Source organism: Bacillus rossius, assembly GCF_032445375.1.
Source record: "Bacillus rossius redtenbacheri isolate Brsri chromosome 4 unlocalized genomic scaffold, Brsri_v3 Brsri_v3_scf4_2, whole genome shotgun sequence".
Taxonomy (NCBI): domain Eukaryota; kingdom Metazoa; phylum Arthropoda; class Insecta; order Phasmatodea; family Bacillidae; genus Bacillus; species Bacillus rossius.
Window position 1 is genome coordinate 24290954 of NW_026962011.1, and position 121896 is coordinate 24412849.

At 38.4% G+C, this 121896-nt stretch overlaps 3 protein-coding genes across 7 annotated transcripts; 2 read left to right on the forward strand and 1 right to left on the reverse strand.

The window, feature by feature from the left end:
- Nucleotides 1–34488: 34488 nt before the first annotated feature.
- Nucleotides 34489–52157, forward strand: LOC134542480 (tubulin-folding cofactor B-like). Its single transcript, XM_063386799.1, has 6 exons — nucleotides 34489–34698; nucleotides 37483–37626; nucleotides 37760–37853; nucleotides 40464–40655; nucleotides 42464–42536; nucleotides 48465–52157. Exons 1-6 carry the CDS (start codon nucleotides 34582–34584, stop codon nucleotides 48577–48579), a joined length of 735 nt encoding a protein of 244 aa, XP_063242869.1. The 5' UTR covers nucleotides 34489–34581; the 3' UTR covers nucleotides 48580–52157.
- A 2269-nt stretch (nucleotides 52158–54426) lies between these two features.
- LOC134542479 (uncharacterized) lies at nucleotides 54427–105441 on the reverse strand. Its single transcript, XM_063386797.1, has 10 exons — nucleotides 105290–105441; nucleotides 98268–98357; nucleotides 92923–93140; nucleotides 88375–90601; nucleotides 79499–80792; nucleotides 72988–73133; nucleotides 70598–71057; nucleotides 68665–68796; nucleotides 61153–61267; nucleotides 54427–58762 (listed from the first exon to the last, which is right to left on the reverse strand). The coding sequence occupies exons 2-10, from the start codon at nucleotides 98345–98347 to the stop codon at nucleotides 58602–58604; spliced, it is 4833 nt and encodes a 1610-aa protein (XP_063242867.1). The 5' UTR covers nucleotides 98348–98357; nucleotides 105290–105441; the 3' UTR covers nucleotides 54427–58601.
- A 310-nt stretch (nucleotides 105442–105751) lies between these two features.
- On the forward strand, nucleotides 105752–120758 carry LOC134542108 (cell cycle checkpoint protein RAD1). 5 transcript variants are annotated; one of them, XM_063386056.1, is made up of 7 exons: nucleotides 105752–106061; nucleotides 109855–109953; nucleotides 111035–111171; nucleotides 115288–115522; nucleotides 117615–117679; nucleotides 118033–118174; nucleotides 120568–120758. In XM_063386056.1, the coding sequence occupies exons 1-7, from the start codon at nucleotides 105951–105953 to the stop codon at nucleotides 120598–120600; spliced, it is 822 nt and encodes a 273-aa protein (XP_063242126.1). In that variant the 5' UTR covers nucleotides 105752–105950; the 3' UTR covers nucleotides 120601–120758. The 5 variants fall into 5 exon arrangements, with proteins under 5 accessions (XP_063242126.1, XP_063242128.1, XP_063242129.1 ...); XM_063386058.1 differs by having other exon boundaries at nucleotides 105758–105913; XM_063386059.1 differs by lacking the exon at nucleotides 120568–120758 and adding an exon at nucleotides 107724–107757 and having other exon boundaries at nucleotides 105758–105913; nucleotides 118033–118716.
- The last annotated feature ends 1138 nt before the right edge of the window (nucleotides 120759–121896 follow it).

Here is a 121896-nt window from a genome sequence, read left to right on the forward strand (position 1 = left end):
CAGGAACCCATATATTCAATATGTAAATTAATGAGTTATTTTTCGGTGAATTTTGGATTTTCCCCCGAATTTATAGGTCAATAAACACAAATTTGCAAGTTGGCGGTCCTAATGGCTTACTGGAGGCTGGTAGTAGAGGATTTTAAGCCTCTTTTAGGATTTAGAACATAATTTATTGAAGTTATTATTTTTTACATAAATTAATTTTTTTTTGTATCGCCCAGGGATTGAACCAAGGACAGGAATCGATCGAATAAATTATTACTTTAATGAGTGAATTTTTTGATAAATTTTGGATTTTTCCCCCGGATCTCTAGCTAAATAATTACACCATTCCAAAATGGTGCCCAAATTTCAATATTGTGGGTGCCTCGGTAATAATACATGATTTCTGTACTCTAGTGGGTAAGAATTACACTAACATGGCATCAGCACACTCCAGTAGCTGAAAACAATATGTGGCCTCCAGCAGACGAAAACAATATTGCTGACGTGACATCATACCAGCTGATGAGATATATACGTTGGTATTGGTGGTGGGAGGCCAGGTGACAGGTGGCTTCCATGGAAAAATACTCTATCTATCGAAAAACCATTTAATTTTTCTCTTACCAGTTTCGAACCAAGGACCTCAAGGCGTAAGTGCGTTTTAAAATATTATTTTATTAAAATGTTCTTAATAAAATTTCTTTATAATATTTTAATTTTTTCCATATTTCTACCATAAATATTATGGTTTTCCAAGATGGAAACCGTAACGAAAAGTGCAACAGAGTTTTTAAAGATTATTTATTAAAATTTAATTAATATTTTTTTTATTAATTATTAAAAAATTTCCCGATTTTCTAGCATTAAAATTATAGTTTTTCAAGATGGAATATATGATGTCATACTGGCTAAAAATATATATACACCTTGACATAAGTGGTGGGGGTCAGTCTGCCAGCAGCCACCATGAGGGAAGGAACGGTCACCATTTTTATAATTTTTTTGCCCTCACTAAGTTTGCACCAAGGACACCAAGCTCTATGTCGTAAATGTATGTTTTAAAAATATTTTTTTATAAAAATTTTAATTGATTTTTTTATTTATTTTAAATTATTTTGCACTAAAATCGGATAATAAATCAAGATTTTCAAGATGGCGGACGTAACGGAAATTGCAACGGTGACGTCATATTCCATGATGATGTCAGAGGCTTATCGGAGGCTGTAGACATGGATGCTTAAGCCTCTATATAAACATTTCTAGCCGCTGGTATTTTTAAGGACTAAAAACAGTAAATTTTCCCTCGAAACGGGAATTTTTCCCTCGAAAAGAGAAATTCATTATTTTTCAAATTTTTTGTAATTTTTTGGCGGGATTTTTTTTTTCCAAAAAAATTGAAATTTTTGGGTATTTTGGCGAATTTTTGGCAAATTTTGCAGGTAAAAGGTTAAGGTCAAGTTCAAGGTCATCAAAGATGGCCGCCGTGACGTCACAATCCAAGATGGTGGTCGGCCATCGGCTCCACAGCCTTAAAGCTTGTCCCCGGAGGAACCAAAACATACTACTTTGCCCTACATGGTAATAGTGATAAAAAGTACACAGTTTTAATATCTTACCATCTAACAATGTAAATCATTAAGGTTAAGAAAAATCATTTTATTCAAATTTATGGTAATACAAACACAAGAAGAACCCAAGGTGAAAATTACCTTAATAAAAGTGGTTCCATATTTCTTAAGCTTTAAATTAATAAATTTTACGAGTGTTTGGTACAATCAATCTGACCGGTAAAGTGTCCCGAACTGCGTAGTGTGTACTTCTCTGCGGCGGTGCTGAACTCACTCGGGCTGGGAATATTTTCGCTCTTAACAACCAAAGGCGTTTAATGCATCATGAATTATCACAAAACTGTAACTTTTGTACAGTGGCAGAATAAATCAGAAGTGTATATCGCAAACCTAGATAAAATAAAAGTTGCAGGATATGATTTGCTTTATGTCCAGGGGTGCAACAACAGGGGGGTGGGGGGAGGGCAAGGTTATTCCCCCCCCCCCTCTGAAACCTTGAAATGGGTGTAAACAGGGGCAAAGAAAGTGCTTTGTAATCAATTTTTAGATAATAAAACTGCTTAAATAGCACCGTTTTCCACCTTGAAATACAAATTTTCCCGGGGGAGGACCCCCGGACCCCCCACTTCAATAGGGGGATCGATGATTCTTTATAAATATATATTGCCCCCCCTTTGGAAATTTAGTTGTTGTGCCCCTGCTTATGTCAAATGGTGTTGTAGTGTGTTTCACTCTTTAATATGTAAGATATTAATTAAATAAATAAACAAACAATGCACTTATTACTGGGACCAATAGCGTTATTTCTATGGACAATATTTATAATATTTTCGTGTACACGTTCACAGCGAGCCTTGAACATCATTTTTAACGGACAGCATTCGTTGGAAACGAGTACAGTTTGATTAGTGTAATGTACAGCAAACTTAGTTCAATTTTTTCTTCACACACCATACTGCTAAGATAATAAGAACACGAATTCGCTACCGACAATATTCAATCTGATTCCCCCCAAAGTTTGGACAAACTGCGAGGAGCAGACCCGTACGTCAGTAAAGAGAAAGGCTAGTTTCCTTAATTATTACTGGTACAGACACCCTCTCGCCGTTAGCGCCATGATTGCCAAGAGCATGCAAAAACATCACCCGGCTCGTTACCACCTTTGAATATATATACTGTATAGAAGTCGCCAGCCCAGGTTAAAATTTCTGATACGGTTTTGAGGTAGTTGGTTAATTCACCGCTGCAATCGCCACCATCTCTAGGGCATCGACTTGTGGTGGTCCCTAGCGGACAAGTGTCGAACTCTTCAAACACCCCTTCCCCCTCCCGTTGAACGACGTTGAGCTGCAGTGAATGATTGATGAGGGGTGCGGGGAATGACAGCGGGCGACAGCGCTGCGCTCTAACGTGTAAATAACAACTAAGACGATACAGGGCGTTACGGCAGCGCACTGCAGCGGTGAAGTTCCCAAGCTGCTCATCACACGCTTCTGAAAAACGTAGAGTAAATCCTATCCACTCGCGACTTCTATACAGTATATATATTCAAAGATGATACTCGCTTTCGCCACATTTAATTACTCCACCTAATATTGGACATTAGCAAATAAACTTGGTGTTCACAATATTAATTTGCGGGACTCGTATTAATGAAGATTTTTTTCTTTAATATTAATTTCTTTTTAAAACCCTCTGAACAGCCATTACTAGCTGAAAAGTTCTGAATTCCCATTTTTGTAGCAAAGTCTTTAGATTTTTGTTTCAACAATGGTCTATCTATAGGGATGTTCTTATTTGAGGGTTTGTTTTATCAATTCTAAAAGACACTTTTCAATGTCATTTTGGGTCAAAGCATGAAGCAAGGTTAATGATAAGTTCCAGTAATCACTGCACTGTAGACTGCGATATCGCATGCAGAGGCCTTGGTTGTGTTGCTCGAACCAAGGTGACAGAAGACAGACCATCGGAATCTTTGTGGGAACAGTTTACACTGTCAACCCAGCGACTATATTCTCGCCTGTGCCTTCGCGGTACCTTTAAATATATATACTGTATAGAAGTCGCGAGTGGATAGGATTTACTCTACGTTTTTCAGAAGCGTGTGATGAGCAGCTTGGGAACTTCACCGCTGCAGTGCGCTGCCGTAACGCCCTGTATCGTCTTAGTTGTTATTTACACGTTAGAGTGCAGCGCTGTCGCCCGCTGTCATTCCCCGCACCCCTCATCAATCATTCACTGCAGCTCAACGTCGTTCAACGGGAGGGGGAAGGGGTGTTTGAAGAGTTCGACACTTGTCCGCTAGGGACCACCACAAGTCGATGCCCTAGAGATGGTGGCGATTGCAGCGGTGAATTAACCAACTACCTCAAAACCGTATTAGAAATTTTAACCTGGGCTGGCGACTTCTATACAGTATATATATTCAAAGGTATCATCGAGGTTCTGATGGTTTAGAATCTACACATCATCAGACAAAATGAAAGTAACTAACAATTCTACATAGCAGTTAAACATTTTTACGTAATATAATACAAAACTGTATGCTACAGTATAAAAACCCTTACATATAATGTATATTTTGCAACATTAAAATATCTGAGTTACAACTATTACACAAATCAATTACCTATATTGGTGATTAAAATCATTTTTATAGATGCACTTCGACACTGTTCATTTAAACATGTAGTCAACTTTCAAAGGCATTAATGAAGGCACTTAACTATCAAAACTATAACTGAATAGTAGAAATAGCGCATTTATTTAAAAAGAATGCGCTTGTGGATGGCACCGTAAACCACAATAATTACACAACAAAGTCTCTGGTACACATAAAGAAATCAGTTTATTTATTTTCGTAAGATAGCCTTCTTTATCGTCATCTTCAGAATTGAAGATTTGTGACACTCTACTTTCCAAGAAGATGAGACCAAATGTGGTGAAGATTTAAATTTCTTATTTTGTATTTTTTTATCAATGCAAATTGGACCACTTCTCTTGTTGACTACTGTTTCTTGAATGACCGGCATTAATGATTTATTTATATTACATGGATCAGTTGAATGCCTGTCTTGTTCCTCGTTTCGGATTGGAATCAGCAGTGAATCCTTTGAAGTACTTCTACTTAATTGCCCGCTTAACAATTCCTGTGTCATGTCATCTTTATTTGCACTTGTGAAGCATGCGTCCCGTGTGAATGTGTCTTGTTTAGGCTTGTATATGGACGCAATAATGCTTGGAACTGTATTCTCAATGTCTTTGTTGCTGTCGTCTTCTGAGATGTACCCATTTTCAATTTTAAAACCGTACAGCGCTGTAACATCGCATGGTATTAACTTCTTCCCGGTCAGTTTGCTTCTAACATTACATATTTTTTGAACATCTACTGGCCAGCTAAGACATGTTGAAGAATCTTCGTTTATATGGTCATCTGGTAACTGACCAATGTTTTCTAATGATGCCATCGTAATATGACCGACTAGATGTCGTTGAACCTGTATTTAAAAAATATAATTAAGATGACATTTATTTTTATGTAGGTCTACAATTACACATGTGAAAATTGTTTACATATTTTACATGGTTATATATATATATATATATATATATATATATATATATATATATACATACACACACACACACACACTCTCTCTCTCTCTCTCTCTCTTATAATGGTTCGTTTTCACAACACATGCCATAAAATAATCTTATGTAACCTTCAACGTGTACGTGTAGATCCACATATTTTACATACTTAAGGGGTTACTAAATTGTTTAGGGCCGCATTGCGTTTTATACTATCATCAGCTTTTATCTAAATATCCAAAGACTACTATGGGCAGCAGAGAAATGAATCTTCAGCGTCTGAGTTGGAGTCTACACTTACTGCTGAAGTACGAGAGGCCAGGCTGTCTCTGCAGCTGCAGACTAAGATGTAAAATGGTGGGGATAAGATATGATCCCAAACTAATATATGTTCCAACGTAAAATGTAGCATTCTGATTGCTCCAGAAGTTGATAATTGGCTAGTGTGTTTAATAATATATCGAATTTTAATATCTGTAAGGGCTGTCCAGCGTAAAAGACGCCAATGCTCCTACTCCCGACCCTGCTGACTAGTATTCCACAACCGAGATCGCCAACTAGCAAATGGCGTTCCCAGATGGTGTCACACTGCATGATAACCTCGCTGCTGTCAATGTGGAAGAGAATGCAGCCCATGTCAATACTGTTTGTTCACGTGGTAATATTTAGGCTTACCATGAAAACTATTTATATGAGTAAAAATCTATAAATTAAATAAATGGTTAAAATAAATTTTAGTTGTTAGTACTAGTACAATTTCCAAGGGAAAATAAAAGTGGAATCACACATTAAATACAAATTATTCTTACATGAACACTGCGTAGGGTGATTCTAGCTTAATTAGTGTTATACTTATGCATTTGCTTAAATTTAATGTCAGAATGATAAAATGCCGCACCGTAAAAGAACGAACTTGAATCGTATTCCAGTTACAGCGTAATGGTTGGACACGTGAGAAATAATAATAAAAAAAATTCCACTTTATTATATTAAAATGTAAGTGCATCCATTTGAGTTTATATGTTAGAAGTCGTTACGTTGACTTACATAAATAATTTATACAAGATGTATCTTAAAAAAAAGTCAAAACTGTGGAAGGAAATAGGAGGTAGAAATGTCAGTGAATATAGTTCCGAAAATGCTTCTATTGAACTTGATGAGCTACAATGGAGTCCTGTTATGTAGAATGCCATATTCGGAAAACAATACCGAAATAGTGTACTGTGCGCACATTCGTCGATATGACATTCCACATTACAGGGCTCCAGTGTATCTCCAGCGATGAACATAAGCTTTTCTGGGCCTATATGTTCATAGCAGTTCTGCCTCCTCTGCATGTAATAGCGATACAGAGATGCGCTGAGAAATATCTGTCAAGTGGCTGGGTGCATCGCAGGGTGTCCAGTATCAAACAAAACAGGAAAAACTTTAAATTGTCGGGGGATTTCCATTTTCTATAAAATTCAAGAAATGTAAATGAAGTGGTTAGACGAAAGACATACCGCACCTCTAACCGATTAACTGTGTCATGCATATTGCATTTGGGTTCAGTGTTTTTTTTTTGTTGCAATGCTGTGTGATATGTATTTCTTGGCACATGAGATCGAATTCTATCTGTGATGTTGCCCCAGATACGATGTAAGAAACATTACTTTCTGCATAGTTTACAGGATTTTTGTTACAGTGTAAACTGTTTTGCCATGTACATTAAATAATCCGACATTGAAAAATACGCATGTCGATGGCACCGTAAACCAAAATAATTATACAAACAAAGTCACTGGTACACAAGAAGACATACGTTTATTTGTTTTGGTAAGACAGGCTTCTTTATCGTCATTTTCAGAATTGAAGATTCGTGGCACTCTACTCCGTAAGTAAGCTGTGACTACGTAAGCTTTACTAAGTAGCGCAAAACTTCGTATTTTCAATGGAAAATTTAAATGTTTTTGTCTGTGAAAAATGATAAAAAATAAAGAAATAAATGGACGCCTTGATTAAACGCTTTCAAGCGAAACCAAAATCCGGCCAGTAGATACGCTACAACAGCTGGTAGGCTACACTTCGAAAACTCCTATGGGGAAAAAATTTAATAGGTGACAGGCAATGACTAAAAGAAGCAATTTTGTTGGTGAAAGGAACAAATGTCCGGAAACGCAACCCTGCAGAGTTACAGGCACGAACAGTAGCACACAAAGCTGAATTTCGCGCGCATTAAGCGCCACTCCACTGGCTGAGAGGACGCGCGATCGCAGCGCCATGACGTTCAAATGCTCCGCAGGGACCAGGATACGAGCCGGGCGCAGATATGTTGTGTGTGTGTGTTTATGGGCATTTCCCTGTAAACTGGGTGACTTTTCTAGGAAAGCTGTCTAGGCAACCTTTTTGCGTATATATTTCGTGAATTTTCGTAAATATTAGTCAGGGGATATATATACACCTATTTATTAATAAACGGCAGATGAACCAAAAATAGTTTCATTACTTTAGAAAATATTGAGCATTTTCTGAAAAATCGATACAGGGGACTGTTGCTTTCATCTGATTAACACACTTCTGACATTCTCATTATAGCGGTCACAACACAGCTCCTGAAGCAATTTCTGATGGCTGTTATAATTACGTGGTTAATGGACAAACAAGTATCACGCTTATCAACTTTGGGCATGACAATCCAAAAAGGTCGGAGTCTACAAACGGTTTGATAACTTAATTTGAAATTGCTCTTTTGTTGGAATTTATTGTATAAGCAGAGTAACAAGGAGGCAGAAACAGTCCCCTGTCCTGTTGAGGTGCAGGAGACTGTTGCCAGAGGACTGTTTAATTTGATTTAATTGAAAGGTTGCACAAAATGTAATTGAGTCATGTTATTTTACTGTACATACGAAATATTTATCTATTATAACGATAGGAATAGGAAGTATCTAAGGTTTAATATAGTGTATTAAAAAGAAATAAAAATTATCCTCACCAGAGGACTGTTAGCTGTCAGGTTACGACATGACTTCCACGGAGGGACGCTCGTGGATCACTAAACAAATGGCGTCTGGGCGGTAATGGCTGCAACCGAGCAAACTTCAGATCGTTTGCTTTCTGTTACACGCAGCGCCGCTCTTTAACCTTTAGACTACGTGGTGAGTAATTTTAAATATAGACAGGGGGACTGTTCACAAAATGCGGAGACAAACTTGAATTTAATTTTTTAGTATGATAAAATATTTGTAAAAAATTAAAATGTCCCATTAACAATGAAATAGTACTGTTTGAATAATCAAACAAATTGATAATTTATTATTGTCTTCATTTATTTAATCTGAAGTGACTACTGCTTCAGTGACACGCCAGGGGACTGTTTTTTGCAGTCTATAAAAACGTTTTTGATACAGTAAACTTTATTTTGAAGGATATGGTATGCTCAGGAGAGCTAGATTATGTTATTATCTTGTTAAACTATTTACGAAACATTTATGATTTAAACTTTTTTTATACAATATTAGCCGGAGACAATGAGTTGCCCAGTTTACAGAGAAATGCCCGTATATCTGTGTGTGTATACAAGGGTGCCAATCTGTAGGATTCGCAAGTGTGGCCTGAAAGTTTTGCACGCGAGTGTTACCCGACACAAGTCATCTCTGGAACCAAGGTGCTTGTCTGTTTTATACTGCCCATATTTTAGCCTCCATACATGCAATAAGTAGAAAAATTGTATAATACTCATAATGTCTTCCATAAAACATAGTTTTGACGTTTACCTTTATCAGCCCCGTTTCACTGTCACAATCTTGCAAGCGAAAGCGAGACCCTCCCGTGAGTCCGGTACTCAAACTCCACACTGAACAGTGTTTACCTACCATGCGGATCTGGCAACAATGTGGCTTGCACGGGATGTTGCAGCAAATATTGTAGAAGGTTAATATAAGAACGTCGTCGAAAATCCGCGAGACAAGTGATGCTCAGTTATGATGGTACAATACAATTATTTTTAATAAAAGAATATTTATTTTTCAGAATTTAGAATAAAAACTGCGCCTAAGTCATGGAGGTATTAATTCTTACCTCCATTGTCAAAGTCACCCATTAAAACGTACACAAATTTGAATTTCATTCGTATTCTTACAGCTCAAGACGTAAACAGGCGTGAGTTTTCAGTTTCCTATATTGACTTCTTAAATATTTGGTTACAGTTTGTTTTATCTGGTTTTATTTATTATTTTCTCTATGTATACCTAGATTCTAGATAAAACCACAAGATCATTGTTAGATGCGCTACTTATATAACAGCAAAATATTTAATATATTTAAGGCTACATTAGATAAGAAAAAATCAATTGTGTATTTCAGTACGTTACACCAAAACTTAACAATTGTATTAAAATTCAGTCTTTACTGTCCACAACTACACAATACTTAAACATAGCGGGAACAAGTATTCGGACGTAAAGTTTCAAGTTATATTATAACGTATTAAGTTACTGACTGGAATAGAATAATATAATATAATATGGACAAGTATGATTGTGATCGTAAAAATTGACTTGTGGATGACTTGAATTTTAGAACTTCAACTATAAACAAATGATTACTTTATAAACTTACCTCGCAATTATACACAGATTAATATTTGTAGTTCTTGCTATAACTGAAGGGAAAATGAAGATAACTTCAAATTTATTCTCCAGTTTTCAGAATTCAAGCACACTGCATAGAGAAGTACAACAATAGGCGGGTTTTAATTTCATACAAACTTTCAATATGAAAAACTAATGAACCTAAAATTATGTAGGTATTCCGTAACCACGCGAATTTTCTCTTGCGTATTTGCTACAACTGGCTGAAATCTTTACACTAAATTAAACATGTTAGTGTTCTATCATATATATTCGGCTGGTATTTTAAATGTTTCTCCCAGCACAAAACAAGGCTAACTCTCAAGGGTTATCATGTTTTGTTTTTTAAAAAAGTTTTAAAACACTTGAATAAGGAGAACAATAAGTTCCTTATTTTAGAGACAAGACAAATGTGATAAATAAATCATAGTTATAGATCTACAAATCGTCACTTAAAAACATTTGCTGTCAACGTAAACAAAAAAAAAATTACACCACCTAAAACTGCTGAAATAAATGAATTATCACTATATAATTGTTACATAACCAAACAATAGAAACCTGTTTGGTGTATAAGAGAGCACCGCTGTAGGGTATTTTTATAATAAAAACCAGCCATTCATATTAAAAAATTCTTTTACTCGTGTTTACACTTAAATATATTAGGGTATATCAAAAAACTATTTTGTAAGTGCACTAGAGAAATAAAAAAAACTAATTCACTTACCTTATTTCAACTTAAAAACTATGTCATGAAATGATGTCTCACTCATCATGACGCCATAGCTATAAGCCTATAGCAATCATTCTCAAATGTCTGCAAGAAACACAGTTTTCTCAAACAAATAATTTAAAAAATTAAGTATCTATAGTTAAATTCTAATAAAAAATCATTTTATGTTATCAACGACAAAAAATCCATTTTGGCTCCACCATCATCTCAAAGTGGTACTGAATTCAACAAGTTCTTCCAATTTTTCGAAATCCACTTCAAATACAGAGATTTTACATTGTAGACTGCATTTCCGTGAATTTAAAGTACATATTTATAAGGCTCCTCGTTGGAAATAATTCGACAAGGCCGCTAAGCTGGGCGTCACATAACGCCGGTCCTGGGTTTAAGGTGAAATGTTGGATAGTGGTCTTGGGCAGCTACTGCAGAGCAGTGTACATGTATTTAGCTCAGGGTTCGTGGATAGTTCGGATGGGCCTCGAAGAATATCTCCAATGCGGCCTATTGTTGCATCTCCTCCATTGGTCCTTGGTGACCTTAATACCTACTCGCTCGGGTGATATTCAGCCAAAGTGATCACATGGAATGGTACTCACTGGCGGTTGATACTTATTTGCTTACATTACGCGGTTAAGAGTGCAGTGATACTACAAACAATGTAAAATCCCTAAGGATTAGCCTATATTTATTACATAAGACATCCCCAAAGATGGGAAACGATCTTCCTTGAGACTGGTTAACATTTATTAAACATATTTAATGTACATTTCAGTTAAAGTGAACGAAAATATGACGAAAGTCTTAAGTGCCGGTACGAATTGTATCCACTGCCCTGAGCCGCTCCCATCTAGCCCTCGACTGTCTCTGCTGTTACAATTCTTACTCCCCTTCTTCTTTCACTCCTTAGATTGGGCGCAACTTCTTACATGTTTAAATTTCATACAACGCAAACCGATACCAAGACAATTTACAAAAAAAAAAAAAAAATGTTATTATTTACCGCGGGTTCGTAAAGGATAGCCCAATTATTACACTACACAGTTTTATTTATTGCCCCTACTTATGTCACTTACAAATAATCTTCTAAAATGACAAATACTTAATTACGCTTAAAGAAATGTCTATTCCCCAGTCACTCGTTCCACACACCTCGCTGGGCCACACCTCTGGCGCAACTCTCGCTGCAGCACCCCTTGTGGGTCTCCGCCGCGGGACTCCGTCACCACACTCCGCCGCCGCCGACGCACTTGCCTTCGCCGAGGATCCGCTCGACGCCTCGCTCGCAAATTCACTCGGCACTCCGCCGCGCCCGCGAAACTATCGCCCGGAACTGAACTCTTCGCCCTGGAACCTTCGTCCAAGGACTTCGCCGCTCTGCCGCACCCGCGGGGCACTATCGCCCCGGAAACTCCGCCGCGGGAAAGCTCCCGCCTGAACTCTCTCTGAACTCCGACTCACTCCCTCGAGGCCGCCGTCCTCGTTTTATCTATTAGCCGCAATTTCCAGAACTTTCGAGCGCGGCCGGGGCCAGTCGCGTCATTCCGCGCCGACCCGACGGCATAAATCTCTCGAAACACGTGTCGGTGGCTCGCGTAACTCCACAGCTGTCAGGTTTCAGTTACGTGTCAAAGGCAGGGCGCCGCGCGGGGAGTGGTGGGAAGGAGGGGGGAAAGAGACAATCCTTGTTATCTTCCAGGCACGCGCGGCGCATATCATGTTGCGGCAGCCGCCAGCCAACTCTGCAACTGCACGTGTCCCGGCCTTGCTATCGTTCGTAACAATATTTAAAAGTACATTATTTTGTATCTTAGCTCTATTAATTACATGGTTCTTACGAGTTCCAATCAACTGTCATTATTCATTCCCATTACAGCCCACATCTAGCATATTTGCTTCGAGTAAGCTATGACGAATTATTAAGATTATTGCTTTTGCTACTTATTTTACACAATTCTTAATATTAGGCATAATGCCTAGTAATAAATACTACCTGTATAACACTTACTTTTGATCACTCCTAAAATCAAAACACAACACACTCCGAAATGGACGTTTCATGGACACATGAGTGGCATGGTTTAGCATCGAAAAGGTGGTCCACATTAATAACCTGAAACAAAAGGAATATATTAGCATAATCGCCATTGATACCTACCATAAATGCTTGGTGTTGTTAATATTATATTTAGTAAATTAATTTAATTTGTCGCAAGATAAAGCTACAGTGATTACTGTTTGTCAACAGAGACTAACATATAGTGTATATATAACTTGTACATGTAGTTGAGTAAAGAACTAAATGTTCGCTTTTTTTTTGCATAGAAACAATGTGATTTTTTAAATATAATTTCGTGAGCCCCCAAATTCTGCTATGCCAGCGTGAGCCACTTTAGAGTTCTATGGGCCTCCGGGATGCATTTTAGTAGCTAAGTTCTGTTGAGGATTGAGTGCGTTCCACGGCAAGCCCTATATGCGCTAGGTCGCGGGTAGATCGTAAGGAGGTCGCATGGATCGCAGCTGTAGCAGGGTTGTCTGATGCGACTAACTGAAATCTGGATTTGTTGGGAATATATAAATACCAACTCTGGGATTATCTGGCAGAAGTAGAAGATGTCTTCGTGGCTCGTCGAGGATCAAGTGATGGAAGACCTTCAAGTTAGAAGATGCGCTGCGCCTGGAGTTTTGGCACTACCGACGATGCTGCAGTATTTCGACGAGGCGCAGCGTAACTACAATCCACTGAAGCTGTACATCGCCGGCTAGGAGTAGTAACCCTCGGAACCTCGCGCCGTTCATGAAAGGTTCAGTTACGTCGGCTGATGGATAGTGAAGCCAGAACAAGAGAATCGGCAAGTCACTGGAGAAACAGTCGACTTCGGGCGTCACTGGCGCACAGAACGGGCTTCCTGCGAGACTAGTGGGTCGCGGTTGCTGCTCGCCACCGCCGTGCTGTGCTAGTGCGCGCAGGGTGCGCCCACTACCCACCCGAGGACAGCACAGTAGCACGGGACACTGACAGTTTGCGGGCTAGCAGATTCTCACTTTGCTTGCTGCTCTCGCAACAAGCCTCTTTCCCACAGCGGAAATCAACACCTGAACACGATTATATGCCATAGAGAACGACTGGTCGGGTTCATAACCTTTTGATGGGTCACTGAGCTGTCACGTACGGCCTTGGAGCTTTTAACTACACTCACACAACGAGTTTAATTAGGTCGCTTGACACAAAACTTTACAAGCCTCTAAGTACAGACATCATGACACTTACAAACATCATTAGCTAACTAACTGAAGGGATAATGGTGACCTCATCCCGCCTGACATCTACACTAATTAAATTAGACCCAAGAAACATAGCAACAGCTAGTTTAATATCTTTCTGAACTGTGAGCCAATTTTAATCTTAAAATCGCACGCTTAGAGCCACCGCCGTCGTTTCTTATGATTCGAACAAAGTGATGGGGTCGCAATCTTATATTGTAATTCCACATAGCGAGTTAAAGAATCATTTTTGGTTTATAGTATCGCTGCCACACGCTCCCGGCCGAGCATATTAAGAAACGGCCAGGGGGCACAAATGAATAGGCGGAATTTGGCCATTAAAAAAATGTGCGATTGAGAAATGCCAACATAAAAACTTAATAAAAAGAAAAAACTTAAATAAAAACTAATTTTCAAACATTCTTATTTAAAAATTTATGGAATAGTGTACTAACAAATGATGGCAAAAAATTATAATTTAGAATAATTTTTGACAATATTGATAAAATTGGTAGCAGTGAAATAAGCATGGCTGTCCAAGGTCTATAGAATTTGGCAAATTGGGGAAGCGACCATTACCCTATATTAATATAACATCTTGAAGACACTAGATACTCTGATTTTACGAAATATACCCATTACAAGCTATCCATATCACTCCTTTAATCACACATAAAACACTTCAGTCTTGCTATTCGTTCTTCTATAATCAGTTATGAACAGCAGTCCGATCATCCATACCAATTACTAAAGTCCAATTGTCCCACCAACAATGTAGGGCGCCATGGTGGAACCAATCTTGTGAAGTCGTCAACACCGCATGTTCAAAAGCACTCAAAGTACCTACACACGAATAAGTCGAATATGGAAAATTATAAACTATTAAAATGTGCTCAAGCTCTTGCAAAGATGACATGGAAATACCAAAAGCGACAACAGTGGATAAAATATTGCAATAGTTTTTCACTATCCATGCCATCCTCTCTTTTATGGAAAAGATATGGGCAGATTTCACATAGAAAAACCCCCTTAAATAATCTTGGAATGCCAGAGACGTTATGGCCTAAATTTATGTCATATATCGCTCCCGATTATGTACCAGAGGAACGTGACATTCACTCTCCCCTTCTTCAGCATCCCCCGGTTATATATCCCACAACTCCTTCCAAACTCCAATCACAAGAGCTGAGAACACAAAGTGCCTCAACGATTGTGTCAAAACCGCGACTGGCCAAAACTTAATTTCATATACAATAGTTAAACTTTACGCCAACATGATCGCAATATTTAATAGCATCGTGTAACATGATGTATAAATTCCAAGAAATACCTGACTCGTGGAAACAAATTTACATTGTTCATATCTACAAACACAATAAACCAGCACACAACAGTAACCTATTAATGTAGCCGGGAATTTTATTGGGAATGGCATTCGTAACTCTGTTAACTCCCGTAACAAACTTGTTATATCTGCAAACTTTTGGCATTCTAACAAAAAATTATTAATGTCGGCTGATTGCGCTCCACAGCCACATATTGGATTTTGATATAATGTATATTTTAGCAATATGTGCAGGAGAAGAATTATGATCGGAATGAATGTTAAAAGAGGTACCTACAATAAGTGTGTCGGCCAAAACAGTTGACCTTCCGGAGGTGTTGAGGGTCTAATGTCAGGTGTAATAAAGCATATAAAGAAGAATGTGCTGCACGAGAACTGATCCAAACCATTTCCCATTTTTGTAAACTTAACCATGTAAAGACTAGTAATAGAAATGTTGTGAGTTAACTGTCAACAGTTTCATTTCCAGGAATACCAATGTGAGCTGGGATATATACGCCCCGTGTTATACTGTTGTAGACAAACATTTCGAATCTCCCAAATCAAAGGTTCCGATGGAGGAGAAAAGGACGAGAGAGATTGAATAAAACTGTGCGAGTCTGTAAGTATGACTGTATTCCCTAGCTCCTGTTGATCACTGTATCGGAGTGCTTGGTAAATTGCGAAAGTTTCTGCCTGGAATTTGATGCTGTAAGAAGGAAATTTATTGAGTTCTGATTGTTTTGTGGAAGAGAGAAAAAAGGCAGAACACACTTGTTCTCCGTTTATCAAGGCATCTGTGAAAATTTGGTGTAATGAGTGGAGAATGTCGAGGAGTTCTATTTTCGTTATATTAATGTTGTATGATTTAGCTCCAATCGAGACACACTCCGGGGACTTAAAGTAAGGAATACCAATTATGATTTTAGGGAGGGTCCATAGTATAATTGTGCATTATATGGGCAACTGAAGGCGGAATCGGTAATAATAGCTTGTCGATCGCTCGAGGGATACTGTAAAGACTGGTGATCTTGTTTTAATCCAATATTTGCCCCATTCAAGTTGCCTCCTAACATTTAACGGCATTGTTTCACATTCAGTACCTATGTAAATATAGGATCGATGTTGATTTAAAGGCGCCAGTGATGATACGAAGACAGGAGTTCTGAATGACGTCAAGTTTCCGAAATACATGGGCATGGAGTAAGAGAATAAACGCATTATATAACCGAGGACAGATTGTGGAGATATAGAACATTTGCTAAATGGGCGGGTCCGCTCTCCAAGTTTTATGATGTAATTAGGCTCATAATAACTGTGTGCGCTTTATGCACCTGTTTTGTAGATAAAGGACGTGTTCTCAGCCTTTACATTTGATATCAAAGATGACTCCAAAGTATTTGTAAAAAGGACCTAGTGAAATGGTTGTATTTTGATATACAGGGAGAGAGATGTCAGCTGGGAGATATTTGTGTGAGAAATACATGGATTTAGTTTTGGAAATTGATATGTCAAAATCGTTGTGAACCATCCAATTATGTATATGTAATAGAGCAGATGACATAATGTGGGCAGCCTTCGTGTTACTCTTGCTATTCGCCAATAAGACGATGTCGTCTGCAAATAATATGGACTGAGCTATATCACCAATGTGAAAGATGAGGGCTTGAGTATAAATAATAAAGATAATTGGACTTAAGGAACTGTCCTGAGTAAGACCTCTGTGGAGGAGCAGTGAGAGTACATCTCCTCCGGTTATCCATGTATTATAACTACAGTCCATGTTAAGAGCATGTACCATTCGGATTATATTAGTGGCAATGAGACATTATCGAAAATTGCTGTTATGTCAGGAAAACTGGCTGCTAAAATTCCTTTGTTTCTTAAAAATTCTCGAATATGAGAATAAAATTTGCTAATGGCATCACGAGGACTAATTCCAGATCTGAAACCAAATTGCTCAGGCCTTAAAAGTTTATTTTGTTCCAAGAACCTTGAGGAATTTTTCAAACAATTTGGCGAGACATGAACGTAGTAGGTATGGTTGTGAGTAGTATAGAAAAGGGGCTCCTGGGACAGGCGCCAGGCAGTGGAGCCATGGAGCCGACCGCCATCTTGGATTGTGACATCACGGCGGCTATCTTGGATGACCGTGACATTGACCTTTGACGTTGACTTTCAAATTTTGCCAAAATTCGCCAAAAATTCCGCCAAAAAATCTCAAAATTTTTTAAAAATTAAAAATTTCTCCTTTTGAGGGAAAAATTCCCGTTTCGAGGGAAAATTTACCATTTTTAGTACTTAAAAATCCCAGCAGCTAGAAATGTCCATATTGAGGCTTAAGCATCCACAACTACAGCATCCGATATGCCTCTGACGTCATCATGGAATATGACATCACGGTTGCAATTTCCGTTATGGCCGCCATCTTTAAAATCTTTATTTGTTATCCGATTTTAATAAAATAAAATAAAATTTATAAAAAATTTAAATAATAAAATTTTAATAAAAATATTTAAAAAAATACATTTATGACATGGAGCTCGGTGTTCTCGGTTAGAACCCGGCGAGGGCAAAAAAAATGGCGACCGATCCTTCTCTCATGGTGGCTGCTGGCAGTCTGACTCTCACCAGTTTGTTCATCGCATATATATCGTCAGTTAGCATGAAGTCATGTCCGCCATCTTGAAAATCCGTAATTTTAATGCTAAAGATTCGGTAAAAATTCTAAAATTCATTAGATAAATTTTTAATCAATATACTGATTGATTCGGTCGATTCCTGTCCTTGGTTCGAACCCGGTAAGAGCAAAAATAAAAAATGACAGATCGTTCTTCCACGGAAGCCACCTGCAGACTGACCTCCCACCACTTAAGTCAAAGTATATATATCATCAGCTGGTATGGTGTCACATCAGCCATATGTTTTTCGTCTGCTGGAGGCCACCACCATCTTGTTTTCAGCTACTAAGGGTGTGCCGCCATCATGTTAGTGTAATTTTTACCCGCGAGAGTACAATAATCAATTATTATTACTGAGGCGCCCGCCATCTTTAAATTTGAACACCATATTGAAATTGTGTAATTATTTAAATAGAGATCCAGGAAAAAATCCAAAATTCATCAAATAAATTGGCAATAAATATACTGATTGATTCGATCGATTACCGTCCTTGGTTCTATCCCTGGGCTATGCAAAAATCTTAATTTTATGTAAAAATATCAATTTAAATAAATAATGATCAAAGTCCTAAAAGAAGCATAGTTTCCAAATCAAACATCATCATATAAGCCATTACGGCCACCATCTTGGATATTTGTATTTATTGACTTAGAAATTCGGGAAATATTCCAAAATTCACCGAAAAAATCACAAATTACTTTACATATTGAATCGATACTTGGTTCGATCTTGGACGAAGCTAAAAATAAATTTAATTTAAGTACCAGAAAAGTGTCAGTTTCGAGAAATAAAACACCACAAGTTATTTTACAAACATAATATTTATTACATAATTTCTATTCTACTACAGGATCTCTTGCGAAAACCAGCAATCTTATAAACATTTAGCTCTGCATAGGCACGAAACGACTAATTCTTAGCTCCAATCGGTTTATACTAGACAGATACCAACCAGAACCTATACTGACATAGTCCTCCTCTTCTTGACAGAGTTACTGGATACCGTGTTTAACAGTTTGCTTCACATCGTCAGAACTGTAAATTACTGCAGCCGATGTCTTGAATGCACAATTCTTCACTTTGTCATCGAATGGATATGGCTTTCCATATATACAGTCCAACCACAAGTTATATTTCAAAGGTCCGTTTGTTGCTATGTCGTCAGTAAGCTTATTGATTATGTTCTGTCTGATATCGTCAATAAAGTTACATATGTCTTTCGACTCACTAAGCGTATTTAGATAATAGTAGTCTTTCAATGATCCACGAAATGCAGACTGCACCAAGTATAAGCCATTATCATTCACTTGTAGAGCACCGATCACAGTCTTAGGTTTAGTTCCATGTCCAGATGCCATAACAATCGGTTGCTGCGCATCTGTTTTTTTTTGCTTGTACGCTTTCGAGTCTCCAATCTAAAGCGCGGAGTCGACATTTCTGCAGGTAGTTCAGCAGTAGGCGCATGGACTTCACCTTTACAGTTTTTCACATGTCGATGCAAATTATCAATTCGAGTAAACCATTCATGACACTCATCACAGCGAAACTTCATGCGAGAAGGATTCTTCCTTTATTTACTCCTCTCATGGCTCTGTACATCATGAGCAAATGCAAACGTCATATCGCAGTAGCTGCAAGGATACCGCGGTGATGAAAACGAGCCTTACAGACCCGATCCAGATACTGACGTTGCCGCAGTTGTACCATTTCCAGGCATACTCTTATGCACATCAATCATTCGCTTTACTTTCTGCCGTGCAACAGGTCCTTTGCATGTCTCCAAGTGTTGCTGCAAATTAGTATTTCTTGTAAATTGCTTGCGACATTTCTCACAGCCAAACATTTTTCGATAAAGGTCCTTAGCACATTCTCTCTTCTCGTGTCGACAAACATTGCTGTTGTTTGAGAAAATCTTGTCGCAGTAGCAGCACCGATGTTCGTTAGTTGTTGTCGAATCACCACCCATTGAAGTCTCCATCGATGGCGGACCAACGTTCGCCGAGTTTTCCTATGCAGCCAGCACTACCAGCATTAAAGTCTCTTCTGCTGGTGGTATCTCGACTGTTAAAGTCTCCTCCAGTGTTGACGTCGACGTTGCTAATGGGATCTGTTCCACCATCGTCGTCACTGACGTCATGGTTCCCGTAGTCGATGGTACAACCTCCATCGAGTTCGACGTTAAAGATGGTAAAGATGCCATCGAGGTCTCAAGAAAAGGTAATTACGAGACTTATGCACTAGAAGAAACAAACTAGGTGATCCTTGCACCATCGACGACAGTAACAAACTGAGCGGTCTGCTGTCTAGGACTCGCTTATATACATGCACCCGATGTAATAATATACTAGTCAAATCATGAACCATTTACTATAATACACAAGTCAAAATGACATTTAAAAAAGAGGAACATATGATCGAAAAAATTTGATGTTGTGTGATACGTTCTCGTCTCATGAATTCGAACCAACCAGTATACGCTAGGCTCCAAGAGCTACTATTCACGCCATCAGATCCATCTACATTTGGTTCCAAAGCTCCAACAGCTCCAAAGCTCTAACAGCTATAAAGCTCCAACAACTCCAAAGTTCCAACAGCTCCAAAGCTCCAACAGCTCCAAAGTTCCAACAGCTCCAAAGCTACAAATACTAAATCGGCTCCAAATGTTCCAAAGCTTCTTAGCTACAACATCTCCAAAGCTCCAACAGCTCCAAAGGTTAAAAGCTCCAACAGCTCCGAAACTCCAATAGCTCCAAAGCTTCAAAGCTCCAATGCTCCAACAGTTTCAAATGCTCCAAAGCTCCAACAGCTCCACATTCTCAATCAGCTCCAAATGCTCCAAAGCTTCTTAGGTCCAACATCTCCAAAGCTCCAACAGCTCCAAAGGTTTAAAGCTCCAACATCTCCGAAACTCCAACAGCTCCAAAGCTTCAAAGCAGCAACAGCTCCTAATCTCCAACAATTCCAAAGCTCCAAAAGCTCCAAATTCTTCAAAGCTCCAACAGCTCCAAATGCTCCAAAGCTTCAAAGCTACAACAGCTCCAAATGATCCAACATCTCCAAAGTTCCAACAGTTCCAAAAGCTTTACTGCTCCTATCCTACAATGCCCCAACAGCTCCAACAGCTTCTTATCTCCAACAATTCCAAAGCTCCAATGCTCCAACAGCTCCAAATTCTTCAAAGCTCCGAAGCTCGAAAGCTTCAACAGCTTCAACAGCTCCAAATGCTACAATGCTACAATGCTCCATCAGCTCCAAATGTTCCAACAGCTCTAAAGCTCCAAGGTTCCATCAGCTACAAATGCTCCAACTGTCTATGGCTCCAACATTCGGTGATGTCAAAAGTATTTGACTCCAAATAGTCTTAGGCCTTGCACTATTTGAGTACAATACAAAGAGGCTACGAAGCTACGATACAACAGAACTGCATGTATAAATGAGTAATTGACTATGAAGCTACACGTCTACAAGGCTCCAATTGCGGCATCTTTCTTCGATGAAATTTTTCTCTTTGGCTTCAACTGCTCCAACAGCATTATGTTATAAGATTACAAAGCTACTTGGTTATGAAGCTACAAGTCTACGAGGCTACAAGGCTTCATGACTACGCGACTACGAGCCATGTGGTTACAGACTATGCGACTACGAGTCTACAAGGTTACGAGACTGCGAGGCTACAGGACTACGAAGCTTCCAGAACACAAGGTTACGTGATTGCGAGGCTACAGGACTACGAAGCTACCAGAACACAAGGTTGCATGATTGCGAGGCTACAGGACTACGAAGCTTCCAGAACACAAGTTTATTTGCTTGCGAGACTACAGGACTACGAGGCATCTAGGACGACAAGGCTACATGGCTACGAGCCTACTGGGCTCTAACTGACTACAATAGCTCCATTCAGCGGTAAGAGTAAAGTTATCTCATGCAAAATTACTTGTAAGTAGTAGTCTCGATTCTTGCCAACAGATGACGCCACATGTTGCTTGCAGGTAAATAATATTTAGTTCTTTTATGTGGGATGCGGGATGCTCACTAACCATCGCAAAAGAAGGATGGCTTCGCTAGACCTCAAGGAGAAGGAAGTTCGACCTTCCTGTTAGTGTTTCTCAGATGTCTCAGAGCTTATTATTATTATTTGACTGAATATTGTTGTTTTTTTAATTCCACCTGATAAAAATATTACAAGTGCCGATTTAGTAGTAGAAGAAATTCGCTAATTAAATGCAACTCTAAATGAAATGGTATGGCTAATTAAGTAAAAATAAGTAAAACTTCCTTCATGTAGAGATCGATTTCTCACAAATAACCAGAAGCATTTGGAGAAAACCATCAGATGTCTAGCCAGGAATAAACAGGAGCACTCTCAGAAAAAAATACTTATTATTTTTGAGCAAGGATAGAGTTATAGTACAAGCCAGAATTTTAAATTTTTTTTATAAATTTTTTATTTTTATTTTTTATAATTTTATTTGATTTAATTTAAAAATTTTTCTGTGATTTTTCTGATATTAAGGTAAATGTACGATAGTTTTTCCATGTGCCCCTGATTTTTCTGACAGTATATATTGATGGTGTACTCGGTGGATCTTCGTCACCGTGCACGTCGGCGGTGATGCGCGTGCACATCGAGTCTGGGTGTGTCCGTTCATCTTGTTGGCTAGGGGGAAGTATCCCTTCCCAGTCCTTGCCGTCCGTCAGCTGGGACTGGGCGTCAGGTTCTCGTGACAGTAGATCGGGTAGCTGATTCTCGGTGCCAGGAACGTGTTCTACTTCGAAATCGAAGGACTGAAGGAACAGCGCCCACCTGATCAATTTCCCCTTTCTACCTTGCATGGTATGCAGCCACGCGAGGCACCTGTTGTCCGTCCGCAGCATGAAGTTTCTCCTCTCTAAGTGGGGGCGGTACTTTTTCATTGCCCACACTACCGCTAGGCACTCTTGCTCATTGCTATGGTACCGACTTTCGGCCGGACCGAACTTGGCACTAGCGTAGTCCACTACTTCCTTGTCGCTGTTCGGGTTCACGTGGAACAGTAGATTCCGCCCCCACCCCGAGGGTGCTTGCGTCCATTTGCAGGTACAGGTGATGCTCGGGGTTCACTCGTGCCAGCGTGTGGCATCGTGTGAACGCGGTTTTGATTTCGTCAAATGCGTGTTGGGCCACGTTGTTCCAGTGGTACCGAGATTACGGTGACAGGAGATCAGTTAACGGCGATATTGTTCGAGAGAACTCAGGAATGTAGCACCTGAGCCACCAATTCACGAGGCCGATGGAACGTTGTAGTTGCTTTCGGGTCCGCGGCACCTCTGCCTCCACGATCTTACGCAGGTGGCCGGGATGGGGGCGGTTACCCTCGGCGCTCACAATGTGGCCCAGGAACTCTACCTCCTGCGTCCCGATGTGGCACTTGTGGTGGGCGGCTGTCAGGTGGTGTGTCGCTAAGCGCTCCAATACTAATGCCAGGTGTCGGACGTGGTCCTCCCATGTTTCCGAGAAGATTATTACATCGTCCAGGTAGGCGATAGCGAATTGACCCACATAACCTTCCAGTACCTTCGTCATCATCTCCTGAAAAGTGGCGGGGGCGCATTTCAGGCCAAATGGCATAGCCCTAAACTGAAATCTGTGCCCGTCCGGGATCGTGAAGGCGGTCATTTTCCTGTCCTCAGAATGTATCAGCACTTACCAATAGCCGGCTTTCAAGTCGAGGGTGCTGAATACCCTGGCTCGGCTTAACCCCGCTACGGCAGCTTCGACACTGATCTGTCTGCGGGGGGGGGGGGGGGGGGAGGGGGGGACTGACTGACCATAATTGCGTTCAGTGGGCGAAAATCCACGCAAAAGTGTTGGGAGCCATCTTTTTTTAGGAGCTAACACGACACACGCATTGTAGTGGCTGTTAGATGGTTCTACTACTCCATCCCTCAGCATTACTGACACATGCTCCCTAATGGCGCGCTGTTCCCAGAAGCCGTAGCCTCTAGGTGTCTCGCTAACGGGGTTGTTATGAAGTGTGGGTATGCGGTGTTCCACGACTGTGGTGTATTTAAGGGGGTCGGCTGTTGCGAACACGTCTTGCCTCTCTGCTAGCACACGGTTCACCGTATCCTGATACATAAGTGGTACATAATGGCGCAATTGTTCTAAGGTCAAAAGTTCTGCAGGGACCTCGGGTGTGGTACCAGTCGCGTACTCAGTAAAATGTTCCTGGGTGCCTATGTGAACTCGCGCAGGTCTCATCTCTATTACTATGTCATGCTCAGCTAAACAGGGCTGACCCAATACAATCTCTTAAGGTAAGTCTGACGTGTCCCGGCAACAGCATCGGTTGATGGAGTGGCATGAGGTGGGGCGACAGGCCCACTGGTAGGCTGGCCGCTGCTCCTTGACTCACAGATATTGGTCTAACCTGCCCTTCTGCTGGGCCAGGGGTAGAGGAGGGGTAGAGTCAGGTACAGTGCGAGGAAGTGGTGTTAGATGGAGCCTTAGAGCGAGCACCCGAAGGCCGCTCCTAAGGGGGAGGGAAAGTGGGGTTCCTAGAGTGAGCACCCAAGGGCCGCTCCAGGGGAGAAAATCTAGAGCAAGCACCCAAGGGCCGCTCCAGAAGGAAGGGGGGATTTCTAGAGCGAGCACCCAAGGGCTGCTCCAGAAGGAAGGGGGGATATCTAGAGCGAGCACCCAAGGGCCGCTCCAGAAGGAAGGAGGAGGGGAGAGGTGAGCAGAAAACAATAACCCAATTTTCATCTATCTACTTTATTTCCCCCAGATTTCTCTGGGGTATGGATCTCTGGCTAGGCACATTTCGACCTAGTTTATATACAGCTCCTTCAGACAATCATCACTGACAAGAGCGACATAATTTTCCCCAATACAGAAAACAGGCCATCCTGTGCCCTCCCCAGTAATTTCCACACTAGGATATTATTTACTTATAACATACATATCACTGACACACGTTTTATATGATCCAGTCATTAATAAATCCATATGCACTGCTATAACCGTTCAAAAGATGCGTGCTGCCATCTATGATATGTTCGCGGCACCACTCGTAGCCTATATCCCACGGCTGGTGTAGAGAAGCCTGTTGGGATACTGCTTTCTTTGCGAGGCGGCCATGTTGGTTGCAGAGAGAGGAGGCCGAGGGCAAACGCAGGACACGACAGTCTTCGACGATAATGGCTGTCACTGTTGTTGATAGGTCCCGAATGCTTACCCTAATATCAGTCTGTCCCATCGTCATGCCTGGTTGGATGCTGGTTGCCAACTGTAGCTCGGGGTTTTCTCGGGGTACTCTTAGTTTCCACCCGACGGATTGTGCCGCACCTCGAGCAACCCCCACTCACTGAGTGTCATTGAGTGTTGCGGAAGGTAGAGAGCCGCAATAAGCTAGGTCGGACAATACCCCCCCTCAACGTGGGCCGAAGGGTGGCAACGATCAGTGGCAATTAGTCAGTTAGGCTCTGTCTAAAACTGAGCTGAAGAAGTCCTAGGACTTTCCTGCCATAAGTCCCCTGACGGCTAAGAGGGTAAAGGGGGCCTTAAAACCCCCCCGCCGGGAGGCGGAGGCTGTATCAAAGATAAATAGCTAAGGGAATAAGGCACAATAGTACGGGCAGTGTATACACTGAACTCTAAAATGACTAAAACATGGTATGAAGACCTGATGGTCCCTCCTCCAGACCCCCTAATGGGTGACTGGAGAGTGAGGCGACCGGCTTTACAGAAAGTAATTCTGGAAAAGCCGATTGATGTAAATAAGATATCATATTGGATAGACAAAATCTTGGATGGCCGAACAGTGTGGAGTAGTGTGCCTGTACCTACTCCAGCAGAAAGGGCATGGATCCTAACTGTGTATCCCATCATATATGGTCAAGAACCTTCAGTGGTAAAGCTTGTCTTACAGGACTTGGTAAAGAAAACCTGTTATGAGAAAGAGGATGATGGGAATTCGGATCAGCAGGAGTCTCCTGAAAAGATCCTGCTAAAAAAGGCCGAAACATTATTGAAGGATCTGACGGACTATGCAACGCGTGATGGATCAAAGGTTAACAAGGAGGCTGGCAATTACATGCTGCCACGAATTGTACAGCTTAAGGGCCTGTTGGACCGGGCACTCCTGAACAATGCAGAATTGCGTGGCGAGTTAAACTCTAAAAGAGTCTATAAAACCCAAGACCAAGAGACACAACCATTGCGTCCTACTTTCTCAAGTGTATTGAAAAGAGGTGACAAGACAACAGTACAGAATAAGGAAGAATGGAGTACTGTGAGACCTAAGAAGCAGGTCATTGTGGCTTATCCAGAGGATGTCAACCAGAGCAGTGAGGAGACTAAAAGCAAAATTATGCAGAATGTGGACCCTGTTAAGGATCAACTTCAGGTCCGAGGTGTACGTAAAATTGGTAAAGGCGGGATTCTAATTGAGTCCGATGACAGTGGAACAATTGAGAAGCTCAAAAATGCAGAACGACTCAAGGCTCTCGGACTAAGGTTTGAGACACCTAAAGGGAGAGGACCCAAGGTTATCCTATATGATGTTCCCAGGGAACTCGACGAGCCTGAATTATTAGAAACTGTCTATGAGCAGAATTTTAAAGGTACTGAATTGACGCAAGAGCAGTTCCTTTCTGAGTGCACAGTTCGGTTACGCAGGGGGCCGAAAGAGAATAAGGATAAGGTCCACCTGGTAGTGGAGTGTTCCCCAAAGACCCGGAACATGCTGATAGTTAAGGGCCATATCTACATAGGGTTTTCCTCTTGTAGGATTCGTGACTATGTGGTTGCAACCAGATGTTATAAGTGCCAGGGATATGGTCACACATCCCTCAAGTGTAGAGGCCAATTGACATGTTCGTGCTGTGGGGAGACGGGACATAAGTACTCGGAGTGTAAGGCTAAAGAACAGGGTGAGAAGTGTGCTAATTGTAAGAGATTAAAAAAGGACTTTAACCACAGAGTGGATTCTACAGACTGCACAGAGTACCAGAAGGCCTTGTCGAGGGAACTAAATCGAATCGATTATGGATAACTTGAGCAAGAGCATCCTAATCGGGCAGATCAATCTTCAAAGGTCTGCTGTAGCAACAACTGAAATCCAATTGGTTGCTGAGGAAATGCATCTGGACGTTGTTTTAATCCAGGAGCCTTATGTTGTACGTGGAAAGCTGGTTGGCATGCCAGACAGGACTTTTACATCTGGGAAGAATCCCAAGGCTGCTGTATGGATTCGTAATCCTCGGATTACGGCACTTTTCTTACCAAAGATCAGTGGGGAGCATCATGTGTGCGTGCGCTTAGAGATTGGATCCACTATTATCAATGTGGTCTCCTCCTATTTTCAGTTCGCTGAAGAAACAGAGGTTCACCTGCAAGAATGGGTTAAAATATTACAACATGTACGAACAAGCAGAATACTGTTTGGTGGTGATATAAATGCGAAGTCCCCTCTTTGGGGGTCACCAGTTATGGATGATAAAGGTGAACTTGTAAGCAACTTTATAGTTGCTAATGACCTAAGAGTCATTAATGAACCTGGATCCATGGCCACATATGTGTCACCGGCCCATGATAGTGAGTCCTTCCTGGATGTCACCCTGACATGCAGGAGATTAAAGCATGCAGTTACAAATTGGAGAGTAACTGACGAGATTACAAGTGATCATCGGTTGATCTTGTTTGAAATTGCCACCCAAGACCAGCTACCTACTCACAAACCCTCTGCAACCAGATATGGATGCAAGAGGGTAGACTGGAAGGCATTCAATAACATGCTGAAATCGCAAATGGACGAATATCGGTCCAATACGTTGCAAGAGGTTGAAGAAGACGCAGTCCGTCTTAGAGAAGCAGTTATGGCAGTTTGCGACAAGCACATGGAAAAGCTTTCAGGCAAGAACAGGAGTCACAGCTGGTGGACGCAAGATCTGCAAGATCAGAGAACAAGACTCAAGTCTCTTCGGAAACGAATGAAGCGGCAGACTGATCAAGAGTTGAAGAGTGCTTCACTCGTGGAATACCGAAGAAACAAGAAAAGTTATACTAAAGCAGTCAGGGGTGCCAAGAGAGCTTCTTGGCGGAAAACCGTAACGGAGACCGGAAATACTGATACATGGGGTCTGATATATAAGATGTGTACGAACAAACTTAAGCGACCCTTGGAGATACCTTCTCTGCTGGATGAAAATGAGGAACCATCTATAAGGGCAAACTTGCATATGGTGCTACATGAATTGCTTCCGGATGATAGTTCAGAAAATGACACAGAAGACCAGAAGGTCAAGAGAGAAGCAATGATTGCCATTCCCTCTACGGAGGATACGGCCCCATTTAGTGCAGCTGAATTATTGCAGGTCGTTAAGACCCTGAGATTAAAAAAGGCTCCTGGGCATGACAATGTGACATCTGAGATACTTCTTAGAGTCTATGGAGAAGTCCATAAGGATTTGCTAGCACTATATAACAGTGCATTGCTGACGGGGACATTCCCAAGTGACTGGAAAAAGGGAATATTGAAGATTTTGTATAAAGGCAATGGTAAGGATCCTGGCCATGTCAAATCATATAGACCCTTGACCATGCTTCCTCTCTTTGGAAAAATCTTGGAAAAGCTTATAACCTTACGCATCACTCAATTCCTGGATGTCCATAATGGACTGAGTGATTTGCAGTATGGATTTCGGAAGGGTAGGAGCACGGAAAAGGCAATTCTGCGAATGACGCAAAAAGTTAACACCATCAACGCACAGTACGTCATGGCTATTACACTGGATATTGCAGGGGCCTTTGATAATGCCTGGTGGCCGCAGATTATGTGGAGGTTGAAGGAGCTCAACTGTCCAAGGAACCTATACAAACTGGTTCTTTCCTTTTTTCATGACAGAACATGTGTGTGCACTATGGGACATGTCTCCTGCATTAAGGTACTTACGAAGGGATGCCCCCAAGGATCCGTCCTGGGTCCTCTCTTGTGGAATGTCTTGTTTGATGAACTGCTCAGATTGGAGCTCCCGTACGTGTGTGACATCTTCGGATATGCCGATGATGGCCTGCTTATCATCCCAGGCAATTCAAGACGGCTCCTCGAAGAAAAGGCGGAGGAGGCTCTTACCATTGTCCGAGACTGGACCATGCGGTGCAAGCTTAAGATAGCCCCGGATAAAATGGAGTCTGTTATGCTAAAGGGAAGACTTAGCTCAAATAGACCCCCGGTGATCAGGTACGACGGAAGACCAGTGAAAGCTGTGTCATCTCTGAAGTACCTAGGGGTTTGGTTGGATCAATGTGGTCAATTTAACACACATGCCAAAGAAACGAGCTGCAAGTCAACTATCCTCTTTCATGAAATGCGTTCAGAGGCTCCGGCTGGATGGGGGCTAGTGTATAATACCATGATGAGGATTTATGAAGCCACCTTTATTGCAGTAGTTTGTTATGCTGCAGTGGTCTGGTACCACGCAGCACTACAAGTTCACATCAAGAGAAAATTGCTTACTGCACAAAGAACTGCATTGTTAACTGTGGCTAAGGCGTATCGGACAACATCCACTGAGGCTTTGCAAGTAGTCACGGGAGCAATCCCTATTGACTTACTCCTGAAGGAATGAGGAGAATTGTCATTGCTTGCTACCGGTGGCCCAGTCTCAAAAGGAGACAAGCCGATCGCCAGAGAACTCACTCTTGATGCATGGCAACAACGTTGGGATTCTTCCAACAATGGCAGATATACGTATCGGATACTTCCGAATATTAGAGAACGCCTCGAGAGACGGACTATTCCAGTGGACCATTACTGCATTCAGTATCTTACGGGTCACGGAAATTTCAAGGCTAAATTGTACACCATGAACTTGGTGGACGACCCAATGTGTGCAGTTTGCGGGCTTCCAGATACTGCCATTCATGTTATGTTGGAATGTTCTAAGGTGCATGACATTCGGCAACGTTATGAAGACCTTGCATCAAATTTACAATTGTCCCTCTGGAACATTTCTGGTTTGTTGGCTGATCCAGAGGGTCAAAGGATATGGAAGAATTATTGCAACGAGATTGGCAAGAGATTAGAAGAGTTCGATAGCTGGATGGCAGCAATGGACCTTCTAGAATATCAAGAAGGAGAATAACATCTGCAATAGTGGAGAATAGTTAGACAAGAGACAATAGTTGAAGAATATCAAGACATAGCCCATGCTCGGATTTGGCATTTTATTAACTCACTAAAGTGACAACTGTTGATGGAACTAGAATGATTAAGTAAGGGAATTGGAAGCAGGTGTTGGAGAGGGTTGCGGATGCAACAGATGGACTGGATTGGCATTTTATGATAAAACTATGGAAGGAAAAGAAGAGAAACACTTGTTGGCTGTGGAATCGGCGCCCCTGCATGGGTTCGGTGCCGGGTACTAGTAATCGTCCCGTCACCGGGGACATGCGGGGTGATTCCACGTGGATTGATGAGGTAAAAGTTTTTATATATCCACCGCCGGTTTATATAATTGTGGACACAAGAAATGCATATATATTTGAAAATTTGACAAAGCTATAACCTGGCTGCAGCGCCGGCGGTGAAAACAGGTTGGATAGGTTATTCTGGTTAATGGCCCTCGAGTGACGAAAATCAAGTCACTCAATGGAAACATGGGAATATAGGCCAAAAATTGGGAAATTAAAGTAGTGCACTTGGTACACCCCTACTGGGGTTTAGTTCCAGGTGGAGGAGGTGGTGAGGCTTGGCCGGGCTTTTGCCCAGAATAACTTGTAGCTCGGCCTGGTGTGGTCGGAGCACGCCGGGGACACAAACACTTGGCTCGCCTCCGTGTCCACCAGGGCGGCTGCGGGCTGCCCTTCCACCTCCACCGGAATGTGTATCAGACCATCCGGGTAGCGGGACAGTTGGTTTAGGATGGGCGTGGTGCCGTGCCGGTCCCACATGTCTCGAGTTGCAGTTTTCGGGCGCGGGGCAGTTAGTTCTGCACCCCCAGGGGTCCGTTTCCCGGTGGGGTGGTTGATGACTGCCTCTGTGGTGGTGGTAGGGGACAGTCGATGTGCCAGTGGCGCGTTCCGTGTGGTCAACCTCGTTGACATCGGGGTAGTGATTCATCAGTCTGTCTTGGTGGGCCGTCATGGCCTTCCCGCGCGTCTCTTCAATAGGGCATAGGTGCCTCCTCGATGGCACATCACCATGTGAGCAGTTGTTGTCTATTGGCCCTCTCCGGTAGGTTCGCTAGGGGCGAACCTCGACTCGATGTGAAATTAATTCGCCCCCTGTCGGTACTCGGCATGCTCCGGCACCATAGCCCCTTCATGTTGCGCTCGGTGTCTACGGTCTGCTGGACGTAGTCTTCGATGGATTTGGGCCGCTGGCACCTCAAGAAGGGTTTTAGTTCGTTACATAATAGGGCTGTCACAGTAGTTAGTGCGTGTGTTGGCTCCCTGCCGGGTGACACTCACCTGAAGAGTTGCATTTTCTGTGCGATGAATTGCTCGAGTGGCTCGCCGTCTCGTTGTCGTTCTTGAACTTGGAAGTAGACTGCACGATGGCTTGATCGGTATCGAAGCGGTATATGAAAGTGGCTGTGAAGGCCTCCCAGGGCATGCTGAATTGCCCCCACAAGTTCCACCATTGGCGGGCTGTGCCTTTCAGCTGCTCGCTGGTGTGTTCCGCCCATTAGTCCGTGGGTATCCCGGATATCGCCAGTCGCGCTTCACAATGTTGCAGGAATGTGGTAGGGTCTTCGTGCGCAATTCCACAGAACTCTGGTAGCACTATTTTGCTCTGGTTCCACAATGGTCGCATGGGCATCCAGGAGCTTTGTTCGGTTAATGAAGCCAACTCTCTAGCTCGTGTTGGGTGTGGTGCGGCGTGTACATAAGTCGGGTAAACTGTTGTCTTCGTGTCGACCAGCGTGGTGCTAGTCTCGGTTTTCTTTGCGGCGGGTGATGTGGGCATCTTGGTGGTTTGCAACGGCCATGACAGTTCGTTAGCCCCTGCCTCTTGCTTCCACTGGCCCCATGGGCAGCTGATCACTTTCCCTGTCAGTGTGCATTGGCATGTGCTGTACCACGGTAGTGTCCCTGTCAACAGGTCTACTTCCCTGGACAGGAAGCAGTACGCGCACACGGTAGTCGATGGCGGTGACTGCATGTTGTTGATTAGCTGCCAGGTGGGTGCGCAGTGTCCGGCGCTTATGTCCGTGAATGGGCGTGGCAGTGACAGTTCGCTGGCCGGTCCCACGTGCCGGGTCGGGCCACTGGCTGAGAGGCGCCAGGACAGCCGCACAAAGAGGAACGTGAAGGATTGGGGAGGGGAGCGCCGCCTGTATGACCGCGCGAAGTGGAGAGCAGAGAGGAGGGTGGAGAGGTGGAAGAAAAGAACACCTGGACAGCCATGCAAAAGGGAGAGTGGGAGGTTGCGAAAGAGGAGAGGGGTTGGGTGTGGGTGCTGGGCTATGACGTCAAGTGTCCGCGCGTCCCTTGTTATGCCGACTTGCCTTTGTCCAGGAGGAGGAGGGTGACTCTTTGTCCGCTACTCTAGCCGTGCCTGCCTGTCTGACCCCAATCACTTGTTGCTCGCAAAATGGTCGCTTATTGCCCACGCCGTGGAATGTTTGTAGAAAATGGTTGGAAACTGTTGAAAATGTCTGGTTTTTGCCACACGCAACGGGCCCCAAATGCAGTCACCAAGGGTTTTGGGATCGAGATCCGGGGCGGTCCTAGTGGTTTTCAGTGGCTCTAAAGGAAATCTCCGGTGAGTGCCAGGTTAATTTGAGGATTAACCGAGGTGGTCGTGGGATTTTGCCCCTGCGTGTTCCACTAGGATCGATGGCTGTTGATGGTGGGAGGGAGTCCCTACTTCTAATAAGCACTGGCCCTAAACAGTATATAGGACTGTTTCCTAATTGTTCAGGAGGCGTTTGCGAAAAGAAACGGTATTTAGGTGCTGTTTTTTTAGTCTCTCATCTCACACAGTGTGGATGGAGGCACAAGTTACACAATAACACTGGACAAAAAAACATGTTGGCACTACATACACTCGCATTGATAATTAATTACGTATTACATGGATGTTACATTGCGGTACTTGCAAACAAGGTCCCTGCATTGATTTGTGGGTCGACGAAGAGCTTGGGTGGATTAACGGCCACTCCTGTGATAAGCTGTAGATAGTTTCGTGCCCGGGCTCACCTGTGTGAGTCGCGGGACCACGAAGATAATATTAAATGGCAAAGCCTTTAAGATTGCAGTTGGCAGGTGTATGCTCGACGAATTACGTGAAGTTCTGTTTGCAGGAGTCGGCCCGTACCGTAAGATCACTGCGTCGCGAACATTTGTTCTGCGACGAGCAAAAATTAAAGCGGCCGGTATAAGCCCTATACCGGAAAAGGGCATGGGGGCACGTGGGGAGAGAAAGGAGGAAAAAGGTTTTAGCGAATTATAAAAGTTACCAGAATGACGAATCAGAAGCACAAAAAGTTGAAGTCTCCTCACGGGATCACACGTCCGCCCCGGCCCGTGTGTAAAACTCTACTGCCACTTTGTGCCGGCTTGGGAGGGGTGGAAGCGTCATGACGCGCCAAACTGTCTAATGTGCCGTTACTCCAATTTTATAATCATAATTAGTCATTGTTATTTATAGAACACTCGTATATTAATAACATCTGTTTGAATTAGTTGGCGGAAGGCCTATAATAATTTTACATAACAACATTTTAATTAATTATATTTGAAAATAAAAAATTAAGCTGGAGACTGTCTGTCACTTGTTGACTAATCCAGTGGCTATTTGCAAGTAAAAACAGGGAGGTAAATTAGGTTGGTTAACACTGTGGTTAATTATTGGTGGAAGGCCACAAGGGACATTCCGGATGTTTATTAATTACGAGTTCTCACGGGGGAAACTGCTGCACCCCTACGACGCACTTTCACTATTAAGTGTTGTTTTGCTAATTAAAAATCACTTAATTAATCACAGCAATTTATGATGCATGAGAACTGTTTGTTGGTGTTGGCATATGGACGTATCTGGGTCTGGGAATACACTCACCGGCGTCGGCGGCTCGCTTTACTCACGTGAAATGTGCTAGCGGTGTGTTCCATTAGCGGGGTTTAACACTGGTGAGTGGAGGCCGGGCTTTATGGCCTTCGGAGGGACGACGACATATTTCTATCACGTGTTTACAAAAATGGGAAATGGTTTGGATGATTTCCCGTGCAGCACATCCTTCTTCTTTATTACACCTGACATTAGACCCTCAACACCTCCGGAAGGTCAACTGTTTTGGAAGTCACACTTATTGTACCTCTTTTAGCATTCATTCCCATCATAATTCTTCTCCTGCACATATTGCTAAAATATACATTATATCAAAATCTAATATGTGGCTGTGGAGCAATCAGCCGACATTAATAAATTTTTGTTAGGATGCCAAAAATATGCAGATAGAACAAGTTTGTTATGGGAGTAATTAACAGAGTTACGAATGCTATTCCCAATAAAATTCCCGGCTACATTAACAGGGGCTATTTTTGCTATTTACTGCTCTATTTTCAACTTTCTTCATCACAATGTATCAATATAATTTGCAGTAATCCTTACTTGCATCCTAGGTTTCCTAGAAAATTTTATTGGTCGATCCATATCCGACAGATTTCTTTAGATTTGTTAGGAATATTTATTAAGCAGTAACTTAGTGCATTTTTCAACAAACATGTATTCTATACAGAGATTTTTTATGACCGTGTTCTATGTCGATGAGACTGTGTTGTTAGTGTCAATGATGATCTTTGGTGTCAATTGTCATTTAATTTTAAATTATCCTTAGGAAATGGCGAATTTTAAAGTTATTACGGAAGATATTGTCAACATTATTGTGTCTAATAGCGAAGATGACTTTAGTGTTGAGAAGAGGTATAAGAAAAGCTTAACAGTAAAGGATCTTAAGGTTAGAACACACATTTTATTTGCAGTATTTTCTAACCTTAAAATATAATATTGGACGGTTTTAAAATTTAAAAAAAGAATGTTCATACGTTTAATTTACTATGTTTGCAGTGAGTTTTAGACGGGACTGCAGTCAACTTCGGAGACCACTTGAGTATTGGAGTTAATATAAACTTGACGAACTTGGTTAGGTTTACATGGATAAGGACAATATTAAAGGGAGTTGTTTGCTGGAAGGGGCAGGAGATACAGGAGACAGATGGTTACAGCAAATATTGTAATAGAGACAATATGAGAAACTAATAATAAATATGCTAGGCAAGTGATGCCAGCAAACCTGGTGGTGTGGAATGTACCTACGTTTTAAGTATGTAAAAATTGGTCTACAGTAGTGGTATCTAGCGGCATGGAGTGTAAAATAGCTGGAAAGCATTGCAGTAAATTGTCTGGTGCTGCACCAATGCTAATTGGTCAGAATTTCTCATATTTTCCTATTTTAATATTTGGGTACAGTTACCTGGGATAACCTTACATAACAACTGAGGATGGGGAAAGCAAGTTAAGCTGGTGTTAAGAAGGAGAGGAAAGTGTGTTGTACGTGTTGCGGTTTTCCCGTAAAAATACAAAAATATAAAATTCCAAATTTTTTCTTTTAAATTCTGCAGACTTTCCTCTACCATGAAAACAGTGTTTCAAAATTCCTACAGGTTTGTATGAAATTACCATTTATAGGCCGCCATTGTGCTCTAGAGGAGTCAAGACTGTTTTCCTTGAGAGATTGGTCTTAATGTTGTTGTCACCCTAATGTTTACTTGACACTAGCTTTAACTGGATCCGGTAAATATTTACTTGGGCGGTATTTCCGAAAAAAAATGTTAAAAATCCGAAAATACCTTTATTTTATGCTCTTCAACTTCCTCTTTTCATTAAAATCGGCGGAGATTAGAAATTCCAAATACTTTAGGAGATATCAAATTTTTAAATTTCTTCATATGTAGTTGAGCGGTATTTGCGAAAAAAAATGTTAAAAATCCGAAAATACCTTTATTATATGCTCTTCAAATTTCTCTTTTCATTAAAAGCGGCGGAGATTAGAAATTCCAAATACTTTAGGAGATATCAAATTTTTAAATTTCAGCACAAAACCAGCGCATTCCTGTGGCGTGCGTGCACCATTTTTTCTTGTTTACGTACGAGTATCTATTTTTTTTTATTGGATAATGATGTCACGTGATTGTTCGTGATAGGCCAGAATTCAAATGAACTAATACGTGATTATTTAGTTCAATTATTGTTTAAAACGGTGTTTAATTGCCGCCTCTAACTTAGGTGAGTTTTTAACGTTTCTAATTATAAAGTCTTATTTGTTATTTTGATATTGTTGCGCAAGTAATAAGTAACAAAAAAAATTACGTGAGTTGTTACTGTACATCCTTTGTTACGGGTTTGTTAGGTAAGGTCAGTTACATTATAAATAATTTTAAACTAAAGAATAATTAAAATTAATTCACATTATTTTTAATATCACCTTAGTTTGAAAGTATTTATAATGTAACTGACCTGACCTAATCGACCATTTTAGTTTACTGTTCACCGTCTGTCCGGGTTTGTTTGGTCAGGTCAGTTACATTATAAATATTTTAAAACTAAACAGCCATTAAAATTAATTCACAAAATAATTTTTAATGTCGGCTTAGTTTGAAAGTATTAAGTAATAATGTAACTGACCTGACCTAATCAACCATTTTATTAATTACGCATTCACGATTCACGTATTCACGAACACACGGCAAAATAACAAAAATGGCGCCGCTCGAATGGTTCCACAGGTCTTGTATTGCAAAATTAAAAAATTCGATATCTCCTAAAGTATTTGGAATTTCTTATCTCCGCCGCTTTTAATGAAAAGAGGAAGTTGAAGAGCATATGATAAAGGTATTTTCGGATTTTTAACATTTATTTTCGCAAATACCGCTCAACTACATGTGATGAAATTTAAAAATTTGATATCTCCTAAAGTATTTGGAATTTCTTACCTCCGCCACTTTTAATGAAAAGAGGAAGTTGAAGAGCATAAAATAAAGGTATTTTTGGATTTTTAACATTTTTTTTTCGGAAATATCGCCCAAGTAAATATTTACCCTGGATCCTGTGGTTCTCCAGTGATCCTTAAAAGTATAGCGTAGCCAAGATTGTTTTCTAAATGACAGGGACTTGAAATGTCAGTACATTACAGCCTGGGTCCCCCTAAATTGTTTTCTATTTTAAGTGAATATTGAAGAATATTAAACAATAAAAGCTGGTCCTAAAGTTATTCTACCTTCATGAAGGTTGTTTTATATAGTTACATATTTTAAAATAAGTTGAAATATATCTACTGTTTTGAGAAATAACTTTGTTGTGACAAAGCACTTTTTCTTCTCCTTACACACACTCCTTGAGCTGTGAAATATCATGAATATAGTCATAATTATCAGAAATTGCGTGACTGTTTACCATTTTTAGATAACGTAACATGTAGCAAATATCTGTTGAGAAAGTTAGAGATGAAACATAAATTACAGGAGAGCTACTGCAATAAATTTACAAAAAATAGCATTGAAAAAAATATTGAAAAAACTAATATGCCATGTGACACAGAGCTTAAGAAAATTTGGAGAAGACGCAGTTTTGTTTGTGATCATCTATGTCAAAATCCTTGGTTATGTCATGCATTGTTTAGTTTACTGTGATATTTGCTTGCTGCTCACCAAATCACAATTAAAACTTTTTTTTTCTTTTTCAGAATAACTTGGAGCTAGTAACAGGATGCTCTGCAAACAGTATGAAGATTAATGTCTACGATTCAAAAAGCCAGTTTGTTTGTTTCCTAGCTAATGATGATGCTTTACTGGGATCATACCCTGTCGACAGTGGGATGAGACTGCATGTATGTTATCAAGTACAGAATTATTTTACTTTAAAGCTGTAGTGAATATATTTTTTAAAATTATTTTTTCTCAATAATGAGGGATTTTTTTTGCATATGTGGTGACAAGAATTTTCTGTTATGTAACTGTCAGGTCACCGGTGATTTTGCCATGAGGCATTCGTTTGGAGATAAGCAAGATGTAGAGAAGTTCCAGTTGTCAGACGACTTGTACAGCAAGCGGTCGGGTGAGTAGAGCTTGTTGTTCAAGATCACTTCTCTGTTGTGTGGGCCAAGCGTCTTGCGAGCTCTTAGCATGGGGGTGAAGAGCACGAGAGGTAAGAGGGACGGAAGGGGAAGTAGCATAAGGAAATGCATATCAGTGGGTGCTGCATTTTTCTGTAGAGTGCTATATCAATTCAAAATATGTTGACCATGTAGATAAACTCAGCAATGACATTGCGAAGATTGATGTTTTTTTTACAACAGTTGGTGTGTAACCGGGTCATGCAATGTCTGCACTGTTTAGTTCCTTAGAGCTCCCCTACAGGATGCCTACAGATTATGAAAATTACCTAAGTCAGAAAAAAGTTATGAAACTAAAGAACTTGTCACGAAAGTCATGAAAAAGTCCGGAAATAAACAGCAACAGAGCTGAAAGTCGCAAAATTTTAATTTCCGGCAGCGCTTTGCTAACTGGTACTTGTTTTTTTCAATGCCTTGCTTATTTTTTTTAGTTGCACAGTTGTAGACTCTCCACGGCTTTATGTGGAAATTATATATGCTGGACGGAACCCACTAATGTGTCAAACGGAAATTATTAATTATTTATTGTATATTTCCTAACATCTGTGGTGTCCTGCCAGAATGAATGAATCTAATAGTGTAAATTAACCTTACTAGAATCCAAACTGAAAATACTTCTTAGTGTAACTATTTTATCTGTGGTAAATAAAAGTATGTGGTATCTGTGACAAATGGTAGTGTATTATCTAAGTGTTTCTGTATGGTTGACATAACATTCATATAACATATTTCATCCACAGAATTAATAAATCACACTATAGTATAATTAAAATTATTTGCTAATCTCAGATGATTGGAATTCTTACAGGGGTTTTAGTTCCTCATCAATCCAAGTGCAAAGTTGTAATCAAGTTGCTAAAATTAATATTTATGCAATGATATAAATCAATTACTTCAGATTAAAATAAATTAATATTATCTCTACTTTAAAGTTTAGTTCATGTTGAAAGTTACAACAAGCTAAAATAAATTATGTATGTATTATGAGTGTGTGCCGTTTAGTAATCTGTCGGTGAGCAAACCTCTGGGTTTCAGTGAAAACATACTACACCAGAGTAACCATCTTAATCAATAGTTTCTAACTCCAAAATGAATTCCAATCATGTACTACGTCTAAAACTATGTGATACTGGGATCCCGGTATAATATCAGATAATTAAATTAGCCAAGTTAACATGTATGAAGAATAGTTGTTACAATTTTTGTTTAAACTTTCAATTCTTTAAGTCTCTTTGAATGAATAATTGTTTATTAACGTGGATAGAACTCTTGAACGTAACGACGAAAGTTTATACAGCGACGGGACGGGACTGGGACAAACCAACCTCGGTTTCAGCAAACCACACCAGGGAAAATAGGCAATCCTCGGTGACCACTGCACAGCGCGATCAACGGACAGTGACATCCATCACTCTAGGTACTGGTAGAATGCAGTCCTCTGGGTACTCCTCTCGAACGGTCTCCTGGGGCTGGTCGTCGGACTGGCTCACGGATCGTCCTTCTCTGGATACTCCATCGTCGAGTTGAAACGTTCTTCCACCTTCCTTCAGTCAGTCGTGGTTGAGCAGGACAGAAGTACAGAAGTAGACTCGGGCTTCAAATCTTCATTGAATTTGTCGATTATTCTTTAGCAGGTCAATTTGATATTATCCTCAAAATTATATATTCATGGTAAGTACTTTTATACACGTCGATATCCGCAGCTAATGGTTCAGGTCTCGTTGAAAGTATCTGGTAATTCTTCGTAAATAATTTTTATATAAATCCACTTAATTCCTTACAAATATCTATAAATCTTCTCCAATTTTCAGCCATCCAGCTTGAATTATTTTATATCGTCATATTTCTCGTAGTAGCTATTTGTAGAATCTAACTTAAAACGTGCTTACTGCTGAACATTCTAAAAGAACCTTTTTTTCTGTCTTGTTAATAACACCGCGATTCTCTAAATTTTGACAAAACATGAACTGTTTGTCCAGAAATTAAGTAAAAAAAAAACTCCTTTTCTTTACAAATGCAGAGAAAATGAATTAAAAATAATTTTAAGTTTATGACCAAAGATAAAATCATAATCATAGACAAAGCAAAAGACTTTTCAAATCAGACACAATTGCATAGAATAAGCGAACCATAATTAAACTTATGACAATGTTAAGCGTGAATAAAATAAATAAACCGATTTATATAAAGTGTAGAAATTACCTTTATTATGCAAATTTTTTAGCTTTCTAACATAAAAATATCCACAATGCTAAGAATAGTAAATCTTTTTCATAGTAGCTGTGTTTATTTTGCTCTTACATACATACGTACACACACGCATGCGCACACATGATACTGTGTGACATGCAGTAGTTGTAATAAAATTTTATTGAAAAGGTCTTGAAAAAGTGTTGAAATTGGTTCATCCGGTATTTGTAGTCCTACAGTTTGGCCCTGCCTGTTGGTTCTGAGCAACACGTGTGTCTGGAACTGTGACCCCCAACTCGCGAGGTGTTTCGCCCTCACTGCAGTCACATCAGTGCAGAGTTGGCTGAGGTGTGTGTGTGCAGACACGGTGCGGGCGTACCTGGAGCGCAACAAGCTGGGGAAGTACAACGAGGAAGAGCAGAAGAAGCTGGACGAGAAGCGTCGCCAGGAGGAGCAACAGGAAGAGGAGGCAGCCAAGAAGATGAAGCCCGGCGACAGGTGCGAGGTCGCGATCCCCGGCAAGCCGGTCCGAAGAGGCTGCGTCAGGTTTGTCGGTAAGGCTCGTACCTAAGTGCACGCGTGTCGTGCCCAGCCAGCCTTTGAAGTAGTGGTGACGAAATGAACATTGAAGAGGACAATCCCCAAACCTTATTACTATTCTGCTGCCTGGGAGACTCAAGTACAGAAAGAAATTTTTTATAGTGAACTTATTACAAACTCTTAAAAGTCAAAACTGTAGCTAACAAAATGAATTTTCATTTCAATTAAACATTTTTCTTCTGTTTCGAATTGAATTTTTTTTTACAGACATAGGTTTCATTTTATATTATTTTTCTTTAAAATAGACAGTTTATTACTATTTGATAAGTTATTTGAACAAACAACGGTTCTAAGCCTTTAATGAAATGATTGTAGCTAAAAATATTTTACATCTTTACATTCAAAAAATTTCACGGCAGAAATATAACACTGCAAAACTATGAACTATGTTACAAATACTGAAGTTATTGATTTAAGTATTGGCAAAATGGACAAAAAAAAATGTATAATAATCTAATTCGTTGTAGACTTACGTTACATTAAATTTTTTATTTCTTAAGTTTATTTGCAGGAAAAGTATGTTTGTGACATATTATTTGCTGATTAATATAATTTAATAGAATTTGAGAGTTGGGTAGATCTTTAATATGAATGTAAAAGTATTTTTTTTTCTTTCAGAAATGTATTGTTATAAATAAATGAATTGCTGTTTTTGTGACATTCACACATTAAATTCTACATGTCTCAAGAAATACAGTAGAGCACCCCTCAAGCGTAATTCCCACAAACGAACTCCCGATATCCGGAACTAATTTTCCAAAAAAAAAATTAAAACATTACAAAACATCTCCAAAACATTTCCGCACTGGAACGAGGTTTTTTTGCTTTTGCCTGACTGTACATGTCTTGTAGGCGCGCGCGCGCACGTCTGTCAGAGAGCTAATTATAGCCAGTCTTTCCCGCGCATTGCGTAAATACACCACTGGTTTTCGCATCGGACGTGAATTACTATAAAGATGTTTATGCTGTAAGTAGTTTTATTGTTTCATTATGTCAAGTAAACGGAAAATTCCGGCCGGCCCGAGAGTATGTATACAGACTCCCACTACACACGCTGACACACGTGATAGCCAGTAACATATACTTCCAACGTGTGATGCTTTCATTTTGTAGACAATAATTTAGTGTACAAATATGTATTATTACATATTTATACGTTAATATATGGTTAAACAGTCTACATTTACCTGTATTTCTCTATCTCTTTGTTTTCAAACTAGATGCTTGAAGTGTTATTCTTGTGTATGTGAAATGTAAACTGTGCGTGGCAGTGACTATACACTCTCCAGGAAGTGTGAATCACTTGCACGTCAACACCGAAGTAACACAACACTGCAGCTGTAGTCCTAATACCTCCCCTGACCACTCTATTTCTTCCTCTTTCCTCACGCACGCACCCACCCTCAGTGATAAGAAACACGTGCCTGCCAGCTTGCTTGAATGAAGGTCATTCAACCGGCCCGGAGGCCGGCCCTACCGCAACTCCCCTTACCGGAATAGACCTCCCCCCAATGATTACGGTTGAGGGGTGCTCTACTGTAGTGTAAAATTTGATATTGTATTGTAAACTCAGATGCATTTGAGAATGCATAACTTCTCTCAATGATAATATTTAAATTTGTTGTGACCAACGAGATTTGGTTGGACTTAATGTTCCATTTTACTTTAACTGGTTTGCTTATCTTAATAGTTTCAAATTATTTGAGTTGTCAAATGGACTGCTTGTGTGACTGTTAATCCATACCATACTATTATGCTTCAGGGAAAGTGGAGTTCAGTTCTGGTTGGTGGGTTGGAGTCCAGTATGACGAACCTTTCGGCAAACATGATGGAATGTGAGTGTGACCCAAACGTTTACATCTTAGTAATGTTATGCAGTAAAACCTATTATTTATATATAATTTATTTTATGATAATATAGGGGTCTGCGAGCAGAGGATTTTCACGTCGAGCTCGAGCGAGTTTGCTAAAATACTCGCGAGTATCGAGTCGAGTTCGAGTTTTTTTTATTTTTTAAGTTTATTGCACATAAATTTACTGTGATGGAGTAATAAAATGTGAGAAAGTTTGAGAAAAATATGGAAATAAAAAAAAGAAACCATTATCATTGTTAGCCTACTAAATAGATAGGCCTACATTAGAGGTCTGCGTCCTAATAATTTTACTTCGAGCTGAGCTCAAGCTTTTGTGGTACAGTTACACTTTTGGGAAATTATTTTTACCTTAAACTTAGTATAATGTTTGAATAAAGTATTAAAATGAAGTGGGCTTATTAATTTTGGGTAACTATTTACAGAGTGCATTTACATTTTGCACTGCTAGGAAAAAAAAAACATTTTTGCCATAGAATCTAACCTGCTTCCATTGGTTCATTAGTAACTGATATCATCCAACTAACATAACCACATTTTACAAGTATATGTTTGTGTAAATGTAACATATCTTTAGAATAATTTCATCCTTGTCAATTTTTCTGGAGTCCTTACTGAGCTTCAACAAACTTGGCACCAAAAATAATGTTGTTGGAAAAGTACATTCACATTGTTTCAACATTTCCACTTTTCGGCAAAAAAATTCTGAGAGAGATTGTCATAGAGTATTAAATTCTGTTCTTTAATCTATCATCCAGAAAAATAATTTTTTCTGAACGTTCAGGAGTTAAATTAGCTCTACGATTGGAGATGGTGTTTACAGCAGAAAAGAAGCGTCTCTCGCTGGCAACCTGTGTGGCTGGAATGCTTTAGTAAAATTGCTTAACCTCAAAATTAGTGTCATAAATATCTGTAACTTGTCATTAAAGTTTAATCGATTGAAAGTAATAAAAATAGAAGCATTTTACTTAATTCAATTTACACTTGCAAAAAAAAAAAACATGCACAATAAACTTACATGGAAATTAAAGTCTTTTTCAATATCCTGAAGTCTGAAATATGTTTACTCATGTTATCAAATGTAGAGCTGTACTGAAGAAGCCGATTTTGCCAATATTTAGTTGAATCGGCAGAAATGCCGACTTCCGATATGCTTGTTAATTTTCGGCCGATATTACTGAAAAACGAAAGAGACTGCCATAACCTAAAAATCCACGAGTACCCTTTTCACTTTTTGTAGTAGTACTGCATTCTTTCAGATCGCATTATTTCTTAGCAACATGTGCCAACCGTACATATCAAAATTGAACATTTTTTTTTTCAATAATGTTCTTTAATTTTAATTTGTTATAAATAAATACATTACCATCACAGTAAATATACATCTCGATCGTTACCGTAACTATAGTGCACATGTGGTAGCTATCATGCTTCTGTAGTAATTATGGTATCTACAAAGAATCTTTAGTTCTTTTTATGGTAATTATCTTAAGATAACTATTGGGTTTGTACTGCACTTATGGTACATCATCCATATTTCTTCATAAGTTGTTGCTCATTTGTCTTTTCTTCATATTTACGTGCGCCTAGGGATGTGCATGCTGAAAATACATTGATGTTTTTTTCGATGTGATACATCGTAATATGGCATCAATGTTTTCCGATGTATCAAACAGAAACATCAATGTTTTCGATGCATCGTAAAGAAACATTTGCATAAATAAATTATATATTTATAAACTATCCAGTAAACATTTTGCTAAGACATATTAAAAATCTTCAGGAAATTCTTCTCTAACAGATAACTTAAAAATTTCAGCTAGAGATAATTATAATGTTATTAACATATCTGTGCCACCGATTACGGAGAGTTTGATTAGGTTGGTCATTAAGAAACTGAAGTCAAATAAAGCTACTGGATCTGACGGTATCCTTAATTTCATAATAATTAAAGAATGTATAGTGACATATACACTCAATTATTAACAAATATTTACACTAGCCTCAGTAATGCCTCTTTTCCTTTTCTTTTTTTTAAAGCTGTTATGTTCATACCATGGAAACAAATACGTTTTAGTTTCTATGGCCTATGAGCTAACCTACGTCAAATCGCGTAATTTTAATCTAAATATAGGACTCTGTCACATTATTTCTCTATATTCACAATGGTCCAGCCAGGTTGAATAACCTTATTTAGCCTACATTCAAACGATCGAAAATGGTCTAGTACAAAACCAGTGATCAAAACATCTTAATCACTTAATCCCTCCAATTTAGCAACGAAACTTCCATCATGCGATAGGGCCATTAATTAATACTACAAAATCTCACCTGCACTCAGGTTTGGTTTGTAATTTATTTACATAATTCGCAGTTGAAGTAATAGAATCGTAACTATTGCTTGTATTTGATATATTACAGAGATACAAATATAAACAAACTTCATAGAATATTCCTTCCTTCCTAGTCCAAAACCGTTCTTTTAATGTAAAAAAAACACGTATTTTTCGATGTATTGAAAGAAATACATCGATGCATCGTTAAACATCGAAAGTCATCGATGCATCGGATGGGTTCGATGCATCAAATAGAAAACATCAATGTTTTCGATGCATCAATATATATTAGTGATGTGCGAGTCTCGGCATCATCGAGAACGAGTCGAGACAGAAATTTTCTCGATCTCGTCTCGAGATAATTTTTTTGGCTCGGAATTTTCGAGAATTTTGTAAACAAGAAATAGGTTAGGTAATATAATATATTGAGGCAGCATTTTGCGTTGCGTGTTGAAATAATTAACATATCTTCAACGTAACGTAGATCGAATAAAATAAAATATAATTGTTACGATAGTATACACGATAAATTATTAAAAAGTTAAAAACGAACAACTTCCGTTCACAAGTCACTACATGAAACGGTAAACGTAAACAATGAATTGTGCTGTGGTTATCACTTTAAATTACAGAAGAAAATGATTATTTTCCGTTAATAAAACCAACATTAAAGTTAAAAATAAATCATTTTCGGTATCAATATCATGTATCAACGTAAAACGGTACGGTACAAAATAAAAATATAAACATGACTGCAGAATTCTTCCGCGATTGCATTTTGTTTTATGGCCTTAGGTTATACACACGGCCAGCAGTATATAACAAGCAACATCATGATTAAATTGCCTTCCGTATCGATACTGATATATCGATAGTGACATATCGATAGTGGTGAATGTTCAGACTTTCATTATCAAGTACCCTCCATGGCTCAAGGAAACTGTATAAACTATGGAGTCAATAACGTATGTTTACATACGACAGTAGGCAAATAAACTGTTGAGTGTAAAGGTAAAGTTGCAATTGCAATTGTGGATACTTGATAAAATTATTGAATAATTATGTATGTTTGTCAGATTATTGAGTTTTACTTTTTTGGATCATATTATCCTGTTAACTAAAGTACAGATTTCTCGATCTCGACTCAATTCTCGAGAATTTTTAAATTGCTTTCTCGATCTCGTCTCGATTTCAAAAAAGTCTTTCTCGCACATGCCTAATATATATCGAACATCCCTACTATTTATCAGGAACTTTCAGAAAAATTTTAAACGGGACTTTATATCACACATATAATGGCGTAAATGATGAGACCCCGGACAATTTAAACACTTTATACGGAAAAACCTACCATGCGGGACCTCGTAAGCGAGTTTTACTGTATTTTTTCCCGTAAATAGTAAAACACCGTCACAATGCTTTCCGGCCAAATAACATGTTGCTGTTGAAGCTCGAAATTTTCGAGCCTAACAATTTTTTGGAGCCGAGCTAGAGCTTGAGGTAAGTACTCGGCTCGAGCTCGATTTTCGAGTACTCGCAGACCTCTAGTAAATATGTTTTATTTGCGATCTTGGCATCTTATAAGTAAAGAATAAACATAACCTTTGCAAGTGGAAAAGGGGGGGGGGGGGGGGGAAACTCTACTCGTTTTTTCGAGTTCGAGTTGTACACAAAAACTCAACTCAACTCGACTCGTTAAATTTGAGTACTCGCAGATGACTAATAATAATGTGGCTGTGAAGTAAAAGTAAAATTTTATTTTGAAAATGGCTGTAGAACAATAGAAGTGTTTTAATATTGTATAACTGCATCCAATTATTGAACTGTAATAAAGTTGCGGGAAGGTTTTTAGGATTAGGAATTTTAAACATATAATATTTTGAGTTAACTATTCCAATACAAAAATTCAGATTACCATTGTGTGGAATAATTACAAAAATGCTAGGGCTAAATAAATAGGACCCCGAGTCAACTAACCTGCATAGCCCGAGCGCTGCCAGGCCATGTTGCTCGATACGGACTGACTAGCACGGCCTGAATTACATCCGGTCTGAACAGGCTGTGTATGTCAGGTATCTGGCCCGTGCAGGGATGGAAAAAATGTTTATTTCCTGCACTTAAGTCAAAGTTTATTGTGTTAGCAGAGCTGGGCCGATCATGCCGATACTGATCGCTTGCTGCCGATCTGGCCAATAACCAATACCGATCATCCTTTCAAAAAACGGTAAAACATGATTTCATGTTGGCAACCCAATATTTGAACAGACTAAGTTGGTAATAGTGATTGGAAAAATAAAAAGAACACACAATACAACTGGAACAGAATTAAAAGTTTTAATTTTTACTATTTACTGTACTATATGGCATGTTGCTATTGTTACACAAACACAACAGTGAATATTTCACTTGAATCCAAAGTATTTTAAGAAATAAAGTTTTCAAACAAATTTACTGAAAGACTAAAACTGTAGCATTAGAAAAATAGGCACCTAAATGTAATAGAAAAATGTTTTGTATACAGCTTAATTATTTGAAACATCAGTATCTTATAATAATTGTTTAAGGCTGATGATGCATGGAATAATGGAAAATGTTTATTTAGAATTAAGTTTACAAATTATGTGTGGTTGAATATTTGCTTAAATAACTAGCCTGTGTTTTTAAGAAGTATAACATTACAAGTAAGTGTATATAAATTGGTTAATTCAAGTATCTTGGCAATGCGTGTTAAAAAAACATGTAACCATGCGGTTATGGTACATCTGCCACCAGCGACCTCTCACATCGCTGAAATGTCCGTGGACCTTCATGTGTGTATCTGGATGGAATTTTATGATGCAACATTGTCCAGACATTATTTGTTTTTGCTTGAGATTCCCCACGCTTAGCAACTGTAACATTTCATAACAAAACTGTTTTAAAGTGAGGCTTTTATATTCTTCCCCCTCCCCCTCTGAAAGTTTAGTAATGTGCATGCTAGTAAGAAGCAACTGACAATAAAGAGTAGCTTGCTGCCTTTCCTCTACATAAAAAAAGGGTAAAGGAAACACGGAGTGATAAAAATGGCATTCTTTTCCTTTTTTCTTGTCTTTTTGATAAAAAAAGGGGGGTGACAATGTTGGGCCATTAAGTTTAGAGAGGGAAGAGAAATGGACACAGGACTGTCGCAGTATTTATTATGAACCAATAAGCTGAGACACTTAACCTGAAGACTTCACTTAGAGTGAAAATGTTAGATTTTTATGTCCAATACCATAGATGCAACCCTATGCAGGGGCGACACTTTTGTGGGAAAATACAGTAGCTGATTGGCGTGAAATATCGGCGATCGTGATTCTGATCACGAGGATCAGTAAAACAACATCGGATGATAAATCGGCCCAGCTCTAGTTTTAGTTTTAAATACTTCATCATAGATACTCAACCACTCATTTGAAGGAATGTGGTAGAGAGAGCATGTAAGCCCACATCTTTATGAAGGCATGTTTAATTTTTTTTTTATTCTGGTTACAGTATCACAAATTTAGTTTGTTCAAATAATTTTTTTTTGTGACAGGGTCAATGGCGTGAAATATTTTGAGTGTCCACCGAAGTATGGCAGCTTCGTGAAGCCAGCACACATCACAGTTGGAGATTTCCCTGAAGAAACTGCAGAACTTGATGAAATATAATATTTTTCCTTGCTGCAGACATTATCTTGATGGCACTTGCTATAAACTTTTTTCTTTAATATCATGAACTGTGCATATTTTGTTATCATTAGTTTGGTGTTTTTGATCGGTGATCAAAACAGTTTAAAAATTAAAAATATTGTTATGGAGAGTTTAAATGAGAAAATGATAATTATATTAAATTTTACATAATATTTAATCTACACTAAAACATACAAAATAGTTTTGTTTTGCAAGAAAAGTACTCATTAGATAAGCAACTCTTTACGTTATTAACATTAATTTCCCCCCCCCCCCCCCCCCCCCAGTTTTGACTAATTCACATCTATCAATCGTACTGCCCTACCAAGGTAAAACATTACTTAAGTCACCTCTGAATTCCTTCAAGATAGTAACTATCTTTTATCTGCAAAGCTTAGAAATTAAGTCTTTAATTAAACTAAATTTGTTATTTTACTAATTCTATGATCTGGTACTTCCCAACTCAGAATTTAAACTCACAACTTGTATATTTAATTCAGTATCTAAAAAAATTGGTTGTCTGTAAAGTCGGTTTACGGACGATGGCTATCGTCCGTAAACCGACTTCATAACAAAACATTGATGAAATGATTGCATACTTAATGAATAAAATTGAATCATTTTTATTTTAATAATAAAAGAATAAATACTTGAAATTATACTAGTAATCAGATTTTTAAAATGCAAGAATAATTAACCTTTATTGCTGAAATTGTTGTAATAAGCAATGAAAACCGCATTAACTTTTCACTTCACTTTATAAACAGTTGAGTGGAAGAGAGATAGATGCGGCGCAAGCGTACAATGAGTGTAATGGGACATAGCGTAATGAAAAAATGTGCGTAACGGGACACAGCGTAACGAAACAATGTGCGTAATGGGACACTTTTTTGTGCGTGCAGCCGGCATTCATCGATTTATTAGACGTCACGTCAAAAGGCGAATGGTAATAGTTTGGCACATTGTAAACCAACAAATTACATTCCTACAAAAAATAGTGTCATATCTGGAGGTTTTTTTTAGATGGTGCCTCCTTTTTACTCATGATTGCAGGTTTATGGCTATTACGATTCCTAGCTTAATGTAGCCTTCCAACGAAAAAATATGTAATTACAAAGACCTCTAACGAGCGGTCACCGAAGCCACGCCACTCCATTATCCTTCTAAAACCACTTAAACACAGCAGGTTCATAACCACCGTGGCCTACCTGCCACTCACTCTTCCGTGATGGCTGAGTGACCAAGTCTGCCCTCTTTAATATCTCAGTGCTATTAAAATGCAATAAAATAGAGCCTAATAAAAAAGCAAATCAAATTCAATCTGGAAAAAAAACTCTTCGTAACAATATCATGCTTGAAATGTAGTTTAAACATTTAATATCTTATGAAAATGTTTAAATATGTACAGAAGTATGGTTCATAATGACTGATGCATAATTATATTTGTTGCGCTTAGAATGTTAGCAATTTAACGAAACCACTTGTAACAATAGCTATGTTGAATATTACTTTTGTAGTTATGCTGTAAATTGTATAGTTATATGAGAGATTATTTGTATTTTTTATAAGCTTGAAATATGATTTTTCATACAATGTTTGTGTAATCATTTTCACCCATTATGCCATCGAATATGCAATTGCAAACTAGCCAACTTTCTCTAAATAGGATTTATGTATGTAGTAAAAACTTTAAAACATGTTGAAAAATATATAAATTTCTTGTGGCATCAGAACATATGCTCTACATAATATTACGAAAATTAAATTTAGGCCAAAAATAAAACTGAAACACCAGATACAAGCATAAGCAAGGCAGTAATGGGTGGTGGTGTGGTAAAAATGTAGCCCTTGAACATGCTAAACTCTAGGTTATGTTACCAAAAAATACAGAGAATAGGATAATGACATCATTGTATTGTTAAATTCTCATTTATTGAACAGAAACTGAAGGCTGCAAAGGCAGGATAAGTCACAATTTATAGTTGTGCCAATTAGAGTTGTGGATTATACACATACAATGTGGAAGCTGAATACTAAACACGGTTTGAAATAGTACCAGATTTGTATTAATTGCAAGTTAGATAGGGTCGCCAGATACAATAAATATAAATAATAAACACTAGTGATTAGTGGACATCCTTTTACCTTTGGTCAGAAATAGTGCAAGGATTACTTTTTGTTGGCTGCATCTAGTTGATGGAAAGAGGCAGGGATTAGTGTGTGTGGTTGGAAAACATAGGTAAAATATTTTCCATGTTCCTTTTAATGTGGGTTGGGTTTTTTTCCCTTCAATGTAAAGTAAATTAATGTATTGAAACTTAAGATGCTAAGAAAAAATTAAATTTGAAATTATGTTAACAGATAAAATCTTAAACAAAAAAAAAATTCACTGCTTAAAAGGTTATGTAGGTTTAATTCCAATATCACCATTTCTTTTTATTAATTAACGCTCAATATTTGAATTGAAATAAGGCCCCCCTCAACACAACTTATTAAATCTTAGGGTTAGATATTGCATTTTAAAAAATGTTTAGCTGTACTTTCTATTTTATATTTATAATTTTCTCATGAACGCAGTAACATTACAGAAAATATTGAATGTTTAGTTGCAGTTTTTTTTACTTTCTACAATACTACATGTACTGTTTTAAAAACACATTTTAATTGTTTTATCAAGAAATTGTTTAAGTGGTTGATCAATGTAGGTAATTGTGCTTAATATGTATTGACGTCGACCCAAGTGTCTCCTCGGCTCCCTCAGGCCGTTATGCCTCGTCAACGTCCTCCCTGTGTGTCCCCAGTGGAGTGCGACGGCCAGGGACGCACCCGCGTGCGCCCTAGCATGCCAGTGAGGGTTATGTCTGTGTATATATATTTGCAAACGATCAAGGGTCTTAAATGTAAATAACTTATTTATTCATTAATGTCTCGTGTATGTCTTTGTAAATAATTCAATAACTTTCTGAAGGGTTTCGCCGTAGTATGTAATCGCAGCCTGGCGCGCCGCGGGACGGAGCTCTCTCCCACGCCGGCCGATTTTTCCCCTCCCTCCCCGCCACCCGCGGGCGCCGGCCCGCGGGCGAGCGGGGAGAGGCAGTCGCGTCCTGGTCTCGAGCGGAGACACACGTGTTCGTTGCTCCGCGAGCCGCGCACGTTGCGCTCGGGATTGAACGTTCGCTCAGTCCGCAGTCGGTCACGGCAGCTGAGCTGCCACCGCGAATCAGCTTAGCATTGTTAACTTACGAGTCATCGGGAGACGTGTCTAGCGGGCAGTTTCTACAACGCGAACGTGGTGCTACGAGTCTCTGAACTTTTCGCCGTCCACGGAACATTACGTAACGGGCCGCGTATGTACAGCGTTCCGTCTTCGGGCCCTTTCTCACTGGGTCAGCCTAGCATTAATAAACTTTACGATTCGCGCCGAAACGTATTTGAGAACCGCCCCGTCATCAGGGAGTCCGTGTCGCCGTGGTAGGGCACTTGTTCCGCGACGGTTCCGCCAGGCTGCGGCAGGACTTTATAAGCGTTAATAAAAGACGGCTCGTGAAATTCGTTAATGCCGTGTTCTGCTTGCGACAACCTACCAACATTCCTCGCAATCACTTCACTCTCCCTCCAGGTCCCGCCTTTCCCGGTCCCGGCCACGTTGGCCTGGACCCACACCTCTCCGACGAGGGCAGTACGGGCATAACAGGACATTTATTTCAACGGGAAAACGGGGACCTGAAGCCGAGGGACGTCATTATGTATGTACTTATTATTACTTTGGTTTTAATTTTAAATGACTATGTTACGCGCACACAGTTTTATTGATGGCCACTACTTATGTCACTTACAAATAATCTTCTAAAATGGCAAATAATCAATTGCACTTAAAAATAATGTTGCTTCCCCAGTCACTCGTTTCTTACAATCCACACACCTCGCTGGGCCGCACCTCTGGCGCAACTCTCGCAGCAGCATCCCTCGTGGATCTTCGCCGCGGGACTCAGTCACCGCACTCCGCTGCTGCCGACGCACTTGCCCAGAACTGAACTCTTCGCCCCGGAACCTTCGTCCAGGAACTTCGCCGCTTTATCACACATGGAGTGTGACTGCGCCTGCAGTCGTGAAGCCTCTCGCAACACAGCGTGCGCTCTGCATGAATGTAGCACGCAGCGACGAGATCATCGGAGCCTCGGTTAGACTCGTCTTCGCGGGCTTGGCGACGGAAATGGTCACGAACGGCGCTTCCTCTTTAATGCCTCTAGATAGTTCGATTTTGTTACCCGCTGAGGTTCTGGGAGTTTATGTAACCCCCCTTCCCCCCCCCCCCCCCCCCCAATTTGGAGTACTAGAGAGAATCTTTGCTCTGAACAACATGTTGTGAATTCAGAGCTACGCCCGAGGCAGACCTGCCCAACTGCTATTCCGTCCAACTCACTCGCTGTTATCTAAGAGTCGCCGTTACTAAATGGGCTTAGCCTCGGTAAGCCCTGAGTGAGAGATGAGAAGTCAGATGTTCAAGTGGGTATCAGCAGCATTTGGGTCTTAGAATTTTCAGTCTGCCGTTATGAGTGGTAATTGATATTCGTTGGAACTTCAAATTTTTTGTGTGATCAGGGCATACAATAGTGTGTGGTGTGTGGCAACAGTGTGGCAGGGAGTGATATGTGTTTGAGCTAAGGCAATTGCCAAACTTTGATGTGGACTTTGATTTTGGAAGCTGACAGTGTGTTGGTGTAGACATATTTACAACACCATTATGGGCCTGTTAACGACTTCTGGACTTTTATTACAACGCCCTACTGCTGCAGTTGTACGCTGATAAATGGCGTGCAGTTTCGTCTGAACGAGTCGTTAAATTTGAGGAATGTTCTGGCTGCCATAAAATTTTGAACAGCAATTAATTGCATTGTGTTGAGATGTGCCTAGAAGCTGAAACGCAAGTCCACAAAATGGATGATCGCCATGGACTACTGAAGGGCTGCTTGGTGTCCACTCATCAAGTTCGAGCTGTAACGAGTCTACTAAACTAGAAGACATTCGTCCGGCCTGGTGTGACAGTACTGGCTGGTGTTGTTGCATCACGAGTTCAGCGAGTCAACCTACTTACAAGGTGAGTAAGAACGCACAAGCATACATCAATCTCCACTGGGTATTCTATACACTGCCAGTTGCTCCACATAAACATATTAAGTAATTAAACTCTGAATAACGTCTTTGAAGTTTCTTGTCAAAGTGTGAAATTGACTTGAAACATGTACAGTAAGTCCTCTATTTACGTTGTACCGATTTACGTCGTTTCGGATTAACGTCGCTAATGTTTGAGTACTCATGTTTCAATTTAAGTTGTCGCCGATTCACAATAACGTCGTTTACAATGACCGTAAATCTTTATTTTAACCAAAACACCGTATATAATTCGTTTATAATTCTTTGTTTCCTTCGGTAGTTAATTTATGCTATGTAGCGTAAGCTACACGTTCACCGCCTTATCTTATCATACATCATGAAGGACGCTTCCTGCTCTCCGCGCGGTGATGCAATACTACCAGCCCGCCCGCTCGGCCACCCACGTATCTCGCACGTAGAAGTGTTATCTACTTCCCGCAACGACATGGCATTTTCTCCTACCCCTTCCGGCCGACTTTGGGCCGTGGCCGGCCGGTGGCATGAAACATGGCTCATTTTGCGTTGTTTCTATTTACGTCGCGGTTTTCAGGAACGTAACCCCGACGTAAACCGAGGACTTACTGTATATCTAGATTCTAGTAAAGTTAACGTTATAACTAACAATCACGAGTTGGTTGCATGTCACAAGTAATTTTGTAGCTACACATTTTCGACAGAGAACATAAGCAAGGCAATTAAAGCAGCTAGCTGTGAAGCCTGTGCAAAACATTTTTAACTGTGATAGCCATACACCCCCAGTGTATTAAGGCTAATGTGCTCGAAATTTAAGGCTATTATTTATGCTACTTATTTTCTTCACAGGCTCCTGTAAGCTGAGTCGGCTTGTACAAGAAATGTTGGGATTATAAAAGCTTCAGCATTTTTAAATATTGTAATCTCATGCCACCACAGTGTGTGAATTTAAAGCCCTTATGTTCAATTAATAAATAGCAAAGTTGAACTTACAAAGTTTCAGCATACTTACTCTGCCAGTCTCTTTTTCCTCATGTTCCTGACCTGTTTTCACTATTCAGGACAAAAGTTACAAACAAAGACTAAATGCACCATTTTTAATAATCAAATTTGCCTTTTTATAGCAACATAAAATCTTGGCTCTATGAATGAAGTGCACTGAGAAAGTCCAAAGTGCTGTCTGCAACTAACCATCATACAAATGCTTCTCAGGCTATATGTTTTGTCCAAAAGAAAAAACTGCTTTGGAAGTATGAGAAAAAAAAATAATTTTTGTTTCCAAAGAATAAAGTTTTATTATAAACATATTTACATGAAATCAAAAATACATTTAGTTTTAAAACTAATGAACACTTGCACACCTTGTTAAAAAAAATACACTACCAACAAAAATCTCTTAATCTCATGTGAGAGAACCATTTAACTGTTTTCTTTGTTCATAATGTGCAGATGTAAGTTTAAAATAAAAAAATAATTAATTTTTAAGAAGTGATAAAAAAAAAACACATAATAGAAAAACTAAACGATGCTCAGGATAAGCTAAAAAAAAGTAAGTAAATACAAGCAAGATGGAAGAAAACACAAAGGGAACAGTGAAATGGCGCAGGAAATTTTTTTTTTATACTTTTAATTTTTACAAAATATGATTTTTCTCTCCTGCATTCATCACCACTTTCATAGTGCCATATCTGTACGTTTCTTACACCGTAAGTATAAGCCATAATTACGAAAGTACGGACAAATGAGTGGGGGCTTCGCAAAGGAATGCACTGCAAGAAGTGAAGACGAGGTGGACTGATACCAGAACTGGGAACATCAGTGACGGTGAGTGGTGACGTGAGAATGAAGCGCTGATCGCAACGCAATGGCGGGGTTAACAGAAGCACCCAAAGAAAACCTACAAGGTCACTGCGTCTGCCATGTTTCCCACTTGCAGGAAACAAAAATCTGGGCACAACCCAGATCGACACAGCAGAATGTTGAGGGCTGTGACTAGAGCCACAGTGGTCTCTACCACCAGGCTATAGTGGAACAGATTATCTGCCGATAGAACTATCGCGATGGCACGTCACGCACTCGTGCCGGATGCAGTTGGCATGTTGAGGGTATATAATATAATTGCACTTTGTATGTTCACATTTCAATGTAGTGTTTGATATTTCTTTACAAGTTGATAGGGTGATAAATAAAATATGTTCTGTACTAATTACTACTTTACAGGTATGTAATTTTTTAATGAAACACGTCTTCATGAGTACCAATTATAAACATACAAATATGGCCTTGTAGACATCAGAAGATTCAAACAGTTCAGAGAGCAAACTATGCTAAAGTTATTCTAGTGCAGAAGTCCAGCATCTTATATTTAGTCTATGGAGGAGAGGCATCTGCCACATGCCCAGGTATTTGATGGCTTGCCCTTTCTTTTATTACCTCTGTGTTTCTTCTTTCTTGAGTTTACTTCAATGCAATGCAGTTTGTAGCATTTTATTGCCAGCAAAAGCATCCTTTGTGTTTATTCCCCTTGAATTGCTAATACAAATTCATACTGTCACACAAAAATCAACATTAAATGTTTTTATTTTTTTATAAAAGCAAATAAGTTCTGTTTTAGACCCTGAAAATGCTACAGTTTTAAGGGTTGTGTGAATACTGTAATTCTTTAACGAAACGAAAATTAAAAGGATATATTTTCTTGCATATGAAATAAGAAATAGAAATATGATGTAATTTGATATAAATACAGAATATTTAATAGGCCTATTGGTAAACACTTGCAGGAAAATCATTTATACAAAACTAGTGATAAGCCTTTTGGCTGCACAATCTATTAATGTGGCGTTACAAAATTATATACAATTAATTATATACATGCATTGCCCATAACTAAAGAATTTCTTTGTAAACAATATTGACAACTTTTTTTTTCTTTTCATGAGAGAACACAAAACAGATTTTGTTTAGAAGTCACATGCGAAAGGGCTAAATAGAGCCTATCCATGTGACAAGCACTCAATGCTCACATCTATTCTTGCAACATTGAATATCTGACCCTGGCTTTATTTATTGTCACCAAAAAAGAATTGGGAACTGAAGTCGTTTAAATTGAAATGGTAGATCTGTTGATAATAATGGCATCCGCAGAATCAAAATGGATAAGGATTAAAACTATGTTAGTCACAATAGCTTTGCAAATATCCCATTTTTAAAATCAATCTTAAAAGTTTTAATGTTTACCATTAGTCATGCTTAGAGGAAAACTTGCTATCACTGACTTTTATGTAGGTATTTTTAAGACTTACAATTTTGTATTACATTAATTAATCAAGCAATGCAAATGTCCTAACAGCCACTTTTTACAACTTAATCACATAAGAATATATTGTGTAATTTGGAAGAAGTGAACAAACAGATTCGGATAGTGACTTTGTTTTATCCTATTTAAAGATTTCAAAGTAATTACAGTGAAATCTCATTACAATGTTTTTTATAATAAATAAATAAAAATTAAAAAAAAAAAAAAAAAAAAAACACCACCCATTTTTTTGGTATTTAATAATGAAATGCTTTATACTGAACTGTTACTAAATGTAAAACATCTTGTTGAGACCTGAAAATATATACTTGAAAATGAGAAATACTTTAGTGAGGTACTTTATAATGAAGTTCACTTTAGCATTGTTATTTTTAATGCAACTTTCTCAGTTAAACAAATGTTACAAAGTTATGAATTTTCATAACACTAAAATTAAAAGTAAACATTAATTCTCATGTTGAGTGGTAAGTTATCTTACATTTAAGACCACCTTTATTTTATTTTTATGTTTATGTTGTAATAGAAGCCACTTCATAAGTAAGTTCATCCAGTCATCTTATAACCAAGATTGCTTATATTCAAATGTCCTGTTTGTTTCAAGTCTGCCTTGCATTAAAAAATTTAATATTTGAGGTTGACATACATTAGAGGTAATGTTATGTTCAAGTTTGTCCTAAATTCAATTATTTTATATTTTAGAGTATTTTATCTTTGGAGCCAGCCTGTACGAATGAATGGATATGATGCTTAACAAAAAAAAATTATTATTACTAGTTTAAATATTTCATTGGAAAAAAAAAACTTTTGACTATTACTGTAATTTCAGAACATTCGTTAAGACACTTAAATATTAATTTAAATCAACATTTATGTTTCACTAACATTCATAAAGAGAATTCCTTTTCAAAATTGAAAATGCATATTGTACATGTTTTGACATTGAACTACTGAGTATTCGCACAACCATAATACATAGTTTAGGAACTAACGTAACACTATTTACGGTACATGTACTAGTATGTATGTATTTGACAAACCAATCCTTACATTATAAAATAGAATGTTGAATACATATAATCCAATTTTATTTCACATATTGCCACAGTTACTGGCATTTATAGTATCACTTAAAATGAGAAGTTGAGTAGTATTGGCTAGATATGGTGGAAAAAATGCTCTTTTTTTTATCACGACATTGTTCAAAATCAAAACTCAATGTTGTGCAAGATTCATTTTTTTAAAGGATTTTTTTCTTTCTTTTCTTTAAGTAGGCTGTTTACAATTTGGAGTGTAAAAATCACAAACACATTTTATACCTAACGTAAAAGTAATGAAGATTGGTTTGTCAGCTATGTTTTTAAAAATCTAGCAGAACAGTTGATGGAATTTGGAGGTTACAAACAATCTCCACATAGTATCTGGTGCTTAGTTTGTGTAGTGATGTTGATAATGGCTGACGTTTCATTTCATTTCGCTTCATGATTTCCACACTGGGAGGAGAAACACACAGTTCCACACTCAAAGCCAGCAGGATGACACTCAACACGTCCTTGCTACGTTACTGCTGGAGGGGCATACTGTACCCAAACTTCCTGAAGATGGACTCTCCTATGCTCTTGGTGATCAAATAGATGAATGGGTCAAATAACTGATGAGCTGAAATGGAGTCAATCACGTAATAGTAGCTGATTGGGGGGATTTTGTACTTCCTGAAGAGCTCTGTAATGATAGAACAAAGGTGTTATTTTAAAATAAATAAAAAATAAAAAAATAATAAAAAGAGCTAAGCTAAATATATAAACCCGTACTAAATTGAACTTTGCAGTACAGGTTCTGCTTAAAATGGAATATAAAAACTGTAATTTGGTTTAAAAAGTAAAAAAAATAACCAATGTGTTTGGTTCAAGACATGTAACAAAAATATTATTCTCACGCCAGAACATACCATAATTTGATATACTCATATACTTCATAAGCCCCTGCAACAATTTGACCAACTTATCATCCAAAACATAAGATTATCCACGACATGCAAATTATTATTTGAAACGAGTTCCTTCTAGATTCAATTTCCATGAAGGGAGAGGGGGATAAATAAAAGATGCCACCTTTTTTTCAAAAATTTTTAGACCATAACAATTTGCTATCAATTAATTTTCATAATTTTGTACCATCAAAGCATATTCTAAAATTTTGTAGAATGCCTGAAGTATATACAGAATGGCTGCAGCAAATAGTTTTCTCAGTGAAGCCATTGGTATTTAGTAATGAATTCATTATAGGGTATGGAATTAGTTTAACGGTAATAGTGCCGCCAACAGACACTATGCAACTACGTATCTCTTTAAATGTACAATCTCTGCCATGAATAAGGTAAATTCTCAATATTACATGATAAAATATTATTATGACATTAAAACTGTTGAAACAATTTAGCTTCTTCCTTATAATGAATTTAAACCGAGTGACAACGTAAAGAACATTACTGCAAACACCCAACAACTGACAGCTGGGATAAATGTGGGAGATGAAGAGGCACTTTTCTTTCCTTCCCTGGGTGCAAGAGGGAAGGCACATTCCAGCGTTTCTTGCCACTCCCTTTGCCATGCAACTTGTTCCACATCATCGACAGCAACTTCCTTCCCATCATTTATCCAATCTTAAAGTTCCTGCTGAGAAAGTTCAGGGAACATTACTTACTTTTTTTTTAAATGTCTATTTCAAAAAGGGGAGGCAGGTAATGCGAGTAAACACGGTAAACAGAACTGTAGGAAATAGTGGAATGCAGTTTTTTTTTAATGGCCATAGCAATAAGTTCTTCTCCAAGTTTCTTGAACAACACATGAAGATATATTCTAGTTATATTTGGAGTAATATTACAAAACATAAAATACTTTGGTAATAATTATAACATAACTACTATGAAGACACATGTTAGTTATGGTTAATGTTCTCATAAGAGAGAGTGTCAATGTCAAAGCTAAAACAAATTTTTTTAGTACCAAAAAGTTTTTAAACTGTAATCACATACTTATATGGAGTTTCCATTTCAAATACAAGGTAAAATGCAGCATTCTAAGTTGTGCTAACATATGAACAGTTTTCCCCTGTGCGATCCATTTGAGAGCAAACAACGCTCTTTGTTTGGCTTAGTTGGTGCCTTCTTGTTGCTTTTAGAACAGCTTTTTCTTTGAGGCCTAGCATATACTGTAGACTTACAAGAAGAAAGTAATGATAAGGTTAATTCTACTACAGGTTAGAAAGAAAGCTGGTTTTCTTATGGGCGAGTTTAGCACAGGGAAAATTTCTGCTGCTAGCAGAACTAGAGCAGCGATGACGGAACTTATCACCATGTGAATGGGGGTGAACGAGAGAAAACTGAATGGTTATGTGACTTTCAGTTGCAGAAAATGGTAATAAACAGCCCTTAAAGGAAGAATACATGAATATTACAATAGTGAGGTTTTTGGAATATTATGAAATAGTATGACTGGGTAAAAGGGTATTTTTTTTGTTTTTATGAAGGTTGGATATAGGATATAGGATCTACATTTACTAAACCCATTTTGTTATACATTGTAATTACGTTTGCTTTATATTATGAAAGTCGTTCTTATTTATAATATAACCGGGTAGTGGTTTGGGGTATTTAAGGTTAGGATTACCAATTATTATTATTTTTTTTTCATGACCCTCGAAGTTCGAGATCCTTCTGTTCCATAATTATTTTTTATTCCGTATGAGGAAGCAGTTAATGCACTTTCTACTACACCAAATTTAGTACACAAACATAAAACAACACTAAGCATATTTCAAAACAATATTTAAAACCATTACGAGATAAATAATATGTATTTGTAATTCAAAAACTAAACATATTGAAAGGTTTAACATGTCTTTAATATTTCAATTTAAAAATCGCAATTGTTTACCTTGAAAACATTAAAACAAATGAATGTGTTGCGTTGTTTGAACACCACTGCTATCTAGCGGCTGAACCATTTAGTGTGCCAAACTTTAAACATTGATCTTCCTAACCTGTAGTAGAATTAACCTTAGTAATGATAAGCTCTTAGAAAGGGCTGATTCAGACAGGTCAGTTCTCTCACCTAAAGCTGCGTTCTCGTTTTTCTCGTTGCACAGCAACAACACAGTATGTCCAGGCCGTCCAATCAGCAATGCTGGCTCGGATACAATCTCCGCCCCGCACAGTGCTGACACCTCCTGGGAGAACATCGCATTATCAGTCTCTTCACAAAAACGAACACTATGCTACCGTCCAAACACCGTCAGTCCAATCACTACGGTCCGAGGTCGTGGTAGCAACATTTCACAGTGTGTATGTTGTATCTACATTTCAAAGGCATAGTGCACACACACTGAATGCAGTGAGAAGGCTCGAAATGTACATATCGTGAAACAAAGGTTTCCATCATTTCAAGGCAAGACATCAAGATTCCTACTGTGAAACAACCATCATGTTAATAAGATTTCTTTTCATACTCTTAACGCATTAGTGATGTGTTGGTTCTACTTTTTTTTTTCCGGTTCTTGGTTCGGTTCCGGTTCTTAAAAATCGATTCTCTGTTCTCAGTTTTAGGTTAACCGCCACACAATTTCAAGTCACACCAACATACAGTATGCTCTAATAAATGGTGTGTGTTAGTTGAATATGACTTATTAGCGTGCCACTTTACCATAATCCAACCAAAAACAAGTCCCCCAGCCCCTAGTTAGCACAGTTGCTGCACGTGTCACTTGATGCTGAAGCAGCACTGCACCATTTTGTGATGCAGTAACATCAAGTAATACATATGTACTAACAACTTTTTTTTGCTGGGTCAGTATTTAATTTAGGAATACCAATAAAAAAATTGTCTGAGAGAAAATTTATATATTTGTTTACAAGAGATTATGTAATTTATAAACAAAATAAATAATTAACACTAATACTGCAGTAGCCACACACCAAAGCAATTGCAAATTATGTGCAGTATGTATTATAATGGATAACGTATGGTGGTATGGAACACCCAAGTAAAGAGAGGTCTGTTAAAAGAGTACAATATTAAAACATGATATGTTGTTTGAATTATAAGCAGAGACCCAAAAAATTTCTTGAGTAGTGAGTCTTAAAATTTTTTTAGGTTAACAGTCACCAAAATTCTTGGGTAAAATTGGAAAAAATTCTTTTAAGTAAATAATAAATTTCTTTAGTTAAAAATACATACATAACAAATCAAGGGACATGTTAATTTATATAAATATAACATAAATAAAATTTTAAAAAATAATTGATCCCACATATTCTACTTACAACAAAATATTTTCAGAGAAGCTAAATTTAATACTTATTTAATAAAGGCGAATTTATATTTATATCAAAGAAATAATGAAAGGAACCTCTTTGCCTTGCAAAACCCCACCCTTCAGAATACTGGAATTATTATTGTCATTGGGTCGTTTGGCTTGAAAGTCTGTGACTGGGAAAAATGTAGTTGACTAAGGTGGAAGTGCTGAGGCTGGCATGACAGGCACGTCAGGACATATGAAGGGAAAAGCATCCTATTGGAGAAAGGGGTGAGAATCATTCAGGAATGACGAATGAGACACATGGACATGGTGTCAAGTACAGTCTTGTGGCCTCAAAGGCTTTTGGAGTGAGGGCGACAGAACAGAACAAAGGCTGTTTTTGTTTTGTGTGCTTGATCAGCACGGGCATATGAGATACTTGGTTATCTTTCCTTCCTGCTTGAAGGCACCTTCTGCCGTACACTAGAAACAGGGAGTTCATTTTGTCTGCTTTAAAAAGTCTTGTTGTTTATCTAACAGGTTTTAATAACAATATTTATTTTAAGATAAAAACCACCTGAACAAGTAATATATTTTATTTTTCAAATGCTAGTTGCCTGAAATTGAGATAAATATGTATATCATCTCTGCCTCTAACTGTCGGTCCATTGCATTATCTGTAGAGGTACGTTAAAAGAGCATTTACAAACACCTTTCATAGCATTTACCTATTTTGTGGTCTGTAGCATTTTGTAGCATTTATAAAATTAGGAAAAAAGCATTTTGTAGCATTTATAAAATTAGGAAATTAGCATTTTGTAGCATTTATAAAATTAGGAAAATAGCATTTTGTAACACATATACATTGAGAAAATTTGCATTTTGCAGCATCTATAAAATTAAGATATACATAAACATGTTATACTATTTATAGCATGAAAAAAATAGTTTTTAAAATATACATTTTTTCCTGTGTACCGTCAGTCAACAGTTTACCCATACCTATATGTCCACTCACTTTCATTACAGTACTACACCCACAATGTAAATATTATTAATCCTACTGGTTGAACTTTAACATAGCACAAGTCTCCAAGTTATTTTCTGTCAGTTTCCTCCTCCTGTCGGTAAGCACAAGATTGTAGCTACTGAAAAACCTTTCAGCATCTACGCTGTTGACTGGTAACCAAAGAGATTTGATAGCTGCACAGCAAAATTCTTCAAAGTTTGGTCGCATTGCCAACAAAATCTGAAGAACATCAACTTTGGCTCCTTCTTTAAGCTGTTTCACCAACTGCTCATGGAAATTTAGGTAGCCTTCCATAAATTTCAAATCCACAGATTTGCATGCAGGCAGTATTGATCTGTTTGCATGAACAGATGCTTCATTAACCTGCACTACTTGTCCTGCAACAGCTGGGTTGAAGAGTTTGCCTGATGCCCTGTATAGATTGTTGGCTTCACATGGACCCATGTGCAGTACAAGCTTCATGTGTGCTTTTGTACAGGCATTTTTCAGGTTTTCAGTCATTTTTGCTTTCATCACTGTGTTTTTGCAACGAGACAAAAATGCTGCAGTTTTTTCTGGGAAGAATCCTTTTGCTTGTCTCCCCAATGACAAATCTATTCTTTCAAGGTGGTCCCAGATGATATGACCACAAGGGTACTCAGAGCCTTCAAAAATAGTAATCAGTGTCATCAGAGGTTAACAGATTTCAGAAACGAATGTGATCTGTGTCTTTACCTGCATTTCCAGTTCTGGGGTTTGGAGTGTTTCGCATACCAACAGACTACTTGCATTTTTATCTTCATACTGAGAAAGAAATTTTGCAAGAGGATCTAGGTATGTATGTGTCAAGATAAACAACACTCTTAAACCACGAATTCCATCTTGTGATGACTGGTTTAGGAAACAACACAGGAGGTAATTCAGGGTATTCTGACATCAGAAAGTTAATATACAAATTTTTTATCTTTCTGCCATGAAGAAAGGACATTTTCAGGTTAACAATAAGCCTGTTAAGTTCTGGCAGTTCTGTCATAAAGACATCTCCAATGAGACTAATCTTGTGGGCCCAACATTTAAAATGTATCAAATGGTCTCCAACAAGAACTTTCAGAGCAGAGAAGCAGGTAGTATTCATATACCGAGCTGAATCTGACACCAGACCAACAATGTGATCATATGAAATGCCATATTTCTGAACAGTATCTACTATAGCTTGACTACATGTTGTCCCTGTAGCTATATCAAGAAAAGAGCAACTGGCAAGAGCAACCTTTTGTTTTGTTGAACTGTTTACAGTTCTAAACAATACTGCAAAACACATCATCCTTGAATGTCAGTCATTTCATCAGCAACTATTACAATGTCTTCTCCTTCAAATTCTTTGCAAAGTCTCTCTCTCTCATCTTCGCCACACGTCTCTACATAAACTCGTCTCAACTTGTCGCCCGCTGGCAAGTCACCAGATCCCTTAACATATTTTGACAAGTATTCACGCACTGCTGGATTATCTAATTTATGTAGTGGTATGTTTGCCTGTAGGAATGTCTTCACAGTATCCATGACAAATTCTGATTTTTCCTGCTTGGCTTTCTTTGCATTTTCATTTATTTCAAACAAACTGGCTTGCCGCTTGCTGGACTAAGGGTCACTTTCAACAGATTTTTTTTTGCTTTTATGCCCACCTGACTGACAGTGCTTGTCCAAGTTATCTTTCTTCTCCCATTCCAACCTTATATTACATATCCCACAAATTAAAATTCCCGATTCACTTACATAAAATTTTTCTTCTTTGTAGTCTCTCGCACGGTCTTTAATAGTTATTTTGGGTCGCCCCATATCTAGAGATAATTATACCTACTTCCACCGAAGCACAAAAAAAAAAAAATGCAAAAAAATGAACAATGCACCGACTAGACAAATGTCACAACATTTGTACACACAAAACTATGGTGATCTGATCTGAAAGCAGCCAAAACAGTGCGTGCGCAGCGAAATAAAAAATGCATGCGATGATAAACGCCTCGAAACGGACAGTGTGAGCGCGCCGACTCGACTGTATGCTGAGGCTCTTGCACGTACATGTAGTTCGAACTTCCAACGCCAGATCAACGCGGCAGCACTTCAGATGTGCTGCGATCTGTTGTCGATATTCGAACTACATCGTCGAATCACAGCTTTTGTTCGCGGCGAGCTTGTGCCGTGCCGTGTTTATTGTGTTGTAATTTCTTGTTAGTAAACAACCCTCGGAAGCAAAAAATAGCAAAATCGAAAGATGTTTCGTCTTGATTACAGCTGATTAGATAATGTTGCAAGCTAAATAGTTTTCAAACATAATATTGATATATTTATTGTGTTCGCATTATAGGTTAGCGCCATGGACGGGATTTTTTTTTTACTATACATTCGACAGTAAATGCGAATGCGCGACCAAAATTATACGACTGTGTTTGCAGAATCCTGAATAACGTATGTATTTGCCGTTAAAACATTAACGGTATACTTAATTAGTTAAGTCTTATTCTGAACATATTAATTTGTTGTGTAGGGACAATCGGCACTTCTTTTAATGATTTTCCAAGTTTTGTAAATCGTCGCATATATTTCGCAAAAACCCGGAAATTTCGCATCTATTTCGCATTTATCGCAATTGCGATTTTAACGTACCATTAATAATCTGCCATGTCATACCATAGTTTTGGTATAGAATACAATAATTTTATGTAACACTGAATTACATATAGTGTACCATAATATGTGACACAATGCACCATATATATGGTTCAGCATACAATTGTTATCATGCATTCTCGCATATTTGTTTAACGATTAAAGAAAAAATTAAATAACTAAATTTTTTTGTGTATATTCATGAATATATATGAAAATTCTGGAATAAAATCATTTACAAAAAAGCCCCTGTGTGATTTGCAAGTCAAAAACAGTTTAAAACATTTTATTTCTCACAGTTTAGTAGTGTGTGGTAATTTTACGCAAACTTGTGAGTCACGTGAGCTGAAAAATCATAGGTAATACCCACAGCATTAGACAACGTTAAATTTTAAATATTGGTTGTTTATTTCTAAGATAAGTTTTAAAAATATATTGAAACTCTGGTATTTTTCATAGGATCTACTTTTAGTTGAAATTATTCCTGTCTACTAGTGAAAAGAGGGACCAAAAAGGGTTGGAATCTTGGCACAAAGAACTCTTTTGCTTATTTTCGTGCCCGCAAAAGCCTGCAGTTTTCAAACATTTATAAACCATTCACTTGTAATACGGGACTCTAAGTGAAGTAACTGACGTGTGTGGCATTTTACCGGAAGTCGACTGTATTTTAATCGGGGGAAAGATTTGGCTGTTCAGCTTTCCATGGTACTGGTACCTGTACCTGTACTGGGATTATATTTACGGTTCTCGGTGCTTGATAATTTGCTGAGAACCTGGGGCACCGAGAACAGAGAACCAGCACCGAGCCATCATCATTAGCAATGAATACTACAATGCAGCTAACATACAGTTTATGTTAGTACAGTACCTAATCAGTTTCATTGCTGATACTAGTTATCTTTCAAGTACCTGTACATCCATAAATGGACTAATTTTCAAAAAAGTTATAGTGCACATTACCATAAAATTTTTCAAAATACACATATTAAAAAAATACTCCTTTGTAAAATCACTTTAGATTACTGTATAAACCCACGTACCACCCGCCCCCGGGTAAGACCCGCACCCTTATTTTTAGAATGCCATGGTGGGAAAAAATGTTTTTATTGCAAATCTGCATGGAAAAAAAATAATTTAGTCGTGATTTATTTTCCTTTCAAACAGTAACAAATCGTAAAGAATTACCAAAAAAAGTACTATGCTTACTTATTACAGCCTCGGCATTTGCGTCAAAAGTGTACAGATGGCAGGCAACTGCAATGTGGCAACATCGCGCGAGTAGAACGTGGCATCGGCGCGCGCGAACGATAACAACATGCCATGTGTGCGCGTGACCTTGCCCAGCTCCCAGCTGTTTACAGTTACAATCTTCCGCGTCCATTATCGTGCGCTGGGCAATGACCTCGTTCAAACAAAATAAACGATAAAGCACGCAAGTCCTAGCCACGCATAATAAAAACTATTTTTATTACATACATAATAAAAAACCTTGTGCCTAAATGTGGCATATTCTACAGCTTCCTCAACTTTAACATATGGCTCTGAAATGCTATTAATTTCTCATCGTAGCTTGTCGGTAAACGCTGGCAGATTGTAGTACGCCGCCTCATGGACAAACCCTTTCTTACCATGAACCTGCACATCCAGTTCCTACTTGCTTTAAAGCCTTCACCCAAGCCAAGTTCACGAGCAATTTGCAGCGCCTTTAGCGAACACATTTCCGTGCTTACATCGTACCCAAATTGCCGTCTGTCCTGATGTAAACGTGGAGTCTTTCGTCTATCTCCGGAAACTTTGCTACCGCACCACGGAACGCACGTCTATCGCCACTGGCTGAAAACAGTTTGTCTTTACTTTTCCTCCAATCCCTCACGCATGATTCGTCGACACATTTTCGCCCAGCAGCACGGTAACCGATTTCTTCCGCTTCACTGATTATTTTTAATTTTTCCGCAACTGTGAAAGAACGCAACTTTTTACGATTCATTACAATAGTTGCAGCCAACACACGTGTAAAACCACTGGGTACTTTGCAAATGAGGATAGGATAGTGCGTGGGAGCGCGCGTTTGTAACCGGTGAAGCTTCAGTGTGACAACGCTGTGAGGAATGTGACCTTGACTGTCTGCCGCTTCCTTCCCCTCCTTTTCCCCTACCCCTCTTGCCTATCACAGCAACCTCCAGTCGCGCCGGCGTTATTTCGTCACCGCGCTAAAATGGCCCAAGACCCGTGTAACACCCGCACCCTACTTTTTCGAACCTGATTTTTTGAAAAAAGGTGCGGGTGGTACGTGGGTTTATACGGTATTTCAGTTAGTAACAGTATGTCACAAACACAGAAAAACCCCTTAATTATGAAATTCCAACTTGAAACTCTCCTACAGTATGTATTAATTAAGACTATCCAATATAAATTTCTATGTATACTTTTTATCATGTATACTTTCTCATATCTTGCAATAAGTTTTTGGCTTGAGTTTTCACACCACCACAAAGAGTGTTTGTTCTAACTAGAAGGGCCATTAAATTTAATGGTGCAACATTTAAGTTTAAATGTTGTATCAAACTTCACATAGCTCATAAACGAACATACTATCAGATTAAGGATACAACTCGGAGAGGTGCTACTGGCCGCAAGCTAAACACATATTTACCTCAATCTGCTCTTTTGTTATGGCCTCCAAAGGCGGGATGAAGCACATGACGTAGTTTTTGAACAGAGGTTCCGTGCTCAGCCGGGACCTCCTAGGCCCTCCGCTAACCGGCTCACTCACTTCGTAGTTCTCCTGCCAAACAATCACACCTAGTCACATGCCTGCACAAGTCAACAACCAAAACCCAAAACACATTCTTGAAGATAAATGTTCTTGGATACTCACATTTCTATACCACTGACTGAATAAGTGCTGACAAATAATTGAGATATTAAAACAGGATATTGTTCACAAGGCACTTACCGTAGTCACATCCAAAGTCAATGACTTAATCAGGACTTAACATAGTGTCATCGGGGTTATTAGAGACGATGACATCTGAGAGGTGGTGAGTCAAGAATAGAGCACCGATGGAGTGAGAATTGATGGAAATAGGAGTACCACCAGAAACCTACACACACATGGAAATGACCCCCCATGTTTCCTAGTGTGAGAAATGCAGGTTTGTGCATGCTGGGAATGGAACTAGAACTACCTTGGTGGAAAGTGATTGCTCTGACCACATAGCTATAATGGCTTCCCGATACAAAAAAAAGAAAAAAGAAAAAAAAGAGAAGAAAGCACGTAAAGGTATTTATTTGTATTGCAGGGCCATCAAGTAACTAAGGGTCCAAAAGAACGTGGGCATAGATCCCCGGGGAAAGGAGAGGGGAGCTTCCACTGAAATTAAGAAGCCCCTCAGTGAGGGGCTCGCTTACGCTTACAAAACAGTGCCTGTGAAATGGTGTTAATAAACGTAAACGTCAAAATATGGGCAGTGTAAAACATGAGCACCTTATCCAGAGATGACTTTGTAACAACCGAGATTACAGCCTTCCCCATGGAATCCAGCAATAATAATTTGTTATAAATTTTTTGTCATACTTCTGGTTAGATGTAAAATTTTTTCCTTTCAGAAGTTATTGTGAACGTAATTCATCGGGTTTATTGTTTTTATTTTTAAAATGCAGAAGTTTTTTTGAAGTAATTTTTTTTTCTGGATTCTTTGTGTGGGAAGGCATGCTGACGTAATTCTCCTTAGTTTTTTTCCATGGCCGGGGCTTTGTTTCACACGCTAGGCGTGTGAGTCACAGTCACGGGAGTACGAGAAAGATACAAAATCGCTGCGTTGTGGGAATAGAGGTAAGCATTTCGTGAAAGCCTCTGTTGCTATGCGCCGTGACTGGCTGAGAATTACGTCAGCGAGCCCAGGACACTGCCCGCACAAAGGGAAGGAAGGCTGTAAAGGCAGTATTGTCCGAGCACCGTGCCGGGCGGTCGTTGTTCGGGCGGCGGGCCGAACAGGCCGTGGTCGGGCGATGGCTCCGTGTTTTCTCCTTTCTGGATGTAAAGTTAAATTTTTTTTGTTCTTATGTGCGGAATATATTGTGATTTTTACATGAATAAAAAAAACAGGTAATACATCGAACATTGTGTATAAATTACTTCGTGACCTGCAACCTGTATGTTCACTCACCACCTGAATTTGAGCTAGCCGGAGTTGGTGAGTGGTGACAACTTGTGCCGATTAAAACCCACACCCAAAATTCTCGGGCTTACATCTCTTATTGCGTTATTAGTAACTTATTTTTACAATCTAGATGTTGATACTTTATCAGTTGAAATGGCCCTATTTTAGTGACATTAGTATCAATAAATATCTTGGCATAATTTTTAATTTAAATAATGCACCATCATTACTGATAAAAATAGTTTATAGAAATAAAAATACAAAGATACATCCTGTTTTAAAAACCAAATTGTCTTATGAAAAAAACCCATAAAATCTCATCTGTACTCACCATCTTGAATTGTTAAAATGACATGTCAATAACACATTACACCATCGAAGTGCACTTGTACCGAGAGTACGGTCGCGTGACAAGATGCTCACCTCCGGGAGCAGAACGCGTGCCTGGAGGCTGTCTGCAACCCAGTCCTCGTACAGGACCCACTTCTTCTCGGCGACGGCAAACACGTACTTGACGGACTGGATGGACTCCTCGGTGCGAGGGACCAGCAGGTGGGTCACGCCCGCGTGGTAGGTGGGCGAGAATCGCAGGCGGAACGTCTCCACCAGCTTCTGGACGAGGAATTTGGACTGTCCGGAGAGCATGCTGCAGGCGAGGCACAGAGGCTTCCCCTGCGCGTCGGCGGCCGGCCTCGAGGCAGCGGGCAGCGCGTTGGTGACCACCTGCAAGGGGGCGCGCTGGCCGGCCAGCGGCGCTCTACCCGGGGCACCGGTCTGCCTCTCATCCGTCTCCGACGTCGACCTGGATGCTTGTGTCTGGGGCAGCGCTCTGACATCCACGCTTTTGGACTTCCAACTTGATTCAAATTTCATCTTAGAAACACTGTAGGAAAAAAAAAAAAAAAAAACACCAGAACATCCATTACCATGTTAATTTGTTTTAAGTCTCTTCTAGCTAATATAAGGTATATTTTGTAACTAGTTTACGTACAAGATCCACCAAATACACTAGAGTCCCGTTATAGTGAGGTGTCACGGTTCCGGGTTTGATCCTCGCTATAACCGTGTCCTCGCTATAACCGAATTGGACAAATTTTGGCCCCCAAAAAATAAAAATTAACCGAAAATAGCATAAAAATTGTGTTTAAACCTGTATAATTGGAAAATAACAGGTTATATTAACGAAATCTTAATTTCTGTGAGCAGATGTGTGAATTCTCTTTAAAACGATACCCCTTAAGTACGGATGCGATCACCGATTGCGTCAAAATAACCAGAATACCCTACCACGCCACGTAAGTATAGCATCTCAGCCCGCGGCCGACGCAGCATTGTCCAGCTATCTATTGTCGACGCGGGCTGTCTGCTGGCGGCCATGTTGGTGCGGGATGTTGCTAGGTGGTGCTAGTGTAGCGCGACGATTTAATTCCTTACAAAAAAGCAGGAGTGCGGCTGCGGCAACGCACGTACGCCTCAAACGTAATAGTCGCTGGAAAACTATACTTTTTTCATTTAAAGAAACCTGTCAACTTTTTTAGAAAATAAATTTGGGATTAAACTCAAACCATCACCACCCCTTTCCCGGACAGATACCCCAACAACTGACCGAAACAAAAGTTACAAGAAAACTGTCCCAGCAATTCGGAAATAAATACGGTAGTGCTACTAGAGGTGTAAAAGTAACGAAAAAAATGTGTACCCGTATGTATTCGTTACTATAACAATTAGTACTCGTTACTATCGTTACGTTACTCGTTACTTCTGATACAGCATAACATGCTATGTTATGTTGCAGCAACGAATCCAGTCGTATTGCGTACGCGTACAGTATGACGTCGCGTAAATAATAATAAATAGAATATAAACAATTAACAATATTTGATAATTAATAGTTTTTGTTAACCAAGAAACAATTAAATCTCATTAGAGCGGCTTTTTAATATTATCTCTTTTAAGATGATAACCAAAAAAACGTGAAAATACGCGATTATAAAAACAAAAACTTACATATTTCTAATTTGTAAAAAATACTTTCTTACGTTGTTTCTGTTTCAATCTCAAACTTTGTCTACACACGGCACAGATATCTAACGGAAGTTTGATAAAAGAAAGAAAGGATGGGATTCTATTTTTAAAGCCACGCACTTAGGTGGCGACTGCAAGGCTGAAGAATGTGACAGGCGTCAACGGCAAGATGTCTACTGGCGAGCGAAAGGGGTGGAGATAAAGCAGCAAATAACAAAAGCGCGCTTCAAGCGATCACGCCGTAAATTCCTCAAAAATACCTCGTTATAGCCGTGTTCTCGCTATTACCGTGCTCGCTATAACGAGATTCTACTGTAGCTGCAGTTTATTGTCAGTAGTATCAGGAGAAATTACTTGTAAATCCATTTATTAAATGTGAGTAAAATACAATTATTTTGTCCTGAAATAAAATTGTTTGATAATGTTTTTGGAACCATTTAAAAAAAAAACTGGCTATCCTAACCAGTAAATAAGTTACTTCAAAACTTCAGAGCTGACTATTTAAATAACTTAAGAACGTGTAATATCTAAGGGCGCCACTTTCATTAACTTTCCACGGAACAAATGTAAGAATCACAAAATTACCACAAAAATTAGCAAGGAAGCTTCATTGAAAATAGTATCGTAATATTTGGAATTGCAAAAGGGTGACACCTAATCCCCCTTGTGTATATAAAAAACAGGAAATAAACATATATAAGCATCTGGTAATAAAAGCTGACTTCACAATAATATTATATTGACCGCACAATGTGCCAGAGAAATGTTTTGTTCTACAGTTTACGTACCTGTGCGACACAAATGAGGACTTCTTCTGTGGCGTGGGCTCAATTATGTCTTCGTACATCATTTCCTGGTCGTCAATCAGGGATGCATAATCCTCCTTGGACTGCTGCGGGTTCGGCAAATCTTCGCCCGCTGCAATGACGGCCAGCTGCAGGGGACAAACAGTACGCAGTCGCATACGTCTGTGGTGCAGTCGATCACGCACTTGGGTGCTCGTTGAAGTTATTTCTATTTTGTCCACAGTTTGAATTAGCTTATATGATTTATTCACATGAACTAAAAAATTGCACTGTGTATTAATTTCCATGTTAGATATAATAGCTGTTTCATCACATAATCAATTAGACTATCATACCAAGGAACAGACTTGTCACCTCCATTCAGCCTGAAGAATGTATTACATAATCTGCAAAGTGAGTTACATATGTAATTTGTAATGAGGTTCAATTCTATACTGTCATTGCTTTATAACAGGTGAACAATATATATATGTACTCTCCTTCATTTTTCAGGGAGATTGTTATTTAACCACACCACTTTACTTAGGTATATAATCAGTGAATGCCTTAAAATCCTGCCGAATCATTAATTTCAGCTGTTAATCCACCTAGTCTCAGTACTTTTTTTAAATTTTTAATTTGTATAGTGTTTCTTTCACATCTTCCCAAGTGATACTTGCTACATTGTCAAAACAATAGATTCAACATAGCATTAAATCTAGCAGTCTAATGGTAAAGACCTGCTGTGCTTAAATATGTGCAAACAAGAATGTAATATGGTACATTGCATCTGCATACATTGTTTTAATTATAAATATATTTTTATAATCTGTCGTAAAGTAACGTCTCGACAACAGCGAGGTCATTACTAACTGTAACATCCAATACTATGGAAGGAATTGGTTGTGGCATACAATAAGAACTATCCCAGCATTTATCTTGAGCGCTTCAGGGAAACAAAGAAAAATTAAAATTGCTATAGCCAGACTGGGATTCGAACCAGATTCCTCTGGTTTGTGGGTCCAGTGTCTTTACCACATACACCACCTCACACCCCTGGATGCCGACATTGTACGCAAGAAAACCCGCAGGCAGCTGGACAGAAATAAACGAATGAAATGCTGATTGTGTACTTGCAGAGTAGTTTACTATACTTTCAGTACTTTGAAGCATGGTTCAGAGAACTTTGATGGAGTGATAACTAAACCGAGAGCACCTTGAAAAAGCAGTACACCACTGCACTACAATCAAAGGTATTTAGTCAGACATTCAATGGTCTGGCACATTCCGTAAACCAGCACCAATCAAACTACTTATGTTTAGATTTTTTTTTGGGTGGATTTTGGTTGTTTGTCCTTGGCAAAATGGTCACATTACTGCGCTGCCTGCATTTTCAGTTTTCTCAGAGTTTTGTTATCAATGTCTGTTCTCATTTCAGTACATACAGCATTTCCAGTTTTCTAGCAGGTAAAACTCCACACTTCTCAGTTATATCTTAGTAATGATTTTTCAAAGAACACAAATGCTCATTTGTCTTATTTCATTTTTTACAGTAGCTTATTAAAACTCTTTTAATACTATTTTACTGTGTACTTATTTTCTCATCAAAACTATATTGATGTACAATAATTGCAAAATCGTTAATCCGGCATGGCTGTGCTCACCACAAGATTATCATAGTCAAAATTATTCACAACACACTAGTACTTTGGATCTGGTTCTTTGCCTAAGAAAAGTACAATATATTGATTGTGAGAAATAATGCATATGTTTGCATTTCCTCATTTAAACATAACAAGACTGTTTTATTACATAACAACATTAAGTGTTTTTCTCACAGTTGAAATCACTTTTACTAAGCAATTAGTCAAGAAGCTAAATTAACATTATTAACCTAAAACTTTGTATTAAAACCTCTATCCAGATTTTCTTGCTAGTAGTTATGGACCCAGCACTTCTATATCGCCTTCTTTGTTCTGTGCCAGTCATTACCCCAGATAATCGGGAGTCTACTGTATATTTGTTCAAGATACACATTACACATATATAAGTTACTTGCTCACTATATAAAAATAATTACTAACATTCATATTTTATATCTATACTTAATTTAAATAAGAGACTTACTCCTGAAAGACATGAAGAATGGATGCATAAAAACAAAAACAAATAAAGGGGTAAAATAATAAATGAAGAGAAATAAGCAATGAATGAAGATAAGGAAAGCAATATGATAAAGCATGACTCATGAAAATTCTGAAATTAAACTTTGAAAAGTTTCAGAAAATGGCTACCTATTTAAGTAGAAAACTAGTAATGAGGTTCAAAAAAAATCTGTGTTTAGACACAGTGGAGCTGGTATCACTTGGGAAGATATGGAAGAAACAATATACAAATTAAAAATTAAAAAGCACTGAAGAATAGGTAGATTAACAGCTGAAAAGATTCAGCAGAATTTAATAGTCTAGGAGCCAGTGACAGATTTTCATGACCAAGTCCCTCCTAATCGAAACTTCGTAAAATGCATCAGGGACTTATACTATGAACACTCGCGACCGTCAGCTGCGACTCCGTGGGTGGGGTGGGCAGTGGCAGCCTCCCACGCATGGTGAAAAAAAAAGTTTTTTCAGTCATTTCCTCTCATTTCAAAATTTGTCATATTATATTATATCTAGTATTTTGAAAGAAAAACAGTCAGCTGACCATAACACGGTGGATTATACATCAGCTGGCTGCTTGAACATGAAAGAAGCGTCCATTTTCCATTATGTCAAAATCTGAAGCTTTTACGGAGTGTTTTGTACAAATTCAGAGCCATTGATGAACAGAGAAGATTTATTTTGCAAAATTCAAGAGTTTGTCAGATGTATGGCCTTAATCGGTTAAACAAAATTAACGACGCTAGGGTTGCATTGTTCCAAAAAACTTACAAATTATTGGACAGTAATGATGAATTTAAGTTGCCTAAAAAAGGTATTGACGGTTCTTCTCTACCACCATGCGAATCAGAACTGAACAAGCAATATTTAAGGGCGTGTTACATTGTGCAAATTTGGTCTCACGCTAACCTTAAAGTTCCAACAACTGAAGAACCTACAGACTATGGTTGGGAAGAAATAGACAACCGATTCGAATTTGATTGGTTTTCTGGGACTCAGTTACCAACGTCGATTGAGGAGATAACCATTCAGCCTGAAAAAGGTATCAATTCTTTTTTTATATTTTTATTTTTTTCATATGATCATGTTTTACTATACACGTGGACTAATAATTTTTTTTTTTTTTCATCTTTTCACAGATGATGATGATGAAGACATGATCGCATATAAGTTAACTCGGACAGCGACTCTGACAGTGAATCAGAGAGAGATGAAAGCGACTCAAGCCAAAGCGAGAGTGAAAATGATCAATTTTAATTGTTATATTTAATCAATTAATTGAAATAAAAGTTTATCAATTAAAAAAATATGCTACAATAAATAATTCATTAATTAATTTACTCATACCAATATTTCCTCCATTATTAAACTTCATATCTGTTATCAAGACTCTCAAATCAAGCATAATGCTGAATAACTTAAGAAACATTATTTCCTCCCGGATAAAAATTTATAAGAGGATTGCTAAAATACTCTAGTAAATAATGAAACAAATCAGCTAGCTGTAAGTCAAGGGAAAAGTCGTCAGCTGATAAGATTCAGTAGGTGATAGATGCTGTTGCGTTACACCTTTCAAGATACCAGCTGACAAACTTTCCACTGAGATACAGCAAGCTGACATTAATTTTCATTTATAGTAGCATATAAATGATCACCAGGTACATTTTTAGATGAGAGGAAATCATTGAAAATATAAATTTATTTTTTCATGTTCAAGCAGCCAGCTGACGTATAATCCACCGTGTTATGGTCAGCTGACTTCGTTTTTCTTTCAAAATACTAGATAAAATATATGACAATTTTTGAAATGAGAGGAAATGACTGAAAAAACTTTTTTTTCACCATGTGTGGGAGGTTGCCACTGCCCGCCCCACCCACGGAGTCGCAGCTGACGGTCGCGAGTGTTCATAGTATAAGTCCCTGATGCATTTTACGAAGTTTCTCTCGAGAAGAAATAATTGACTGAAAATGTACCTGGCTCCTGGACTATAATGGCATGCACTGGTTATATAGGTAGTTGCCAGAGTGGTGTGGATATATAACAAGCTCCCTGAAAGAAGGAGAGTAAATATCTATATTGTTCACCTATTATAAGTCAATGAAAGTATAGACTAGAACCTCATTACAAAGTACTTATGTAACTCTCTTTGCAGATTTTTCACTTAACATATTTTTAGATCTGTACAAAATTTGTACATTCACTAACATTTATAAAATACTAATACTTTCATCAAGTACAATTTTTTTTGATAAAGGCTACATTATGAGATTGCAGTATATGTAACTGCACAAATACATTAAGATTCAAAAAATGACATATAAAATTAATAAATTATGTAATGTATATGAAAAAGAACAGCATAATTTAAGACGGGGGAAATCTGTGAACAAAGGCAGTGGTTTTAGCAAAAGAAAGACCACGAAACTGCTTTCATGGGAATGGAAAAGTCATGTAAGACAATGAAAAAGGAAGAAGTGAAGGAAGAAAGAGTAAGGAGTTAGTTGTCATTTAAGAGTATGAAGATTGTTATTATTTTACAGTTGAAAAATAAAAATACAAAATGAGTGAAAATTCATTGACAAAACATCTAATTTTGTTACTTAGTGTGGAATATGCTCAAATTCTTATCTCATTAATTTCTACTAATATTTAATATTTATAGTCACTAATCGCAATGAACTTTACATTTTTTAAGCCAACGAAAAGGTATTTTTAATGGAAAAAGTTTCAATTTCAAATTCCAGCAGATATGCCTCATATGACGACGTTCACGTGGCAAAATGGCGCTCCAATTTCTACCTAACAAGGTACACAAGCAAGAATAGCTCAAAACAATGGCTGTGTCGGTGCTTCACTGAAAACCAGATCGTCAATACTTTGTTCTTGATTTGAAGGAAAAATTATAAATCGGTGTGCTTGGACATGACCACTGTGATGTTATAACTGCAATATTTATTTATTTACAAATTTACTCCAATTCACATTTTAATTGTGAAAAAGTCTAAACAATAGGCCTAGGTCTATGAGTGAATTAAAAAAAAATTAGTACACCAATCCCTCGCATAGCACGTCTTCAATTAATGCGAATTCAGTTAGCACGATGTAAATTTTACTGCCCTAGTCTCGAATAGCACGTCTGTAAATTTCAGTTAGCACGAAATCGCCACAGGCTAAAAAAAATCTCGGAAACGACGCGACGTCAGGTATGGAATTCGAGGGGGGAAGAGTGGTTTGGAATGCGAGGGGAAAGAGATGCGCACGCAGATAAACAAACATCGGGCCGTACTGTTGAAGCCCGGCCGCAGACCAGGCCGTACCGTTGATGCCCGGCCGCAGACCAGGCCGTGATGAATTGCGCAGCTGCAGTTGGAATAATGCTCTAGGGAAAATCTAAATCTGTTTATCTGTTAACTGATTTGTTTACATAGCCGCTTTTATAAGAGGTGTGCATAACAAATTAAATGTTTACATATGGCTGTGTGTTTTAAAGTTATATAAAACCGGTTCTTAATTTCATAAAAGTGTTTTAATTTTGTTAAGTTTTAAACGTAATAACAAAGGATCCAGCTGCTTGCAACAGCAGGCAGACAGACGCACGCACGTGTTGAAGGTCACGCCTGGGCGGGCAAGCCAACCTGCTGACTGACGGTAAATATGTTACCACTTATCTCCTCCCGTTACACTGTGCCATGTTTTCTTTATCTAACGTATTCGGTGGTAGGCTTAAAAAGATAAATGATATGACATATGCATTTTCAAGTATTATTCAACGCATTTATATTATGTAAAGATTACTTCCCTACACATCTTGGAACACATTAAATAATTTAGCCTTATATTTATGGGGACTAATGCTTCAGAATACGCGATTTCGATTAACACGAACATTTTTAGGAACGAATTAGTCGTGCTAAGTGAGGGATTGGTGTAGTTTGATAAAAAAATTGGTAACATTTTGGAAAGTACAAAGAGACCCTATTGATTTACATACAAAATAACGTTTTAATACTTGACCTATGCTGTCACCAAGCAGTAAACATGTTTTTGTTTTATAGTGGGCAGTGGGTAGTGTTGGTCATGTCCAGCCTAACCAGAGCGGGTAGGCTTATCTCATTCATTGCCAGATTGGGCCACTGTAGTAAACACGTTTACAATTACACAATAGGCTCCCGCGCCAATCATGTTGAGCATAACGAGAGAAAATGGAATAATGAAATCAGAATGGCCAGACCGGGATCTGCCGAGTCTTTTAGAATACAAGTCCAGTGTCTAAAACTGTGACAAATGGCTCCATGGTGCCAGAAAAGGCCAGTCTGTGGAAACAGGCTAGGCTGGGACCAGCTCACGTACTCACGTCTATGTTCTGGAGCTGCTGAGTGTCCAATGGCCCGAAGCTTGCTGCAGAGTGCTGAGTGGCGGGCCGGCAGGCTTCTCCCCCTTCCAGGAACTCCATAGTGTTTTCCTGGGAAGCACCTGACTGCAGGAGTGCCTGCAAGGACGGCGTGATGAGCGCGGTCGAGCTCTCTGGCTCCCGGGCTGCTTCCGGGGCGGGCCCTGCACCCGGGACTCCGGCGGGCGAATGAGGCGGAGAGTCGAGCTTCACGGCAGGTCGCGAAGCGCAGCTGACTGCCTTCGGCAGGACTTCCAGTCCATTGCGATCCTCAAAAGGTATGGAGTCTTGACCATCATTAGAAACATATTTTTCACAGTTCTCTTTCGAAGCTTTGCTTTGCTGTTCTGCATCTGAATCTGAAGATAAACTCAGGGGCTTAGATTTCCTTGTACACTTGAAGCTCCGTTTCGTTCTGAACTCTTCTTCACTTTCTGAGGAATCTGTTCCCAATACCAATGGAAAAGGTTCCTTAGAAAGTGTGGGAACATAATTAGGCGAAAAGGACAACTTCCGAGACATCTTGTTGGACCTAAAACTTACAGGACCTTTTCCTTTACTTTTGCTGTTGTCTATGCGTTTAGTATTTTGAATTTTGTCCGCAGCTTTTGCTGCAGAGCTTGCCAGTGACAGTTTACCACTATAAGATTGAAGGTCCTTTCCCCCCTGCGAAAAAGTTTCGACTCTAATCGATTGTCCGTTGGAGCTGGGTTTATTCGACAACAGGCCTATTTCATTCGTTTCCTTAGTTTTCTGAGGAGGTGATTCATTTATCAACTGTGATGACCCAATCGCAACATGAACCACAGAAACATCTGCATCCTCTAGTAAAGAAAATTCAAGTTTCTCACTTTCTTCTGCTGGGAGACTCTTCTGAGAACTATTTTTTGCTCCCAGTACACTGAAGTTCTCTGCTAAATAAGCAGCATCCTCGACAGCTTCATCGAAAGTTCCAGACACACACTCCGTGTTCTCTGGTTCCTCGCACATCTGCAATTGCGTGTCTGATTTCTCGACACCACTCAAGTTGGGCTTAATGGGGCTGGTCTGCGCATCGACTGTAAGTACAGGACGCTTTTCTGCCACAACATCAACCTCATCTGTCTGCACTGAGGCTTCGATGTAAGTGCGTGTTCTGGCGCGAGGCCTGGAAGTCAGATGGAGATCCACCTCCGTGCCCACATCCGCAGTCCTTACCATTGTCAGAGTTGCCCGGTTACAAACCCTTTGTTTTACTCTGGGAGTGTTTGGTGCTATGCTGTGCAAAATAAAACAGACCAGAATAAAACATTAACAAAGTGAATGGCAATAAAATAAATTATAAATAAGATGATGCCTACTAAAGAGGAAAAAAAAACCTATCTAGCTTTGAATGGTCTCTATGGACCAATGTGAAGGCAACCAGATTACAAGAAGAGTAGTGATGGCTCAAATTCTCAAATCTGATTTGGAATATGAATCTTAAAGGGTACTTAGTCTTAAGGGTCAAAAATAAAATAATGCTCAGGAAAAAAAAAAGTTATTTTGGTGTTGAAACATTCAACCCTTTAAATGTTTGTTTCCCAAACTAAGTTCCCAGAATCAGTACATATTGTAATTTTATTTATATAATTAAATGTTAAACTAACAGGATAGGTATGAAGCGTGAATTTTTTAATCTACTTTATTTCCTCCAATATTTTTCTATAAATATTTTTCCTCGAATATTGAATACTTTGAATTTTAAGGATTTGACTGGCCCATCTATAAATGATAGTTAAACATTTAATACCTCATCATTAGTCTCATGTTACAGAGAAAATCCACCATGAACTTTGAAACAAGAGTGAAGAGTGAATTTGTGCATGCAAGACCTAGTGCTTCACCTAAATCCACACACAGACAAATGGTGAACTAAGTAATTTGGCTAAAAGTAATGTAATGACTGACTACAATACCCTTACACTTACAGTAAACAATTGAAAACAAGTAGTGTACATCATTCATAAACCCAACCCAGAAAAATAACTATACATCTACTCTAAACATCACTGTTAATATAAATTATGGTAATGAACACAACCTACAAATACAAAAATAAATAACAAAATTTAAAAAAAGAAGTATATCACTGGCACAAGTGGTGGAAAGTTTGAAGCTATGATCACTTCAGTTAACAATTACTATTACTTCTACTTCATGTTTTGCAACCAAATGCTTAGTATATCATCAGGATTTCCACACACACTTGTTTTATACAGCCTCTATTTGAAACTTCCTAGCACTTTACACTGTTGTTTGGTTCCATATAACTCTACTCAAAACAGTTTGATTATTCTACTTTTCATCTTGCATTTTGCACACATTTGTTCCGATTTATGCAAAAAATATTTAGTAAAATCACTCAGCCTATTCAGAACATCTTATAAAACTAGGGTACAATATTTTAAAAACCAGAGGCAAAAAAATCTTTTTTTTAAAAACTTTATTACGAAACACAGGAAGTTACCAACAGAAGAATTATATTAAATTTGTCACAACATATAAAAGTGTGTGTTGGAAATGCCACAGACATGAAAACGTTAAACATACCGCTCTGATTAGCGTATGTTTATCCATAATAAGTAAAGTGGAACCCTGTTAAAACCATTAGTGACTTGAGGAACAATTCCAAAGGAGGCAACCAAAAGCAAGCATGTACCTAATAAGAAATATTAATTACTATGAAGAACATAATGTTAAAATGAGAATGAAGTATTACTTTTTTACACACAATATGTAAACATGTGATTACAAGTAAATTTTTTTAAATGTTCTTTTCATGAAGAAAAAAAAATTATAATTGAGAATAACATACAATTAAAAAATATTGATTTTACAAGTAGGCGACTGAAAATATTTATGTTTCTTCGCTGAAAAGACAAAAATGTAAAAGCAATGTGCATAAATAGGTATTATATACTGATCATACATTGTATTCTTGTGGATTTTCATGAGCTAAATTATGTTAACATCAAATTAAAGGTTACAGTAGCATGGTACATCAAATGTGCGACCCATACCCGGATAAATACGATAACTGTTTTCACACATTTTATAACTAGCGAGTGCTGTAGTTTTGCAATGGTGATGCGGACATGAGTACACTGTTGGTTTGTGCAAGTCCTAAGTAACTGTTTTCACACATTTTATAACAGATGCGTGCAGCAGTTTTACATGGTGAAGCGAACATGAGTAGAATGTTGGTATGTGTAAGGCCTAGGTAATTGTTTTTACATATTTTATTACTGGTGTGTGCTGTAGTTTTGCACTGGTGATGCATACAAAAGTAGACTGTTGGTTTGTGCAAGCCTTAAGTAACTGTTTTCACACATTTCATTACTGTGTATTACGTGTGGTAGTTTTGCATTGGTGATGCGGAGACTATGTTTGTCCCTTTTAGTTTTGGTACAATACTGTGTAGAAAAGTCGTGTCCATTATGGATACGATACAATATTTTGCTACGTCAGGAGATTAACGAAAATAGTTATAGCTAGGCGAGACTGTGTTTACTAAAGCAACAGAGGTGAAGGAAGAAACTATTTAACTAGTGATGGTTCGAATCCCATTTTTCTCGAATCCGAATCCCAAACAGTACCTCGAATCCAGTTCTGAAGGGTTAATTATAAAATAATTTATAAGTTAAGAGAAAAAATTAAACATTATGCAGAATTATTTAACCCTTTAAATTTTTATTAAAAAAAACAAGGATTTTGTCACGGTCTGGATCAAGACGATTCCGTTTTTGGTCACATATGTTTCCTGCAGTGCTGAACAAACGTTCAGAGAACACTGTCGCAGGTGGTGAACACAAATATTTTTTGGACAGTTTATGTAGCCTGGGTGAACACGCAGACTGAGTTTTCCAGTATTCGAGGATGTTTATTTCTGGGTTAACTGTAGGATCACGTAAGAATCTGGTCACTTCATCAATTGCTGTAGAATCCAACTTGGTGGATTTAAGGCATTCAGGCATTATCTGTGAGTACAGTGATTCATGTATCCACGGAAATCGGAAAACGAAATTCAATATCCGATGTAACAATATTTTGTAGTTACCAACTTGACATTTGTTTAAAGTCCCAAATGAAGGAAAACGCTTTCCTGAAATATTTAATGGAAACTGAAAGGCGCTATCTTGGCTTCAATGGTTTTAGGCCATAAGAAATATTGTTGTGCGTCTTTTATTAAGCCTTATTAAAGCATAGTGATTAATATGCCCAAAGTTAAAAGTGACGGGGTGTTTTCTCTAGTTTACCCATTAAAATTCTTTATATTAATATTAGTTATTTTTTATGTTGCTCAAAATGATTGTCCATGAATATAAAGTAAGTTTCCCAAATCAGTACATGCTTCATAATTTTTTTTATATAATAACGAACTAAAAGTACAATACAGTAGAACCTCGTTAATCCGTGATGCGCTAATTCGGGAATCGGATAATCCGGGACGATTTAAAAGAGAAGAAAAAGATAAGTAAAAATTGTCAGTGCTTAAAATTAACGTCACGCGGGCCGGCGGCAGGCAAACACTACAAACCATCGCGTGGGCCACCAAACTCTGCAACACTGTTTGTACCGACCCTTTGTGTCGCCCCCCTTTCAGCTGTCACATTTGTCACTCTTTAAACTTGAGGGGGATGTACGACTTCTGCTTCCCGTCTCCCTGCACAGCAGGCTGTACGAGGGGGAGGGGGGAGGGTGCAAGGTCAGCACGATCTTATCTTTCTCTCTTCGGCTGTTGTAAATGACCGTGAACTAATGGCTAGGCAGTGCTGTATTTTTTTAAGCCGAGATACTAATTCGAAGACGGCCGGGCCTTACTGTAAACGGATTATCCGGGTTTATTTTTATTTTTTACAGGAATTCAATTACTTGGGCATCGATGGGTCCCAATTAACATGGGGAGTTTACTATGTATTTTTTATCCATCTGCTGCCAAGGCGCAGTAAGCCTCGGGAGATGTTACGTCACATGACCTTGGCCTTAACCCAGCTGCACGCCGGTGTCTGAGAAGCTTGACAAGACCTTCCGGGCTTTTAATCACTAGTCCGTGAAATTCTGTAATCCGTGATTATCTCGGTCCTGACCATCACGTATTAACGAGGTTCTACTGTACCTTAATAGGATGTGTTCCAAGGAAAACGTAAACAGGCCAAGTAAATTGTAAGCATTTAAGTTTTTAAAGTACTACATTTACATCAATATTTTTCCTCGAATCCCGAATATTTTCCCTCGAATTTAGAATCTTTCGAATACTAGAGATTCAGTGGGATTCGAGGATTCGACCGGCCCATCCCTATATTTAACTCTTTAACTTAATGTGTGTAGAAATGTTACCAGAGGAGTGGTATGAATTTAGTGGTGAATAACCATAGCAAGAGATACCGCTACGGTTAAAAATTGAGCCATGCTCTGTACAACTCTGGCGTGCATCGTCACTTTTCACTGCAGCGTTTAACATTGGTCAAGACTAGAGCTGTGGACCGAGGACCAGGTGCCATCGCAGGAGATCTTAGTTTGCAAAATTTATAAGTTTTATGTTTGCCGATAGTTGTGAGTTGTGGTCACAGAGTTTATTATCTTTTGGAATCATTACACAAAGACTGATAGTTTTGTGGAGAACTTTGGTAAAAATTTTATCTCTCTCTCTGTGTGTGTAATTTTTTTTTGGACCCTTATAAAGAAATCTTAAATCTCTAGGGTAGACATTAGTTTATGGTAATTTAGCTAGATAGGAAAATATACTTTTGTCTTACTATCCATATAGTCGGTTACAGTTGTAGAAGTAGTAGTAATCGATAGTCTCAGGGGATTTTTTATTTTAATTTTAAAGTTATTAGGCCATGGTGACTATGTGTTTAGTTTGATAATGAAGTTAATTTCTAGTTAACATATTTTTAGTTTAATATGTAAACTGAGGTTTTCAGCAGCTCTTTGGATAATTAAACTACAGGTAGTTTATTTATTTGTGGAAAGTATTTTTCACAGTATTTTGGTCAACCTATATCTTCACACTTCGTCATAGTTTAGTCTTTGTTCTGCTATTATTATTTTGATGCAAACCGTGAAAACGCTACACTCAACTAGGGACGGAGGAATCGGTGAGTAAGTGAGTTGAAAGGCTGACGTTACTCCTCGCTGGGTGAGAGAGGGGTTGCCACTTTTGGAATGTGTGGCACACAGCCAATGAGTAGAGACCTGAAAATGTAGGTTTTATTTTTTTAAGAAATATGTGTTATTTTTCTTGGAAATAGGTGTTACTTTCATTGAAAATAGGTGTTATTTTTGTATGGTCTTTACCTTTTTTTTCCGTTAAGGATGAAGAGTTGATACAATAAAAAATCATTACTACATTCGAAAAACTGTTGAATTCACAAAACTAAAAACAATGAGTATAAAACAACACACACAGAGTACAGATGCAACCATTTCACCAGCTAAGTAAATATTGTCATTGTTTTATTTACTTGCAAACACTCAAAATTAGCTATCAAATAAAAGCATGGTAAATGTTTCTATATTCTCTTTTTTTTAAATTTTGTCTCCTGTCAGTAACCACCAAATTGTAGTGACTAAGAAGGCGTTCGCTGTCAACATTGTTGGTGGGCAGCCAAATGGCCTTAAGCGCTGCCTTTGTGAATACTTCATGTTCCACTCCCAAAGCCATCAGCAATTTTGCTACATCCGGTTCATTTTCATGTTTAACAGCATCCTGAACAGCTTCTTTAAGGAATTCGTAGCCTTTGTACCTAACTGAATTGTCCACACCATTAAATGCAGGGATGTTGTCAAAAACAGACAAAACACTTTTTGTTTCATTTAGCAAAATGTTTTTGGGACTAAACAGCTTGCTAATGGCTTTGAAGATGTGTGCACTTGGATCACTGTTCATCAGACTTTGAAGTTTGGTCATTGCAAGAGCTGATGAGTTTTGACATTTGTGTTTCACTTGTGCTTTGTCGCTTGTCGTAAGAGATGATTCTGACATGAAAGTTTCAAAAGGGGAGTCAAATACACCTTTTGATGTGCCCTCGAAGCCTTTCAGTAAATCACTCAAATACCCGTAAAGGGAATGTGCTGTCGGGTACTGCGAACCTTCAAGCTTTGTGAGAAGGCTTACAATATCAGCTGCGTGAGTTTTCACAAATATGCACTGAGCAAGAACAATTGCCACATCTTTTTCTGAAACACCAGCTACATAGTGAATACCACTATTGTTGATAGCCTTCATTTCATCTAGCTTGAAGAAATTAACAATGTCAACCAAATATTCTGCCAAATAAAACACTGCTCTGAACCACGAGTTCCAGCGTGTTGTTACTGGCATTGGAAACAAATTTGCAGCTTTAGTTGTATGTTCTGATAGATACTGCAAATAATGATGTTTCCTTTTCCGTGTGTTAAGAAACGCAGTTTTCACCTTTACTACAGCCTCATTTACTTCTTTCAGTCCAATGGAAAAGCAATTGCCTACCAAAGCTAGTTTGTGGGCCCAGCATTGAACATGGGCAATGTGCTCTCCAAAAAGGACCTGCAACGATGTGACACATTTCGTCATGTAACGTGCTGAGTCTGTGACAATTGCTTGAATGTCCATGAAATTGACACTGTATTTATTAATACACTCAAGAATGGCCTGGGAACATGTTGTAGCATCTGCTTTCTCCAGAATGTTTACTGCAGCTACCTTTACCACTGGATCTGTTAAACTGTTTGACTGAATCTTAAAAAGCACCACAAACACACATCTCCCTTTGGAATCCGGAGTCTCATCACACAGAATATCAACACATTTATGCTGTGCTAATTGTTTTATTTCATCGAAGTGTGCTTGTGCTATCACAGGAACATATGTTTCCCTAAGAGATCTAACGCAAGGCAAGTCTCCAGCCCCTAAAACAAACATGTAAAGAAAATGCAATTAAAATTCCCTATTTTCTCAATCCTTTACAGAACTACATGCCTAGTTGTCACAGATTTGAAATTAAACTTACCTTCAATAAACTCATTCATCCATTCTCTTAAATTAGGATCATCCAGCTTTTCCAAAGGAATGTTGGCTTTTGAGAAAGCCTCAGTAGTTTTAACTGCAAGATTGTCAACTGCCAATTTCCTCCTTTTTGCACTATGTAGGTTGGCAAGTACAGATGTGACGTGCGACGTGCCGCGCACGTCTATAATCACGAAGCCGTCAGCCCCTTCCTTCCTAAACACGTGTGCGCGCCGCCCGTTGCCAAGGCGACCACGCCGCGTCCTTGGTTGTCATGCCAACCAGCTGGGTGCGCGCGCACACTCCTACCGGCCGCCACCCCTCGCCTACCCCTCTCTCACCAGGCCAGCCTAGTGCGCGCGCAGCTTCCCCCTCCTCACCCAGCACCGCCTACTGGCCGCCACCCCTCGCCTACCCCTCTCACGCCAGGTCGAGCGGGTGCGCGCGCAGCCTCCCCCTCCACACCCACCTCCGCCTGCCCAGCCGCCTCCTCCCGCCTTCCCCTCATCATACAAGCCGAGGTCCGTCCAAGTCAGGTAGGCCGGCTGGAATTCCTGGAAGCGCCCGTGATTCTTGGAACCCTCGGCCCTTCCTACGTCACGCCCTGGCCCTCAAATTGAAATAAAAAAAAATAGAACACCAAACAAAATGTAAAATTCGCGTTTTTAGCACAAAAGACTGAAATTCGCATTATTCAAAATAAAAGGCCGAAATTCGCGTTATTTTTCGCTTTATAGCAAATGCTATTTTTTCAGGTCTCTACCAATGAGGTATAACAGTTTTTAATAATAATAATATAAAAAATAAAAATAAAAAGAGTGAAAATTACCTGGATCCTTTTGGTTTGCTTCTCAAGGTCTCATAAGACTTGCAATGCTTCATTTTCTTAATGACACGTTTTTGTGGACGTTCAACCACACATTTGGGACCATCCTCTAATGCAACAGACACATTCGAATCAAGCACTGAAGGTGTTTCCACATCAATGCCATCACCATCAACCACTATAATCTTAGCTCCAGAGTCATTGCAGCCAATGTTGTTAACAGGAACTGTCTCTTTCACAATCTCTGCGACGGGAGCATCGCTCATTTCATCTGGGTCTTCTCTCTTCCTCTTGAGCCCCGGACTTTCTTCCAGCAACTTCAGACTCCTGGCAGTGTGCGTCCTCCACGGCACTTGTGCATCCCCATTTGCGGGACTCCTTTCGAAGCCTAAAATCGGCTCGCCTGGACTGGACACGGAGCTGCCAGCATCACCAACCAGATCAAAAGTCAAAGCTGATTTCAGACTTGCAGCTTCACAACTGCCAACGTCAGCACCTCCCTTGACTGTATCTGACAGTTTCGTATCTTCCAGTGTACCCAGTACTTCAGTAGTGACTTCACTGTTGCAAATATCACCTGACGAATTGGCGGAGCGGGACATGGGATGATTATCTGCACTGGCATTTTCAATAACTGAAATGTCTACAGAGGATAACTTTTCAACAGAGTAACTAACTTGAGCTGCTGGTATAGGTTCTTTTGTGTCTGCAAAGCTCACTCGTTTTGTACCATTTGAACTTTTCTGAAATGATCTACCCTGTACGTGCTCAGGACCCATCACATTTAGATCCAAGATATTTTTGTTTGTGTCTCTTTTGGTAGGCGCTTCCTTCTGTTCCACCGACAACTCGTGGCTATCGACATCGTTGAACTGTTGCTGTATCTCTCTCACTTGCTGACTTAGTGAAGGTTTTTCATCTTTGCCAAATGAAACACGGTTCACCAAAGACTTTGTAGTGCGTGAGTTGTTACTCACACCAGCTGCACATAAATTGCTCATTTTTAAGCTCTTCCTGGAACTCTTCTGTTTCCCATGTCCTCTCTTTTTGTCATGGCTCACAAGACTTTCTTTGCTCATTGCTGGTGATTCTGGAACAAAGGTGTCGTTGTTGGGCGTCCTGAATAAAAGATCCAAGTTAGAGTCTACAGTGTCATTTTTGCTCACTGGTGCTTCAGAAAACCTACAGTTAGTAGACTGAGTCTGAAGCACTGATTGACGTGTTTTGATCACCAGCTTGTCAAAATCATCATTAACATCAACAGGGCAACTTTCTATGAAATTTTGACTGCCTGATTCCAACAGACTCACTCCTGTGATCTCATTGGAAGAATCGTTCTTCATTACTTGCACATCTTGCTTCCTTTTTGTTGTATTTTTACGTGCAGGTGGCTGCCCAATTTTCCCCAAGTCTTTGACACCATCTTTTTTGTACTTAACACGATGGGGCGTACGCTGGCTGCTCACAAACACGTACGGATCATCCCCGTTATTTATGTCCTTTCCAATCCTTTTTTCATCCTCTGGCTGTTCTTTGCATGTAAATATTTTTTTCCCGTGGGAATCCTTTACTCCCTGCGACAAGGCCTGGCTGCTGGCCATGCTGCTCTTCTTCATCAACTTCTCAAAGGCAGTGCCCTGGTTCCTGACCTTGCGCACGGGGTAACTGAATGGGAATGGGGGACCATTATAGCCTCTCTTCCTGCCACTGGCCCGGGGTCCAGATTCCGTTGTCACATCCACGTCCTCCCCGGCCGCCGAAGCCAGTTCACTGTCGCTAGACAAGCACTGAACACTGGACAATGAGTCACTATCCCGAATGCCATCCACTATCTCAATGCCTGAGCTAAACGAGCTCGAATCAGTTTCTTTTGGCCTAACACCTACAACGTCTGAATGAACACTACCTTGCTCACTCCAGAGTCTATGCCCTGCTTGCGCCAACTTTGCCTGATCTGAAGACCTCCGCTTGTAACATCGGCCAAACTTCTTCCCCTTGGGAGGGTTTACTTTTTCACTTTCTTCTATATCGCTGATGAGCACAATGTCTGACAGAACCACATTTTCTTCAGTGTTTGATCCAACAGTTGTACCTTCACTCTGTTCCGTAACAACCGTAGCCTGGGGTATGGTCTGTGTTTGAAATAAATTACTGTTTCTGTTTTTTCTAGTCAATGGAGAGTTAGTAGGTGCTTCTTTTGCACCAGTTGGTAGGCCCAGAAAAGATTCAACTAGAAAAAAAAAAAATTACAAAATTATTAATAGAAAATATTTGTTTTATGAAATACATAATCAAAGAGAAATGTCTATTATTAGGTCTAAATAAAAGGATTAGGTATAACATCTCTGATTTCATTATTTTGTTCTAAAAAAAAATCTATAATATAGTGCAGGTTATAAATAAAAGTAGTCTGTGCTAATTAACTATCAGTTTCACTGCAGTTTAAATCTGATACAGAGCAAAAATTAAAATTTTGAACCCATGTATGTACTTAGTATGTTACGTTTTCATTTTTAATTTAATTTATAATATTTGTTTGACAGTGCTTTTCGTCTCTAGACAATGAGGGCACTGGAGACGGACACACATAACCTGCTCTACTGCAGAAAATCCCAGCATTAGTCCGGAGAGCTCTCAAGAAATCATGGAAATATTTTCAACCACATGTCCAATTTTTTTAACACTCTATATTTACACGCATAAGACACCATCGATTCTAGATTCTAAGATAGCATACCTTACTTTGATTTCTAGTAAAAAAAGTTTATATACATACTTCGTAAGATTCACTTCAATCTAAATAACATTTTTATTTGTAAAATGTAATTGTTAATACTGATGTATTTGTTCTTTCATTTTAATTAGTTTCCTTGAATGTAAAGTGGTCTGTCTCTTTCAATAAACATGATCCTCGCTTACACCTTTGAATATATATACTGTATAGAAGTCACCAGCCCAGGTTAAAATTTCTAATACGGTTTGAGGTAGTTGGTTAATTCACTGCCGCAATCGCCACCATCTCTAGGGCATCGACTTGTGGCGGTCCCTAGCGGACAAGTGTCGAACTCTTCAAACACCCCTCCCCACCCTCCCTCTACCCCACCTCTCATCCCTACAGTTTTGTGACGCACAAACTCCCATTGAACGACCTTGAGCTGCAGTGAATGTTGGGTGGGGGGTGCGGGGAATGACAGCGGGCGACAGTGCTGCGCTCTAACGTGCAAATAACAACCTAAGACTATACAGGGCGTTACAGCAGCGCACTGCAGCTGTGAAGTTCCCAAGCTGCTCATCATACGCTCCTGAAAAACGTAGAGTAAATCCTATCCACTCGCTACTTCTATACAGTATATATATACAAAGCTTACACAGAGGTGAACCAGTGATTATCAGCATCTCATCTTTAAGTGACAGTTGAAGCCACATACTGGATTACCATTTTACTAAATGTAAATACTGTATAAAATAACTTGCTATATTTAATATTTAAAACCATTATGAAGGTCAATTGAGTTTTCTTGCAGATGTAGGAAGTCATTAAAATTGTAAGACACATCTCACCTTCTGAGCTCTCAAAGTCAGAAAAAAGGAGCATCTTATAATCAAGTAAATAGGTACTTAACACTACTTTTAAATGCAGAAGAAGCTTCACGGTAATCAGTTGCCATCACTGACCAAGCAATTCTCTTTCAAAGTTTAATTTATCCAAATCTCTTTCTTAACATTCTCAGGACATGCCTCGGGCAGCAGACTGCTTAATTAATTATTATTAAATCCATAATGGAACTTTGAAACCTGACTACGTACTTCTCCTGTGCTACAACAAGGGTGGCTAGCACCTCTATTAAAACCAATTTGTGCCATAGGGCTCTATAACACTTTCAATTCCAACATGGGAGAAGATGATCTGTAATTGTACATGGAAATAAATACATAATACGGACTTTTGTTTTGCTTTCTGGCCACGTGCCGACAACCTGCCGGTAACAGGGGTGTGGGACGCCTTAAGAGCCCACATCACCTTCTGTCAGTGTGAGCGTGCCCAACGCTGAGGGCGCACAAGTTCCTGATAAGTTTTGACTAATTAAGAAGGGTCTGATCTCCCTTCCACAAGGGCGTCGTCACGCCTTGAGAGGGGTCTCCGCCTCTCCGCCGGGTCCATTGTGCCCTTTTCATGCGGTGGCGCTCATTTAATAACTTTTCACAACACGTAACCCTACGCCATACAACCACTTCAGGGAAGTGATGGAAGACCTACATTTACCAACATACAACATTAATATTTATTTAAACAAAACATAAAAAAAAAAAAAAAACTAAATCTTTCTTCAATTTTGAGGTGTGTTCAAAATGGGGCTGCTCAAAAGATACACTGAAAGCAAAATGGATGGCGATGTGAAACATTATTGGGGATGTAAGCTGATAAGAACCAAGGAAGGAAAAAAGTTACCACGAAAACCTGATTTCAACATCTTTCCAACCTTGAGCTTGCCTGTAAACTACAGCTCGGCATATAGGAGGTATTGTGTCCAAGCGAAAGGAGCCACTCACGCTCGAAGCCAGTGTCCTTGGGGATGCTCTCGCGAAGGTCGACGAACCGGGCGATCATGTGGGAGATGTGATCGGCACGGGTGATGCCCCGGCGAGAGACGGGCTTCTTGCAGAGAGGGCAGCGTGGGCCAGGCCGGTCCTTCAGGATTCTGGAGATGCACTCCCAGCAGAACAGGTGCTCGCAGCGCGTCAGCACCGGGTCCTTATAGTCCTCCAGACTGCAACGTCGCCAACATGCAACTCCCCGTTAAACAGAGAGGCCACAAAACCAACAAAACACTCACGTGCAGACAGTGCCATGGACAGAATTTTATCTCTGGGATGTTCTACAATGATAGTGCAACTTACGCTTTGGCCTAAGGAAAAATTTCATTGGTGACTTTTATACATAATTACTAATTAGTAGGAACAAGATATTATGGTGAATTGCAATAAAACCAAAATAACTTTAAAAAGCATGCCACCAAACCATGTAACACCATAATGCAAGTTAATACACCATAAAGCACCCAAGTGCAACTGAAATCACAAAATAATCAAAAAATGAACTGATATCACAAAAACTGATTAATTTTAATATATTAAACTAAAGGAATGTAACATATTTACCATAAAGGTTATATCAAATTGATGTATTAAATAGGTAGAATTTTTTACATTATAGCATTGGTAGATTTTTCAAACAAACCATTACTTGCAAATTTATTTTTATTGTTCTGAGTAGTGAAAGGCTTGTTATTACAAATTATTATGTCGTAAAAGAGCATCATATGTAAGTCACAATAAACTGTTTTGGTGAATTAAGTACCTACTTATTATGAAACATTTTAGTGTCATATGTCTAATAATATGCTCTAACTATGCATAAATAAAGTTCATAAAAAAAGTAAAACAATAACACAGAAATCTCTTGTTTTAAAAATATTAGCCTAAAAAAATAACAAGATATTGTCCTTACTAATTCAAAACAACATACTTACACGATAGGATATTTAAAAAAAAACACAAAATATCAACAATTGTGTGGTCACATATTTTAGTGTATGATTATATGTTTTAGTACTTCTATGAGAGGTGTCTTGACACGAAAAACAGTCCCCCTGATTCTGAAATGATTTATAATCTTTTCATTACACCAAACTGCATACCACAAACTCTAAACGTACACGACTGGCTGGGTGGCTGCTTCCCACAGTCATTGCTCATTGAACATCACTGTGCTGTGAATAGCTCGTTCTCTCAGCCAGTGGAGTAGACCCCTGAAGCACGCCTAATACAATTTTGTGCACATCTGTTCATGCCTGTAACGTTGCAGGGTTTTGTTTCCAGACATAGCTCCTTAACAAAAGTTGCTTGTTTTGGCATTTCCTGCCATTCTTTAAACTAATGTCCCACAATTTGCAAACTTGTATGTCCCCTTTTTTATGTAATAACTATGAGATGATTATTATTTATTCTCACATATAATAAATAAACACATGAAGTCCACCTGCATATCTTGACAGAATTAAAATTAGTAATTTTATTACAAATAACAAAACAAAAGAGTGTGTGTACTTATGTATGTGCGTTAGAAGTTATATTTATTTATTGCAATAAAAAACTAACTTTAATTTTGATTGCAAAAAAATAAAAGAAATAAAATAATAAAAGGACTGGAGTGATATTATAGATACATTTGATAAAGTATAAATTCAATGAAATTAAAAAAATTTAAAATTAATAACATAGTAATTTATAATGCAAATATATTATACATACCGGTACATAAATTCACTTGTATAAATATACTTGAAAATATAATTTAAAAAGTTTAATAACATAATTTCTATCACTCATATTTATAATAAATGTTTTTAATCATATGGATGAGTATTCATATCAATCACTTAAGTATATGATTTAAAAGCACATATATACATTAATTTAAACATGGCCTTTTTTCATACTGTTCATTTTTGATGCATGCTGTGCAAGCTCTGTAAATATTAATTCTCATAATTTTTTTACAATGCCCCAAAAGAAGTATAATATAATCTCACTATATAAACACACTTGAAAATGAACTTGAAAGAGTATATAAACACAATTTCTATCAATAACTAGCTGGCCCGACAGTTGTCCTGTCCAAATTTCAATAAATTTGTTTGTGATTATTTTGCGAATTTGTGAAAAGATATTGGAAATGTGTAAACAAAGTAAAAAAGTTAAAAGAAATGTATTTCTGAGTGATTGTTGTATTTATTAACAATTTTGGCCAGATTTAATTTGAGGATGAGTAGATGTTTAGAAGTATGCCAATTTGTAAATTTTACAAACGAGATTAATTCTAATAGCAGTACACCACTGAAATGATGGAAATGCATAATGTGTCTTGAATGTTTATCATCTTGGAACCATGTTGTTTTTGTTTCAAAATGTAAGTCACAATTTCAAATAAACAATCAAAACAAAGAAATTCTTTGATTAGATTGGTGTGCTGAGTCATCAGTGCTTCATTCATCACAATGCTTTATAATACACAACATTTTTTTTTGTTTTGTTGTCTGGCATGTAAACAAAGTTAATGGTTTTCCAACACGGGAACAGTTAGATAGGTCGACTCACACATTGTTGAACAATTGAGGCAGTAGTAATGTACACCATTCCAATTATTATCACCATGTGAGTGTATTACTTCTTCTTGCAGTAATGTCAGACAGAAGTATTAAAAGTTTCTTGAACGAACTGTACAAGGATATCAAAACTCTGTTGCAACAGGGGCGACAGAATTTTATCCCCTTGGAAAGGGTACCTTTCAGGATTTTCTGTACAATGACACAGCAGAAAATAAACTGGAAATATACCCTTTCCGATTTCTTAAAATGTTTTAGTTTTAATGCAAATATGTACTGGAAAGTTATCCCCTCGGAAAGGGTACCTTTCAGGATTTTCTGTACAATGACACAGCAGAAAATAAACTGGAAAGGTACCCTTTCCGAATTCTTAAAATTCATATTATTTTCTGCTTTAAAATCGTGAAAGTTATCCCCTCTAACATAATCTAACCTAATTTAACCTAAACTAACCTAACCTAACCTAAACTAAACTAAACTAACCTAACAATTCCGAGCACAAACATGTCGCAAACTGGAAAGGTTACCTTTCCAAGGGGATAACTTTCAGGATTTTAAAGCAGAAAATAATATGCATTTTAAGAAATCGGAAAGGGTACCTTTCCAGTTTATTTTCTGCTGTGTCATTGTACAGAAAATCCTGAAAGGTACCCTTTCCGAGGGGATACCTTTCCAGTGCATATTTGCATTAAAACCTAAACATTTTAAGAAATCGGAAAGGGTACCTATCCAGTTCCTACCCAGCTACACTACCGCCACCATAATTCTGAAAGGTACCCTTTCTAAGGGGATACAATTCAGCCCCCCCTTACAACAAACGTTACAATCAAGATGTCCAGCAAAACATAGCCCGAGCCCTGGTTACGAAATTTGGCAAGGCAGAACTGAAACATTCGGGAAAGGAGGGACAGATAGTTTTTAAGCAGGGCTCACTCGGATGGCTGTGGCCCTCACGGTAATGAGTCGGTAGCTTGCTACATAGTGTTAAGTTGTAAAAAGTAAGGTAATAATTGGGCTCACTCCGGGAGGACTGGTACCCGAAGGAACAAGTTAGCGACTCAGGTTCAGGCTTAAGTCCGTTTGGGTTCACTTGGGTGGGCGTGGCCCCGTACGTGGCAATGGGTCACTCTGCAAATCTCTCCTCAAATTTGACGATGAAATTAGGTTTAAGTTAGGTTTAGGCTAACACGGGTGGATGCTGGATTCAATGCATGTCATTTAGTTTGTTAAGGCTCACGTAGGGTAGGAGGGCCAAGGTGCAAAGTCTCTGTCTTCATGAAAGTTGTAAATAGTACACAAGTTTCAAGTACGGAGTATAGGAAATAACTATTAAAGATAATTTTAAGTATTTTGTCCTAAGAGTTAAGAAAATGGTTGGTGATTCTCCCTATTTAATTTGAGTACTCTGAAAGTTTATCTCTGAAAAATTTATTTAGAATTCTTGCATTGAATATTTAATCTAAATTGTTCAGATTAATTTTACTATTTGAAAATTTTATAATAAATGTTGATTTTTTAAAATTAGTGTTAAGTTATTTTGGATTTATCTTAGCTTTATGGGTCATAAATCATACCAACAGAAGCGTCCTGTACAGGGTGTAAACTTACTGATTCTGTAATAGGTACTTGTTTTGGATAGAATTATTATTAAAATCCTTGCCGTACCAGAGGTAAAAAGTTGACTGAGATTTTTGTGAGTCCCCTACATTGAGTAATGAGTTAAAAGGGAGCGAATAAAATTTTTCCACCCATATCAATTGGTTGGAGCTTTCCCTGTCTAAAAATTTACTTTCAGCACATCATTTTACTACTCCTCCATTACAATATAAAGCAAAGCAAAGCAAAGCAAAAAAAGCAAAGGAAAAGTGTAAATCAGTTTAGATGAGACTGCAAACCAAATTAATACTGAGTGTTTCTGTACAAATGAAGGAGTTGAAGCAACAGTTTAATTGGCATAGTCTGAGCTGCCTGCCCAATTGGCCTTGCATAAACAAGCACCTGCTCAGTCAGCAAATCTTGCAGGTTGCTCGCAGGTTCCAACTGGCACGTTACGTTTTAGGTACGAACACTAATGGCCCTGCCTTCTTGGGCGCACATATCGTATGTAGAGCTTCAAGAGAAACCACTAAATAGGAAAACTGTTCACGATCTCAAAGTGGTGTCTGTTTACATAAAGCATTAAGAGTATCTATCCGAGGGTGGAAGAGTAGTTCTATTTCCATACTTTGTTTTCAAATGTATTTTTAGGAGAGTGAAAATGGCTAAACCACGTGTTTTCAGAATAGGTACTTTTTAGACATGAAATGCCCATTACAGATTCTTGAAAAAACTCAAGGGACTTGCATAACAACTTTATCTTCAATTCTCTAACATATAATGTTATGCTTACTGCTCATCTTATGGTTGCCCTATGCACAATGAGAAGACTGTATGGCAGTTCAGAACTTTGCACTTAGAGATGATCTTGCCTCATTAGAACAAATACACCCCTGTCTAGGCAGACCCCTTAAATTATTCTTCATATAGTTTAAGTACAGCAAAAACCACTGGTTTCAATAAAGTTGTAACCTGCATTGCTACAGATTTTCACATTAAAATAATGTTTGTGCTTATTGAATACTTACATCCTCATACCTCATTGCATAATTAACAATTTACTTTCCAAAAAATCCCTTATGTTATGCACAGTAAATATTTTTCATCTGTAAAACAAAAATATTTGTTACATACCATATTACACATTTAAGAGCATTCTGAAGTAGCTCAATAGGTTCACGAAGTTTAACGTGTGCTTCCTCAACTGATGTCATTATGGACCACCTGTGAACATTGATAAGAAACTACATGACAGTATATGTTCATCTTAACAATACAGCCAGTACATCTACACACAAATGGCAAAATACACAAATACTTAATTTAGCTAGTGTTTTTGTGAGTTACCTTCTCTATGCAGTTACACACTAAATCCTATAAAAATGTTATCTAAACACTAATAATGTATATACATCATTAGTAGAGACAAGATTATATGGTGAATTGCGATAAAACCGAAATAACACTAAAAGCATGTCAATACACAGAAATTCAAGTTAATCCACCACAATGCACTGAAACGCAAATAAAATTATGAAACTAATCAGCATTTTCAATCAAAGCTTACCTCCAATGACAAATATCAAATCTTTTAAATACTAAATTAAATGAAAATAATTTATTTAGCATAAAGCTTGTACCAAATTTTATGCAAAAAAAAAATTGGAAAAAGTATACTTATTTTTTAACCTTGCAATTTTTTTTTTGGTATTCATTGTTACTCTGACACTTTCTCCCTTATTCAGTCTCTTTAATGCCTGCAACTTTTGCTCCATAGACAAGTTCATGGAAGATGCCATCGCACAGTACTGTCCAGCACCCACAAACTGTGAAACAGCTCTGAATAATACAGTATGCGGTAACTAACATCGAGTTACTCAATGCGGTTAAGGAATCGACCAACACTGACAAAGGCTGCAGGTAAACTGAAGGGCCTGAGCATGTGCCGACATCAGACATGTGGTGTGGAGGAGTGGAGTGTGGTCTGAGACAAAGGAATGCAGGACCTTGAACGGGTCCGCGTGCAGATTTTTTTTTCACCCTGCTAGAGTGTGACCGAGTTATCCGGACAGCTGGGTTATCGAGTGCAGGGTTTTCGGAACTCTAATGTACCTGACGAACCAATTCCAAGACTTCTTTCTTACGTTTTTATACTACAGGATAATTTTTTATACTTATAATAGGCTAAATTTGACATGGTCAAATGTAATTTGAAAGAGATATACTATCCACATGAATGTGTTAATTTTTAAGTTAGAAAGCTAAAACAATACCACAAACAATTTCCACGTGATTTAAGTGGAAAGTCTGCACCTAATTTATATTTAAAGTGTGACTATTAAATTAAGTGAAGCATCAAGCAACCAAATGTAACTAAGCAAGAGGCTATGGGAAATTTAAGTTTCATGACTTCTAGCACCATTAATGTTTATTTTGTGACTTTTGTGATCAGTCTTCCAGTTTCCTTACTTGTGTGTGACTTACATGACCTACAGTTACACTGTTTTAAGTAAGTTTTTGTTAAAGCTAAACAACCTATACTATCGAAAAATGTGTAAATTTATAAACAAACTTAGATGATGACAGAATTGATTTCAGATTTATTATCATAGAGTTCAGCCATGTTGTGTGCTATGTTTTAGTATCTATATTGCTACCAAAAATAATTTATACCTACAGACTAAAATATTCACTTGCACTTACTGTGATGTATTTCAACAGTTAATTATTTGAATGGTAGTGGTAACATCTTTACACAACTGTAGGACAAAATAAATAAAAAAAAAATAATTTTCTCATGTCTTGCTTGTATAGCTGTAAAAAAACACCTGACTCAAAATTGTTTCTTATGATATGGAAATAAATAACTTTGAAGAATTTTAGGTTAACATACAACTATGCAAACACTTAAGTACTAAAAAAAAAAATTGAAAGAATTAAAGCCAACTAAAAAATTATTTTTTAAAAAATACATTTGACCTAACATATCATTTGTGTAATTATGGTTGTAATAAATAGTTCATTTGTAGTAAAAATAATTATGAAAATCATACATAACTTATATGTTATATTTAATTAAAACAAGTATTAAATATATTGAACTAATTACTATTTACATGATAATGATGGTTATTTAACCTCATGACTTTGGATCACTATATAAAATAATGGTTAAAAACAATACAGTGGAAATAGCTGCTGTGGTTCCTGTTATACTACATTTAACACACATTGCAGGCTGAGAGTAAAATTTTTGAATCTCTAACAACATTTCGTAAGGGATGTAATTATTTCTCAGTAGCGCTGTCTTTACGAAACTTGTAATATTGATGACCCTTCAGACCCTGTCTACCCGGGCACATATACTGTATGCCTTCAGAAAAAACTGCACAAGATATCCAAGTGATGTTTGTTTAGGAAAAGAAATTAAGAATACGCAGAGTATGGATGAGTGATTCTGTTTCTGTACTTCGTTATTTAACTTTATTTTAGGAGAGTAAAAAGGGCTAAACATATGTTTTCAGTACTTTTTTTTTTAACATGAACATCTGTTGCAGATTCTCAAAAGCACTCTAGAGACTGGCATTACATTCCCATATTATGCTATGGTTATCGCCCAAATCTAATTGTTGCCTTATTAACGATGAGAAGACTGCACGCCAGTTCAGAGCTTTGCCCTTAGCGGCGATACCATGCTAGCAGACCAGCAAGTGTGATGAAATCATTCCACCTTACTAACACAAATATACCCCTGACTAGGCGGGCCTGTAAGTATATTACGTAAAGTGGGAGTTTAGAATATCTTAGTCGCCTCGTGCCACAATCATATCTAATAACACCAAATACTTTTAATCAGTGGTGTGTAAACACACGAGCTTTGGGAAAGAAACATGTCTCGAGTATAAGGGGGAACTAATGGAACATTAAAAAAAAAATTTAAATAAGACTTAATAATCATTTACGATGGTGAGAATCAGACTTACTGGAATTATCTGAACCTAAAAGATTTTGATTTCAACACAAATAAGACTTTCGTCATTTGTACCCTTTCCCATAAAAAAATCTCATGCATCCTGGTACATGTTACTTATTGCACATCCATATGTAATTTAAAATAAAATATAAAAATAAAGGAATTAGTTGTGGTTGTGATGCAAAGCTGTATAATTACCAAAATATATTTGATTTTGAAAATATATGTGTAAAACTTTCAGGAACATTGTTCCAGGGAGAAAATGTTCTGTGTAACATAACCATTTGTATTTTAATGTAAAAAATTAAAATAAAGTAAGGGTAATGTTGACATCCAAAACATTATTCATGGTACTTTATCATTTATAAGAAAAGATGAAATTGAGATTTATTAAATGGCATAGATAACTAAAATGAAAACAACAGTGTAGGTCAGTGCATTAGACAAAGTAAAAGTATTATTAACATATACGATCATAACTGACTCTGTTTCTTTCATGAGTTTACAGTGTAACATTTTCATTGCTCTTTGCTAACCTGTTCCTCATAACATTGTTGCAGAATCCGTGGAACAAAGATAATATGCACGGGGGCATTGTCACATTTTGATGAGGACGATAGCATTATCATTTTCAAAGTTATAAAGTCATGAGCCACGAGCTACGAGTCTTTCCATATATATGCCCATTATCATCTTTTGTACCATTGTGTTTGAATATACTTTCCTTATACGATTCTGTGATTGAATGATTTATGTGATTAGGTGTTGGAATGGTGTTTCCTTTCCTGTCTGTTTGACCTTTATATGCAATAAAATATGAAATATATCTTTTATTGTTCTGATGCTGACCGCCAATACTCCCCCTGGCTTCACAGGCCGTTATGCCTCATAGACGCCTCACCAATACGTGTGCGATGAACAAGCCTGTGCGTGCAGTACAGCGTAGAGAGTGTAATGTGTCAAATGGCCCGCGCCGCCGATGTGTCAATAACCACCCGCGCAAATTTCGACCTCAAAGCATGTATCACTCCGCCAAAGGTATGTCTGTATTCTTCTACCTGAATGTAATTTACAACTTGTTGAAAAGACATTTAATAATGATTTAATAATGCTTTTATACTGTATTGTTTATTCAACATGTGATTACGTCTAACTTTTGGCCTAGTTCGCTTCCCACACTTGTACACTTTGTGCCCGAAAGTGACCCCAGGCAGCGTGCACCTCCTGGGAGACACGGCAGTCGCCCTTCACCCAACGCTGAGACTTAACACCATGGAGCCTTCATCTTCCTGCCATCACTGAACAGCAGCAATAGTGTGTCTTTTTGAATCCATTTATATCAGCTCTGTGGCAGGCCTCTCTCGACTTGGCCAGACACCGCCAGTCGCTTAACTAATTGTACTTAGCTCCTTTGGGACACATTCCCATTTCGCCCGCATGGGGCTGCCTCCGGGCATCATGTGCAACCAAACAGTTTAACGCTTCATTAACTGGGGCCTTGTAGCAGGCCGCATAGCATACACGTGAGGTACGGGTCTACGGGGCTCTCTGCCCAGCTTACGATGAAGAGACTAGACGGTCTGTAGCTTATTGATTACGCTATGTTGTCTGCGCATATTCTTAGTGTTTCATATGTTAATTCTCAGTGAACTTTCCAGTTTATTTGTACCACGTCCGCCACGTGACTATGAACTTAACGTCAGGCATCATCCGTCATGTCTTAGTGTTTCATGTCAATTTCAGTGAACTTTGTCCGTGTCAGTTAGCGACACAACTGTCGTGAACATTGTTGGCCCCCTGCTTGTGGAATGAGACACATTCGTAAACCACCCGTAAGCAGAATTGCCGCGAATAAGCGGGATGCAATGCACAAAGACGAGTCCCAGAATCCAAAGCTAAACAGGCAAGGATGCGGGCAGCACCAATGTTAAGGGTGTTTGTTACCAATAAAGTCACATCATTTGTGGGTTTTATTCCGTAAGCTAAGGCGTCCTGAATATCCGGAACCGTTCAGGGAGCTCTACCACCAACGCGCCACTGCCTCCGGCCACGTGGCTGACGTCGACTCCTGAGAACCCTTGTGCTCCACGATTAAACACATAGTCAGGCAACTGAACCCACGTCAGTTCAATAGGGTTCAAACGGACGGAAGGACAGTTCACAGCAATTTCAAACTTCAGATTCCATCGCTTGGTACATTAGTCTCATCTATGCGACTTAATTTGCGAAACGCTTCCCTCATTTTGATTTGATGAAATCATGCTGTTGCCGAACGTTGCATTAACAAGCTTTTGAAAGAAATTATGAAAGCGATGCAAGTTTTGGAGGCAAAACAATAGTTGTCGGCGGTGATATCGACAGATGCTTCCAGTTGTTCCCAGAGGCACTCATACAGACATCACGGAATGCTGCATTAAATCGAGTCCACTATGGAATGATTTTAAACAGCGAACTCTTTCAACAAACATGCAGAGTGAGGGTCCAAATGAGGACAATAATTGGATTAGCAAAATTGCCTTGCATAGCAGGAATGTATGAAGAAAACATTTTTAAAATTCCCATGGAAATGAAACTGTTTGGAGACTTGACTGAGACAACTTTTGGCAATTTGTAACAAATGTCAATGCAAGAACTTTCAAAACGATTCATTGTTGCACTGACAAATGTGCAAACATTAGAAATGAATAGGAAGATAATGAATTTTATCTATGGTAACTCTCAAATATATTATAGCACCAATTCTGCTGTCAATGAAGGTCCAAATGATGCCCTCAATTTCCCTGTTGAATTACTCAATTATCAAACTTCATCCGACATGCCATCTCATGTGTTGCTGCTTAAGAAAGGTTTCACCATGTTCCTGAGAAACTTGAACCCTAAAAAAAAAGGACTTTGCAATGGAACTCGAGTGATTGCAGAAGAGCCTGGACGAAATCTGATGAGCAAAAATCATTTCAACATGCAATAACAATGATATAGTTCTAATTCCCTGGATTGATCTCGCTCCAACCGACACAACAATACCTTTTATATTAAAGCGCACCAATTTCCGATAATTCCTGCATACACTATTACAAAAAACAAGGTGCAAGGCCAGTCATTTTATCACGTTGGCATCAATTTAGAGACCCCAGTATTATCACTGTATGTGGCTTTGTCACGATCAAGAGTTGCAAGTCAAATGAAGGCATGAAAATAAATGTGGGTAAGAAAAAAGTCAGGTTTACCGGGAAGAGGAAGATTGACAGGAGGGAATATCGCTGGAGGGGAGACGTGATAAGTGAGGCCACCAGCTATAAATATCTAGGGGTGGTGCTGCAGGGTAACCTGGGGTGGGGGAGCAGGTCGACAAGGTAGTCAAGAAGAGCAGACAGGCCCTGGGCATGCTGGGACGAGTGCTCAAGGGTGGAAGCAGCATCTTACGTGATAAGGCCTATAAAACTATGGTCTGCCCCATGCTGGAGTATGCCGCAGCAGTGTGGGACCCATACACTGCAGTACTTGAGAGGGAGCTGGAGGGGGTGCAGAGGAGAGCAGCTAGATGGGTGAAGGGCAAGTGGAGGAGAATGGACAGAGAAGGGAAGGGGGAGTGCAGTACCACAGAGATGATGATAGGATTGAGATGGGAGAGCTTAAAGGACAGAAGACAGAAGGAGAGACTGGTCAAGATGTACCAGGTGCTGAGTGGAGTGGGAGGATGGGGATAGCTAGGGACACGAGTCAAAATTGGAATGCCTAGAAGTCGGAAGGAAAATACTAGGAAGGTTTTCAAAGAGAGAACAGAAAGGGGAAAAAATGTGATGTTCGTGAGGACGGTAGGGGAATGGAATAGGCTGGAGGAGTGTGTGTCGACTGGGAGTGTGGATCAGTTCAGAAGAAGAGTGCGGGGAAAGCTTGCCACCGGGCTTCTGTACCCAATTGCAGCTATATAATAATAATAATAATAATAATAATAAAGGTGCACATTGAATCGAACCACAGCAAGAAAGATTGACTGACCAGTGACAATGCAGTTTTTTCAAGAGGTTTTCATTTGTAAAATATTAAAATAAATTTAATTTTTAATCAATATTTCGTGTATATTATTATTTTTTTTCAATGGGCCACCTACAACTAGTTATGAATAGTTACTGATTTGCACAAATGTTAAAAACATGAAAGTGAATATTCCGTGGGTATTCACCTATCAGCTTGTTTCAAAATGTATGCAGTTCAACAAACAAAACACACCAATTCATCTGGATCAATACAATATATTATACACAAAACAACTACAAGCACAACAGAAACCAAATTGCAACAATTATTTCAGATCCCGTTCCCGCCAATTGAAATACCAAAAAAGATAACTTGAAACATTTGCACAAAAAATTTACTACGGTTTCATTCTGCTATATACAAACTTAAGTCAAAAAGAAACTATTTTTGGGGTGGCATTCACAATGGAATTTAAACAAAATATTGCATTACAATATTTCACTAAAATATTTTATAATGGTTATTAGAAACTCCGTAGAGTGAATAGAAATGTAGCAAACAAGGCTACTGAGTTTGTCGTGGCCAACACCTCTCATTTCTACAAACACGTGATATGTAAGTTCTATATCAATCAGTTTCAAGTTTCAAGTACTTTATTTACTCTATGGTTTCAAGGATATGTTTTGCAAAGCAAAACGGCGGGAATTGAATTCTGTATTCTACTTTATTTCGTAAACATAACCTATGCTTCGTTTTTATAACCGCACCCGAACCTAATTGTCGAATGGTTATTTGAACATCATGTTAAACTAGTCCATCAATGTTGCAAGTAATATTTCTTCTTTATTTTCTTTTCGAATAAAATAATGGCTCTTACGTCTCAAGATAGTAATATTGATACCGATTTCTTGTTCGTCGCTCAGTTGGATTCTGTGAAGAGCGTTCTGATGTTACTAAAAGCTGTTAATTTTAAAGAAGTAAGAATTTAAACTGTTTTATTTTCATAAAACTATTTAATAGTTCATACGTGATAAATTAATTTTATACTCCTGCTAAAGCGAAGCATAAATTTCTAAATTTTCGGGAAGATATCTTACATGTAATGAACATTAAAAAATTGATAACAGCCTTCGGTCAAGGTGGTTGAGTTGTCGGATAATTCGCATCCAACCAAGGTGGTGGCGAGTAAGAAACAGGTTACTGTGAGCCAGTTGGTTTTCTTGGGGTACTCCCATTCCTCCCCTTTCCACCGAATTTATTCCGTTTATGCTCTAGTCACGTCATCCCACTATACGCATTTTCAGGCTGGCAGGAACGACAGGTCTGTACCTCTGGTAGAATACCAGCTCTTATGAGTGTGCCCCATTCCCTTGGCAGAATGCTACATGAGGATTTGTATTCAAAGTTATCATTTTACAAGTATCCCACTGATAATTATGGTAGCTTGGTACCAAATATTAAAAAAAAAAAGTTAATGCAGCTGACAGCTGAAAGGGCTATGATATGGAAGTTGTGAAGCTAATTAGCAGTCATTTTAAAAAGCTAATGTAACCTAACTGACCTTTGGTTGTAGGCATATCACTAGAATACTGCTTACTTAACTTGTGTTTGGGAATTAATGTCAGTCATTGGTAATTGACCCTTCAAACACATTAGAACAGAATAAATAATTATGGGAAAAAATTATGTACACACCACGTAGGCTATCTAATTAAAAATTATGTAAAATTTGTGTACAATATTTACTGATCTGAAGAGGTGGTCAGTGTCTTGGTAGCAAGTAGAAAACAAGAGCACACATGTCAGGGGAACCAGTGACAAAGTGTTGCATCATTGAGGTAGGTACCCAAAAATTTGTGGGATATCCGACAGAACCTAGAAATGTAAATGAAAGTTGTGGCTTATTGAAACTAAGTGGAATAAATTATAATAGTTAATTGGTATGTAGATACAATACCATGTTTGTTGAAAGAGGGCGTTAAAATATAACGTGTAGTTTTTTTCTAACCGGAAATAAGTTGAATAATAACCAAGTAAAAGGATGGTTAGGCTAGGTCAGCTACATTAACAAACACACACACACATTTTTTTTTTTTTTCCATAGGCACATTACAGTTCCAACATCATCTTGTGATAAGAGGAATACAATTCTGAATCTGCATTATTTCATGACCCTTTTTGTAATACTATGTAATTCTTCAATAATGAGAGAGAAAAATTTGCACTTGGTAAAAAAAATTGAAAGTGAAAGGTTACTTTTTATTAAAGTTCGGTGTTATGTAGAAAAGACAGGGAAATTATGTTGAACTTTTTAGGCCTATAGTTCCGTATCATATATCCAAGTTTATATCTTCATCCTGATGGCATGATCCAGTATACATTGGTTTTGTGGTACATGATGCACGCGGTAAGGGCACATCTCTCCTCGCAGCCCGAGACAATGTGCTTCTGAAAAGTCGTGAACTGCTTTCTCTAAAGCATGTAGTCGGTTATCGACAAGGCCATGTGCCTTAGCACTAAATTTTTAATTTTTTTAGCTGCCCGAAATAGTTTTGTTTTTGAAATAGTTTTTGTCTTAACTTATTATTCTTCATGGCTACCGCGAACTTCCGCGTCGCGTGTCACCTGGCCATCTCCAGGGACCGACCTGATCTACTTCACCTCGCAGCTTAGGTAAATTGTTTCATCACCCCACACACACTTTTCCTTTTGCTTTTCACCTGGGCTTAACTTCGCCCAACATCAGCCTCCTGTTAACCAACCTAATTTGATGGGAATACTGGTTACAGACGGGGCTCAAGAATTAGGGCGAGACATTCCGCTCCAAATTCAACTCCCGAATGCGCAGTTCATGAGTTAGTTCACTGAAATTCATCGCCTCCTGCAATCGGAAAATTTCTCAAGCGTGCCAGCTTTCAACGTATTTTCCCCTAAGTGGAAAAACCACAAAGTTATTTATAATTCTAAACAACCAGTTTCAGGACACATTTTATTTATTTAACGAGTAAATGTAATTTTTTATAATTTGTCTTATGAAGAGCCTGCACGCTCAATATTCAATGGCCTTTAAAGTTAAGAGACCAAATGACCTAAGATTCAGTCAAGTATAACCATTGTTACTTATGTATAATATCTCGCCCTGCGGCCTCCCCATTTTGTTTTTTGTTTAACAAGATTTAATGTATTAAGTATAGCAAATAAGATCAACAATTTTCTTGGTATTTGTTTCGGCTGTAATGCCATGGGTCATCTTCAGTTGGATGATGTTTGTAAAGACAAAAACAACAGCAACAAAATCATTAAGTAAGATTTATTAAATGCCTATATAAACCAAACCAGATCTTATTATTTTCTTATCCTGTGATCACAATCCACATAACCTTCCCAAGTTTAAGGAGGTTAATCATAAATTTTGTTGTGCGTGCGCTGTGCCCCTATGGGTAATGTGTTTAGTTCTGTTTTCTGCCTGGCGCTTCCACGGCCAATCTATATTTGTTCTTTAGACGAAATGTCATTTCGAGCACAGCCGCACGTCACAAATTTTGTACGTCGAAAAATCCTGAATATATCAAAAACTTGTAATGACAATGTAGGTATCATGATAGTAGTTGAATATGAAAGAAAAAATTTCCACATGACCTGACGTAATTGGTTTATTCTAGTGTTTGTTTGGCCAGGATCTTTCTATGTACTAGATTAAAACAAGCATCGTTTTCCACAGGATCAATATATACACAATCATGCCATCAAGATCAAGTGATAAACTTGGATACGTGATACAGACCGATTACCGGTCAGGAATATGTACATAAGAATACCTATGTGTTTAAGTGCAGAGAACGCCAGCCATGTAGCGAACTCGCTGCTCCCAAGTGTGTGTTCTAGCACCCTATATTCAAATTCAAACTACAAACATTTACATTAACCAACCACTGAGAAACCATAGCAGAATGGGGCAACCCTCCTACCAACTTTCTCGCCTGCCCATTGTGGTTTTCTATAAAAATAACTACACAAAGAACACATAATTTATTTCACATGTAGAGATAAAATAATGTATAAGCTGTTTGCAAGTAGTATGTGAATGCATAAATATTCAAGGATGCGAGTGTGCAAATCTTTAAGAACACTATAATGAAAACACTCCTGATCTGTGCACTTTTCATTGCCTTCTGTGCGTTACCTTTTTTGTTATGCTCTTATGACATCTTCACCTTGGCTCACCCTACCCTGCTTTAAAGAAGTTTTACTTAAAAAGAAAATAGCACCTTAACTAACGGATGATAGTTGGTTGATCGGCCCAAAGGTTGGTTTCAATCCCCAGCCATCGCCACGGGGAGATTGTGACAGCATGACTGAAGCAAAGTGAGCTAGATCAGTCTGCGATGACTCACTATTGCCTTCTGCAACATGAGGGTTCAAAGTACATCCCCAAATCCTGGACTCGGGGAAGAAAATTTGCCACATGTGAAAAATCCCCAACCTGACCAGGAATCAAACCTGGGACCCTAGGTTCACTAGTCAGAAGCTCTAACCAAATATTAACAAAAAAATTAAATATATAAATGCACAATAAAAATGGATGAACATAATTTCATACCCATCACAGTCACAAAAGACTGCTCATTATTTATAATTTTGGGCATGTAATGTCAGGAGATGGTATTCCAGACAGCAGGTGCCAGTAAAAGGAGAATCAAACAGATGGTTGGCCCTACTCCTGGGTTGTCGTCATTGGCTAGCGGGATGTCGATGGCCCTCTTGTTTCAGACGGCCCTGTGCATAGTGACGGACCGGGGTCTGAGGATCACCGTGGAGGACGCTCGCAGCGTCCAGGCGAGTGCCTTCGTGCAGTCGGAGATGTTCCAGGTGTGTGGCGGGGGAATTAAGGAGGGCGTGTGCTAGCACGGCTGGGCGGAGGGGAATGAGATGGAGATTTCAAGGATGGGAGATAGAGGGGTTAGTTATTGATAATAAAATACAGTAGAAATATGTTACAGAGAATGAGAGGGAGCAGGATATTGAATGAGAGCGCAGGATGATAAACTAGAGGCAAGAGAGAAAAAAAAAAAAACTTTTAGAAAAATAAAATTGGAGAGAAAGTAAGAGGAAGAGAGAGGTGTAACTTTGGATGAAAGGCTTGTATGAATTTTTTTCTTTCGACTTTCATGCAGCCACCATGTAGGAAAACTCGCTATTGAACGCTGGGGGGATAGTTTACCCTGTTGTGTCATGGTGCAGGGGTGTACAAAATGGTATGTATCCTCTCTCCATATCCCCCATCCTTAAATATCTATAATTCCAACCAACATTTTTCCATAGAAGATTATCATCAGCTGTACAAATCGGAACAATGTGACCTCCTATAGGAATTTACCCTTTCAGCCCAATACAAATCCCATTGTTAAATACTATAATTCTATTAACATCAGGAGTTACTGTAACATGAGCTGATCATAGATTAGTCAACAACAATTTTAAAGAAATAAATCAAAGTTTAATAATCACAATTATTATAGGAATTTATTTTAGATTATTAAAAATATATGAATATATTGAAGCCCAATTCACAATTAGAGATTCATTTTATGGATCAACATTCTTTGTAGCAACAGGATTTCATGGTATTCATGTAATTATTGGAACAACATGAGCTTTAGGTAATCACAAATGAACAAAAAATATAGGTATTTTAACCAGAAAGGAAAAAAATTATACAAAAATAAAAAATAATATAAAAATAATTTACCTTAAAAAAATAAACTAAATGATAATCTACCAAAATAATTATAAAAATACAAAATAGAAACAAGTATTGGAAGAGAAGAAAACAAAGTATAAAACAAAAAATATATACCAGCCTGAAGACGTTCAGGTTGAAAGCATTTGAAAGCACACAGCGGGCAAACTGTGCAGTGGCGGGTGTGTTGTGATGGGGCGTGTGTCGCAGGAGTACCTGGTCCAGGACGACCAGGTGATATTCAAGATCCACCTGGGGGTGCTGGTGGAGTGCCTCAGTATCTTTGGGGGCGCCGCCACCACCGTCAAGATGCGCTACCAGGGCTACGGCAGCCCCCTCACCTTGCTGTGAGTCGGTGCGATGTCCCGTCAGTGTGCGCGTTCCGCCCCTCACCTCGCCGTTGCTTTCTCACACCTCATGGAAGTGCTCTCGTTGTTTCTCTTTTTGGCATCGCAAACCGTTTCTAAACAGTGTCTCAAGAAAACGTTTGCATTGATATTTTCTGCCTTGAAATTGTAATTGAAATTTTTACTCTCATCGCGCCCAAAGACATTTCATTTCAAAAATTAATAATGCAAGCGGGGGATTCGTTTAAACATTTTTAAATCAGCATGTTCTTAGTTGGAATTAACATATTTACATGCTCGTGGGCTCATAATATTATAATATGGTTGTGGTTTACTTAATCAAATAATAATTCGTGACAAATAATTACTCTGTAAAACTAAAGTGTGAAAAAAATATTACGTAGTTATACATCTAAAACAACACTGTTTAACAATACTGATTTACACAGGTAATTAAAATAATACATTCATGAAAGAGAACCATTTTATTTCGAATATGGCCTGTGGCACGGTGCACAACAATAAGCTTTAAACCCCGTTGTGTTGCCCTCTTCCCAAATACTCCCCAAAGTCGGGGTGGCGTCAGGCGCAGGCGGGTCCCTACCGCCGCGACCCGCCTATCCCTGCAGCACGGTGGGGTTCAACCTGAGCCGCACGCCGCCACGTGGAGCCCGCTCAAGGGAACGAGGCCCAACGAGTTCTCTGCACCATTCGCAACCTATTCTCAGTCTTTTTTGCATCAAAAAGTTCCAGAATGTTTCACACAAACGTTGCATTAAAATTTGGTGTTGAAATTTTTACTCTCATTGCACCCAAAGAAGTTTCTCTTAAAAAAAAAGTATTCTAACTTTTTATTTTTACCATAGTATCCAAAATAAGATTTTCAATGTTTAATAGTATCAATCTGGCAACAGTGTACTCTGTACTTCAATCTTATTGTGAGACATTCAATAGAGCTGCCTGTTATTCAGGTTCCCCAACTCACGCTATTCTGAATAATCTCTCATGCAGCCTGAAAGTAATTACACAGCTGCAAGTTTTGAGTTTAGCTTTCTGATAGTCTTGTGTTTCAGATAGCTCAATAGGATGCTTACACAAGCATGTAATTTTTTGAAGGAAAAAAATTAGTTATATTTGATATACATGATTTTATAATTCATTTGTGGTGGGTGAATTTTAGAAAAAATGATTTCAAATAGAAATATATTTTTTTCGTGGCTTCAATTGTTATTTTTTTTATTTTTTATTTTTAGTAAGTTTTATTTTTATAATGTTTAAGGTACAAACAACTTCCTTGTGTTTGTGTACATATGTGTGCATAGGTGCTGGAAATTTTTTCAAATAAAATGTACAAATTACAGTCTGTTTTAGATAGGCTTTTGTTTGCTTAAGGAATTATGTTGTCCAAAATTTGTTGTCTAACATTTAGCAAAAACATTATAAATCTTACACTAACCCAAAGTATAAGTTTTTATTTCTTATTCACATAAAAGCTCTTGATTCGAAATTTGTTCTACCTTAAACTATGTGTTGAAATGTAATATCCAGCATTGTTCATTTAATTAATTTATTTATTGTGCTTCAACACATGTATAGTATGTTATAAAGGTGGAAGTATTTTTGGATGTTCAATTTTTGTTTTGTTAGTAATAAAACTTTTATTTGTAAAATTACTTAAAAAATTTATATTTGAAAGCACATAACTTATATTTAAAAATTATAAATTGCTAACGCACAAGGTTGTTTAAGGAGGTGGATACTGAGTTTTGGGCGCCACCATGTGGTTTGTGGGCACGTGGACCCGGCGAGACTCCTTTCTCGGGCCGTGACGTCGCCCAAGTGCGACAAGGCACACAACCCTAATAATGCTTCGCTGGTTCCTAACACCCGCTCTCAGCGGCGGGCACGCTGGTACACTCGTGTAATGCCCTGATCTTTACCTAGGTGGGCTCTAGGCGTCCCACACGCCAGAAAACTACACCGGGGCACCCGTGACCGAAATAATATACACTCTAGATTCACACCTGATATTTATTAACCATTTCTCGTCTCTACATTGTTCATGTGAAGCGGATAAAAAGCTAACGGCAAACAATCGGTTTAGGAGGTGGGCCAGGTCACCACGTGGCCTGACCAAAGAAACGTAACGATGTTAAATTTAAAATGCTCGAGGAGCTTAAATTCTTATTGAAACATTCTACCACCCGGAGTTGGCCTCGAAGACAGAAAGAAAGCGTTTTAGATTAATATATGTGAAACGGATGCCAAGGGATCAGATATTACCAAACAATGAAGTCGACGAGGTGCGGGAGCGTCCCACTCCGGGCGGCGGAAGAACAAGACTGACTGGTCAACAGGGTGTCATGGCGTCTTCCAACCCTCGAGTTCTCGTTAGCTTGTTAACTTATAATTAATCTAATTACTAGCATAGTTTACCCTTTTAAAAATTAGTAATAATTAAATGACAATTTGTGAGACTTCCATCTGATTTCATAACAGTATACTTAATTAAATATTGTCTAAAGATTATTCGTTGGCAGTTCCTGTAGCGGCCACGTGTGGCGCTGTGCCGTCCTTCCTGTGACTTAAGACAAAACACTGAGCGAAATTATAAAATCACACAATACATAGCCCTTTATTTCTTTACTTATTAATTAATTACTATTTTACGTTTCTGGGCCGTCGCACTGCCTCTAATGCCTCCTGCGGCTAACACACACACACGCATGCACACGTCACTGTAGCGGGCGGTTAAAACAGAGGGTGATGGTGGGAGGGTGGTGGCGCTGGCGGAACAGGGGACACATCGGGCTCAAGGGAGGGCGCAGCCCTGGTTGACGTCAAAGTAAAATATTTATAGTGTTCTAATACTGTTAGGTGTTATTTATTTTAATGCAAGGTCTACTCTTAAACCAAAGGAAACTTTTATATTGACATTTTAACATAATCCATATACAAACAGATAAACACACTTTTAAATTGATTTTTTTTATTCAGATATTTTATAAATATTGTGATTAAATTTTTTAATTGGTTGGGTAATACTAACCTCATTATTGCAAAGTGACAAAATTATGTATTTTCAGGTTTGTATTATTGAAGTTTGACTGTGATAAAATTGAAATTCAGCATGTCGGTGGTGTAACCTCTTGGTGTGGGCTCTAATTCCTGGTCTTGGTTCTGTGTTGACCACCTAGTCATGGTCACATTGATTTTGAGTTGCACTTGCGTCTATGCCACGGACAAGTGTAGTGGCTGGTACAGATCTCTGTTCACGTGTTCTCTCCGGTGGTTGCCCCTTGTTATCGACTCGCCCCTAACTCGGCGCTGCTAGGCAGTTACCTACTCCACTACAGTGCTCTTTACTAGAACTCCATGATGTGCATAGGCATACAGGAGTGCGAGGAAAACAAGCACATATTTATGCAGTTTTCTTTCCAACTTGCCAACACGAAGCTCAGTTAGTTAATCTAGGCCATGTTTTGCCTACTTATCTCTCCCTTGTGTGCATACTAGACAGACTTATATAAGCTTACATTCTTGGTGTGTACACTGCAACTAGCTGCTGAATTTTGAAAAGTTTTATTTTTTACACCCTCAAAAATATGATCACGTTCAAGCTAAATAGTTTTATCTAAAAGTATGAAATTGTTATGGTACATGACAAACTACCATTTAATATTTTTTGATTATAAAAGCTGCTTTAAATTTAAAACTTGATTTTATGGCATTCTATTTGTTACTTAAGCTCTTAACAGATAGGCAAGTATTAGTACTGTTATTAAAAACTGTTAAGTGGCTTTTTTTATGTATCTGTACAACCTTAATGTGAAAAATTCTGAAACTTGTAATCTCTAAAGGCATGTACATACATATTATTTTGCTGCAAATGTATATTTCAGTTTATCAGTGTCTCATTTTAACTTTAGTGTGTTTTTTGGTATTTAAACTGTAAATATTAAGATTCATATACAAATTATATGTTTCATAGCCTTACGGTGCCTCCCGTAATCAAAGGCTCAACGGAATGGATGAATAAATCTATAAATTGATGGATAAACGGTATCAGTGTGTGGTTGTGACGTGGCAGCCCCAGCAGACCGTGTGTGCCTGCAGCCTGGAGGAGGACGGCGTGATCACGGACTGCAACATCCGCACTCTGGAGCCGGACAGCCCCCTCGAGTACAGCTTCCAGCCAGACGACGTGGTCAACAAGGTCATCCTGCACTCCGAGTCCTTCAGGGAGGTGTTCTCCGACCTGGACCCGTCCAGCGACCTCCTGGAGATGACCCTGACCCCCGACCCTGGCCAGCTGTGCTTCACCACGGACGGGCAGGCAGGCGAGACCCAGGTGACTGCCTGGTCAGGGGTGTGTCTGTGTCGGCGAGGCGGGACGATCAGTACGATAATCGCCGGTACTTCTAGCGCGGTGTCTCCTCTGCACTGGCGTGCGGGGAAACTGTGAGGTTTGAGTGGTGACCGTAACATTATATGGTGGAGAAATGGAGATAAAGATGTTGGCCCGTGTGAAGCTTCGACTAAGCAAATCAATCAAAACTCTTTACTATATTCAATTTGACTTTGCCAGGAAATTTGCTATTAGTTTAGTTTGAAACTTCGGTTGTGATACAAAGCTTGGCATTTGTTGCGAAGCTTTAAGACATGGAAGCCTAAGATTTTCTCGTGAAAATATTTAGCTTTTTTTGTGTTGTATATGTTTTGCATGTATAAAGTTGGTTATTTAAAAAAAAAAAAAAATTATGCATGTTTAATTTATAATTTTAATTGAATGGTATTATAAATATGGTTAATCATTTAATCAGTTCACACATTACATACCCCATTAAAATATTATTTTTTTACTTCAACCCATTATTTCATAAAGTAAATGCTAGCTGAGAACAATATTCGTAATTCGATTTGACTATACAAATATTTTTTTTAAACATTAGATTTGATATTCACTTCGCATCAGAAAACTAGTATTTGCACACGTCTAGATTACGGAAACTATGGAATACCTAAATCTGGTCTGGAATGAGAGTCCAGTGTGTTACCACTACGTCACCTCGCTTCGTGACCAGCAACATGCAGAGAAGACAGACCCTCTGCCCTCACTGAGAGTGCGTGTGCTGCCCGCTGGCGAAGTCTCCGTAGGGATTGTCAGTGAAGCAGGGCATTGACTTGTTCCGGTTGGGCCAAACACCGACTCTGTCTGATCAGAAGACGTGAATGACTGCACGCTAGGTCGACCGTACTCTGGTCGTTTCCTTGCCGTGGAAGCAGGGTCCTCATGCATGATGTAGTGGCGTACGGCCAAACCTCAATAATAAAAACCTGAAGGTACCATAATTTTGTCATTTTGCAATAACGAGGTTTTTATTAACCAAGCTATTAAAAAATTAATCAAACTTTTTATATAACATCTAAATTAAATTCAAATAAAGTTAAAACTAATTCTCATTTAGAACATGCATAAACACCTAAAAAAAATAGAATATTTTCCAAGAAAGATTACATACAATATTATACAACATCAAATGTGCCTTTTTTTGGGATTTTAATATACAATTTTAGATGGCTACACCTCTGGCTAGACAATTTTTTTGAACTGTAATATACTTTTTAAAAGGATTTAAGACAGAATAATAAAGTAATGTTTAGTAACTACCTACAAAAAAGACATACCATATTCTGGAAGAATATGCAATTTTAAGCTTTTTTTCCCCAACCTACACAACCAAACAATGGCATTAGTATTATTTTATTTGATAATTCACATTGATTCTTTACATGACTATGGGATATTTGTATTAAACCATCTTTTACAAAATATTATTTACCCTTGGAAGGAACAAAACTTTCTATTATAATAACCATACTTTTGTATTAAACAAATTACTTAGTAGTATAACTCCTATGTAATTTATAGGGACTGTGAAAACACTGTATTAATGAGCATTTTGTATTAATGAGGTTTTACTGTATCGTACGAGCAGTTTTTCAGGCGATATTTCATTCATTTTTGCTTGTGGTAAGTTGGTTAAATGGGCATCATGATTTTGGAAACGTTATGTACATTTTAAGAGGAGCGAACACTGTGAATTAATTTTCCTTTCCACCCCACCCACCCCCCCCCCCCCCCTCCCATCCCGATTTGCTCCAGAAAGAGCAGTATTGGCTGCTTGTCTTGTCCAGGAAATTCATTTCCATCAGTTATCTATGGTAAATGGCATTCAATCCTGCAAAATGTTATAAAGAAGTGGTTTCAAGGAAGTAAGCCTAGGATGGTTGCAGAACCCAATTTAGATTTATTTTATTGCTATGAAAGTCTTATATGGTAAAATTGAAAGGGGCTTTTTTTTTGCCTTTTTTCAATTTAATTTGTTATTAATGAATTGTTCTAACAAATATATGTATATATTTTTTTCTTTTTTCCTCAGATTAGTATACCCAAAGACAGTGAGTTGATTGAAGCATTTGACTGCTCGGTCAAAACGGTATCAAGGTAAGCACAATCTCTTCTTTTTTTTTATTAAAAAAATATAGTAACCTGATTTACAGAAAAACTAAAATGGATCTTCCTTGGTAAATTTGGTTTGTGTACATTCCTGTATTCTAGGTGAATTCTGGGGGAATTACTTAATGCGTTCAAAACCTTTTTTTCTACTTGTAAAAGTCTTGATTCAATGCATAGATGTTGTAGGTGTACATTAACTAAAAAAATAAAATAAGATTTCTAAAAATTCTAATATTTTTTGGTACATTTGTGACATCTTTGGAATTGTCTCCGTGTGTGTGTGTGTGTGTGTGTTTTTTTGTGGGAAGTAGTATTTAATCATTTACATGTCATGTTTTCAGGTATCAGTTCTCGTACATAAAGCCGTCGCTGAAAGCTCTGGCGATATCTGCCAAAGCTTCTGTCCGCATCAACGAACAGGGACTGTTGTGTTTCCAGTACATGGTACCTACCGAGGTGGAGACCTGCTTCATCGAATATTACGTGAGTGTCTGCATGGTTCACTTTGTACCATACTATGTGGCTTCAATGAGAAATTATAATTTTCTCACAAGGTTTTTATTCCAAAATTAGCAACTGAGTGGAAAATATAAATTTTTAAAATCTCTAATTTTACATCATGATGAAGGTCATTAGAGACCAATATGTATGGTTAAGTTCAGGAATATTTGGGAAGGAATCCACCATTGCCTTTATTAAGGAAGCAAGCTTTTCCTGGGATTGATTTTGAGAATCCATGGAAGACTTAATTAAGGATGACCAGATTTGGAATTGAACCTGAGTCCCTCCAAATGCAAGTCACCTTGCTTGATAATAAGGAAAGAAAACCTTAGATTCTTACTTGTTGAATAGATATTAAGGAAACCAAGAGGTAGTTAGGATGATAATTATATGTCTTTCATATTTTTTTAATTTTAATATTTTTAAAATATGATGTGAATTGTTTGCAATATTATATGCTTTATACTTGAACCATTTTAATCAAGACTAGAATGTGTATATGGAAAAGCAAAAAAAAAAAAAAAGTATAATTCTGAGAAAGTTCATAGGTTCTGATGGAAAACAGTTATCACTTGTTCATTGCCACCTCATATGTTTGGTCATACATTTCACTTTATTACTACAAGCACAATACCATATTTCCTGCTGAGCACTGCCCATCATAGTGTATTACTGCACAGTGTTCATTTTATTTAATTAAAATACATCTGCTCGTGGCATGATGATTGATTGGTTGGATCACTACTCACCTTCCACAAGGGCAATCCAGGTTTGGTTCTCTGCGGGTTCGAACCCATCCGGATTATTGGCAATGTGGAAACCTGGCGGATACAGGTGTGAGCTGGAGGGTTTTCTCAGGGTGATCCTGTTTCCTCCACCCACTCATTCTGTCAATGTTCCATGTTCATCTCAGCACCTCTCATGGTCTCCAATGGCCTCTATGTGAGGAGATGTTAAACCCATTCATTTAATTAACATTTGCATCTTTGCTTCGTAGTATTCTTAGTTTAGCCCATAAATTCTCCAACATGAATGACGTGAAAGTGAAGCTCTTAATAGAGGGGAAAGCAGGCTGCTGGGGACTCACCTTTAAGTTAAAAATGGACACTTGTGCCAGTATTCACAAACTTTTATGCACAGAAATATACTCGCAAAGGACTGCACATTCTGTGCAGTTATGTTTTTCTTCATGTGAATACGTGAAAGATATTTAAGTACTGTTTGCACCAAGTGTCGTGGTAGCTGATTCAGCATGTGTGGGGCCGGAGGAAGTGGAGGCAGTGTGAAGGATGGACGGACGAGGACTCATGCGGTAAAGTTGGGCTCACATTTCGTAGGGAAGCTAGCTGCTGACACGTGCAATACACTGGGGCTAAATGCAAAGAGTTAAGAGTGGTAAAGAGAGGAAAAGAGAGAAGAAACTAGCAAGAAAGATAAAAATGGGGTAATTTAAAGTTAGAGAGGGGGAAAATACATGAGGAAAAAAAGGAAGGCAGATGGCAAAAAGGGGAGAGAGTGTGCACGGAGGGCTGTCAAATTAAACTAAGAGCTTGGGGGAAAAAATGTGTTGTGCTTCATCTACATCACTTAATATACATATTTTCAAACCCCACAATGTAATACAAATCTAAAGACTGTAAATGTAAACATGATCTACGCATATCGCAAACCTTGTAGCTATAGTTTCCAATGAATTCAAGTAGCAGTAGACTTGTATTTTCATTCTACTATAAGGGTAAACTCTGGCAGAAAAAAAAAAATTCATAACTCAACCAGGCTCCATGGACCATGGTGCCTGTACATCAGGGATTTTTTGCCCCCTATCCCCACCCCTATCTAGACAACCCGTTGTGCTGAACTTGCAGAGTCAAGTAAGTATAAAATTTGCAGTTTAATCAAATGGACCATTACTTGTCTTTGCCTCAAGTCTCAACTCTGTGATAGGCCAGCCGGCCTGATTGGCTTACATAATTGCTAATTTTTTTTTTTTACCTAACACATGTTCCCAAACAATATTTACTAGTGGTCTCATTTTATCATCTGGTGGTATGTGTTTACCTGCAACTGATATTTAAATCCAAGGTTAACACTGCTGTAAACATAACCTTTCCATGTAACTTGTGACAAGTCACAATTCTACCTGCATTTACCTTGCATGTACATGAAGCTGTAGGTAGTTTGATGTACATTTTTGTCTCTGACTGTTGAATGGCTTGAAACTGTTAATGATAATTATCAAATAAAATTAATTGAAATTAATTTAGAATCTTCCCGATGAAGAATGAAGGTAAGTTGCCAGACTTATCTATATGACCATGGTGTATATGTATACAGGTCAGTTGATTTTGATCAGATTATTGTTTTGCTGTTTCCAGTGTCTCCCATTGACAGATGACAACATGGACTAGCGGGACAACCAACACTGTTCAGGAATCACTCCATGCAACAAGTTTTATTTCTTCTACATTTCTTGATGTGCTTTGTGGATATAGAGTTATGGGTTGTATTTCGATTGTATATTTTTGTACAGATGATATTTTTATGTGAAATAAAAAAAGGTAACTTACCCGAGTTCTATATATTTAAAATAAAAATGTGACATGTTGTAAAACTCAATGGGGGAGTTGAGGTGTGTAGATTATGTTATTTTTAAAATAAAAAAAATCATTTAGCCTGTGCATGGTCCTGTCCTGGTCACTTACCAGACATGCTAACAGTTACAAATTTTTCCTCACAGTTACGCTTTTACGGATAGTACAATTTAAGATTAGATTAGAGAGTATTTTTAATTTAATGCATTTCAAAACAATACACACTTGTAGCTTCTACAAATTCTCTTTGGAACTAGTCTGCCATTTCCTTTTTCTTATCACCCATTATAATACAAGGGAATTTGAATTTCGCAGGCATTCTTGTGGCTGAGCCACTAGGATTGCTGCAGCTCATGTGTCTCCAGCATTCGTCGCGTTAAAAGGCCTGAGTTTCCTGTACTGTCCTACTACAATATTTGATACAAATTTGGAACCATTTAAGGTCTGGTTTATAAATGACGCATGACCGCAAGGTGCAAAATGTTCAGCAACCATCACATTTCAGAGTATCTATCTGTTTATTAACTATGCAAGGCACAATAATGCAACACAAGTATTGTTCAATCTAACTTTCTTGCATTTTGGCCTGCATTTTCAACTTCCATACTGATTAAAAAGAAGAGTTCTGAAAACTGTTAACGATGCTGACATTTTGTGCATAGAAGCCCACAATGTTTTGTTTATCATATACACAATGCTTGCACTTGTTAAACTTTCACATAGTGAAAGAAAATACACACTTAAATGAAATTACTGACAATATTTCTTATTGCATTATAAATATGAATTGTTAAACACACCAATTAAGATGTGGCACAAGGACTTAAAGAAGAGTGAAGAGTATGCATTGCTAAGTATTTATTGAACTCATTAGCACAATTCCTAATGCAAGACATTAAGACACAAAAACATTCAATACTGCTGGGTAAGATTGGGGATCATCTTGCACACTCTCACTCCGTTGCTCTACAAATATACAATTTAATACAATTATTTCTTGCCACTAATAATATCACAAAATTGATATTTCAAATTAAAAACAATCATGAAGATAGACTGAATTAAAATATTAAAGCACACAAAAATGGCAACAAGATAAAGCCCCTGGTAAAA

Coding starts and splice junctions, on each gene's coding strand:
- LOC134542108 (XM_063386055.1), top strand. CDS start 105,951: ATGGCTCTTACGTCTCAAGATAGTAATATTGATACCGATTTCTTGTTC. Junction 111,172..115,287: donor GGCAGCCCCCTCACCTTGCT/GTGAGTCGGTGC, acceptor GTGTGCCTGCAG/CCTGGAGGAGGACGGCGTGA. Junction 115,523..117,614: donor GGCAGGCAGGCGAGACCCAG/GTGACTGCCTGG, acceptor TTTTTTCCTCAG/ATTAGTATACCCAAAGACAG.
- LOC134542480 (XM_063386799.1), top strand. CDS start 34,582: ATGGCGAATTTTAAAGTTATTACGGAAGATATTGTCAACATTATTGTG. Junction 40,656..42,463: donor AGGCTGCGTCAGGTTTGTCG/GTAAGGCTCGTA, acceptor ATTATGCTTCAG/GGAAAGTGGAGTTCAGTTCT. Junction 42,537..48,464: donor TTCGGCAAACATGATGGAAT/GTGAGTGTGACC, acceptor TTTTTGTGACAG/GGTCAATGGCGTGAAATATT.
- LOC134542479 (XM_063386797.1), bottom strand. CDS start 98,347: ATGACATCAGTTGAGGAAGCACACGTTAAACTTCGTGAACCTATTGAG. Junction 90,602..92,922: donor CAAGGACACTGGCTTCGAGC/GTGAGTGGCTCC, acceptor TTTTTTTTCTAG/TTGAATCTTTTCTGGGCCTA. Junction 58,763..61,152: donor AAACGAGAACGCAGCTTTAG/GTGAGAGAACTG, acceptor CTATCATTACAG/AGCTCTTCAGGAAGTACAAA.